Source organism: Clinocottus analis, unplaced genomic scaffold (genome assembly GCF_023055335.1).
Source record: "Clinocottus analis isolate CAN_PGR_092001 unplaced genomic scaffold, fCliAna1.0.p SCAF_7, whole genome shotgun sequence".
Lineage (NCBI taxonomy): Eukaryota > Metazoa > Chordata > Actinopteri > Perciformes > Cottidae > Clinocottus > Clinocottus analis.
In genome coordinates this window covers 10717589-10860583 of record NW_027176229.1, presented here as the reverse complement: position 1 = coordinate 10860583, position 142995 = coordinate 10717589, and the positions used below count along the sequence as shown (strand labels likewise).

Below are 142995 nucleotides of genomic sequence, written 5' to 3'. Positions count from 1 at the left end.
AGTTATAGAAAAATATATTATTTTCACAATAATATAGGTAAATACAAGACTGCAGTCACCCACTTTTGGCATGCCATTTTCAAGGATGAAAACACAAAATATATTTCCATTGAGGTCATCATGAGAAAGGGAAAAAAGATCGTCAAGTCCAGAATCACAAACAAACAATCAAAACTGATTTCATGACTATTTATTAACCATTTCTTTATCAAAAATGAATCAGGCCTCGGCTCAGACTCGGGATAAACAGTAGTAGTGGGAGTAGAATGAATAAAAACTAAAATACATTTTGCCTGGGACTCACTTTATTCATGATTTGTACCTCAATTCAAGCCTCCAATTTGGCAAACGGTAAAATATGAGTGGATACGTCACTGCTTGTTCACCGGCACTTGGGCGTGAATCGGCCAAAGACGACACTTAGAAGTTGAGGTAAGTGTGGCCTCAATAGGAAAACAGCCATGCTGAAACCCGAGCTAAAGACACACACACACACAGACTCAGGGAGAGTTAAGAGTCGGCCTTCAGTGAACTGTTCACACATTTACTCTTCTGCCATTCTGGCACCTCATAGGAAATGAGCCTTGTGACAATATTTTCATTAGATAACCAAAATCCTGAAATGTTCCACCTGAGACACAATTGAAGGTTTGTGATTCATTTTTTTTCTCTTAACTGTTAGCTCCTCCTGGCCTGCCAATGAAAAAAAAAATAATACGTAACTGGATTTGTTATTCGAGGTAATTTAAAGCCAGATTCTCACCAGCTGCCCCATAAAAGCACAGCATGACCTAAAACAGTAGCAGAAGAGTAAGCAACAAGGCGGCATGTCCCACCATCGCTTCATCACACTAAATCAGTCAGGGAGTGACTCTTTCAAACCTTGCAACACTTCTTAAATTTCCTATTGTTTTGAATTAACTGTACATGTAATTAGCATTCCCAACTATCATTTCTCAACATCACATTTATAACAGACATACCACATAGTTTTAAACAAACCAAGCCCAATTTATTGTTGCTGTGCAGTACCAAAGACACTCAGACATTTGTGCGTTCAGTACAGTCTAGATTTCTTCTCATGATTTCACAGAGTTCACAGGAGTTCACGGAGAGTCCCCGATGGGAACAGAGGGGGCTTTTGGGGTGTTTTTGTTCGGCATTTTCCATGGCTAGTGGTTAATTATTAAGGGAGATTTTTTGAACCAACGTCTGACACATATTCTTTGAGCCTTGAGGGCTTTTGCACAATCAAATGACAGACTGTGCTGTGGTTTCGACCATCGAGAGGGGTCACGGCAAAACTTCTAAGCATGTCCTCACACCAGTGTTGCTTTATTGTGTCAATCAGCAGCACTAAACACTGCCACGGTATGAGGCATTGTTTCCATGCTACAGGTCTAACATAGATGTCATAAGAGTAGTTTACTGTTACATTATTGATCCCAGTAGGAAACCATTTAAGTGAAATACCACAAGTGATTCAATACAGATATTTAGATGCTAGTCATAAAGGGTGGAATGGCAATACACAAAAACATGTAATACAATCACAAGAAAGCCACAATTCAAAGCTTCAGGTGTAGTCCATTGCATTTATTCCTCATGTCCAAGAACAAACAACGATTTGAACCTCGAGACATTTCTCGGACTTGTAAACGTTTTTTTGTTCACCTCCTTCTGTTCCTGTGCTGAGAAAAAGATGGTGTGGGATTCACCTCTCAGCGCCCAGGGGTGCAGATAGAGCCCTGGATAGGGCTCAGTAATCCCCACCACTATTGGAGCCCATCTGTTTTGGTTTTCATTTTTCTGCATTATTAGTGCTTATTGGTACATGGACTAGGAATGTAGCCAGGGTGTTTGAAGTCAAGGAGGAAGGTGATGCCAGGGGCATTAGTTGAAGGAATGATGACCTTAAGGTCTAACACAAGCCAGCACTCCTAACCTCCAGGAGCCTCTCCCTTGAAGTTGGAATCCAAGTCCTGCACTCTCGTCTGCCTAAAACACCGTAGAGTTTCAATTTGCCAATTCATCTGGCAATTGAGCAATTTCGTAATCATGTGAGTTTCTGGTACGACAATGTACGAAAAAACTCTCACAATACAAGTCTTGTAATCAAATTTTTTTTTAAAATACACGTATCATTTGTGGTCTTTCCTAGTAAACTATTTTACGTGAACTATAACCACTTTTATGTTTCCCTTTCGATACGTTACAGTGAACTTTATGTGCTACCACACTGATTTGTGTCATTATACAAATTGTATAACAGCAAAAGCAATACAGAAGAGATGCTCGGTGAGGCTGTACTTGGATGTTAAGCATGTATTCACCATGTTGACCATCTTAGTTGCACGTGCTCACATTTGCCACTTAGCACTCAACACAAAGCGCAACTAAGGAATACGGGAATGTGATTAGTTTTGCAGGTTTTGCATGTGACATTTTGTGTAAACTGCAGAGATAACCAAAATTGCTCCAATATAATTCGAGGCAAGAATGCCGTTGGCACATTTTATGACAAGCCATCGCACAGTTGTCGGGACATTACACTCAAAACCACAATTGTGAACTCCATCGTGACACTGGAGGAAAAGCCAGGGGATCGGAAGTCATTTGGATAAATGATCTGGGAACTGTGAGCCAACAGACGAACATTGTCATCGCCGAGCCATGCCGCGAGAGCATAAAACAAATGTAATGACAAATTAAAAAATAAGTCAGTGCCATGTTTATTTGTTCAGTTCTCAGAACTTTTAATAGTAAAGTGATATTTGAAACTATAAGACCCTTAAATAAATTAAACTTCTTGCAAACATTCTAATTGTCCACAAACATATTTTTGCTTTCCTAATCAGTGTTTCAGCTCCAGGCTGTGCAGTGGTGTAATGCTTCAGAGTCTAATCATTATTCTGTCTGAGAATATATGCTCCAAATCACATAATATAATATGCACTCAATACTCAATACCACTTCTAAAAAGTTAATAGTAATTAGTACTGACATGTTTCTCACTTCTTCTTGACATGTGCCAGCAAAAGATACCTGGTTAAGCCTGTCGAGAACGGTTCCTCGTCTTAAATTACATTAGGGCTAATGGAAGACATTGAATAGGCTAACTTTTGTTCATCAGTGTGAAGTCAGTGTGTAGCATGGGCGTACGTGTCAAACCGGACCACAGAATTAAAGCTGTCACTGAGGCAGATAAATTCAGCAATCATATTAACCGCAAGAGTTGGAGGAGAGTGCGCAAGGCAGTTCAGATTACTGAGCAATTTAATCGTGTCAATAAAGATCCCCTTTTACGTGTGTTACTCCTCTTCCCCAAAACATTTTTGCATATAAAAGAGACATTTTATCAGTTTAATCTGAAAGCTTGTTAAAGTTTTAATTCAGAGTAACTTGTTTTATTTCTGTCTGGATGAACTTGTAGAGGGGAGGAGGCAGTCTCTTCTGGCTCACACACGGTTTAAAAACATTACCTCTGGATGTGGGACACGGTGCAGGACAAGGTGAGCCCTGAGCTCTACGTTTAAGCCCTGGATGTTTCGACAGAACTCACCTGTGAGGCTCAATAAATCACTCGCAGTGTACGCTCGGAGTATAGCACGGACAGTAAATCTGAAAGTCAACAGCCAGTCAGGGCTTAACCAAACTGTTTGGAATTCTGTATATGGCACATTTCCTGTCATGTACAGTATGCCCTATTTATTATATACCCTAATGACTCCAATGAGAGGCTTTTTGGAGGCCATCAACAACTTATAAGACATACATTTGCACTGAAAATAAATCTTGACCTCTGTCCTTCAGCTCAAAAGTTATATATGTTGTTTGTTTGTATAAATTAAATCCAATTTAGTGATTCCCAGATAGCTTTATAAAACTGTAAATCAGTGCCTGGTGAGTGCTACACACTATTGCACAGAGATCATCTAATGACCACTGGGCCACATTTGACCTCCTGCATGACCCGTTCTAACTTGATAATCTGTGTTTTCAGAAGACAGAGGTCGGTGCTACTCTGCCCTAGTGTGACCTTTTCCATTGTGCAAGAACCAACATGATCATCAGTTCATCACAACAATTATAATCCATAATGTTACATATGAATATCATTTGTCAGTTGTGTCATTCTGTCCAAACCCCCTCAGAGAAGGAGCTCCACTAATAGAGCTTTGATTTGGAGCGCATTGATTAGCCTCATGCGCTCCTCCAGTTAACAGCAGACAATCATCCTTTGTCCACTGCCCCGGCCTTTTGGTGTGTTTTTGACAGTTTTATTATAAGTACTAAAACAACCCAAATAAACTTGCATATAAACAGCCTCCTCTTGCTAGCTTTTCAAAAGGTTAGTAAATTTCACCATATGGATTTTTTGGTGTCTCTCCCAAATGTCACCGCTTAATTATTAACTCTGGGGCCATTTTGGAAAGAGATTTACACTTTTACAATATTGTTGTGCCTGGCGAGGTTAAGTGTTGTGAGTGCAAAGAAGGCCATTGTCCTTCCTCTGTGTTTAATGAAGATGGATTTAGAGATGAAATGTAGGGTGTAATAAAGACAGTGTGACCTTTAAGGCCTTGCCACAAGTGGAAAAACACACTGATGGTTTGAACAGACAAATAAAATGCTTTAAGTTAAAACAAAAACAGTTTTTTACTGATTGAGTGGAGCTACAACATATTTAATCAGCGATAGATATGTATTATATATTTGCTTTCATTGAACGCCTTACTGAAATTGTTCAGTGAGAATTTTTCCTCCACTTTGATGGATCTATGAGCTCGAACTCAAGATTATAACCAGTCATGAACACCGAGAGGTCGTGACCTCCCAGTGTGGCCGTTATGAGTAAATATTGATTACACTACAGTCAGTCAGCTAAGTGGAGCCACAAGAGCAGAACACAGCCGTGTACTGTGGTGTTTTTTGAAAGGAGTAATATCTGGCCTAATCCCAGCCTCAGCCCTGCCCTCGCCCCAGCCGGTGCACTTTTCTCTGCTGTGCATATCAGCATGTGTGGCTCCGTGGCGGGCTCAAGTTTCTCAGAGCTCCTGCTTGGTGAAGTCGGACCTTCGTGGCAGCGCGTCTGAATAGGCCCCTGAATCTTGAAGTCCTCATGTTTAGGGCTTCCGAGGGGTACCGACTGGCCCGGACTCCCAAGATAGTATGGCAGTTTCTGAGTTCACATGTTCCTCGGCCCCACCTTCATACATGTCATCAGACTGGCTGTGCCCGCCTCAATGAAGGCTCTCTGTTGACTTCCTCTGCTGACAAGCGAGACATGATCAGCTCCATGGCGTTGAGCGCTAACCACTGAGCAGGGCCTTGAAATAGAATAAGTACAACTCTGTTATGGAATATTTTACCTTGCAAAATTCATAATATACCTCATACTATGGCTTTCTCTATTAAATAGGCTCTTACTGAGAGCGGGCAGTGACATACAACACATTCTAAGTCCCTACTTGGGAAAATTGACACATGGTCAGTTGTTCTATGTCTTAACTCTTGGTACACCTCCAGCATCAACTGTGGACGTTTTAGGGACGCCATGTCAGTTTCTGGTCAGTCGATGTAGATGCGTCTTTTCATATTAAACTTCCAATGTTCTTGAACTTGTTTTTAGGTTCACTTACACAATCAGACCAGTCTTTAAGCTAAGCTACGCTAACCAGCTGGTGGTATATTGATATTATATGTAATGGACAATTAGAACTGATAGGAGAGTAATATCAACCTTCTGCACTAACTCTTGGCAAGAAAGTGGAAAAAATATTACCTAAAATGTCAAATTATATTGCTTTAAGATTTTGATCTTAGTCTCCTACCATCATACAAAGTGATCAAATGGTTTCATTATTTCATAACTCCCAACCCAAAGAGGATTTTGAACCATGCAACAGTAGTGGTAACTGTGAGATTGACAGAATAGCCTGATTTTCTTCTTCGGGTGTTTTGGAACCGGAGGCTCGGGGGAGACAGCATGCCCTGACAGAGAGCTGCCATTGTACACAGCAGACACCTTACCGCAAACTCTTGCCTGTGGCTTGCCCTTTGAAGGTGCATGTCTCTTCTTGACGTTTCTTGTCAACTTGCCTTGGGAACATTGTATTCCATCCTCTTGGTCCACAGTTTGTGTTCAAACTGTCTGAGATGATGCAGAATATATAAACCACTTCAATGTCATTCAAGGAAGGTACACGGTCATTCATCTTCAAAGTCAATTTTAACATTTTCCAAAAATTGTATACGCCTGGCTTCTCCAAATTCTTGTCTGGTATCTTGAGGTGAGACTATGATTTAAAATTCAAACAAAACATATTTATTACGCACATTGTTATTTATTCCTGTTTGCAGAATAGCTCACCACTCTTCTACATTGTCTCTTGTATGCTGCATGCCTGAGCAAACAGATACACACAGGAGCTGACGGGGAACATAGCATATTTTTGTCACTCAAGCAATTGGAACAGAACAACATTAATAGACCATGCTGGTTGTAATACAATTAAAACATAAATATGCAAAGTACACGGGGTGCCGTGGCAGTGCTGCATCTGCAGAGACAGGTGCCAGCCATCTTTAGTGTTCACGACAAAGATCCTCCAGCAAATGGCATCACGTTGATCAGACTGGATTAATACATGATGCCTGGGAGCTTGAATATCAGCCTGACTTCAGTCGAGACCAATCTGAAACAGTAAATGATCTCAGCAGGATGAGCCCCGGTCTATAACAATAAAGTAATCTGAGGCGGATATGTGGGAGTACTTACGTGTACGAATGTGGTGAACTGTCAGTACTGAGCAATGTTGTAATGAGAAGAGACACTGGGTGGCAAAATTGGACAAACACACCAAAGACATTGTCCCTCTCTGTCTTTTTACAAATCAAATCATTTAAGGATCATCGCTTGCCCTCTGTTGCATTTCTTTGATATGAAAGGAGGTACGAAAAAAAACATTCTGCATGTCTGAACAGAACACTTGTGTGTGCTCTGAGGCAAATTGAAAGCCAACTCGTTCCAGATAGTGAAAGCTGACAGAGTCCTGTCGGTTGAACTGATTCTGGCCCTCTGACGTGTCTTCTACTCTCTCTTTCATCAGTTTCATTCTGGGCGGCCCTGCATTCAATTTGGTTGATTGAGCGGACGGTTGGAGTTGCTGCCTGGCAATTTCTACAAGAAGTACACAAATTGTCAGTCAAGAAGTGACTGTTCAATAATATAGCCTTTACAGCCCATGCCCAAGGACCTGTAAGCCATTACAGGGCCATTACCAGTGAAATCCTTGTCTGGACAAGCGGAGGGAAACTAATGTGTTACTGTGACGAAAGATTCTCATCGTGAGCGTTGCAGTAAGAGCCGAATACGGGAGATAGGATCAATTGCAAATTAAGATAGTTGCTGGGAGTGTAGCGTGTGTGTGTGTGTGTGTGTGTGTGTGTGTGTGTGTGTGTGTTGCGACTGCATGTAGTTCTCATCATTAAAAAATATAAAGTGTTTTAGGTTTATGCCAATTGGTTTATTTGCACATTAATTCCTTCAAAATGCTGAAGTAGTTTCCCCCTACTGTGGTGATTTGTTCACATTTGTTACAAAAATCTGAATCTGCAGAAACATACACGATGCTAATGAACATCTAGTGATTCATAGATTTGTTTTACACGCTTTAGATTTGATGATGGATGTGTTTGAGGAAAAAGATTAAATCACACATTTACATTTGGTGACAGCTGGTGACAGCCAACAGAATAATTAAGAATTAGATCTTGATAGTTGATTTAACAAAGTTAATATGAATACTGTATGATTCTTAGTGAATATTTGACAAATAGAGGAAGATACTGTTTTGTATTATTGTACAGTGCACAGTTTTTTATAATACAAATCAGCCGTCTAGACAACTTCATTGCAGCTGTTTCTGATTAACTTAACACTTGACTTCCAAAAGTGTCTTCATTTTCATTTTGGGTTCTAACTGTCTATCACAATGTGGACTCCAATCATATATTCACTATATATATATAAACTTTCTTCCAGATATCTTCAGTAATCTCGAAATGCACAAATATGTTTCACTTCTTTTTGAGCTTAAATTTAAAAAAATAAATAAAAAAAATAGAAAACATGAACATTTTCTGACAAGAAACCAATAATGACCTTCAAATACAATTACTTTAAAGCTGTAAAACACAACCCGTTTCCAGTCCGGCACAATCAAAGTTGATAAAAATGAACAGTGTAGCCTAAGAAATATCTAAGCTAAGTGACCATGACATTAAAGTGTGTTACATTCACTCTTCTCTGGAGTGAAGCAAATTTTTTGTTCGGGTGGAGGGGAGGTTGGGTCTTGGATTAATTAAGATGAGGAACTCCCAGTTTGGGGAGCTTAGCATGTGCAGGGTGATGTTTTCTTCAGAGTCTTTTCCACAGGGATAGGTTTGCACTCATCTTTGATAGTTAACCCCATGTGACCCTTCCCTAGAGCAGTCCCACTCCCACCTCACGACTCCTGCTTCTCATTAGAGGCTGTCCACTAGTCTGACTGGGTCTAAGTAGGCCGCCACCCAGTCCACTGACGCACCGGTCCTTAAAAAAAAAGAAGCACTGTGTGTGTACATAATTGCTGTGGCTGTGTGAGTTTCCAAGCAACTTTATCATTGAAGATGTCAGTGTTTAATTCATATAAATCTTAATTTACTATTAGATTAATATGCATGCATTTTTTTAAACTAAAATTAAATTTCCACTGATTAAACACTTACTTTGGCATCAAGCATAAATTCATACTGTATTGCTTTAATATAAAAAGAAATGTAATTTGTCTATTAAATGTACCAAACAGAGCAGCATTGAAATGAATCACGGCTAAAATGTAATTTCCAATGCCAATTACATTGCATTGCATTGAATACCACATGTAACACATATTATCTTTATAATCAATGATTCCTGTTGCATTTAATTGAAGAGATACAAAATGTTGCTTGTGTTTTCCTTGCACTACATTATAAAAATGCAAACAAGTTATTCTAAAATGTCTTTCACCTATAAAAGAAATCTTTTAGCAGATCGCTCCACGGGAGATAAGCTGTTTTGATGAACATTTTTTACAGCAGAGGCGACAGGGTTGAAATTGCAGCTGAGTCATTACCCGGAATCATTGCTATCTCAGTGTATGATGAGACGTGAATTTGTCTGACCTCCCCGGGCCAGTACAAAGGGCTGAATTCAAAGCGGGGCACCCAGGGGCCAAGCTGGCGGCGGTCCCAGCTGAGGAGCAGCAGCCAGCCACCACCTGCATTCTGCTGCTCGCCCAGTCTCCCTGGATATGGCCCCCCCTCCCTTTCCTCGGGTACTTCTACGACCACCCCCTCTCACCCGGCTCTGACAAGCCTCATCTGCATCCCAGTCATATCCTACTCCCACTCCTAATATCTGCCCAGTCAATCTGATCTGTCCATCACACGGTCTAAATTCTATGTGACGGCAACACTATGGCCTCAGCTGTGAACACTCCTTTCATCCTGTCACCGAGCTGTTGCCGAGCTGATTTTCAGATTCAGCATTGACAATTAATTGTGTTTTTTTTTTTTGTATCTCCCCCTTTAGATTGTGATCCAAACTATTTGTTCCTTCCACGTCAAATTTAATGTCCCCTTAATATAAATTACAATTTGGTGGCTAATTTTGTTGTTTTATTTTATTCATATAATATCCTTTGTTTTTGCAGATAAAATCCCCAGCACCACCCCTGCATTTTTTCTTTTAAACCGATACAACCTCAAAGTGTAGAAATGTTGAAGCACTTATCTTACAGATTTCTCATGTTTGTCAAAACAGCAATTATTTTATAAAGCAAATCATGCGTCACTTTTATCTGATAAATCCCTGCAGAAACATACAGTCGCACCCATGTATTTTACAAACTTGTAAAAAGGTTTTTATTCCACAAACATTGTTTCAGTAGAATGGTGGTGGCTATCCTGTGACAAAGTGAACTTTTATACTTATTTTAGCTGCTGAATCAGTCTACTTTTTCTTTCGTTTTTTGCAAAAAGCAAGACGGAAAATGATCAATAATGGTTTGATTATTTGCCTTAAACCTTCCATGTGTTCAGCCTCCACACAGCTCAAGTGTTTCTCTCTGGCTAGACAGTCAAAAGTGTGTCTCTCTCTTAGCTCAATAGTGCCCCCTGGAACAGAGTTTGTTCACTGCAGCCAACAAATCTGGATCAATGTAAAAAGATGGCAGCCCCCTGCTCTGATCATTTGGTCTTCCTATCTGCCTCCATTGAAGATCCAAACAGGTAATGTTTACGCTTTATTTTGGGACATTTTAGGACACATTTCTGTCAAGATGGCTGTTGAACCACACACATATAAAGCCAGACTATTCATGTGCTCACTGTAAGGACTTTCTTTAGTAACTATGGGGGTGATATATTTTTGATGAGCATTCTTGTTAATTACAAAGACTCCCTTCTTTCAATCTGTCTTTCTGTCAGAGTGAACTGCAGTTTTCAAGTTTCCCCTCTATTATGATCAGTGTTTGCAATTCATTTCCCGTCAAACTAAGATGTCACAACCCACATGACCATTGCCCTTGAGTAAAAATAATATCAAACCACTGAGCTGGGAGGACAACAGAGCCAGACAGGGAACACTGGGATGCCAGTACCAAACAATAAGAGGGTGAAAAAGGTAGAAATTCTCCTCCCAGCTGTAGACCTTGTCGGATCACTATCCTGAATTCCTGAGCTGTCTGGAGGAGCCCTTGGGGCTGGCAGAATGGCAGGGTGCGTAGTGGGAGTCTGTCCTGTTTCTGTAAGCCCAGGCAGGGGGTCAAAGGAGGGGGATTGTTTGATAACGTTGCATTTTTGACCCCCTAATGCTCCTGCTGTCTCTGCCGCAGCGTCTGATTCCCGTGGAGGCATCGGCAGCCCTTTAAACCTGTCTCCTTGATTCATGCCAAGACTAATTCGCCGTCTTGTTGTGGGCGACAGTGTTTGACACCGTGCATCGGCTTCCAAGGTAGACTAATGGGAGAGTTCACGGAAGGTTAAAGGGTTAGTACGCTTTACTCCTGCTCAACCTTGATCACCAAAGTAATTATGAGGGAGGGACTGAGAACATGCCTGAGGCTATGGACGTGGCAGAGTACAAGAGCACAATGGTAACGTGTGTAAATGTTTATTCGTGTGCATGCCGTGGGTGTGTCAGTATATTTTCAGTAAGAACACAAGCAACACCCAAACACATCATTTAAATATTTCACACTTCAACCCAGATCAAACTTACCACAATTGTATCTAGGTTATGTAGTGTTGCGCATACTGTATCTAGGCGCACCATTTGTTTAACTAGGGCTTGTTCGGCAACAAACAACATAATGACATACAGTGACACCGAATTTGGTTTTGCAATAATCCGTGTCACTGCTGAGTAACTAAATGAAATGAAGCGGATTTTAAACACTGAGCGGTCACAGATGTGTGGAGGTTTTCTTTGCAAGTGAAAGAAATAGCTCAGATGGAAACCAAATCCTGTGCATTGCTGCTTCAGCAGAAATATCAAAGAATTGGAAGGAGTTCTCCAAAACCTGGCAATTGTCCTATGTCTTTGAAGTTATACATACTCCTGTCTTATAATACATGCATAGTTGTAGCTAAAGAGGGAACAGAATTAATCATGATGGTACACATCCAATTCACAAGTGGAGATATGAAAGCCACATTCTTGAAGAGAGACTGCAAAGAGAAAGAAAAACTTCACATTGCTCCCAGTCTGTTTAAGGCTGTCATACTGCATGAACGTTGACATGCCATATCATGTGTGTTCATCAGCGTGCCGCAGCTCTTCCCGTGTGCAGGACCAGTTCGGCCTCCGAGGGGGCGGTTCTGGAGGCGATCCATTATCAGTAATGGGTCAGGGTCGCACAATGGGGGCACTTTGTCAGATCTGTTGGGGATGCACTGCGGTAGGCAAAAGGGGTCACTTTGATCTCGGTGCGCATGTTCACCGAAGTGTGCCGTGTCTGTAAACTGATCCGCTCTCTGACATTTCCCCCCCATAACCATTTTAAGATCTCTTCACGAAAAATGAAAAAAAAAATCACATAGGGAAAAAAAGATGAATATAGCCTAGAATTGACTACGACTTTCAGGGACAACATTACAAATCCGCTGCTAACAAGCGATGCAGATAATATCTTAGTTTTTGCTAATGTCTCTACATTGTTTCAAAGATAAATGGGCTGTTAACAGTTGTTTGTGTGTGTGTGCGTGTGTGTGTGTGTGTGTGTTTGTGTGTTTGTGTGTGTGTGCGTGCGTGCGTGCATGCATGCGTACTTGCAAGTGAGCATCTGCGTGTCTCAGATAGGAGCCTGGACAGCCTAGTGTTTGTAGTTTTTGTCGTCCTGAAGGCCCCTGGTGGGTGTGCTCACTTTAAAGGGCCCAGTGAACTGTGAGGACTTGAGACATGAGACTGTGCCGCCCAACTGGCCCCAGGACACGGGTTCACCCGGAGAATGTGAGCCTGAGCAGGGGAACTGGGCCGAGACGGGCTCCCACAAACCTCCACTCCATTCCTCAAGACAGCCATCCCATCTGAAAGACTCCGCTCTCGCTTGTCAGAGGGAAACTCTATCTTGCTGTGGTTACTTGTTGGGATCTACCTTACATCTAAATCTACTATCTTTTTCACGATTGCTGTGTTTTTAAGCTGGTTTCTTCACATTTTAGGTGCACATTTAAAATCAGTAGGTCATGACTCGATAGTTATTGTATATTTTATGTAAAGCTTATTCAGTCCCAAAAAAATGTACGTCTGATTTGTATGTCTGAAGATTTGCAGTCGATCAGTGCATTGGATATTTACAGGTCCTAAGTCAAAGCTGGCCTTACTTGTTGTTGGGTATTTGAAGTATACGTACGGTGGCATTCTTTACTTTTTTTGTCAAAGAAATCTCATAAAATAACCAAAACCATCAATGAACTGGTCGTAGTATTTAGAAAGACTGATATATCTCATAAATCTGTGCCACAGAGTTCAATTATTGTCCCAAAACTGTCGTTCCCAGCAGATCCATCACATCCTCCCTGTGTTGTAAAAACACAACACTATATATTTGTGACCCTTTTTTAAAATTTATTTTTGGAATAAGTGCCAAGGTAAGGATTGGGAATATAACGAGGTACAGTGTATGTCATTGTTGTTGTTGGTCTTTTGATGGGATTTGTTCACAATAACACACATATCAAATATTGCCAAACATATCATTTAAGATAGGGACTATGAAATAAGTGAATGCACATGAAGACCAAACAGAAATGCAAGTTGAAGTTGATTGCTTCTAGTTGTATGAACTACATTTGAACATTATTTTTATCATTTTAATTTGAAGACTGAAATAAATAATTTGTCTATTCCACAGCAACATCTAACAGCTATAAAACATGCAGATTTAAATGGCACTCAAGTAAGACATGGGGGGGACATTTATTTTACAGGCAACAATTTAAAACCCGGCCTGACTGAAAAAACAAGTGAGCTCATTGGGCCATGCCTTCATCTGTATTGTATTTCAATGTGTGTGTTCCAATCACTGTTTTTATGTAACATATTCCCCTACACAGTATAAATCATATAACTTGCCAAATGTTCATACTGAGAAAAATACCTTGGGTATAAAACAAGCTAATCATCTGTCCCACCGATATAGTGGTACATATATATATCATTATAATATCTAGATTTTCACCTCATCACTTTTTGAACTTCTGACACTAGCATGTCTGATTTATTTTTAGCCATGGAGATGGTTTGAGGAAGCCCTTACAGATTGCACCCTCCCAGGAGAGATAAACAGAGACTGCAGAAGTAAAGCGAACCCCAGCTGAGTGTCAATATCAGGTTATGATGTTTGCTGTTTTAACATGAGCCTCTTTTCTCTTTCCTCTTGTTGTTTCTTCTCCTCTCCAAGCAGACATAGCCTGGGGGCTGGATCTCCCCAGCTTAGACCTGAGGTTAAGCTCCAACTCGAAAAAATATCACCGTTGTTGTCTTTCTTTGTGCATTTCGGTCATTGCAACTTATGGCCTCTGGACAATTTTTATCCCATTATTTTTTGTTGTAATTTGCACTGAGGTTCAGAGATTATGAGAATACTGTCAATGTAAGCTGTAGTTAGTTTCATTAGCAGTTATCATTTAAGAACAATTTCCTCAAAAAAAAAACAAAAAAAAAGGAGAAGGAAGCAGCGTAACAAAACAGACACCGATCAATTTGCAGTGATGAATTGTGGCTATGGATGATCAATATGTGATATTGTGAAACAAATTTAGTATTTTATAATCTAATCTGGGAGACAATGACTGAGAGAAAAACAGCACCAGCATTGTATTTTATGTTCCCAAAGAAGCATTAAGGTTGGAGCTCTGGGGGAGGTCTGACGGATGTCAATTAAAGGGCTATTTAAATATTTAAGCAACAAAGTTTGCAAGTCGTCCCTTGGGTGCAGTTATTGGGGTGTGTGTAATGCAGCCTCAGCTCTCCAAGGACCAGCTGAATACCAGGCAGGCAGCGTGGATAGTTGGGAGGCATCACGGCTAGGATTACAGTGTGAATTAAAGCTGACACTAAGAAGCGCTCCTCACAATGACCTGCAGAAAACAGCAGACAAAAGAGCCTATTTTAAAGCAGGACAAAGGGGAGGTTAGTGGAGATACCTGAGCTCAGGCTGGCCTAGTCAGCGTGTCTGTGGAAGGACGAATGGCTGGTGCTGCGGGACCACCGCAGCTAGACCCGGCAGGAGAAGAAACACACAGAGAAGCACATTCCTGCACAGCCCTAACACCAGAAAAGTCATGTGAGACACACACGTACACACACACAAGAATATCCCGAACAAAAGCTGTAATTTGTACAATATCAATTTTGGTATTGATATCAGGGTTGTCAGTGGTGGTGACTGGTGGTGTTCCTGGTTTCTGGTCGAACACACACAAACACACACACACACGGATACACACACACACGCACAGACACACACACGTACATTTCATAACATATCAAAACAGGGAGGGATTGTCAACAATCTGTTTTGGTACCTGGAGGACGTTGTCATCTGAAATGTATATTTAACCTTTCAGACCTGTTCAAAAATTTAATTTTCACCGCAGCAAAAACTACCTCAACCATTGCTATTGACATTTTGTGATTAAATTTACATCCCCGACATGCTTCTGCTCTCGTAGCAACCCTCAATCCCCCAACCCTGCCCATGCTCGTGAATTCCATGAGAGTTTGCGCTATCTCCGCTTCATCTGCTGTCACCATGGTCCTCAGCGTGCTTTCACCTCCGTACTAATCCCCCACTTCATCTGAAAGTCAGGATGACAGCTCTGGCTCTTGTCCTCTCTCTCTGTGTTTGTGTTCGCTCTTCGATTTTCAACAGCATCCACCTGTTCTTGGAGTGGGGAGGCTGCAGTTAGAGAGGTAGACATTTTTTTTGGATGAACTGGCAACACTCAATTACTTTAATTTAATATTTTGTTGACACACTACCAATACCTCACCTTATTTCCAAACTACAGTTTGTTTAATAATTGATAGAGCTTACATTCTTTTGATAATATATCATTTATTTTGAGCAGCCGACAGCGTCCTGGTTTAGGTAATGACTTTTTTGCAGACATCTCCTAGGGTGCAAAGCGTCAAGGCGAATTCTTTAAGTGGCGTTCTGAGGTTCACAGATCACACCGTTACCCGACTCTTCAGAGTACCATTTGAAACACTATCTTTGTATTCACCGTGTCACTTTCGCACTCGATGTATTCAGATAATATTCTTGGCACTTTTTGAGATTTTAGGAGGTTCACAATGAATGCTAAATGCTATCAAGCTAACTGCTTAGCCCTGGTAGAAAGGTTTCACACTATGAAAATAACAAGACTGTGACGCAAGTTGCCACAATCAAGGCGGGTAATTAGAGGAAATGTGCAACCAAGCCGACAGAGTCGAAAGAAGTCTTCTCATTTAAATGTGCCGTTAAATTTCATATAAAACAGCTAGGCACATAACATCTTTAGGTGTGAATGAGACATAACAGGAGTGCTGCATAAAAGATTAACACTATGGAATACGAGGGAAATGATTAAATTAAAAGCTGAGATTGTCGCAATAAAGAAAGTAACTTTATTGATTTTTATTTCAGGTATAAAAAAATAGTAACAAATAGGTAATTGATTGTTGAATATAAGAAAATTGGATGGTTAATTTGTTCATTTATCAATATATTACATAACTAATGTCAGCCAACAGAAAAACTATATCTACTATACCACATCAATGCAGTTATGTTAACTACTTTTTAAATTAAATCTTAAAACGTGTAAAAGTAGTATGTGTCACTGTAATTGCTCTTTTCATACGGAAAAGATCTCTTCATAATACAGTGTAAGTGATGAAATCCACAGTTCTCAAATTGTGTATGAAGACACAGTTTGGGGTTTCCCCATCTCTTACATTAATATTTCACAGAAAGAGATTTTTTTTTTATTATCCACTGTCGGCAGGATGGGATATTTTCAGCATGTACAATGAGAATATTGTTTTTAAGATAGACTGGAAAACATCTTGTATTTTGCCCTTTTTTATTGATCATCTACAACTATATATATATATATATATATATATATATATATATATATATATATATATATATATATATATATATATATATATATATATACACACACACACAACAGTAACATTGTAGCAAGATTTGTGGTTTAACAAAAAAAAAAAACAACTGTAAATAATGAGTTTGTATTGACACAAGTTTTAAATGCAAAGCCTGGTCACAGTGCAGTCAGACAGAGCAGCCCCAGCAGGAAACCAGCAGCTTATATGTCTCCGGTCTCTACTGATTAACATGGATAACTTTGACCCACAGAACGGGTGAGGATTCCTGTCTAATTGAATTATAGTCAGTCTCCTAGCCTCCAAATATTGTCTTGAACTTATACCCCTCTCTGTTGCCAGAAAGTATTTACATTCTACATGTTGGAAAGTTTTTTTTTCTCCTTTCGACTGCAATTTTGTTTTAGGCTTTGGTACAGAGAACCGTTGTTTTACTTCATCAACAACGAGACAATTGGGCTCTATTTTCTTGCAGCATACGTCTTTGTGGCAACCATAAAAGAGTTAGTAGGTTGTGAAGAAATAAACCCCACATGATAGACTCCTTCTTATGTTGTGTATGATAAAAGCACATGCTGGCCTAACCAAAGAAAATCAAAGCAGGTCTGAAGACAAAGTCAGTAGACTCTTACTTCATTATACTGAACTAAACACCTGCTGTGTTTTGGCCCCAATATATTTTACTTAAAATGGTTTTTATATGCATTCAATAAAGCTGAACTCATGAAGGGAGAAAACGTTGAGTCTTTGAGTGTACGTCTCATACTTACATTAAAGAGAAAGTTATGTCACTTATTGCATTGCTCTGGAATGAGGTGCAAAAACATGGCTGCCAGCTCTCTTCCCCCTCAGGCCCTTCCAAACCCAAAGGCCGGACTTATGTAGTGTTTCATGTATGTTATTCATTCTGCATCATAGAAACTCACACAAGACAAAGACCCCTGAGCAACACAGGATCCCAACGGAAAAAACAGCCTTGTTCTCACTTGTTAGCGTCTAGCAACAGTTCCCTTATATAAAATGCATTTGATTTGGACATTCAAGTCACATAGACATGAACATTCTATTAAATATGCATATCTCAAGTGTCCACGTCTGATTCCAAAGTGGACAGATTTAAGATTTATGGCACCATTGACCCTCATTGCTTTGCTGCTTCCTCAAGGGAACCTGCCACAGGCTGCGTGCCAAATGCTTTAAAAATTTAAAGAGGTGATGAAGAAACTATCCAGAGGAGACAAAAACACATCAGTTCTGCCACAATAAGACTTTTCTCTTCCTTCCTTCCTTTTTTCCTGCTTCTTCTTTCCAGTTGAGCTGTTTTACCCTGAGTACTCATTGCCAGTCATTTGAACTCAAGACAACTGGTCATTCAAATGTGGTGGTTATGTGTATTTGGAAATCCCGGGAAAATCTGATAGAAATGTTCTATGTAAAATCCCTTTGTACCCCCAGTTTGGCTTCGCTTCCAATAGATATTTCTCTGATACAATGATGTGTAAATGACCAATAAGCTTAACATGCCAAGATTGCAAACCACAGATATTGGAAACTTCATCATAGCGATTGCCATGTGAACAGCTTTGCCTTGCAGACTGAAGGAGGCTTAGAGATAGTGAAGGGAGTTTATTTTTTTTCTGCAGGGTGTTTGCTGCAAGCAGAACACCTGCATTCTTTACATGCTCTCCCGAGGACTCTGAATTTGACCTCGGCGTACGGGTAAAAGAGTATCCAACTCCTTCAAAATGTCAAAATGCCACATAACTCTATTGTTCCTGACGTGTTCTCTCTACAGAGGCTCAGATAAAGAAACACCCGTCTTAAAGCGGCGAGGCTGACATACCTTTCATAGAGCAAAGACAGAAACAACAACTCCCATATTCTCACAGCACCTTTCTGATTTGTCCACACTTACTGATAAACTGATAAAGTACTGTGGCAATACCTCTGGAGTGTCTCATAAATGCTTTGTATTGACCTGAAAGCATTTGCTGACTACAAACAGAACTACAAACAGGGGCATTTCTCCTGTGGGTAGGAGATGATTTTCTCCAGCAGCACACAGGATCACTGTCTTGCTGCTCGGAGCTAACCTTCCACAGACAGCAGCACCTTCCATGGCTCCAGGCCTTCAGCCTGAAAATCTCTCCTCTGCAGGATGGATTGGGTTCCAGGACCCTGTCCTCTCCTGGGACTGACCCAACCTGGGGAACAGAGGGCTTTCATGGCAGATCACAGGTGCTTATATACAAAATGGCAATTTTCTTTTTCCATAATTCCATGTTACTGCATTACCAGATCTTATCGTAAGGCCAGTATCTCATTCCTGAGGTTTTAGACGTTAATGAAAGATGCTTTGCCTCCAGCCACTGGGGGCTAAATCAACAAGCCTAGGATTCCTGTTGGCCTTTGTAGGGGAATACCAAAGGCAGAGAGTGGACTGAGCCGAGGTCAAAGACAAAGCAGGGAGCTGAAGATGGAAATGCTGCGCCCAAAACAAGCTTGTATGCAATCTAGAGCAGTGGTTCCCAATCTTTTTTGTCAGACGTACTCCCACAGCAGTGTCAAATGTAGCCTACCCCATCAGTTCCACCACCTGCCGTGTTCCAAACAGGTTAATAATAAATGGTTTTAAACTGGATGTTAATAGCCTGCTATTAGTCTAATTAAGTGGATATTGCTAAAGTAGGCTATTGTTTTTATTTCACTGAACTGCATGCGTACTATACAATGGACATGCAGATGCTGGATGTTGTCTGTTATCGGTTAAGTTTAGATAACTATTAACTCATTCATTTTAGCAAACAATTTCAACCATTTATCCATTATGGTCAGGTATTCCAACTATTTATCCATTTGCAGTCTATAATAATCATCCAATAGCTTTTACAATATATTAGCTTAATTTTAGCTTGTCCTATTTTAAGTCATTAGAATTAATGCTAAGTGTAAACCTTCTCTTCATTGTTTAATCCATCAATTATTTTTAACTGTTTATTCTTTATGTTTGTTCCTCTCTTTTTAGCTAAAGATGTGAACAGTTAATTATTATCACATTTTCTGCACTCTTACTGTTTAAGCTTCACTGCTCTCGTAATTCTATAGCCTGCTAGTTTTCATGCAATCTCAATTGCAGCACGTAGTAATCAAGTATTACAACTATGGGTATATTTTATAATCAACAGTATTTTTATTAATTTTTTTATTTAGTAATGATTCTCTACAATCTTACCATGTACACCCTTGCACAAGTAGTAGTACAAGTAGTTGAGAATCACTGCTCACTTGGAGGTCTTCTTATCTTTTCCAGGTCACACATGGTAATCGTTCAATGCCATCATACTATATGTTTATATTAGCAGCTAAATATTAAAATGAATGAAGGCTTACTGGATCTATGTACACGATATCCTAATACATCCACTCACGCCATACTTTGAGAATTGAAACATTTTGATGACGACCTTTCATGCCCTTTGTGTGCCCCTGAAACAGACTAATACAACCTCAACAATATGTGTTGAGTATATATAATTTCAGCCACTTAGGATCATTAAAAGGAGATCATATTGAATATCACTTCTCGAGCGGGAAAGAGAAAGCGAAAAAGAAATAAAGAAGAGATTGGTTTGTCAGTCAATTCTGACCCACTCAATCTCCTTAGCCTTGTGAAAGAGGGGGAGAGAATGGGTCGGGGTCAGCTTTCTGTAAATCTTCTGATGAAATGTTGACAAAACAGCCAATTTTCTGTAATTTTGCTGCAGCCGTCTTTCAGCAGCTTACTCACTCAGAACCCCTTCATTTCAAACAGCAGCGCACTGCGACCTCTGACATGTATCTAGTCTCTGACTTCTTTGGCTTGGCAGAAAGACAGTAACAGTTGTGCCTTTTAGGTCAGGTGGATGCCGTTTAAGGAGCCAGCCTCATAAAGGATGCCTTTGTCTCTCAAATAGGCTCTGCTGGGCCCCAGTAAAAGGATAAGAAATGTAGTTAATAGCTCAGGAGTGGCCTAATCATCAGCTGCCATTACTGCTCCAATATCAGCAGAGATGACAGACTTATCAATAACAAAGGCCCAGCTGAAGCCTCCACCGCTCTGTCATTTTGATCTTTGCTCCACTAATCAGAGCTTTCATTTGAGCTAAGCACCGGGCAGCACACCTCTCATTCTCTTCATGCTGTGCCAGATATCACTCATCTTTACAAGCCAGTCTATATTCCCTCAACCCCAGGCCACCATTTTCACAAATTGGCTTAATTTCTCAGGCAAATATATGACACATCTGAGAGCTCATTATCCGTGCAATGCAAGTGATTATTGCACTTACTGGTAAAACTCTCTTAGCTTTTGAGGTTTTGCCTTGAATGGCTTTGGTTGGAGTCCAGCTGATTTTTTAAATGAAATGTCAAACTGACTATCATTGTGTTGTATAAATATTTCATAAGCATACTGTGTTTGGTTAATACTACACTTCTAATAACACATAATGATTTTGAGGCATGTTCTTTCATCTTTTTGTTCAATACGTAGCATGGACTGAAGAGTACTTTCATATACCTGTTGTTAAACAAGAATAAGACTTATATTAATAAAAGGCTGTCTATCATCTATATAAAGTAGATGACTCTTATATAGGAAACTGCATATGCTACAGAGGATGATGTATAATATTTTAATTGTAATATACATACTTTAATGCCAATATTTCTCTTGTTCATTCTTCCACAAAATGCTCCTCCATCAAGGAGAAACCTGAGAGGACCAAAGAGGTGCTCCCGCACCTGGACGAGCTGGCCCTTTCATTTACAGTCATGGTGAGGATCAGGCACTGACTGACTCAGACACCTGCTATTGGGAAATATGTTCTCCATCAGTGAGCTATAGACTATTTCTGGACAGGAGCACTGGGAGACCATTGTTCTCCCCAGCACTGACAGCCAAGGTATTCTGGGACTCTTGGCACACATAGACAACAATGTGTTATTCATGTTAAGCTTAAAAATTGGACGTTAGCAAACAAACTGCGTTTAGAGTGGTATTTGTTGATTGCAGCAGAATTGTTTGATGAACATTGCATATTCCAAAGAAAAGGTTCACATATGATGGTTTTTTTTTTTTACAAGACTGCAACTGATGGAACAAAATTAGAGAAATAGAAAGATCAGAATTTTTGTCTTAATAGAGTATATTTACAGAATCACATAAATGTTCTTTTCAGATAAAAAAATAACCACCTATCTTTCATCTTAAACATAGGTCTCCGGCTTAACATAAAACAGTGGACCTCCTTATTCCCTCAGTTTGATACATGATATGTGCTCTTTAAACAAATCATCTGGCCTCTGCTCCTATACAGTCTTATACTAGGGCAAGGAGTTTGGGGATTTTGCAATGTCATCTGGGATTAAAAAGGAGCAGCACATCAGAGCCCTAGGCCACACCACCTGGAGCCCCTATACGATCCCTGGCGCTGCACCACTCAGTACCAGCCCCATTAGCTTACCGCTGAATAAGTCCTGGTCAACCAAATGACACTGAGCTAACAAAGCTCCATTTCAGAAAAGATTACAACTTTAACAGGAAACCCTTTGATTATGAGTTTGTTTGAAATGTTATCAATACCATGATCATTCCTGCGGATCAACAAAACCATCTCTAATCACCATACCTTGGCTGCACCTTCAGTTGTGCATCAATCCCCAGAAAAGAAGAAAAAAAAGAAAATTACGGTGGAGAATAGAGGAGTGACTTGTTTAACAAGAAGCACGTGCAATGACAAAGCGATTCCTTTCTCATCGTTGATCACCCACCTGCACACAGATTAGGTCAGATATTCACCTGAGCTGCCAACCTGTCACTCACACTCAATAAAAAAAAGAAACACACACAGCACACATTCATTTCATGTTAGTGCTCCTCACAGTAGACAGCAGACAAGACTTTACCTGTCTCCTTTACCAACAGAAACACAGATACTATATACACACTGTTTGCAAGCAGCTATTATTCTAACATTAGGTGAAATATAGCCATGAACTTTAATCTCTGGTTGGTCACAATATACACAATTTAATACAATATGCCATTTACAGGTATAACAGTTGGTAAACAAAATGAATGATTATGAAATAAACAATATTGCACACCCTGCTTTTGTGTAGGTGCAAAGTGCTTAAAAAATATTATATTTGTAGTGCTTCATTTTTATATTCAAATGGCAGTCTGCAGTCAACATGAAAGTGCTGCAACAATAAACACGTCTTTGTCTACATTGGGTAATGGCCAAACAACATGAAGCTCAATTTAAGTTGTGTTTTCTTAGGATCCTGCTTGAGGGTTACACTTGCAATAATTTCACATTGTGTTATTCTTGCAGTTTATTCAATTAATGGAAAAAAATATGCAGATAATCTAAAATACGTGTCCACTGTCTGGAGAGAACCTTGGTCTTTCTCATGAAGTTCCTAATTAAACCCTGCTGTGTGTCAAATACTAATCAATCCTGATGCCCAAAGTTAGTTAGTATACATAATTGAGACCAGAACCTGAAAACCCGTACAATAGGGCAATGATTGTGGCAAAAAACACAATGCAGCAGTTGCTATCCAGTTTACACATACAGTTCACCAGCTTTAACATAAACAAGTTAATATTTATTGTATTGAGTATTCTGATTGGTTGGATAACATAAGTTCCTTATAATACTGGTCCAAGCTCAACCTTAAGAGAGTTGTCTATTAGGATGAAAGAGAGGAATGGGACGCAAAAGTTTCATCATCAATTTAGTCTCTGGCGCCCCTTTGTGGTATCTATGCAGAACATACTTAAATCATTTTCGGTTCAGAAAGAAAGAGATTGTGCAACTAATTCGTAAAACTTTAACAAAATACGACAAATGACTTAAAAACTAGAGTATCATGACGAAAGCTTGTCATGAGTGTAGTCCTGACCAATGCCTCCGAGGCTGTAATAGTAACACAACAATCTTTCGTTCTCTCGTACGTGCGTGTGTGTGTGTGGTGGTAGTGGTGGGGGCAGGGGAGGGAGAACAGCTGCACAGGTGCACAGCTGGAAAGTTATAGACCAATGTCATCTCAGATTTTAATGAACATATTTAACTGATAAAATAAGTACCCTAAAGTAAGAGAACACATGCACCAAATACCTAATTAAATTTATTACAAATAATTGTTATTGGCATAAAAGAAAAATGTTTTTAAAAAATAATTTAAAAAAACATACACACCAACATTTAGTGTCCCTTTCACTGTCTGTGTAAAGTGGAAGCAGATGCGACTGACCCAAGTATGCTACCATTCCATGGGTGTAGTCAGTAGATAAGAGTAAGTGTATACGATAACTGTTATCTGTAGAAAAAACAATTTAGAAACCGACTGCAGGGTGCATCACATGTATTTTTGCGCATGTATATGTTCTCCATCACGTCGTATATTCAGAACATAATGTCTTAGTGCATAGCACTTACATGAGCAAGGGAGGGGCTGCCGCAAAACACACCGATAGAATGAATGCAAAGAGCCAAAAGAACACTTCCTGTTGATGCAAAAATTGCAGCAGCAACTGTCTGACACATCTGGACTGGAGAGGGGGGGAGGCCTGGCTGTAGTGTAAGCGAACTACTGAGGGGAATGGACAACATTTCGTGCTAATCTGCAAGACGGTGAGTTTAATGGACTTTTACTTTTGCTTGGACCCATGACCATAATTCGTTTGCAACGTCGGCGAGTATTTGCTCTGACAGTGAAAGCCTAAATGTGACATAATTGTCGGCGACCGTGTGCTAGCAGCCGTACGCTATCTAGCGTTAGCCGCTCTTCAGAGTGGCCGAGATGGGGCGGCTGCAAGCTAAACTAGCGCTAACTGTTAGCATAAGCTAGTTAGCATAGTAACGTCAGCTATTTCATGACAGGCGACATAGTTTGCGCCCCGCGGTCGACATTACTTAGCTACTCGACCAGACAATGGTGGCAAGCCTTGTCACGATCTATGAAAAGCATGAACAACCCACAGAATAATCCACAGCGCGTTAAAAGTGTAAAGTGTGTCTGAAAGTTTCTTTTCTGAAATAATTGCTCGATCGTGGACGAGCTAGTGGAGCTAACGCTGTAGTTAGCGAGACAGTTCGGGGGTTCGGCCCTGTGAACCGATGCAGGTTTTTAACTAACGTAAGTCTACATACAAGTTACAGTAGACATGAAACATGGTGGAAACCACAAACAAAAGCAGGTCGACTGTCAAGCTAACGTTAACATTTGCTGCTAACGTTAACATATGCTGCTCAGCTCGGTGGGGTAGCTCCCACCCGAGCACCGACAACTAGCTTAACTAACGTTAACTACCAACGAAATGTTTAGCAATAAAGTTTCAGACGCCGCACATTTGCTCCCAAAGGTGTCGGCACTGTATGCATGTACTATAAGCTTATCAGTACGTGCTAATGTGTCCGAGTGGCCGTGCACGGTGAGGCTAACACTGGTAAATGCGAGTCTTCGTGTGTGTGAGGTGGTGATACTTGATACAATTATTTATTTGTTTAAACCCACCGATTTTGCAGAGCATTTGTTAGGCTGAAAGATTCACAGCACCAGTAATTGTAATGCTGTCTGCCAACAATGGATGTGCCGGTAAACTAGTTGTACGCGAGGTTAGATGTTATGGCACGGAAGGACAAAGTGCAGGGACCTGGCATGTTATTCTGTGCAACTGGGTTCACCCAGGCTACCGATACTATTTATTCTTAGTTCAGTTACATAGGCTTGTTCTGATATCCAACAATCTTATACGTTTAAAGCTTAGTTTGAGACCAACATTATGCGTCTGTATTCCATGATAATTGCATCTGAACTAGCCTAAATATTTTTACTTTGCGGCACGTGGTAACACAGTGGAGCTGACGACTGCTTTTGCATGAGCCATCATTGTTAATCATCCTTTTTGCACCTATTCAACCATTGGTTTGAACCGCAAGGTGAAATTACTGGTAGTTATTATACAATACAATGCATGCTCAGTTTATACAGTAATCTCTGGTGAAAACAGGACTGTCAGAGACCCACATATCCTGAAAAACCAGGAGAACAGTTGACCAATTTTAGTTTCAACATGCTCATATTTTCCAATGTACTTAATCAGCTGTCAGAGCTCTGCAAAATGGTTAACATTGCCAGGGCAAAATTATGTTTAGGATCATATCAAGTTATGTCTCATGTCTTAATATGTCTTAACTGCTGTTAAAAAATGAATATATATAGACATATATATATATATATATATATATATATATATATATATATATATATATATATATATATATAGATGATATTGTGATATTTAGATGATATGGTGATATTTAGACATAACTTACTTAAAACAGTAAAACTGACACGTAGACGTTTGTAGGGCTATTCCTGCATGTTAGCAACAAACGGTGGCTGCCTCCGTTGAATGATTTTCTACCATTAGCAAAATCTGACCATTTGACAGTAATAAAACCTGTTTTAAGAACATTGGATTTCATGCATCACTGCCGTCTGTAATTCCAACTGTGTGGCTCTAAGGGAAAAGGCCATGTTGCATTTAAGGTGAAAAGGGGAGAAAAGTCACGTTGTGTTGGTTGATAACAACAAACTGCCTCACATGGTTTTGAATAGAAAGGATCTGTCTTGTGTAAAACTCTTCAGAGTTTGTGTTCCTGTGTTTACTTTCGGCAGGCAGCCTTGCAGTCTGAGTAATCTTCTATCTCTACACTTGCAGAAAGGTTGCATTTGCAGTTCTATGTGACATGTTCACATCCTAATTTAAAGCATTGTGTAATTTGCTTAAGGTTAAGGTTCTTATGATGAAGTCATGAATAAAGTTTAATCTTTCATCCATTATTATAGTAATACAATGAGGATCTTTCATTTTTTTGTTGATTTTGGCATCCCTGTAGAGCAGTAGTGTTTCCAAGTACCAGTTCCCCTTTGGGAAACTTATTTTTTTACTGGAGTATACTCTGTCCAGCACAGAGTCCTGATTCTGGTCCTCTCAAGCCTTTCTTCCCTCCTGTGGGCCCAACAATAAAGCCCGGGCTTCCAGCAGCATCGTGTTGGTGTTGGCTCCTAGCGAGGCCAGAAGAGCAGCAGCTGCTGCCGTGTGCTGAGCTCTCCATCTCGGGCCGGAACTCTGACTGTAGGGAAGTTGAATCTTTAGAGGCGTTAATATTACATAAAGACGGTTCCATCACCAGTTTAGCGTAAGTGAAATCAACATTTAAACAATCGAACAATCCTCTCTCCCATCCACATTGTAATTTCAATCCCTTCCAACTGTTTTTTTTCCAGAGACAACAAGAACATGGCATCACATTTACATTACGTTTTAATTTAGCTGACGTTTTTGATCAAAAGCGACTTACAAAAAGTGCATTTAACCATGAGTACTAACTCAAAACAGGGCGACTGTGGTGGTGAGCAGGGTCATGATTCAATCAGATGATCGGCGGTTCGATCCCCGACTGCACCAGCCCATGTGAATGTGTCCTTGAGCAAGACACTTAACCCTATATTGCTCCGGTAGCTGCGCCTACGATGTATGAATGGTTGCTGATACTGATGTGGCACCTTGCATGGTGGCTCCTCTCATCAGTGTGTGAATAGGTGAATGATGTCATGGAGCGCTTTGAGTGGTCGTAAGACGAGAAAAGCGCTTCACAAGTATGGGTCCATTTACCATTTAGATCATCAAGAATCAAAAAATGGCGGATCCTTCTTTGTGATAACCCTATCACACATAATGCTGTTCAGACTTTTTTTTTTTAATACCATGATAGAAACTATACTAAAATACGTAAACAATAGATGTTATATAATTTTCACAAAATATAACGTCACATTGCCCAGCCCTAGGGTGAACTATGGCAGCAGGGTCAGACTACTAGTTTGGATCAGCATACCCTTTCAACGAGTTCCATTTTGCCAATTCTTAGCTTTGAGCAAAACCTTAAAACCAAGAAAACATGACTGTGTGATTATGGAAAGGTACTTCACTGTACAGTACTATGTAATTCTCTTGAGAATTAACATGTTTTTGGAAAAGTATAAAGAAAACTAGGGGCTTATGACACTTGTGTTTAAAAGCATGTGAGTAGGCTGAAATAAAAGGAAAATGTTCTTGTTTTCCAGTTGTTTCTGTAAAAATACTAAATTAACCAAGAAAACTCACCCAAAGGCGACACATACAATATTTAGCACTGAATACGGAGCTCCCAATGTGGCTTAACAATTTTCACAGTGCATTTTATTCTCACACCAGCAATGTTCCTCATATCATACCTTTTCCCTCTTATATCTGAATTTAGTCTATTTTTAGCTTCTTTTTTTGTACTATCTGTTTGAAATGGCTCTACCAACCTTTGCATGTTGAGCAATTCTGCTCTGGGTCTGTTCCGCCCCACAAACTGTTTTTCAAAGTATGTAAAATGCTGCTGATGTTGAAGAACGTATACAATGCTTGCTTGCTGACTATTTTCATTCCCATGTTTTTTTCTTCTACATTTTTTGAGTGACATGCTCAAATTATAGGCTTTAGGTGATGTCTTACCGCCAGAGTTTTGCTGACCACAACTATCACAATGTACTCAGCTTTCTTTATACCTGCCTACCTCAAGCAGCAGTGTTCAAAAAAGGTGTTTTACCACGCAGGCAACTTGGATGGAATTTTTCTTGCTGAGTTTAAACATTTTCAGTTTTTCCCATGTGAGCCAAGCATGTGACCCTCACCCAGCATGTGCATCTCAACTACTGAGCATACATTTTTTGGCTGCCCTTCAACTTGGCTCTATTCAGTATGCATGCGGTTGGCAGCCATTACTGATGTGTTTAGTGTCTGAACATGCTGTATTCGAAGGCTGATAGTGGGGGAGTGATAATAATACACAGTACACCTTCTTACTGATCTTTGTTTTGCTACATCTTTCCCTCTCTTGTGCCAGGATGAGAACATATGGTTTGTAAGACAGGTGTCTTGGCAAGCTTTGGCAATTGGAGAAAGTGTTTACGTAACTAAAGTGCTGATAGTGACTCTGTGCAGAAGATCATGCTGAATTGCCAGGCAGGGGTTGGGAGGGAGGAAGAGCTGCAGAGGGAGAGATGGAAGAAGGGCAGATGGAGTGGGGGGAGATAAGGGTTAAGCTGGAGAACTGACACATGGTTTTGCAACACAGGAGTATTTGCGCTTACACGCAAAGATTCACACAGTAGGTAGAGTAGAATATGATTCACACTACTTTGCGTCTGCTGAGTAGAAAGGGTATATGTCTATTAGTGTTAATGTATCTGCGCAAGTCAGCATACTGTTGTTTGGCGGTAATATGCTGTTACTTGTGAAGCAATGCCTTTCATGGCCGATCTGGGCTGTCACGTCTGTTTCAGTTAAAGCATGAATGTTATGGCTTGTGTGCCATGAAACATCTTAATGCAGGGAGGGGCATTTGGCAGTTGTAATGAAGAGACCAACAAGCATTAGCTACAATTATGCACTTAAATACTGGTTGCATTAGTCATACAGCAGTCATTAATGATTGCTGACTAGGCTGTCAAAATAGACCAAAAAGAACATTTGACTATTAGTTAAAAAAAAGAGAAAACAAACTATGAAAATAATACATTTTGCACGTTATGTCCATGAAACTTTGTCCCAACTGGCCACGAGCAAAGCAGCACTGTCCAGCAGACTATTCTGTGCTGAGCTTTTATCAGATGCCCTGTTTCTATTTATTCTTGTTGATCACTTTGAATAGCTTGCAATGGCTAAAAAAAAAAGAGGAAACAAGGTGGCAGCTGGCTAGAGTGAGATTGCCTGAAAGTTTCCTTCTTGTTGTTGCCTATATATGTAATTATAGTGTTTGGAAAGAGCTTTGTAGGATAATTTATAAGAACGGCATGCTGAACTGCCAAGCAGAACCAGATTTTCTTCTTTCTCTGCCAAATAAGCCTTTACCTTCCAAGGTTTCACTTGTATAAGACTGTTACATTGTGTTCCACCAGTCTTTAACAGTTACATCAACTTACCTCTCAGTTTCCTGTTTTGCAATCATGGTAATTGATCAGTGGCGACTGGTGATTAAAAAAAAAAAAAGATAGGACAGGAGGGAAACCAACCCACAGCATCCTATTATTTTGGACTAGTTGGCTACGTATCTCTACTTTCCTTTTTTCCTCCCCAAAAGAACACATATCCCAGTTTAATCCAGTATACAGTGGGTAGATTGCAAATGAAACAAGAGAACCAGTGGTACATCACATCAGACAAAAATATAACATAATACACAGATATTAAGTGTCTTAAAATAGTATGAGCCAGTCAAGTTCAAAAGTGGGAAAGAGATAACGACACTATTCATACTTTATTATTGACATCCAGAGTGCAATATCATTCCAAATAAAATGTTTATTTCAGATCTATACAATCCATTTATCTTATTTCATTTCTGATATCCAAACTGAAAAAAACATTCCAGATATCCATAATGTAATTTGTAATACTTAAAATATGAACACAACATTTTTTATCGAGCTAAATAGCTCAATATAGCCAACACCAATCAGTCTAAAAAGGCTTTGATTAGACCTGAACTGACCTTGGAGATAGTAAATATTCATGTGTCCTAATTTTGCTAATATAATTGTTTATTTATTGACTACATAGTAAGCTATCTGATATTATATTTTAAACAGCCTACACTAAGGGCAACACACTGACATACATGTTACTGTCAGTATACCCAGACAGAATAATATGTTCACTATAATGTTGGTTACAGTCAAGTTGGTTAACGTGACAGCACAGCGCTTAGCCTAAACTGTTTAGTTTGATGAGGTCCAAAGTCACTCTACGGTTGAGGCGTTCTCTCGTAGAGCTTGTATACATTTACAGTAAAGTTAGTGCTGCGTGCATGTTAGAAGAGCTACAGGCTGGCTTGTGTTCGCCTCCCATGGAATCGTGACCAGGGATTGGACAACCTTTGCGCCAGCATAGTCTGACATCAGAGTTAGCTTTCTGGGTATTTTTATTAGATAAATGTTAGCAAAGGTTTCATTAATAATCAGCCTTGAAGTGCCTTTGTGCGTGATCAAGCCGTGACAAATGATGTGCACTCATTTAAATTTAACTCCAACAAAATGTATCTGACTTGAGATGAGGATGAACTTTATAGGCGACTCAGATGTACTCTATAAAAGGCTTGACATGTTACATTGTCATATATAGTAGCATATAAAATAACCCTGTCATCTTAAACAGCCTACTTTCTCATTTGTCTTATTCATACAAAATAGTAGTTTTCGATAACTGTGAAATCAAAAAAATGCTGCAGTGCATTGCAAATGTGATGTTTCAAAACCTAATGTTTGTATTCCTTTTCTCATCAGGCAGCCAACAAACTGGAGAAACATATCCAAGAAATGGACGACGGCAGCTACATCGAGTTCGATGTGCCGGAGTTCAGTAACACTGTTCTAACCCAGCTCAATGAGCTGCGGCGGCAAGGGAAGCTGTGTGACATCATCGTTCACATTCAGGGCCAGCCATTTCGAGCCCATAAGGCTGTGCTGGCAGCAAGTTCACCCTACTTTCGTGACCACTCAGCTCTCAGCACCATGAGTGGCCTTTCCATTTCGGTCATCAAAAGCCCTGAAGTTTTTGAGCAGCTCCTTTCGTTTTGCTACACAGGTCACATGTCCCTGCAGCTCAAGGACATTATCAGTTTCCTCACTGCTGCCAGCTTTCTGCAGATGCAGACCATCATTGACAAGTGTACCCAAATCCTGGAGAGCATCCACTCCAAGATCAGCCTCCCAGCTGGTGTTTGTAGCCCAGAGAAGGATGACTCGCAGACCAGCGGCAATGGGGTCAATGACAGCAACCTCTTTGTAAACCCTACCCAGATCTCCCCTCCTTACTACTCCCGGCAGACTCAGGCAGTACACGAAGCACGCTTTGAGCTGGTAGGAAAAGGCCGGGGTCGACAGCAGCAAGAGGAAGGCCAGTCAGACCGAGGCAGTAGTGATAGTGTGTCCGAGCATGATGCTCCCTTGGAGGCAGAAACTGAGCAAGTGGAACTGATCGGCAAAGATGGGCAAGTAACAGATGTGCATGTGAAGATAGAGAAGACCGACAGGCCCACTTACTCAGATAGTTCCTCAGCCGGTGATGATGGCTACCATACAGAGTTGGTAGATGGAGAGCAGGTATTGGCTGTTAGTGTGGGTTCTTATGGTCCTGTTATCCAGTCTGCTGCCTATTCTTACTCAGGGCTGTCCTCCCCGTGCTTCGTCAACCTTAGCAACTCCAGTCCTTCTCGCTCCATACTCAGTGGCTACAGAGGTGGACGAGCCAGGGCAAAGCGCCCCCTGGCCATCCCAGCAGGAGTGCTGAGTCATATTAAACCAGGCTCAGATGACAGCGAATCAGCTGTGGGAGCCACAGTGTTGGAGAATGATGTGCGAGAGCGTAGCCTGCGCAGCCAGTGGTACCCCTACAACGAGAGACTCATTTGCATCTACTGTGGAAAGACCTTCAACCAGAAGGGGAGCTTGGATCGTCACATGCGCCTGCACATGGGAATCACCCCATTTGTTTGTAAGTTCTGTGGCAAGAAGTACACAAGGAAAGACCAACTGGAGTACCACATCCGTGGCCACACAGACAACAAGCCCTTCCACTGTCAGATATGTGGCAAATGCTTCCCATTTCAGGGCACCCTTAACCAGCACCTGAGGAAGAAGCACATGGGAGCGTCAGACGGGAGCAACCATATAGACTCTTCAGATACAACGGAGAAAAGCTCAGGTCAGAAGGACCAAGTGGATACGACTGAGGTGATGGCCTTTGAAGCGCAATATGCAGAAGAGGCACCAGCCCCTGATATGGAGGAGAGTTCAAAATGCAGTCCAGAGGAGGCTCAAGCATCAAGATGTGATTTTTAGCTCCGCTTCAGCTTAAGGAAGCGTTAAGAAATGTTTATCTTAACTCAACTTAAAGGACTTTTTTTTCTTTTTGAATCGGCTCCCTCTCTTATAGACATTTCTTGCATCAAGGGTTCCTGTCAATTATGTGAAAGTTAGATGTTGAATGCCGAGAGTAAATGGGTGCTTTATAGAAATTTGATTATTTCAAGCAAAGGGAGTAACAACTTACTATTTTTTGCGGAGGTCACAATAATCAAGACCCCCTGATTGATTTATCTTTTTATCTTTCCATGTTTTTTAAAACATATTTACAGAGTTATATAGGCATGTTGCAATAATTGATAATGTGAAAGCTCTGGTAAGATGCTTGTCATATCACCTTTTTACCTGACCTGTTTTTGCACATGTGGCCACAGGAGGTCACTTACTCACAAGGAATGATTTTTCTGCCAGTGCAAAGCTTCGTGCGACATATCCGTTCAATACCTCATGATGCAACTACATACTCATAACAGACAGTATTTTAACTTAAATGAAACTCACCAGGTTCTACCTCATAGCCAAGAACCTACTAGGCACAGATACGTTCACCGTTTGAAATCCGTTTTTGGTTGTATGTGCATTATCTTATTGCCAAACCCTGTAAAGAATATTCTTTCAACACAAAGCCTTGATACTTAGGGGAAATATTCCTTGCTGATTGTATGGATCAGGGACATAGTTCTTGAAACATGTTTCATGGTCAGCCAGGATTAAGAAGGTGCTATGTTTAGAGTTCATAACATTTGCTAGCTTTCTTGTGTTTGTTTTTGGCAGATGCAGACAATAGAGTAAGAAAATGTCCCTGCATATATTTTGCTGTCTTATACAATTTGTTCAACACACAACACTCAAGAATTTTGTCTCTTATCACTACTGGAGATTTCTCTCTCTTAGCCAAAGTGTGGTTCTAGATACTGTCATCCATGTAATGGGTGAATTACGTACAGCCGTGAAGTCATTTTATTCCTCTATACTCTGATGGCAGACTTATACTGAAATATTGTATGTGTAAATTGTTTAGTCCTGAGGTAGGCTTTTAGGTTAATACTCAGCGTCTGTTGAAGACAGGAGTCCTCATTGTTAACTCGGCACAATAAGAACAGCTCTGTATCTGTTCACATATATCAATATAGTATACTAGTCTGAATAATATGCAAATAGAAAGAACAAAGGAATCTCAGCCATTTTAACATGGTTTTTCTTCCATTATCTGAAAGAGCTATTGGTTTGTCTCCTTTTTTCCTTCTGTCCTACCTTTCTAGGATGGGACGATTGATCTGTGATCTTTGTTCTCTGCATCGGTTGGGGTTAAATACAGACTTGGAACACGTTATCCTCATTTGTCGATCCTACTTTATGATGGTGACATAGACTGGGGATAGACTAAGGCTAATAGGTAAATGTTGTTAGCGATAGCTGGTGATCCAAAGTATTCATGCACTTTGCAGAGTTGAGTGGGCGAGATGGGTGTTAAATTCTGTCTTAATACCAATGCAGTAGTATCAGGAGAGTACTCGCTTCACAGCAGTGATCTTGCTTCTGAGTAAAAATGTTGTGAACTTTGATGAGACTCAGTAATCACGTGAATACTATTGGCTTCAAGTCATACATGTTGGAAAGCTTTTCAGCGATGCTGTTTGAACCGCGAGGATCAGGGACGAGGGTGTTGTTAGTATATAGAGATGTGGGTTTAATTCCATTGTGATTTCAAGGAATCTGCTTTCACAGTAAATACAAAAAGGCACTTACAAGGCCTGAATGGTTATCTTGTGATATTTAAGAAATGTAAAGCTCTGCTGGGTGGTCCTCTTTGTCCTATCCTGCTTTCTTATCGGCCATCCAGCTGTTTAATACCTTTTTTTGAAGAGCACCTGCTATATGCTTGTATTTTGTCCAACCTGGTCCATGCTGAATTTGTGTCAATGCATTGGGTTATATTATTTTTTCGTTTCCATATAATTTTCTACTTTGTGTGCATTTGGAAGGGGTATATTGTGTTTCGTTGCTTATGTCGATTGTCGAGAGCGCAGTCCCTTTTATTCCACTGAATGTGCGGTCATTGTCTTCACTCATTGACAGCTAAGAAAGCAAACCAAAATGTAGGGAAATTTTGCAAAAATCTGTATATCTTGCTTTTCCTTATCTTTGTATGTAAGGATTATCACACCAATACTTTTGGTCTTCACACCCACAGTCTGTCAACCTGTACAGTAAAATGTTTCCTACGTTTTTTTTCTTTCTTTTTTCTGTGACCGCTGATGTGGTGTGCAGGTTTGGCCGCTGATCTGGCCTCACCAAAATCAGTAGCTGACTAATTTGAATCTGCCTCTGATGATTCTTGCCCTTCACCTAGAAAAAAGGATGGCATGCATACCTGTTCGTTATGTTTTGTGAGTGAAGGGTACAAACTGCTAAAAGGACTTCGTGCCAAGAGTTCACACCAAAGACTAGGTGATTTTTAACCATACATTTTGACTGTATAGCATAATTAAATGCTCATTTGGAAGACTAGGTTCTTAATTTAACGTAGAACTAGTTCATTGCTATTTGTAAGGAATGTACGTTTCCCAGCTTTATAACAATCACTTGTGTAAAATTTGAACAATTTGCTAAGAAGACATTAAGAAGTGAAGTCATAAATAACATAATATATTAAGCCATACAAAAGTTGAAAATATAAAAGGTGTGCAATAGGTATTGTAATTGTTTAAAGCCAATGTAAACAAAAGAGAGAAAATACTTTACAAAAAGTGGCATCTTGAACTTAGTGCCTTGCCACAAGCTTTACATTTTAGATTCTGGCACTTAGATTCCTGTGCCTCTTTCCTTTTGTAATGGATTGAATAGAGAGATTCTGATCGAATATGGCCACATGTTTTATTGTAAAGTGTTACTGAGGATGAATACAAATGAATCCATCTCATTCTTGTCCATTATGTTGTTTTTTCAGCTCAAGTCCTGCTCCCTCGTTTTTGCATTTTATCATTTGATCTGTTTTTTGTTTTTTTGTTTATTGTCACAGAATGATTTTTATGGTTTAACAGATTTTGTAGCAATTGATTACAATCAAATGAGGCCGACTTGTCGCCCCATGTTCAGAGACTACACTGTATCCCTCCTCTCCGACCACGGAGGACAATCGTAACAATGTACGGTAGTTTAAGGCATTACAATGTCGGAAGGGGATGCACGAGGAACACACATCTACTTCCTCTCTGTTCTCTCAAAGCATCTGTCAGTGGAACAGCTGCTTGCGTATTTAGCAGATAATAAACTGAATATTGGGGAGAAAATCAGAAGAAGCGTACCCCCATGTACTGTAGCTGAATTGCACGTTGCTCAATCACAAAATTGTATGAAATTGCCAATGGATAATTCTGTAACTTTATTTTTGTATTTGTCATCAATTGTGCACTTATTTTTTGTTTGTTTTGTTTTAGTAAATGCTAATTCCATCCGGGAAATCTAGTTTATCTATGTAGTTACCCTTAAGATATTCAGCTATAACGGCTTCAATTACTTTGGGAGGGACTTTTTCCCTTTAAATGGTGCTTTTAAACTCGTCTGATTTTTTTTTTAAACAAGTCCATGTAATCATCATAGGTGAATAGAGGGGAAATTGTTTTAATGCTTTTCATGAACTATAGTTTCTTATGTGATACACACCTACACAAACAACTGAACTCAACACACTCAAATCAACTTTGTCACCTCTTAGTTCCACTAGTTTAAGAAGAACAGGAGATGCATTATGGGCCACAAGTAATCAAAAGGAAGTGTTTACAGGGAAGGCTGTCAGACTACTTTTTGAAATTGCAGCTCGTCCTATTCTTTTTATAATAAACTCACTTCAGGTAGTTTACAAACACTGATACAGGCTTAGAAAAAAATCTTAAGTCTTCCATAGCTTTTCTGTCAGTTTCTGTCCACTGTGTATTATAAGAAAAAGCAATAACCTTTTTAAAAGCGGTGTATTGGGATCATCAAGCCTATTGAAATATTGGCCTGTCATAAAACAAACAAACTGAATGTCAGGGAGCCGTTGAATGAAAATAGGACCAGGACAATTTGATATTGATTTATTTTTTATATATTTTCTGAAACTTTGGACAGGTTGACTTTCCTCTTCAGAAAAGAATATCTGTAAATGGAAAAAGTGGCGTTGCCTGCCGGTGTTCTAAATGCTCATCAAAATCCAGTGGTAGTCAGTGAACGGCAACGCAAGGACTGAGCGTGGTTCAGTCATCAAACCCAGTGGCACTGTTCAGAGTTGCACCTCCAGCTGTGTCAAATGATCAAAGGGATGTTGGGCTATACAGCCACTGTTTGGGAGCGGGCTGTCTGTTGTCATGTCGAGGTTCAGTGGTTTCCTTTTGGCTCCGCGGCACTGAGACTGTAGTTGTAGTTGTTCTGGTCAAGGGGCACGCTTTCAGTCAAGCTATTGTTCCTTTTACTTTTACAACTGCCTAAACTCTGCACTATAATGTCTCTGGCTCATATGTATTTGGTGACGAGGCAAAAAAACAAACTTAGAACTCAGGGTATAGAGTGTTAAAAGTGGTCTCATTGGACATACTGCTTATGTCTATAGTATAATTGTGCACTTCTCTTCAGGTGGGAAGACAACTCCTCAGTCAATGGTTCCCAAACCATCTGCCTCAAGGTGTCAATGAGCCCAAACCTTCCACAGAGCTGAACCTTGAGGAGACCATGAACCGAGTATGATAGCAGAAAAGCCCCAACTCCTGTTTTGTCCACTCTACACACAACCTCACAACCCAACTGTGAACCTCAGAACTCTACTGTTTTGTACATCTATGAAGTAAATGAAGCTAGCTAGAGCTGATTAGTTGTATCGATTGCCATTTATGAATTTATTTTATAGCATGAAATAAAATATATTTATTCAAATTATATATTTTACTCATAATCATTCTGTGCTGCTTTGTTTTGGTTTTTAAGCTTGTAAATTGCTTTTTTATTGTATAAAAAATGTCAATAGAATAATGCGTTTGTAAAATAAAGACGCTCATTTGGCTACGATTTGTCTTTTGTGTTTCTCAAAAATGTATTTATTTATTTTTATATATTTATATGTGTAAGCAAACTTAAATGAGCCAAAACAAGCAAACAAAATAGACTGTAACAGTCATTCATTTTGTCAGTGGTATTTTGTATAATGTGTTGGACAACAAGACATCTAAAATATTGTCCAGTGTGTTTCTGGCATACATAAACACCATCTGGGGGAATATCTGATGTATGTGCACCTTTGGCCCTCCAGAGGGAGCTGGAGCTTAATTAATACATCTGGGAGAGGTTGCTCTTTAGTGCCAACAGCTCTGCAATGTAATGTAAATAAGAAGATTCAAAATGTTATACATGATAGGTTACTGGTTTAGAAATTGAGTTATCCACATTTTGTTTTGAAAATTAACAAACAGATAATACCTTTTTCAATTGTACGTTCTGCTCTGGTCCCTACAACAACAAAAAAATTCAAAGGGAGAAGTATATTCATTAACTGTCACAGCTGTGCAACAGCCTCCCCTCGTGGTAACACTGTCTTTAAGTTTATTCAAAAAGTAAAACCATCATTGAGCTAAATGACTAATAAACTACTAAATCTGCCAGTGATGTGCTTCACTGACATTTTCTTGAAATAGTGTGTAACTATTCTTTCCGACTGCATATTGCAGTTTGTCACCAAGTTTATTGAAAAAGAAATCCAATGTTTACACCCAAACATTTTTTAAAATACATTGTCACTTGATCAGTACCAACATAATACTTGGCAAATGGTAAATAAGCATCACTATTTGCTTAAAATGGTAATGACGTGAATTGTTTAAGCATTATAATCCTAAAATAATCAACGCGATTGCCCTGTTCCGTAGAGTTTGAGAATAAAAAGAGCCACAGTATGCAACGCCAGGAAACCTGAGGTTGTCACATTTCCACAAGATTATTTTACTGCATTCTATGGTTATGATGTATTGGGGATTTCTAAAATAAACTTTAACAGAGTACTTTATTTTTGATACTTTTATTATCAGCCATTATTTTGTTAGTGGAGTTTTGCAACTAACTCACAGGCGGTGGATCCTTCAATTGTGTTCAGTCTGTCTTATGCAGCAATACAGAGACAAAGCTCCAACCTGGTGATATGTTTTCCCTATAGCAGCTTCTCCTGGCTGCTGTATGTGGAGTGCTGCTGTACTAAAGTTGAGGTGCCTTGTAATTTGATAATGTGACCCATTAGTTAACTCAATCTAAAATGCGAGCAAAATGTCTATCCATAGCTTACTTTCCCTTTAGGATGTAGGTATCGGAAAAAGATGGAGTCCTTAAATATTGTTCCATACCAGTATATTATTTGACATCATTGTAATAGGGCTGATGTAGAAGCAATTGGCCAAGCAGGCCAGTTATGCTCCATATGATATAGTTATCTTATGGAGCATAATTGGCCTGCTTGACTGTTTTGTATTGCTCTGTTCCCTGAATGAGATAACGCTGCCACGTTACAATGGATTTGGGAGTCAGGAGTGCAGCTTGTGGGGAAGAAGAGGAAAACAGGTGAAAGGTTCACCTACACAAGATGAAAATACCGTCATGTGGTTTTAAGGCTTGTTGGAGGAATTCCTTCAAGGCGAGGAGCCACTGGAAACTGTATCTAAACCAGAAGAGTGCGAACACTGCCGTTTCAGAAAGACCACTGCCACGCCCCTTCAGGATACCTGGGAGGTCCTAAAAGGTCTTGTGTATACGTGAACACAGACTATGGATGATTCTTTCACCCCATGGTCACCAACGTATATTGGACCCATTTTTTGTAAGCCACATTTATTCCATAACCTTTGCCCTTTGTCTCTCCAGGAGATGCTGACGCTTTTTCCCGTGTCCAATTCCGTGGCGGTGCTCTAGAAACTGGTGGAGTTGAACTCAGGCGCAGTGCCTTTCAAACCAAGCTCTAACCATAATGCTCAGCAGAACTATTCTTTTTATGTATTTTGCATGTTGGACCACTTCCAACCAACTCTCAATCACTCAACACTGGAAAAACTATTAATTTGCCACAACCTTTCAGCATGACAGCGTCGTCTGCACATTGTGGATGTATAAATCAATGTGTAAAAGCCACGGATTTCCCCCTTCAGCAGAGCTGCATTTTCACCTCAGGTTTTCACCTTTATGTCTGAGCGTCTTATCTTCGTGAGCTATTCATGAAGTCCATAAATCCTTTGTTTGTTCTAAGTTTTGTTCTTCACGCTACTGAGGAGTAAAGTCTGAGTATCTCAAGACATTTAGACATCAGCCCATCTTGCTGACTGTGGAATGCTTTCCTTATTGAGTTCACTGTTCTTTGCATTTTAGTCTGTTATTTTGGTTTCATCTGCTGTTTTCTTGCAAGTTCCTTATTTCTGTTATTTCTGCAACCTGAGCTTCCCATTGCTACCAGCAACTCAACACATCTTCCATCACAGGCTAAACACTCATGTTAATAATTCAAATATATATATATATATATATATATATATATATATATATATATATATATATATATATATATATATATATATATATATATATATATATATATATAACCCTTCGTCTCTTATTGTTGCTAAATGTAGCACTTGAAGCATGGTGAGGCAGAGCCTTACCTGGCATAATGAAAAGTAAAACACTAATAATGATAAAATACATCAATAGTCTTGCTATAAATATAATTTATGTATGATTCCAATCATTTCAAGCATTTTTATAATCAAAAACGCTGAATTTGTGCCTGTTCAATCAGAGAGGAGACACACAAGGTGAGGCAGCAAGAGTTTGCGATCCCTCAGAAACTGGTTTGTAGACACTTATATTATATGTCCTTTTTTCCATAGAATATGTAATGTATTTCACATATGTGTCTTGCAGATCTGAAATAAAACTGCAGTAAAAAAAGGTTTTTTAAAAGTTAAACAAAAAGACGATAAGGAGGACTTTTCATCAAAGTCAGAGATTTTTGTCTCGAAGGATAGAATGAGTGTAAATTGTGGATTTGATGATAAATTAAAAACACATGAAGAGTGCAGAGGAATTGTGCTCTTTCTCTGACCTATGTGTGTGCAAAGAATGCTGGTATGAAATATGAAAAATAACCAGTAGTTGATGTGCAAGCCGTCAATTGAATGGTGATTTAAGCTTCTCTATTGGGTTCATATAGCGAGCATGACATTTTACCAACCATAGCCAAGAGGAAGAGGAATATCTGTCAGATTCTGAGGAACCCCTAATTTTCTCATGTTGTTCATATTTTCCTTCATTAAAGCTGACTCAATCTTTGAGTTGATCCACGCTGCAGTCATTTTGACTCACAGGCAAGTAGCCTAATGATTTAGAGGCTGTTGGTTTGGCTGTTTCTCTGTTGCGTTGTTAGACCTCAGCTCGTGTCAAACTAAGTTTGTATGTGAGCGTTTGTGTCCTCCGTCTGTGTTCATACACAGAGCAGAGGGACGCAAATGCAGAGAGTTTTTAATGGTCACAGGCTGAGATTTTTGTCTCAGAGTAAGGATACCTCGCTAACAACATTTTGTTGACAAAGTGGAACGCTGTAACACTGGAAGAGCCACAGTAATACTTTACAAAATACAAATTTCCGTAGTGCTAAGGAAAATTCCTGTCATCCATCCTTGAGAGATTTCCTGCAAGTTCCCTGCAGAGTACTCACAGACGTTTTGGAAGAACATTAAAACAATGGTCATGGCATGTGGCCGTAAAGTTATAAGCAAATCTGCACATCTCCACAGTTGGAATTTTGTTCAAAAACTGAGCTTTTGGAAAACAAAAAAAAAATCCCACGTTCAATTGTTCCACTATTTAAGTGGTAAACAATGAAGTGACTATTTTCCCAAAGAGAAGCCCCACCACATTATTATGTGTTTCTATTTTTAAGGATCTCTTAATAACTCCCATATGCATCACAATAATTTGAGCAGTAATTGGGAGTCGTTTGAAAAAATTACTTGGGAAAAGAAGTCGGTTACCTTTTATTGTGGAACATTTTGTTGATTCTCACTATGTAGTACGCCAGAGTTGTGATTTTGCTGACTTGCAGTGGGACAGTGACAATGATAGGTTGTGCTCAAGAAGGAGTTTTGTCACCTTTGTGGAATGTCAAGATGTGACAGAGACAGATTGCAGAGCTGTGGTACATCCGCATGTCTTCAGTCTGTGGTTAGTTATGACATAATGATAAGCGTGATCACATTGGAGAGCAGAGAAGGAGATGACAGAGCCTGACGTGGGTTCTCTTTGAAGACAGTTCATGGTTACTGTCGTTTCTTTACAAGATATTCTGTTTCAAAGTTATATATAGTGTTAGTGTTATAATTTTATTTGATTTAAAAGATGTATTGGCAACATGCATGAAAGAAATGAAGCATTGTGGTTCAAAACCATTGGAAAATTGGAAAAGAATACAATGGAAAAGCCACCTCCCCCACACGGCCCTTACAGTGCTAGATATGTAACAAATCCTAAGCACAAGCGCTGACCTTACTCACTCAAAAGGTGGAGTGAAAATGATTCGTGGGAGCACAGGAAAATACAAGGACATGGACTTTTACAGATGTGAAACAACAATACAGGCCAGTTTGAAGGTTCAGGTTTGGAAGCCCAGGAAATGCGGTTGTTTTTGTGCTGAGTGAGCACCGTGTCAGCTCATGGTTTTCCATGTTGGTTGATGAGTGGGGGCTGCAGAGGCCACCCTTACTGAAGGTTTTCCATCGTGGTGAGTCCTCAGACATACACGGCATCCAAGGAGTCTGTCGTCTCTGTTTATGGAGACGGTGAAATACAGTCCTCTGTTTTACCACGAGAAGGTTAATTGACAAAGCAGACATGAACTGGTTTTAAGATGCAAGTTCTTTAAAAAAGATAAGTTTTGACCTATCTGGAAAGACAGCAGATCAATATGAAGTGCATTTACTGTCCCAAACATCTTTAGTAAAAACACAGCTGATAAGTGTCGCAATGATGAATGTCTTCCTTTGTCCCGTCCAAAGCCTCTTTGTTATGGGGAGGAAAGCTTTTGACTCATGAGCCTATTCTAGCAGCCAGTGTTTGTAGATTTAATGTAGGACAAGTGCTTTAGCAACCATCACATAAGCATCCATCTTTACTTTGGCAGCACATAATGCTAACATGGCAAGTTAGTTTTTATGTGGAGCGAGGGAGTGCAAATACACATACGTCATGTTTGGCTCTGTAATAATTGGTCTCTTCAGACAATCTCAGGTTGTCTCTGAAGTTGTCAGTCACAGGAATTTATATTAAGTTGATTTAAAATGCTCTCTAAAATGTCTTAAACTTGCTCTGCTCAAGGCTGGTCACAAAATACAACATTAATGGTGTTTGCTTCATTGCAGCATAAAGTCACTTTTGCCTCATTTTCCAGCTGTCTTTAGAAATCCCATTGACACATATATTTAAAAAAAAGGTGGTTTCTGCCGTCAAGGAAGGGGACTGCTGGACGCATTAGTTTTACAAGCCTGTCACATTTCATTTGTCATTCCCTGGTCTGCTGACTCTTTACGCCAAAACAGCGTGATGGTGTTTAAAACAACATGTTTTTATGCAACCAGTTCTTTCACCTTCTTTGTGATAGGACACACACGTAATGTAGCTTTTCCTAATGACATGTTAACTGTTACTCTGCTGCACCAAAATAATTAAATTCCCTAAAAAAAAAAGTCATTGTAAATTTAAACAACAAAGGAAGGCGTACATAATTAAAACCAACTTTACTAAAAGCATTGGTTAGTGCATGGTGGAGGCATGCACTGTACGCTGTATGCTTTCCATATGAACATAGCAGTAATGCGTGTGCAATTGACTACTGGTTGTTTTTCATTTTTCATACCAGCATTCTTTGCACACATAAGTCAGAGAAAGAGCAGATTATTATATTATATTATAATTTAGAATACAATACCTTTGTTTTAGATTTTACATTACAACACTACATTTTCCACTTTGTCTGTTAGAATAAAAAATATATCCTTCTTAGCCTTAATTCAGACTCTATGGAATAATATGCAATATAGCATATTTGATACAGTTATCCAGCTTTCCTCTGGCATGCTTTGGTATATTGAGGGACATGTAGGCTTCAAGAGATTACCCAAACCAAGTTAAGCATTAAAATTATGCAATATGGAGATTTACTTATACAATTAAATCACAGAAAAGTAATTGACTCTGCGTGCTAAATGCTACACCTAATAAAGCAGTGTTCCCACATGATAATTAAGTGATGGATTACAATAGTAATGGCTCATAATCTGTCTCTTGTTTTCATAAAAAATATTTGGCGATTCAAAACTTAAACAGGGTGCTAAACCTATAGAGAACATTTTAAATCTTAGTGTCAAACCTTGCTGTTTACTGGTGGGCTTTCATAAGACCAACACTAGTCATGAAAATGTTTTATGAACATGAACAAAATTGTATGAATGTGTATGGCTGTTATCATTAAAGTACTGCTTAAGTCATTTTTTATATCAATAGATGCCAAAAAAGAGAAAAACACACAAGCTGTACATATTTTACTGCACTGTAATAAGATTTTAATACATTATATTACAAATATCTTTTATGTACAAACGCAATGTGATGGATCTATTGACATCAATAAACCACTAAATTTATACAGTAAGTACAGTGCTTGATTCATACAAGCAAGTTGGTGGATACCTGTTCAAGCAATTCAATATTTCAAAATACGTTTTCTTGAGAATAAAAAAGCAGAAAAGTGGGACAACCACCTCAAATCTTGATTTTGTTCTTTGATGTTATATGTTGACTAAGTAGACTGTTTCTAACTTCAGGTATTGCTAGTGTTTTTCTGTTAGAAAAGCAAATGGCCCTGTACATTTTGCTGTAGTTAATCATACTGGCCAGAATATCAACCCTGTATTACAAGTCAATAAATGTTACTGTTAAATTACATTACATTTGGAAAAATGTATTTAGAATGAAATTAAAAGTCACCGGATATGATTCCTGTGTCAATCTCATTTGCTTGGTTTTGCAAAAAAACAACTTTACATACATACTAAATATATATTGTCGGTGTTCTTATTGTTTTTCTCACTCAGGTCAAATGAGAGCACTGTCAACTAAAGAGGTTTTTGTTTCATCAAAGACAGTGCATTTTAAACAACTCCTGAGCAATCAGAACATGTCTCTACTGAGTCATACGTAGAAGGGGACAGACAACTATCTTAATGGTGCACAATGTGCAGGAGGTACCAGTATATCAGCTCGTTTTGATATTGCACTTTAAACATCTCTCTGTCACCCGGCTTTGTGTGGTGCCACTAAAAGAAAAAAAGACTACAGATTGTATGGGTTTTATGAGCAGTCATTGTTTGTGTTTAGTTAGAGACGCAGTGCAGGATGTGTTCCTTGGCTGCTTAGTGGAAGGTGTTTGGGTTTGGACGGATCATCATGACCACTTTCTTGAGTGAATAGGCTCCACCTCTGAACTCGGCCCAGTAGACTCCATCTTGGTAGCGGCTGCGGTAGTGTCCTCCTCTGTACCAAACTCCATTCAAATTTGAATGGGCACAAGAGTTGTACCACCAGCCTCCCTTCTGGTAGTGGGCACAATTGCCTAGAAACATCGAAAAAAAATAAACACATCTGTCAGGCTGCATGCATGAACATATAATTGGAGTTAAGCTGCCAGTTTATCTAGTTTAATACTTTCTAACATTGTGCTTTTCTTTCCTACCTGTATATGCGTCATGGTCTCTGTCCAGTGTTGTGAATTGTTTGCCGTTATGCCAGGTGAGCGAGTCTCCAGCATTGCCGTGATAACGTCCCACCCGTAGCTTGTAGAAGTCGGCCTCAGGCTCCACTCGGAAGCTGGCGTACTCTGCAAACACCTTCCTGCCGGACCAGTCCTCCAGCGTGACCAGTAGTTTGTAGTTTCCCTGGTTAGTCAGCCAGTAGATGTTCTCCAGACCCAGCCAGTACTCACCATCAATATTGCCAAAACCTTGCTGTGAAGGTCAGTGAGAAGAAAATCACAATTAGATTAGGAAATAATTTCTGAATGCACTTAGAAAAGCTTTGAACGGGGGCCATGGTCCTGGGGGGGGAGGGACTTTTCTTGCATCCCTCTCTCTCTCTCTTTTCCCCTTGTCCACACTGTCATCTATCAAATGAAGTTGTTTATTGTCAAGGAGAAATATTATAAATGGTAGTCAAGTGTAAAGCTAGCATCAGGGGCCCAGTTTTCCGCAAATGTTTTTGTTAATTAAATCACAGCAGGAGAAGTGTCTAGAGCAGCGATCAGAAATACTGGATGCTGTCTTGCTGCTTTGTTCTGGCTCCAATCTTACTGTAAGTTGGTTTGTGGTTTCCTCTACCTTGCACATGCTTTGGATCATGGAAACACCCCTTCAGATGAGTGTACAAATGCAATTTCAGCTCTTGTGTGGTTTAAAGGTTTTTATGAAAGTCTTGTCAAGATCCCTATTGTTGCCTTTCGCTGAGATTGAACCCGGACCCATGTGGATGATGGGCCAGAAAACATGAAACGACTTCTCCTTGTGTGAGGGTTTTCCCTTTCAAAAGTTAAAGAAGTTCCCCTAGAAATAAAAATGGAACCATTCCACAGCCCTGATTATCACGTATAGCGAAAGCAATGTTCAGAAAATAAGGGTTATTTTCACAGAACATAAGGAATTCTGACACAACCAATCAATGTCCAATTTTTCCACATTTCTATTTCACTGTGAACTAATTTACAAAGACCAACGGATGTTGCAGGAATGAATGACTCATGGCTTTGGCAGTAACTGAGGTTGTTACTACATCAGACACTTTGAGGGCTGACCAATGACCTATTCAGTACTGGTTCACATCTGGTTAGTGGCAACTAACATAAGCCACCTGCTTTCCTCTCAACTATGAGGTCCTGATTTACTGTGAGGTTGTCTCACCTTGTATGTCTCCCAGTTCCTGAAAAAGTTGACAGAACCGTCCACCCTCCTCTGTATCACGGTCCAGCCACCTGGGTCATGTCTCTGGTCACACCACACCTGCATAAGGCGGTTGGCGTTTTCGGGCTTCACCAGGTACATGCTGCTGGAAGAGTGGCCATCTTCCAGAGCCTGCAGACAATCTTTAAATGGCCCTAAAACGAAAGATGACGACAATACATTTACAGCATGTGAAATCCGGTCTGTTGAAACAATAATTCAAAAGGGGAGTAAGGGAAGCGGGATAAAAGCCATAGTGACACAAAAAGTGTTTCTACTCTGTCACAGGGAATCCCACTTTCCAGCAGAGGCTCTCATTTTAACAGTGGAATTGACTTTGGCTGCTCCTCTCAAAAGGGAAATGGCTGCCGGCTGTGCAGCCAAAAGAAACACTGGCATGAGGGCAAAGGGAATCCTGACTACTGAATGATGAAACAAGAGAAACACATTCTATCATCTGGGGTACTTTACTCTGCAGGAGAACTATTATTTTAGTTTCTTTCACTTTTTTCCAATATGACAAAACGTTATGTGACGTAATAGTGTCGTACCTAAAATGTGTAAAGATTATGCATTTCTCATCTCCAACTGAAAAAAAACTCTCTGAATAAAAGAAAATTGAAGTGCTGAATGATTAAGCAGCATCAGCCACGCACTCTTTTGCAGAAATTTAACTCCTTCTGGAAATATTTTGGAGATTTTCGTGCAAGATCAAAGTTGTTTTTGGGGATTTTATGGTGCAAATCAGTAAAACCGGGCACTCCTGTGTGCCATTATGATTTCAAATCTAGTAAATATGGAAAAACACTAATAGGGCCACTGGCTCCTCACTTCAATTGGCTGTGAAAGTGTTTAAGGTCTCAAGATTTCACACTGGTGTGGTTTGCCAACTGGCCCGGATTACAAAGTGTTTAAATGATGGAAACAATAGAAAAGAGAATAGGGGGTCATGCAAACCAGTAGAGGTGAGTGAGGGGTTCAGTTTGCAAAAGATATAAAGAAAAAGGAGATATACAAAAGAAGAAACAAAGCACCTCATCTATAATATGTCATGAGGATCCCAATCAGTTCAGAAGCCAAACACAAAAGTGTTCACATTGTGTGAATGTCCAGAAGTTTGCCTCTCGGTAACGATTATTATTATTATTATTTTTTAAATTGCTGGCCGAAATCTGTCTCTCGGCTCACTCCCTGCCATCATTTACTCTCAGGAATGTCTGTTGAGCAGATACAAGCCAGAGAGCCGCCCTGCCCTACCCGTCTCTGTTCTGCCTGATAAAGTCTGCTGCATGGTGGAACATATGACTGATTCTTGCCGGGTGCAACTGGAACAAATGACATCACTGATTCTCGGTATCTCTTTTTGTACATGCTTTACCCCCCTCCTCTCCTTTTTTTTCTCTTTGACTCCATCCTTCCATTTCTCACTGTTGCTCTTTCAGTTCTCTCTCTTCCTTCCTCTCTATTCCTGCTTTGTGTGCAGTTCTCTGTTCGTGTTATGGGTTTATGTAACTTTTTGGGGTGTTAGTTGCATGGGTATGGGCAGGAAATTACTTGCCTTCTTTCAAACATTCGATACAAAGGCTACCGTTCACATGCAGTAGCACGCAGTAGCACAAAATGTCAATGGAAAAAGCTCCCACCAGTCATGTTGAGAATGGTTTGTTCCTTTTTTCCATCATTTTAAAACTGTTTCCTAATTACAGTGGGGAAAGGGAACAGCAAAAGATTACTCACTGCAACTGATACCACAAAACAGCCTTCACATCATTTTAAAACTTTATCATTTACTAGCATGTGTTCAAGACTCCCATAGGCTATCCATTTGGGCACATGCTTTTACTTTGCTAATATGCGTTGTGTTTTGGTGTGGCTTGAATTGTGACAATTACATGATATGCATCTCAAAAGGCTGCAGACAACAGCATTTCTGTTCTCACTGGGAGCCCCTTGCCCTGGGAATGTGTGGGATGTATTTAAATCAGCTTTGAATGGAAGAATGGGTGTTTGGTGGTGGCTTGTCATTAATGACTAACAGGTTCACAACATAATTAATTCAGACAGACAATCCTTTGTTAGTTATGGCAACTGTTTTAGTAAGAATGCATTAACTAGATCTTGGAAATGTAGCACCATCATTTCACAGTTCATAATGGATTTTGTTAGACTCACCAGAGGGCTTGTTAGTGGTGGAGGGGCTGTGTGTGCCAGTGGGCATCGTTGGAAGAGGCACTTGAGATTTTTGGTCGCTCTGGATCTCGTTGCTGATTGGGTTGGTAATTCGTGGAAGGACTGGTGGCTGGTAAGGCTTGGCGAGAGGTGGTGATGGTGGAGGTGGTTGAGAACGGGGCTGGGGGACTGGCACGGGACGAGGTTGAGGGCGAATCTGGCACTGCTGCTCCAACAGAACAATAAGACTTGATTGGTTCGTGGCCAAAGAAGCTAAGTGCTGGTACTTGTGGTCAAGATCTTTGTATCGGCTGGTGAGCTGTTGCATCTCAGAGGTTTGGTTCAGGATCTTGTTTTCCATCTGAGCCAATTCGAGGGCATTGTCTCTCTTCCTGATGATCTCATGGAGCAGCTGCATGTACAGCTGAGTGACTCTGGAGTTCATGTTTCGGCTCTCCTTCCTCAGAAGCTTGACCTCATTGACAATACCTCCGTCCACCTCTACCAACTGCTGCAGGGTCTCGATTTGCCTCTTCTGTTTCTGTAGCTCCACATTTAGCAGCTCTAACTCCTGTTTGTTGACCCGATTCTCCAGCATCGCCTCGGGCTCCTTGGAGTTGACACAGATGGCTCCGGTCACTTTTTGTTGAGGCACAATGAAAGTGTAGGAGCACTTGTCCTGCGGCTGCTCAGCTGGAGCACGCTTGGTCCTTCCAGCATAGAGAAACTCTCTCTCCAAATCATCCTCACTGCTCTCAAATTCCTGGGTCCTTTCCCTGCCATGGCTGCTGTCTGACCGACTCCCATGAGCCTGCTGGGCGGCAGAGGCTAGTCCATAAACAAAAAGGAGCCCCAGCAGGACCATTGAAGGGGGCTCCATGTGTCCAACTCACCAACGCCTGAGGAAAATGGGGAAAAAAATAGAGAACATCATTGTATTGTTTTGAGGGGGAAAAAACCTTCCCCAGATAAATAACTTTACTTTAACTTTCAGCAGGAGACTGTAGAGCGTACCTATTCTGAAACTGTTTTTCCGAATAGTTTCCTAACTCATGTTTGGGCTGCATGCTCATTTTGACAAGGCATCAATGTAATTATTCACAGCAAGGCGGATTGAGATCAGAAGAAGGCCGCCCAATCAGGTTCCACGAGTCCTCCTTTACCCACCAGGAGCAGTTGGTGACAGAAGCCCTATGCATGCACATCTATACATAGTCAGGGCTGGAGGTCATTACAGCTTTCATAGTATGGGCTACTGAAAAAGATAAGATCTGAAAGAAAATCGCTGACTTGGCCCGTTGAGCGCCACAGCGGCGGCTGTGACTTTCCATGAGAGGAAACAAATTATATTCATGTGTGATATTTAAATCAAGGATTTCATGGTTGCTACACTACAAGTGTCATTACTACTGGGGTGAGCAAACACTGCTGTATTTTTGTGTTATTCATTAAAAACAGCTGGTCTTGATCCTTTGTTTAAATCCGCGCTCCACTATCAAGAGTACGCAACACATGCATGTTTGAAAGTTACTAATCACCTCACTGACGCTAAGAAAAATATTTCTTTTGTCTAATGATGTGCTGATCTCTTCAGTCAGTTTCTTGCTGTTAGGTGAGTCTGTTTAGCTTAGTCTGCTGTGTTGGCTGCGGTTCTCTTTGGGCGAGTGCCACTGCTTGTCCTTGACACACACAGGAACACTCCTATATCTGCTCCCCTCTGCAGGCCCGGACATCTTTGCTTATGGAAAATATGAGACACTACCAGATGATGCTATTCACGGACCTGGTTTAAATATTGATCTTGTTGCATCAGTCCTGTCGATAGTCTTTACCAAAAGAGGGAAATAGGTTGTATTCAGACACTGAAAGGCAATTTTCTGTAATGTATGTATCCACTTTAACCGTGTGTGTGTTTCTGTTTTAACTGTTTTAACACAATAAAAGCTTACTTTAACCATCTAGCATACATAAGTAGCATTACATAGTATTACCTCTATCTGCCTTAGTATGTATTTCTGATCAATCTGAGATACTTTAACCCGGTCTAGATTAACGTATCTCTTAACTTCTTTGTCCTTTATAACTCGACCTTGTGGCACAACTCATACATTTCCTCAAGAGTTAATGAGGATGAGATACTTAACTATTACCCCTAGAATTAAAAGTGTAGACTTTTTTATGAGAAAAAATAAGTGCAGGCAGTTATTGTAGATGATGGTGGTGTTATTAGGGGATGCCACTGAGTGCTGAGGAGAATGTAACTCCTGTGCAGGGATAACAAGACCTTGAACTCCTGGGTCACCTTAATTGAAAGCTGCTGTATATTGGATTACAGAGGGGTCCTCTGTAACACCTCCCCGGAGTCAGAAAGGGCCCGTTTAATCAGAAAGCGTTATCGAGAGGCCTATATTGGCTTGGTTTTGAAGAGCCGCGTCAGGATTCCTAGGCTTACAACTCCTCACACATTTTGTTACAGCCTATCTTGGTGTGAACGATAATCTACCGTTTAATAGTAAGCACAAACTTGGGAAGAGAGCAGAAATGTTTTTGTCTTGTTAATCCGGGCGTGCAGCCAGCACATTAGGTAGGAGACATGGAGAAGAGAAATGCAGCGCTCTCCAAGAACATGACCCTTGGCACATTCGACCCTTTCAGTTTTATCTGTCTAGAGTAGAATGTGAAAACATGTTTCTTTCCCGGGAAAAAAAAAATTATGCTTCTATAACTGAATGGCTTTTTTATGGTTTACCTGGCCAGAAATATAATCACAGTCAGTGCAGAAGAATGTACAGTCTGCTTCTCCTAGGGTTTTTATTAAAACAGAACCTACAAGTAGCAACTCCACTATTGAAATATGTCTGCTATGAATAAAAAACCTCAACGAAGAATGTAGTTTTTGTTTCAAAATTAGTTTCATTGAGAGTGTTTTGTGTCCGCACAGTTGGAGGTCTTTAATCGTACTGATGCTGCACACAAAGCCTATGACATCACCTCAGCTCATGCTGATTGATACGTTAAATATTTTTACACCATGCAAAAGGATACCTATTACAATTTAAGCCATAAAGAAATCCCTAATAGCTTACACGTAAGCCCATACCACGATAAAAGAGCAGCCCAGAGCCTGTGCCTTGCAATGTGCTGATGACTGTATTTGGCCAGTGGCTCTTGTGGTTTCTCCCCCCAGACCATGAGCTCCGTCTCTGAGAAATGCAGAGTGATTTGCCCCTGCTGCGGAGGAGTCCCATGTTGGACATTGTTAGCCCAACATCTCCCGCTCTAGGCTTCACTACACTTCAAAGCTTAGTGGAAAATGTGTGCAGCTTGTGATGAAATGTGTGTCTGTGTGCGAGTGAATGCGGTATGTGCGTGTCTGCGAGTGCTTCTCCGATAATGTGTGTTTTCAAATAACAGCACTTGCTGGGCTCAGTATCCCAGAGACCCCAAAGAGTCCCATCTGCACCGACCGAGACAACCTGTTATTAACCCATCCCCAGTCTGCCAGAGGGAACAACAGAAAGCCTCCTCCTCCTTCGTCGCTTCTAACAGCCCCCATGGCGCATCATTGTCCTAACATCAGTTCACTTTACAGGATGCTATTGAGTGGCAAATAGCTGCAATGATTAACCGCTGTAGAGAAGTGTCATATATGTCTCCTCTGCCCAGGGCCTGAAGATGAACGAGTGTAGTGTGCAGGGGATAACACCTCTCATTGCAACTTGATTGGCAGCTTCTCTTGGGTGATTTCTTCAAGTCTGCTTCGCACCAAAATGTTTTGGTTTTACTGCCTTCAGGTGGTTAAGTCTGTGTTTACACGACTCCTCCTGGATTTTACTCTGTGTTAAATCAAGTGTGATAGGCGAGTGCAGCGCGTAGGTCAGTGTTTCTCTGACCAGCGCTGTGCTCCAGCCTTTTTGGTCATGATCAGCACATATTAATTAATGGGCAGCCTCGCTCAGACTGGCTGATGTCTCTTACCCCAGCCCCTCTCATTTCAGTGTGAGCATGGCATTCCTCACATTCTTCGTCACCTCATTAGACTGAGCTGCCATACACACATGGAGAGTCAATGGTGGTGGCAGACGGCTTGACCCTCTAGACGCAGGACCACTCCTCTCCTTATCCCCTCCGTGCCTACAAGACGTACTGTATCTACTGACCCAATTCATTCCCAGTGTCCCACTTTCTGTGTGAATGCCTCACAATCACATCATCATCATCATCCACAACGGGAGATCACAACACGATTACACAGTACCTAATTTGTCAGTAGCTAAAAAAGGAGCGGACACTTTGCAGGGCTGCTTCGTGCGGCATGTTCAAATTAGCGCCAACTCCGCTGAGAACTGGCAGTCTCCTGCATAACACCCAATATGTGTTAGATCAGAGTCAAATTCAATTGTGTCATGGTAATCTGCACTATTACATTACCTTGAGGGTGACCTCATTCTTTGCTCAAGCATGTAATGCGTGTTAGTATGAAACATGACATTTTGAACATGATTAACCTCAACTACCTGCTCAGCTTGATGGCATAGGACAATATTTGTTTTGACTCTCCATGGAACAGGAGGGTTTCGAGCTTTTGTTCAAATTTAGGTTGTGTTCCCGGCTTCACGCTGCTTGGTCGGTTCCTCCATACCTCACTTGTGGTCTGATTCAGACGGGGAGGCAGGGGGTCTCGGGATTTGTTTCGATAAGTTCCGGCATTCTACCTCAAAGCCCCCTTATCCAAACACTACCCTGGCAACAGAAACAAAGACGGGATTCAACCGCCTACTTGTCTGTCCTCTTGAGCCTCGGGGAACATCCTGAAGCTGCGACAGCTTAACATACCGGTAGTCAACGTATCTGGGCTTTTTTTCCTTCTCTTTTAGAAAATTTTGATATCAGCAAATACATCTGTCAGCATCTATCGTACAAGGCAAATGTGTGATACAACTTTTACACACCCTCTTCAATGCCCATGCCTTTATTTGACCCCTTTAGAGTCCCGTGTTTTGACAAGCTGAGTGTCAGTTATCAGTAGTGAAGAACCACTTAGCCCAGAGAGCCCGCTCTCCAGCATCACCCTGTGCTGAATCAACCCTTCCCAAACAAGTCTATCAAAGTCATCTGTCCTGGTTAGTCATCAGCAAGTAAAATGGCCCACAGGCACCAAACAGTGAGTCAGATAACAGATGCTGCATGACAACTCCTGAATTAAAGTTTTAACATTATCAGTATGTAAAGCAGTTTGAAACAGTCCAACTCTGACCTCAATCAGTTTAACTTCATGACAAAATAATTGATTCAACATGGTGTTGGAAATGCCACCGGGCTGAATGATTCTGAGCTCACTAACAACTTCTGTCAAGCCAAGAAAGGTCATCATTTGCTTTGAGAGATTACTTGTTACAGACAATTTATCAAGGCAATGAATTGAAGCTACCCTTGATATAATGTAATATAAATGTGTGCTGCCCCTGTGAAATAAATAAACCAATAAATAAGATGAATGTATAAATAAGTAAAAGGTTACTCAATGCTTACGAGATAGATAACTGTAGAGTGTAGAGTATTGATGAGGCTCCCTCAGATGCCTTGCCCTCCTGGCAGAATTGATTGAAGTTTCTCCTGGTAGAAAGTCATCCCACGTGAGAAAGCTGCTTCCCTGCGTCCTCCTCTCCCACTTTCTGCACTCTGTATAGTTACTCTTTGTCACCTCTGCCCATTCCAACCAAGGAGGGGTGGTGGTGTTTTAAAGCCTATTATTAAAAGACCGTCATTAGCTCAACAGCAGCTTCACTTGCCAGAAACTCTTCAGCAACCATGGAGTAGATTGTTTCAAAATCCACTGGAAAAAGTTGGAGCACTTTCAACAAATAGTAACTTAAGTTGGATGGTGGAGATAGTTTCCTGATAAATGGTCAGAGTCCAGGGCGGCATGTGTACTGCCTGTGGCCCGTTAGGAGAAGACTGTCACTTTTCTGTGGGCTGAATCCATCACTTCTGCCTCACAGCTCCAAGAGGCTGTCTCTCTCAACTGCACCTCTCTCCCCCTCTCTCTCTCTCTTTCTCTCAACTGCACCTCTCTCTCTCTTGTCTCTCTTTTTCTCCTTCCTCGCTGATTTTAAATGATGAAAAATCCTCTTGCAGTGTTTCAACAGGCAGACAAATTGAGCTCAGAGCCTCCCCCTCTCCCTTAAAAATGAACACATTCTTGTTTAAAGCAACAGCCTTCTTTCTTCACCCCTCCTCCCCATGGCACAAAGGAGATCCACAAGCATGCACAACACAAGCCACACACACACACACACACACACACACACACACACACACACACACACATCTCAAATTTCCAACCCTCTGCCCCCTGGCCACTGGTTCAACACCAACACTATTTTTAACTCGGACCGCACGGTTCTTTTAGTGGTGGACAGCCGCGTTGTTGAACTGATCAAGTCCTAATTGGCTGTGAATGAAAGCTTGTCCCAAGAGAGATGGGAAGAGGATGACAGATAGGAAGCAGTTCCAGGTGTTTTGACCAGACCAGGTCTGGGTGAGCAACAGCTGCCTGTGGTTTATGGTCTGCAGTTGAGATGTCTGAAACACGCTAGATCTGAGTACAAAGTCCTTGAACACCGTGCAGGGGAATGATTATGTAGCATCATCAAAAGCAGAGCCGTCCTTACTTGTCCATGTGTGTTGGTAGACAAAAGGATATGAAACACGTTGTCATGTCAGAGTGTGGACACTCGTGCCAATACAACATTTCTAAAGCAAAGACCTGGCTTTGGATACAGTTGCCGTGGCTGTTGTGTTGTCTTCTTGTTTTCAAAAACATTTAAAGCTGTTACACAGACAATAATGCTGTCATTCTACTAAGATTATCACTGTATACATGCAGTGCACGTATAAACTTCAGAGTAGCATTTCCCTAAGTACTACATTTTAACTTTACTGGCAGCTATAAATCATTTCTTAATCTGGCACTGACTGCTTTATCAGCTATTGAAATTAAATTGTCTAGAGACAATTTGGAGTAACACCACATGGTGATCAGTTGTTGCTCTGTTGATTTTAGCCTTGAGCTACTTCAGTGTTTTATTGTAGTTTTGCATTAAATAAAATTCAAAATGTGGCTGTTGAGTTTGTTTTACAACAAATAAGATGTGCGATCCCTCCTTTGAAGTATAAACATTCAAGATGTTACAGATGGTGGCTAACTTTATGTGCGTCAACTATAAACTCTGCAAGTGTCAACTATGCATATAAAATAGGAAAGCAAGGGGTAAAAAATGTATTATGAGCGAGATATGGTTGCATGTCTTTCTTATGCGCTGAAGCTTCAGCTACATCACTTTCCTTGAGGTGTAAAATAGCAGGCGTGCACAAGTCAATAGCTGAAGCTTTGCCGTTATAGTATGAATTAATATTTGTTTTCTATGTGCGCAACTAATCAGGTGCTCATATCAACTATACAATCAACGTTTTCCATCGTAGTAATTTATATTTTCATCTTCCATTCCCTTTAAGCCCATAGATTTAAATATCGGCCACAGTGCATCTTTGATGCACAACTTGTGTACAGTTTACATGCAGATGTTTTCTATCAAGGAATGTCATAAAACAGTCATACTTTAGCTTTAGGTAAATGTTCCCATGCACTACAAACCAAATGTAATAAAACTGTAAATGCTATTTGGTAGCATTTAACCTTTCTGGTGTCAGTTGCTGCAGCATCCTCAGGGCATAATGTAGTAGCAAATATTTAAACTACACAATATGCAACCAGTTTACGTGAAAGCAACAGCTTACTGTAGTTTTTAAGAATTAATTATCTATAATGAAGAACCTCAACAGTGCAAAATGTATATTACACAAAGGATTATATCATTTCACATTCATGTAGGATTTCCTTGTTTAGATCATCTGTGCTGAGTATTTAAAAGGCAGTCGGCCGTTAATTTCTTCCACGGTTGTTTCAGTTTCTGGTGAACAGAAGTGTCTAAATGTTTTCAATGCATCTCAATGATACAGTGGAGAATGTACAAACTAGCTTTTGGAGACAAAGTTCCTGGCAGGAGATACTGGACCAGCAAGAAGTGGACAAATTAATTTCATAACATCCAAGATTAGGCCAGACTGAAGGAACGGTCACACGTTTGACAAGATAATCCCTTGAAAGAGATTTCTGATCAAAGAAAACGTGATTCAACTTTAGCTCTCATGCCTCACATGTTGCGCTCAACTGGTATTAATTCATTATTTATACCAATCTTCTTACTTTCCTCTCCTCAATGACATCAGCAGCTGACTTTGCGGCTAACTGGTGAATGGTGCCGTTACTCAACGACTGGGAAGCTAAGCTGCGTTTTAATGTTTAAAGTTTGAGTGACTCATTGGACGTCATCCAAAACCACGGTGTTGGTGCAGTGATTAGTTCCCTTTCCATTTCTAATCCTCAGCAGGTGGAGGAACAACAGATCATAAAAATGTCAGGGGAAATTGTTACTCCTACATTGAAATAGTCACCAATCGATGCATTTTAAAGCTGCGAGCACCACGTGGGAGAGGATCATGGAAAGTGGCCTCCCGTTAGAAATGTTTCACAGATGGGCTTCTATGTTGATAAATGAATGAGCATGTTGAGAGAGTTTTCTGGTTGCTCACCAGTTCAACTGGGATTAGCAGGGAGAACGCTTCTGTTTGAGTACAATTTGTGAAAGTTAAATAAGAACTTAGAGTTTAAGACGGAATATAAACTTAATGATAGTAATGAAAATTATGTTTAATAAACTCTCTTTGCTGTTATTATTAAACAATACTGTTCAAGTCAAGTACATGTCAGATTTAATAACAAAATGCTATTTAAATAAAATAATAGTCACGTAGAGGCAAGTGCTGCTAAACTAGCAATGTGTACCACGTATGTTTCTAGAGCAACTTCAATGTGTGTTTAAAAAAACAAGTTCACAAAGATTTGAAGAAGGCTGCAAATGTTCACGTTATTTATCGTGCAAGTCTGGTTGAAAAAGTAGAAAACAATTATAATAGCTCGCAAAGAAAAGTAACACGTGAGAATAACAAAAAGGTAATAAATATATGTTATTACGTTAGCTGATGTTCAACGCTATCGGGTCAACTGTATGTATTAAATCTTCTTTATAAATTAAAACAATCCATTGAAAAATACTATGCAAAATAGTAAGCCAATTTCTTAAAACCTGCAAATCTGCACTAGGATGCCTTTTTGTACGGCTAGCAACACAAATGAAGCATCAATTAAGAAGCAGTAATTAAGTTGGATCTACTAAAGGTGAAATATCTCCCCCTCTGCAAAACACTAATTCCTTGTTTGTACAAACAGACTTGGCAGTTATCCATTTCTGGCTGTGATTTTGTTTTGCTCAGTATACGCACCCAACGTGAGTGGCTTAGTGTGTGAGACCACCATAGTGCGCTTTGTTTAAACATGAGTATGTACAAGCCAGCATGTGTTCCTCTCTGCCAGCCATGATGGATGGTTCTCTCGTGACCTGTATCGACCTTTTCACCCCCGGTCTACTGTTACTTACTGTTTGCCGTGCAGGTTTGACTGACCAGCCTATAACAACTGTTAATTCACTTTAGTAAATTGTTGTTGTAAAACATATTTTTCGCCAGTTTTAATGCATTTATCAAAATAGAAATTCTGATATTTTCCTCTGACGTGACATGGAAAGATTCTGCTTAATTATTCCATGGCCTTGGTGTGTAGGACTCACTGTGCCTGGTGGCTAGACCTACAAGGGCCGTTCTGTTGGGGGGAACCTTTCTAGTTTTATGATCTGAGTGGAAAGAATGGGACTCACTCAGGATTGTGTCAAGCTCACCCCAACTGTTGCAAAAACCACCAAATGAAACCAGTAAATATGGAACGTGTGAGAATTCAGAGGAACAGGATTTCATTCAGACGTCATTAGTCTGATGTTGTGGCCTTGTATGAAAATCTAATCGACATAACTCATTCCAGGATATCGCTAACAATGCTGAATCCGCAAATAACATTATATATCTGGTCACATGTGCAGTGAACTAATATTGCTTGTTTGTATTAGATTCAATTCAAAAGTTACTAAAAATGTTGCTCATCTCTTTGCAGCCTGTTTCTTAACAAGCATCAAACCTCAAAAGCAGCTCAGCATTCTATTAATGTGACATCATGCATTGTAGGATGGAATTTAAAGCTCAAGGTAACAATATTTGACATGCTGAAGCTTTAGCGTAAGGTTTCCAGGCATGTTTTACAAGAGGGCCGTCTTTACATCATCTGGAAGGAATCCAAAAGAACCCACTCAATAGGCAAAGGCTTTTTAACAGGTGTTAGGATTTGGGATCCTTGGAAGCAGGACAGGACAACAAACAAAGCCCTGTGCCATACATAAGCAACATGAAAATGTAATGATGTGTGACTTAATGTGCTGGTGAAGAGCCCTGGCAGTTGGTCTAAATGGTAGTATGTGAGTTTTGGGAGCAGTCTAATGACCTGTCATAGACTGTTGAGGACCGAGTTGTAATATAGGAGTCCTAAGGTTTTCTTGGTAAACATGGTTCTGTCATCAGGGGAGCCTGTCAGTAATAGAGCTTAAGTTTCAAAAAGCTCAGCCCTCAGTGAAGTTTGCAAATTATGTGAGCAGCACATTTGACCAACTTTCTCAGCCCAATGACCATTGCCATGTGAAAATACAAAGAAAATACAGCCTCCTTTACACATTCCTGATAATATGCATCACACACACTATATGGTGTCTGATGCTCTTGAGACACTGTATGTCCAGAACTGTGACCGCCATGTACATTATAGCAATGAAAGTTAGCATCTTCAAATCACACTTTAAACAAATCATGACTCATGGATCCTACATATTTAAAATGGTCATCCCACATGTTTATGTGACATGCAACATGTTCATGTTTTGTTTAATAGAAGTAGTGTTAGAAAAATTCACTCGACACCTGGTGGTAAAATCATTAAAACAGGAACATTTATTCGTTGCAAGGAAGGAGCAGTCAGAAGTACAAGGTGATAGACAAATTGGATACCTAAGACTGCTTAAAGATCTCTCAAAGAACCACCTTATAAATACTCATCATGACCCACTAACAGAAACCCTCATGACGTCTTCGGCCTAACCGTGAACCTTTCCCCTCGTCCCATAGAGCGGTTTGCAAGAAATGGTCATATGATAACAAAGGAACTGCACGCTCTTTCAAGGAAGGAACATATAGATTCCCCAGTCTCACTGCTATCAGGAGACATGCTGAGTGCAGGTGTGACATGAAGTAAAGTCATGTTAACACAGGAATCCTAGCTTCTTTCTTTCTGGTTCAAGCTGCTGGATAGTTGAGCGCACGATGCATTCTGTAGCTGTGTATTTAGGTTCAGGTCTGCTGGATTTAATGACTGATATCCTGGGGAAAGGACAGCCTGGGGAATGATTGGAACTGCACCCTGGCTCAACGTAGACCTTAGCTCATTTCCCCGACTGTTTATGGAATTACTGACGGCAGCAGTGCCACCTCTATACCCCCAGCTCCGCTTGACATTAAACACTGTTACTATGTTTCATGACACTGACATAAGTAGCATTAGAGAATCATCATGTGGAAGAAATCATGAACAGACAGTACAAATTGAATTATGTTTATAGGGACATCGCCAACTGATGAATCATGGTGCAGAGAATCTCACCATACAATGTATACTTATACATCATACTTTACTCCTCATAAAGAGTCTTGCACCTCCTCTGAATTCTTTTTGATAATTTCCTGTGTGAGGAAACCACTAAAATAATACCTCTTTTATGCCAAGGATTTATGTTAGCTAGTGTTCAGTATCATTTAGAAAACTAGTGCAGTGGTCAATCACGGCGTGCCTTTTGCTTGGCTCCACCGTTTGCAGTTTACAGATTTGTCGGGGGGCTTGCCCGCGGCTGTTCGGAACACGTGTTCCTTGATAGCGGGCCTGCCATTCTCAAGAGCACTGCCAGAGTTTGGTTGTAATGTTGGTATTGCCAACATCCAGCAGTGAACGTGAACAGCAGTCAATTAGCAGTGGCATGCAAAGTCCTGCTGCAGACGACATGCTGAAGTCTGCAGAGGCCTAGAGCTCGGATCCCTGTTACACAGAACGCTGTTTGCTTGTTTATTCAAAGTGTGTTCATATTGAACAAAGTTTTATGTCCAAACTAGTCCAAATTCAACAAAGCCCTCCATCGGGTCCCAAGCAATACATCCAAGTAGATTGGGTGAGCATTTCTCAAGATATGTAAAGTAGACACAGACAGACAGATTATTTGCTTCATACTTATATTGTCGAGGTTGAATTACATTATAAATTCCGACCTTGACCTTGAGGTGGGTTTGTTGGACACAGAGCTGGTCTGTTAATTGGAAGTGCTTTAGAGGTTCAATACTTGGAGAAAAAAGGATAATATTGAAAGCCACTGCAGCCTCTCAAAGTTTACAGACTTCAGTAACTTGTTCCCTCTTTCTGAGAATATGCTTAAATGCATGTATAAGTACAAAACAATATTTGCAGGTACACCTTCAATTACTATCCCATAAATCAAAGGCAGTTGTAAACATCCCTAACAAATAAACAAATCAGTCCTTGTACTAACTAGAATAATATAGTATAGGCATCCCTGTTTTGACTTAAAATGTTAGCACCCAAAATCAATATGATTCATAATGAACAGCATAAAAACTTTAAAACAGGCAAAACAGTCAAATTAAATACTGTGTCCTGTTCTCAATATTATTCATTTTTGCAATTTACTACAACATTCCCAATAAGAAGCAGTTTCCAAGTGAAAGCCATTGACCTGAAACATCCAGTGTGTACTTGCTCTAGTTTATTTGACCATATTCTGTCAAGTGCGGCCTTTCCCGTCAGTGTATTTCAAAAAAACACTTGTGTTTGCTTGTCATAAATGTTGAATTTTGCCAAGAATGTATATGGGTAATCATTCTAAGAGCTCTAAAACACTTGCCAATGAAAGTAGCAACATACATTTTGATCTATTCCTTTTATTTCTAGGCTTATTAGAGTTGACATCAGGTGAAAAATATAAAGAAAAAAAATCAGCATAAAGTGGCTAAGATATACCAAAACCTCACGCCCCTGAAGGACAACCTTATCGAGCAGCAGGGGGAAAGTCTGGAAAAAAGACGATGCAATTCAATCCTTGCACTTCCAACATACCCGAAACTTCAAAGTGACATTGAAGCCAATGACACCATTGTAAAAACGCTTTTGGTGTGAGATTGTAGCATTCGAGCGTGCAAAAATAACTGGGCAACTCTTGGCATGTGATCCCAGTCTCCGCCCCTCAGATGACCAATGTTATTTCCTTTGTATTGGTGGCCGCCATTTTGTCCATCACATGTGGCAACAGTGAAATCCATCATATAGTTTATAATCATCAATCAACACCCAATTTCTGAGACAGTTCCTGAAACCCAACCCAATTGATGACCCACATTATGCCTTTGTTAGGGCTTCTATGCATTGTTGCCAACATCAAATGAATATTATTTATTTGTGTTTAGGTTTTTTTTAATGGAGATGTTTATTATGGTAAATAAGATTAAAAAGGTGCAGTGTTGCCATTTTTCCGATACAACAAATAATTCGTGATTATTAATAATTAGGTAGCTGGGGAATCATTTGTATAGTTGTGCCAATAATATCCATTACCGTGGACATTAGAAGCTTGTAGTCTTTACGAGTACAATATGGTCCCAACTCACGTGGATGGAAATGGACCACACAGGCAGCATAGTCATACTATGAAGCTGTAGACTGTTTGTCTTGGATCATTCTCGGTCAAATAAGCAGCAAATGTTGTTTGAGGACTTTCCTGCAAGCTTTTAGTATAAAGAAACTTCTTAACACCAGCCAGCCAAAACCATGGCGTCATGAGTATGATCACTTTATTCATACATCAATACTCTTTCAAGACTTATCTCATTAACGTGGCTTTTAAATTGGAGTATTGTGATTATAGCCTTAGTTTGAAGGAATTAGGTTTTTTTTAATAAACTTTTTTGACCAGTGTTTATTGGATTTCTTTCAGCATTTCAAAATGTTTTTGGTTTATGGTAATTTTCAGTCTTACAAAATTGTATCTATTTTCTCTTTTTTTTCAGTGCACTTTAGAGCTGCAGGTAGGAGGAATTGTACAGACTAGCTGTTACTCTAGTTATTAGTTGTAGGTTCATCTTTAATGTACAGACATCGGAGTAGTATCTATCTCAACTCTTGGCAAGACAGAGGATAAGCGTATTTGCCAAAACATTCAACTTTAAACATATGTTCTACATTACTTGTTAGACGTTTAGCAGATAACATGCTTTTCATCAGTATTTGCTTGACTGAGGTTTTAATGCATGTCTACGTGGATGTGGTTAGCTTACAATTAGGAGGCTTTTTACGTTGCCTTTTTAAAAATGTTTTTATGAAACACACATGGTTTTAAAAAAGTACCGGTACACGCTTGTTTCAAATACTAAAATTATTTGTAATCTGAAAGCAATAATAATGAACCATCCAGTAAAGTTTTAATTGTTTTTTAATTTGTATTAATGGTAAAGGTACATTCAATTCAGTTTATTTTGTATAGCCTACAATCACAAATTATAAATGCAACATTCCTCTTCCCGGATGGACAGAAGCAATAGATGTCATGTGTACAGAATAAACAATGTAACAGAGTTTTTTATTTTTTATTCATGGTACGGGTAAATGGATTTTTATAGTGCGAGTCTAGTCTTCCGACCACTCAAAGCTCTTTCACACTACTTGTCATCATTCACCTATTCACACCAATTAAAAAATGTTCATACACCGTAGGCACAGCTGCGGGGGGATTTTTATAGCTTAATGCTACTATTCTGGTCCTTACCTGAATGGACCAAACAGGATTTTCTTGAGAAACTTCAGCATTGTCACAGTCGGTGCTGTTATCGTCCTCACTCGACCTCTTTGAAGATCCCCTAGACGTGGGACCTTCTCCTCGTCGGTCTCCTCCGCGAGTCTGTTAGTCTCGGTCCTTTCCCTGATTTTCTTGAGGAACTTCAACATTGTTGCAATCGTTGCTGTCGTCGTCATTGTCAACAAACTCATCTCACCATCTGGACTGTTTGCTGCTTCTCTCATTGAAATCCTCTCTGTCGTCTTCTCTTGTCCTCTTACTTACCCTTCAGGCAAGGGATCTCCTTCTCCCTCGTTGACTCCAACCTCAACCCCAACATTGGTACCAGCCTCTTTGGAGTCCTGATTACTGTGCTCAATATTGCTACTAGTGGCATCTTCATTGCGCCTGAGGTCGGCACTGTAACCACCACTATTTGGTTAAATGTTGAAAACATTCCCATTGTTGCCAATATTATCATTAATCATTAATATTATTCCATTTTAAAGAACTGGTCTGTAATGTATGCTCCCAATAACAACTGCAATTTGTTCCTTACCAAAAATCTAGTTTTTTTTAGTTGATCTGTGTTGATTTCAAAGAGGCTCACAGCTGCTGGGTGCTGGGTTTGGCATTTCGGGTGGTTCCTGACAGTCAAGGATCCTGTTTATTGGATACCGCCACTCTGAGCCACCTTTTCAGCACTCACTCAGTCCTGTTGGTCCCAATATAACTAGTCAACTCAATCGGCCTTGCTGGTCCCACTGCACACTTCAAATTCAAAACGCTTCGCGGTGAATGAGGCTCTACTTTCACATCAGAGATGAACACTCTCAAACTCAGAAGTTCCTCAAACACCTTAGTAAAGGTAAAAGTCCCTCAACACGCTAGTGTGTTAGCATGTTAGCCAGACCCTGAACATAGTGGGTGTCATTAATAAAGACAGATCCCACATTTCGCTGTGTGTAGGATTAATAATACTGATTATAACCAGACCCTCGATGTGAGCCTTAATTTGATTGTGCTTCAAGTGAACTCGAGGCCTGCCGTGAACCCAAACATTTACAAAGCAGAGCGTCTCCTCTCCTCTCCGGAGCTCTGTCCTCCTGTGGCTGCAGACAAATCTGCAGCTTCTTCTCTTCTGCAGCTGTTTAAAAAAAAAAGGATCTCTTCTGTTCATTCTCACACCGTTTATCAGACAGTAGCCTAGTGTAATGGTTACTTCCACCCCTGTAATTAACAACCAATAATACACTTGTGTTTGTAACAGTTGTTTGTTTTTTTTCGCTGCTTTGTGTGACATTTTTCTTCTCTCAGTAGCCCTACACTTTTATGATGCATTTTCTACAACTCATCACACCAGGAAGCAAATGTAGATTATATTTCCCTTTTACTATCCCTGTGGTGATTTCTGTGAGACAACAGTTTACAAATCATTACCTATGGCTTCCTCTGTAAAAACAGTAGTTAATCAGTTGCCGGAAGGCTTTGGCTGCTTCAATGTCAAAAACAGAAGGGAATCATTCTGCTTTGAAGGAAGACCTACTTGCTCTATTTGTCTCTGTGTTTTGATTACTTCTCCATGTGTGAAGAGGAAGTCTTTTACTGAACATGAGAAAAGCTTTCCCGGCAGAGCAACAGGACCTCATAACACATCAGTGTCATCTGTTACGACTCTACTGGCAGGAGGATGGACGAGTCACCTGAAAGCTCAAAGCTGAGTGAACATTCATCTTTGAAACGATCTGGAGTAAAGCCAACTTATTGTAATGCCGGCAAACGTTAACCAAACTGGTACCTGAGGGATTTGTTCTCTTTGTGAGCTGTGGTGTCCTGCCATTCTGCTTCATGCACCACCCGAGACAAAAGCCCACTTTAGAAGGGAGGTGGAAAAGAGTAGTAAAAGAAGGAGGCCAAGTGAGTAGTTGTGGTGAGCTAAAATTGCAGACTAAAGCATATCTCCAAATCCAGAGCCCAAAGGATGGAAGAGAAATCCTTCTATTGTTATTGTTTCCCATGTTCTTCCACCCCCAGTAATATTTTCCAGATTAAAGCACGCTCCTCACTCCCAATTTCACAGGAGGAAACCAAAGGAACCACAGAACAGAATTTACTTTTTCCACTGCTGATGAGATAATGTGCCTGGTTTCAGCTACCAAACCAAAGAGCTTTCTTTGTCTTAAGATCAGTTATCAAGAGAACCAATGTCTGCTGGATAGTTTCAAGTCTTGAAGCTCTCAGAAACAAGCTATTGGGAAAACTGGCGATATCCTCCTGTAGTTTATTGGATTCAACAGCTTGTGGTGACGTAATGTGAAAGTTTTACAGCTGAGAGTGAGAAGGCTGCATCCTTTATAAGAGTCGTATACCACAAGTCTTATAGCGTGGAGAAATTTGGCTACAAAATGTTTGCTACTATAACCTAAACATGCATTAAGTGGAGCAGTGAGCCATTTCCTGAACCACATCAGAGAACGAGACACTTTATAACCCACACTTCTGAACAAACACATGCGTACACTTAGTGTGCTGGCTGCTCTCAGAGGCTGAGCTCATTATTTGGCTGAGTGTCTACAGGCTCTTTGTACTGGACGGTCAGACTTCAACAGACAACCAGTCGTGAACTCTTATTTTGGACACCACCTGCAGCGCTCATCGGTTTAGTTCATCCACTTCTTCGGTTGCCTTTTATGAACGAGTTGACCCTCAGTTCTTGTTTTGATTGGCGCAGTTGAACCAAACAGATGGACAGCACTTTGTGTAATTTTTTTGAACTCACTGCAACAGTAACTGATGATTAATTGGGCCTTACTTGAATTAATGTCTGGGAAACCTATCCTGATTGTTCACTGCTCTCTCAAAGGCAGTCCAAGGCCGATGCACATTCATTGGAGTGAGACATAATGTTAAACAGGGGTCACTGTTGACTATTGAATGCTATCCCCGGGCCACTGGCTCCCTGCTGATGAATGTGTACAGTGCACACTTAAGAGTGTCAAGTGTTTAATTTCCTCCAAGTGGCAGGGCACAAAGTCCTGATTATTGTCCATTTGACGAATCATTGTAAAAATCACATGTCATTGCAGAGGTCTTGCTGTGGGGACATAAAATGCCTGCTGAAACTACCCAAAAGTCACATTCATCTGGCAACAGCAATCAAATTAAACCTCTTTATTAGTTTCCTTTTGCAAAACTGCCAGTTTCGCTTTGGAACAGTAGTGTGCCTGTCAACTGAATTGTATCACAAGTAAAACTATATAACACAAGCTTTTCTTCCAGAGCAATGTGGCAGGTTTCTGTTCTAAGAACTATGTTCTTGTGCCTCTGCCTGGATGATATCAAGGTTGTAATTTGGTAAGTATTCACTCAAAAGCTTTATTGGTCTGCGCAGCTTCAGGTCAGACAGTTAATCAAACCTCTCATTTGCACGGCTATTTATGGTAGATGTCGTTCTTGATTACAGACCTATTTGTAGATAAGAAGAACACAGTAAATTCATTCCAGAAAAATAAGTCAGTGAACTGTTGCCTTAAAGATTATTTTTAAAAGCTTAACATTACTCTTGTATTATGTTCCCTCTCTGTCTAAATACATTAAGTTGAGAAAGAAAACCACAGTTACCTAATGTTTGTCAGTCACAGCTTCCATGTACTTTCAGCCAATATTTAGTCAGCTATTTCCACTGGCCAGGCGAAGCATTTCTGTTAAAGGGCCAGAGCCCCAGACAGACATTACTACACTACTCCATCCAGTCAACGTTCACAGATGATGTAAAGCCTGTGTGTAACAGTGTGATTGTTATGTCAGCATGTAACTTTGAATGTTTATCATCAGTGGATGAGGATCAAGGCTAGTTTCTGACTCTGGATGACTTCCAAAGTCTGCAACCTCTCTGATTATGTCCGTATATTATACAGGTAACATTGGACTTAAGCTTAACTTAACTTACTCTGACTGAATATTGCCATTGTGATATAAATGAATTATTATCCACTGTATGTATTATAGCCCTCAAAACTACCACTAGTGTATTTACAGGCACTAAAATGAATTGTTTTTGCCAGCAGTAACTTGATTTATTAAATGTTGTTAAACCTAGTTTCCTTTTGGTCCATTAAGGTAACCCAGACACACCAAGCTGACAGTTAGGCCGACTCTTGCCAACCATCACTTTTAGTTTTTTCAGTGTGTACAGCGCCCTTTGGCTTTAGACGGCTGCTATCAGTGACTCTCTAACCACTTCAGCATGTAGAGTTGTTGTCCAAGAAAGGAGCTGTTTAAATGGCTGTTTAGCCAAGTTATTCTGTGTTGCATCCTTGTAGTTGAATGTTTCCTTAATTATAGCATGCACACTTTATTTTCTTCTTCCACAAGCAAACTGTACTGTGCTGACACCACCAGAGCAGAGCAAACCTTGGTAAGGAAGCTTTGTGAACACACTCAGGGCAGAAGAACACTGCACGAGGTGGAGTAATACGTACTGCTCCATTTGTTTGGTTGAAAAGAGTTTTAAATCTAGGTTTACGAGTGACAATGTGTAATTCTAATTCATTTATACAAATATTGAATGGATTAAATCTCTAGTTGTTATAGCTGAATATATATATATATATATATATATATATATATATATATATATATATATATATATATATATATATATAGTAGGAATCATTGTTGTTCAGAGTGGTCCATGCATTGCCAGTGTCCCCATTCTTTATAAACATAAGCTCCCTTTTACTATGCACGGAAACAGTTTGCAGTAGCTAGCCTTTTAGCCATGGCTATAAAGTTAGTCCGAAGTGACTGTAACAGAGAGTTTAGGTTTAGGATGTGAGGGTCTCTGCCTGACTTGTTACAACCTAGTCCCCCTATCCGTAAAGATGCCAAAGGGGGTCACAGACTGCAGGTTTGAACCACTGCCCTGAACAATGAGAGCGGATGGAAAAGCCATCTCCAGTGAGACAGATTTTACTGCTTTCCCTGCCTGCTGTCCCCTCTGAGATCATTGTGGAGGAATGTCCCAGAGAGTAGAGTAAAAGTCAGGTCAGAGTACTTGACCAGTTTGTTTTGAGTCTTACGCCTAATACTTTCCATTTCTTTAAACATACAGAAAAGAAGATTGAATTTCTTCACTTACTGGAGTGGGACTCAGCGCTAACCGGCATGGAGCTTGTAAAAGAACAGAGCTTGTGTCAGCACCCGCGGTGGATACGAAATGACTCGAGGATATAGCTTCAGGCAATTAGACGAGTAAGAGCCACAGACGTGAATGGGATAATAGTCATTCTTCATCACGTTTTACAGATTCTTCTTCTTACACGTGTCCTCAAGGTGGGCCGCTTGTACTGAACTGGCTGAGCAAAGGCGAGGTTTGCAGTGAAGTGCACTTGAGTTAGTTAATTAGTTAGTTAGTTAATGAACAGAAGATTTATCGGCTCTTATTTTGATTACGGTAATTGTTTAACTAACCCTTTTTAGCAAACATGTATAGAATGCAATGGCTTCAGCTTCTCAAAGTCTTGATGTGTGTAACAGGGTAAAGGTATTTTGTGTTGCTGAAAAAAGCCTGCTTACACACAGTGTACAAGAGATATTCTGGTGCTTACAACTGGTGAGCTATTCGCTTGATATATGATAGAGCTGATGAAAGATTCTCGGCACGAGCTATTTTAACTTGTTCTTCAAAGTATAAAATTCCAACATCATTACCCAAGTGTCCTGATTTATTATCAACAGCTGACTTTCATCTATCATTCTTTTTTAGTTGTTAATCTCTGTGACCACTACATGTGCCAGTACTTGTTATTTGCAGCATTACAGAAACAGCAAGTCAGTTAGAGTTTGTTGCCATGGACATATTTAACAAACAAACCTGTGTGTCTCAAACTAAAGTCGAGGTCATTTTGTTGGCCATGTTTGTGTTGTAAAATGCGGAGTAGACAAGCTAAATATAAGTGTGTATTGGATTTCAAGAAGCATGAAATGGCCAGAGCCGAGAGGAAAGCCAGAGCGCACACTCGTCGTGCTCCACAGTGTGTCCCAGGGCACTGGCTGTGATGGATGGCTGTCAGCCCCTCCAGTACCACCCCATTTCCTGGGGTCACACACCGCCGGAGGTCACATCTCTCTGGAAGTCAGCCACCAGCGCGCTGAGTTTCAGGAAGAAAAACTCTGATCCAATACATTCTAGACACTCATAAACATTCATAATGGAGCCAGCAGAAAATATGAATGTTGGACAGGCAATAAAATGATGACTCTGCCAAGGCAAATAATGTGCTCATATAGCGTGGGATGGTGTCTATTAGGGAAACCAAAAGTCTTCTGCTAAAAACTATATTGCATTGACTGACTCTTAGAAGTGGTAGAACATGTCTTTATTGGGCTGTTATAGTTTTACTATGAAGGCCAATTCTTTTCTTGTGAGGTCATTCTGTGTTTGCAATTAGCTAGCAATTAAATCCATATTCACTGCACAGATTGTATAGTGATCAATGTAGTGTTTGACTTCTTATCAGAGGCAGGGAAGCACAGCTACAACTGCTCCTTATGTAGAGTTTTTGACAATTTATTGAATTTGCTAAAACTGTATTATCAGTTTTTTATTTGGAAATAAAACTTCCTTCTGTAAATAGTTTAAAGTGTTGTCTAAAAATAGTATATCCTCCCAATGATGGGAGTCAAATCCTAATGCGACAGGTCACTCAGTCATGAACCAGTGACTCCATGGCTGCTGTGTGGGAGGATCGAGACAGTTGCAAGGTTGTTTTTGGCTTTCCCTTTACCTCTGCGTTGCAAAACTATTTATGACCATGATATTTCCATCTCATCCCATTCCAGGCCTGTGAATGAAATGTGTTGCCCTCAAGCCAGTTGTGACTTGTTGGTTTTGATGTACTGAAGGTATTTGTGTATTAAAGCTTATCTTGCAGTTGAGAAACTATAAAGTCTTGCAAGCGTCTGCAGATTGGAGAACAGCTGTTGAAAACCCTCAAAACGAACAACTTGAACTTAAAAGTCCTTTTACAGCCGTGTGATTACAGACGGGGGCTCACGGGCATCTGGTTGCAAACAGGAAACACAAGTGTGGTTTGGTGTTCCTGTTTTCAGGTTTTGAGCATAGATTCGATCTCGTCCTTGTTTCACAGACATGGTCCTTTTCATTCTTTTTTAATTGCATATATATGACATCAGAAATATATTTGTACCTTAGAGATACTTGAGCTTGTAATGTTAGATACTATATGTCTGTTACACAGAATCCAGCACAACATTTATTACAGTTCATTGGAAAAGGAAATACAGAGGCAACAGTTTACCTCCTACAGGACATTATTTCAACTATTTTAACATGCAGTGGAGTCATGTGATTATTTGCCAAAGTAGTATTTTTGTGGATAGCCTAAGGTGCTCTAGCTTTGGCGTGAGAAAGTACTTGTTTGCCACCGGTCCTACACGGTTTGAGTTGTGTCTGAGAGTAATCACTGGAGCAGGATTGTCAATTACCTGTCCAAACAGAGCAATAAATCTCAACAGAGTGATTAGTGAACAACTGCAGGTCTGGAAAATGCAAAACTTGCTCTGTTAAATGTTAAGCATTTAACATTTATTGAGATTTATTGGCCACATGGAGGAAATAAGCTAATAAACACAACACTGCCATATTCCTTCCTGACTCACACGCCTAAAAGCATCTTTAGCATTCAATCCCAGTTTGCATAGTAGTTACTGAATTAGGCATGCTGACTTTATATTGCACTGCTACCAGCTTGCTATGATTGTCTTATGTAATGTTAATTCTAATAGAGCAGTTTTTATTAATTTGATATTAACCACAGAACCGAACCCAAAACAGTAGCTTTGCAACTTTATATGGAATGCAACCAAAGAACGGTGCAGGATTTCTCTTTTTAAGCATTTTGTGGTCTTTTTACCTCTTTCCATCCTTAGCTGCAAAATGTTAGGATTTAATACAAGTACCCTTTTCCCCCCATTGGTATTCGTGGAGAGCAATAATAGGAAGCAGAGCTTGGCTGGCAGATTTGCAAAGCAGGATGGATGAAACTACTGTGGTAAGCAATGTGGCGATGAAGTCAGCGTCTGGCCCACATTAAAAGTGAAGCAAGAGCATGCACTCACACAACAGCTACATCCCAGCCAGTGTGTTCAGAACACATGAAAGTTCCCAGATAGCGACAGGCCGGTGTCTCCCTGCAGTTTCTGCAGGCACCGATGAGAAGGAGGAAGCAATGTGGGTGGTTGGCAGAACGTATTTGACCCTGCAACTGTTGGTGATCATTGGCTGCATATTCTACAGACCTATGCCATATGAAGTCGTATACAGGGCTGTAAAAAGAACAGTGGTCCAAAAACTCACTGATGTTCTTGGCAAGCTGATAGCTTACGTGTGTAGGAAATATCGTCAAGCTGGCTGAAAAGAATGATGTCAAGGAGGATACCACACAGTGTGCTTGTTTATTATATTGCTCCACTGAGAGAGGTTCTTTGAGGGCAGTGCTTCATTTCAGCAGTGTTTCCTATGCATAATGCATATATCCATAAGCTCTTCTGCCCCAGATAACAGCCTTTATAAAAAAAGAGTTCACCATGTCTCCTTCAACAAAAGGCTATAAAACAGATTAAATACATACACAAAGCTGACATGTCAGTGCACATGCATCGTAAATACCATTCCAGCCTTTTAAAACTCAAATTGCTTCAAATTATCATTTGTCTGCCGTGTCTGCATTATTCCACACCTTTTTTTTGGCCTGTTTTTTCAAGATTTGTATGTAATGTATACATAACACTGCTGCTATGGTGACAAGTAAATCTTTCCATTGCATCCTTTTCATCTGTGCACAAGTTATTTCCATTAGGGCATAGGGTAATGCTCTGGGAAAGAAGAACGCACGGCATACGTATGTTGGTTATCACGTTTATATGCAGTTCAGCCATATGAAGAGAGAAACAAAATATGTCATCTGGGAAATTTACTTCAGTGTAATTAATTTATTTCCACATTTCGGTGCAGTCGCCAAAGTGTGTGCTAATAAATTATATTTATTACAATAATTTTGAAACATGTGGCCCAAAGTCTTTTCATACTCACACACAAGTCATTGCCGTGTGCAGCCTGAATACATTAGAATTTTCGGCATTAGGCGACGCCTATCCTGTGCGTGCTAATAAGGAGGCAGGAGACTGAGAGGAGAGGAGATACGAGGAGAGGAGACTGTAGAAAGTGTTGAACCTGTCATTGTACTTAAATCTCATCTGAACTTCAAAGAACCAATCCTTAACAGGATACAGAAATGTTTAACAATCTGGCGATGAAATATAACTGACAAACTAAAAGACGCTAAAACAGGTACGTTCCCTAATTTGCCTGAAGCTATACTTTTGACCTTGCTCATGGAGTCACAGCAAGCTCTCCACATCCTCCCCTCCACCACATCATAATATTACTCAATCTCCCCACACTTAGTCACAGACAGTAGAGTTATGACAGCTTGAAGCTGAGGCAGCATTGCTCATGTTCATTACTGGTTTGGATTCCAGATGAATTTCCAGTGACAGCCATTTGTGCAGCGTCAAAGAAAAGTCTGGGACATGTAATCCAACTTCTTCAGTAAACAGAAATTGACCTCATAAAGTTTAGTTCAATGACGTTTTGTCATGTAGATATTGTAACTTGGCATATCTGTGAATCTGCTCTTAGACAGCAGATACAATTATTTAAAATGTCCCACCACCCACATTAATAACCCTAAACTGCAACATGCCTTTAGAATTGATTGATACATTGATCAATTCAATGAGGAAGACTAGACATCAAATTATAAAGCAGCAAGATTAATATTTACTTTCCTTCGACCTGAAGGAGTAGGTGAAATACTTTACGTTCACCAGGTGACTTTGTGCTGCACAGGTAGAGTATGTTTATCAAAGCTTTTTTGTCAAAAGCACCTGCATAGATAAAAGGCTGATGAAAACAGAACAGAGTAGAAAAAAGTTGCTGCAAAACATTAGCGACACTTTTCACATTAGACGTCATCATTTGGCTGATTTTTCATGTGGAATTATCAGTTAGTGCATCTTTATGTTTTTAATATTCTGTGCTGCTGTGTTTGAGAACTGTGGTCCACCGATGTCTGATCTGGCACGTAAAAAGACATCATATCTCATGCAGAATTTAGGACATAGTGAAATGTTTGACAACTTTAACTTGAAGAATTCTTTTGTTTGAAAGTTTAATTTGGCCATAATGGTTACGCTCTGAGCTCCATTGCTTATACCTACTAATAGGCAGCAGTGTTGAGCTCATTAGTGAGTGGAGCACAGTAAGTCCCTATTTCTCCTGGCATGCTGACTGTGTAAAGCAGTAGGGGAGATAGTACTGTCAGCCATCGCGCAGCCCAAAGCCTTCTTTTCCACTAAGACCTTTGTGTTTTATAGAGAAGAGGAAAATGCCTCTAGTCTGCCTCACAGTGCTTTTTCATGGGTTACAGGGAATCTTGAAGCTTTATGAAACCTTAATGGATCTCTAGCTTCCAGTTTGTTGTGCAGTCCGGCTGTTTTTAATCAGAAGGCAATGCTGGTTTATTTTTCCGTTTTTTCTTTTTAATGCTATTTCTATAATTATTTGCAACCACTGCTGGTCCTAGTCACATGTATCTGTAAAGGTTACATAGGAACTGCTGCTTTAACTATTGGCAATGGTTCATACGTATTAAAGACATAGCACATGTCGTTTTAATTAGCTTCACATGTACCCAAATAAATATTGTGAAATAGCTGTTTGTTTGGACACACTGTTATCAGAAAGTAGCTTAGAAATCCTCTCTGTTTACATGAATGGAAATGATAAAAGTCCCAGCTGAACTGCAACAGCAACAATTATTCACTTTATACTTTATAATTGTTTCAAGATTCTAATAATGTTGTTGTAGTATTCTTGTATGCTGGATATATATTTTTTGAGTAAATTGAGTGAAAACTAGTTTTTGGAACTTTAAGTAGTAACTTACTAACAAATATGTGAATCCGCACACAGTTGTTCCTTCACAATCACTTGTAATTCCTAACATCCAGGCTAAGCTAATGACAACATCACAGAAACAGCAAAAACCATAACAACTGGAGGCATCTTCCCCCCCAAACACACGGACTGAAGCATCAACAAACACACCCACTCAGCTCGGCTCAGGTCAGCTTTCCATGACCTTCTCTGTTCATCATTTCCGGGAAGTGTATGAAAACAAAAATGAGTTCCGTATCACAGATGCCAAAATGTACAATCTTTTTAACCTTGTCAGTTGATTGTGTATTAATAACCTAAACCCATACAATGGTGTCTACTGAGGTGAAGAGTTTTGTCAGATAACAAGGAATGTATCCATGAGTTGGGTTCTGTTGAAATTCCCTCCTGCAGAGATTGATTTACTCAGGGTTGTTGGTTATTACAACCAGCAGCTCAACATACGACAGTGATGACAGCTCAGAGAGCAACAATACACACGGAGCACTGAGGGCTCAACAGTTGATCAATATTACATCATATGAAAGGAATCTGTCAAATTCCATATACTTTGCACATATTTGTTGTTACCTCTCACCTGCACAATTTAACGATGCTTCAGAAGACAAGTCAGAGAGAGAGATCACAAATCCGAACGGAGTAAGAACAATATTTTAAGTTTACTGAAGGCGCGGGTCAGAGCAGGCCACAGTAGAAATGATCTTGACTTTCTTGAACTTTTCTGTTTGTGCAACTGGAAAGTTGAGTGAGGAGGATGCTGTGTCCAACCAGCAACACAGGGTTGATCCAGAGTGCACCACTGCAACAATAACTGCGACATACGACAGAGACGTGTGGCGGAATTATTTGTAACTCAACGACAACCTTTAAGCTTCTTCGTATTTATTCCTGAGCAGGAAGGAACAAGTCTGCAGGACGATGATCATTCAGCAGAGAAGTACAAATGCACATTGGTTTTGGGCTCAGTTATATACTATCACCTAGTGCATGAGCATGCACAGATAGAGAGTGTGTAAGGGCCAATCTTATCCAACTCAAACTCAATTTAACTAAAATTGGGAATATTCAGGGGGGGAGAAAAGCTTGGATGACTTCAGTCTGTCATCTCTCTCCTTCCCTGCCTCTACTCCCATGTGTTTGTCCTTCTCTTTATCTTATACACAAAGTCTCAAGCTTCTTCTGAGAAAAGACAAGAAAAAAAGAGTCCACTTGATTTCATGTTGTTTCAGATGCATAGGTCCATTTCAGATAAATAAAATAAACACCAAAATGAGGACAACAGCCTCTGATATATGATCATTGCAGTTCACAAGTCCACAGTGATTAATACATATCCAGACATCTGCTCATGTTTCCAGAAAATAAGTCAGTCTGATGATTCAACCCAAATATCTTACTTTGTTCACCGCATTTAGCCCTCGGTCTGCCATAAAACGTGAATGAAAAATGTTGCTTCTGATCCGCTTTGACTTTAGCAGCCACATTTTAATTTAATGTAATTCCACACCACCATGCAGACTGAGCAGTTGCTGTAAGCCAGAACTGATCAAATTGTTCTTCACAGATTCACAGATTTTCAAACGTTGTTACATTTGTGGTCAGAACTGTATTTATCTCTAAAACTACTGTTTTAAACTTCTACTAAACTACACCGGTGCTCGGGTCCTGAAAAAATGGGACGCCTGGAAACAGAAAGTGTATCCAAATGCGGTAAAGCCTGACCTGAGTGGCTTGGAAAATGGTAGGAGGTAGACACACAATACTTAGTCCAGAAACCCGAAGGTGTTTATTTCCATTATTAGCTATGCTACACGGGTAACCAAATATAGATACACAATTAAGAAACAAAACCAACAAACAGCTAACTGAACTGAATAAATCGCTACTCGGTGTTAAGGTAACTTACAGGGCTCTCAAGTTTTTTTGAAGGCAGGCAAGCGTGACATACATCCCCTGGAGCCGTCGTCGTCGTCGACGGGGGGAGGGGAGGCAGAGAGAGAAGCGACGGTGACGACGACAAACACGCGCCGCCAGACGGCTCCAGTCCCGCCTGTCATTACATCTTACCCGGATACATCATGTTTTTCTGATTGGCTGTAGCCCATTTCTTTTTTTTTTGATTGGCTGATGAGTGTGGCTCCTCACGGGGAGGGCGGGCAGCGCGCGACCAGCTCATGTCTGCGCGCTGCGGCACATTAAATAGCCTGGAGGTTTTTTTCAGCGTGAGAAATACGATGTGTGGCGGGAGGGCGTGATTTAAGACCGAAATGCGTGACAGTCACGCTCAATGCGTGACACTTGAGAGCCCTGAACTTAGATTCACATAACCTCACGTGCACACACGTGAAGTTATGTTAAGTTAGTTTTAAGTGTGTCGCTTGAGGCTGCATCACGTGAGCTGGAGAGACGAGCTGTGACCGGATTCACATAATCTCAGCCAACCACAATCCACGTGCCAGCGCCCTCTGGCGGCCACCCGCAGCTGGTGTCCTGTGTGCGATTCAGGTATAGTCAGATCGCTCGTAAATTATAAACATACAAACATAAACATTGAACACATAAGAAGAATAAGTAAATGAATATACCTCCCACGTCTTGACAGAGGAATATCAGCCAAGGGCTCTATATACAGCACTACTATCTAAAGTATGGAAATAGCTTTAAAAACACGATTGTAACTCCTGTTCGTCCAACGTTTTCGCTCATCGCGTAAAGTATTCACCCGTCTCTGTAATCACCCAGTAGTACGTGAACGCAGCACTTTCTGCAGTTTATGTTGCGTTTCTTCAAGCAGCGTCTACAACCGGACTTTAAATCGAAAAGCCGGCAGATTTGAACCAGGAGATCAGGCCTTTCGCCCTGCAGGAGGTCCGGACAGCCTCTGACTATTAAATACGACTCAGTGGAAGTAGACGAGCTCGGCACTAGATCATCAGCTGCAATTGATAGTTTGGTATCAGCCTCTTTGCAAATAATTGATTAGGTTTACATAATGTCTCCAGCGTGTATGAATCTTTAATAGGTGGGTAATAGCGCCCCCTAACGGTGGGGGTTGAGAGCGCAGTCGTCAACTGTCTAAAAACGATTACTTCAACACCTGTTCACCTGCAGGTGCAGAGGCGACAGACTAGTGTCCAGTGGGAAAGATGTGACTCCAGCAAGTTGTACACTTTGGCCCTGACCGACCCGGACGCTTCAGCAGGAAGGACCCCAAATTCAGGTGAGAAGAGAAACCGGGCTGGAGGTGCAGGATGGTTGGGGAAGAACGTCTTTTTATTTTTTATGGAAAATGTATATTCTTGTTGGTTTGGACATAATAGTTCTGTTGTGATGTATGTGGTAATCCACTTAGTTTTGAGGTGTAAATAGTTTGACATGCTAAACCAATGCCACGACATGGATATGTCACTTTTAATTTCTCTCGTATCACCAATTATAAAGGAGAGCAGTTCATGGGTGACTGGCGTGTGAGGTTGAAGATAACACTATATCTACGATCATGTGGAAGAACGATGGCTTCCCCTTAACTCAAAATAGATTAAAGATTAACATGTTCCTGTTTGAATGTAGTCTGTGACTGTTTTCTGTGGGAACATTCTTAATACATACTCAATAATACATATTGCCAGGTCTCACTGTAATTTAAGGCACATGATCTGATGTTCGTACTCATATAACATGACTTTATTGCTTGATTACAGGCCCCAGGCTTGCTATGCTCTCAAATGGAGCTCTGAAGTTTTCTCGTGTCACACTTGGTGATGCGGGGACGTACCAGTGCCTGGCAAAGAGTGAAGCCGGCATCGCTGTTGGCAGGACCACACTAGTCCTTCAAGGTAGTTGTGGACTTTTAATCTCACAGATTGGAACAAAATGGTGATATCTCTCTGTTTATCTCTAGCAGTTAAACTGGTTGTTCATAATTAAAGCATCTTGAACATTTATAATTGAATTAATTTCAATATATAATCGATCTCATGTGTTCCCAGTGCCACCCGTGCTGAGTGTGCCTCGTGTCGAGTACACTGCAGTCCTCGGCCAGCCAGTCAGTCTGGAGTGTGTGGCTGACGGGCAGCCCCAACCTGAAGTCGCTTGGCACAAGGAGAGGAGGCCTGTGGTTGACGGTACTCATATTCATATCTTTGCCAATGGAACTTTGGCAAACTTCGACCCAGCGCAGTGACGCAGGCCTGTACACATGTACTGCCAAGAACCTCGCCGGCAGAGCCAGCCACGACATGAGGCTGGTTATTCAAGGTAAGTTAACGGTGCCATTTCATATCATATAAAGATTGAGTATAGTAGGTTCATCTTGTATTCATTAAAAATTCTGTTGTTGCATTTCAATCCCGCCCATGATCAGTGTATAATCATTTTTTAAACTCTGCTTTTGTTAGGAATATTTTGGTTTTCTAAAGATACTGTACCAATATGACCTTGATGATCTTGTAAATATGCGCTGCGTGTTTCCAGAGCCTCCAGTGTTAAAGGGTGAAGCTCACATGTCTCAGACGGTGATCCAGGGTGGTTCTGCTATGCTGAACTGTCCAGTCCACGGAGACCCCAGCCCAGTGCTCCGCTGGCTTCGGGATGGAAAACCATTGCTCTGCTCCATCCGAATGCAAGTGCTTCACAACGGATCCTTGGTCATTTACAGCATCACTGTAAGTACACAAGTCCCTTTATGTTTTGTGGTGAATTTCCTACATTTTAATGCAGTTCTCTCTTGACAAGTTTTGTGAAACCAAGTTTAGGCAGCAGACTTGCAATTGCTGCATATGCGGGCCGTATCTATGCAGTAAGTACAATGAAACAGTGACACACCAACGTGTGTAAAGTATGAAGAGATTTGATCAACAGATAAATCAGAAAGGCTTGAGTGCTCTTTAACTCTTTATTTCACTTGTCCTCCCAAACATTGGTGGCTACGATGGCATCAACTGTCTGTGCGTGGCAAAGGTCTACGACCCTGTGAACGACAGTTGGCACGTATTGGTGCTCATGTTAACTCCCCGCGGCAACTTTGGTATCGAAATACTCAAAGATCGGGTCTTTATTAGAGACGCCGTGCCAAATTTACATATGGATGAAGACTCAGACAGACGCGTCTGAACTGTCCCCATGCCATCATCATCCACTGGGTTTTAACAATGTGGACAAATGGACTTTCTGAGCAGGTTGTCCGTAAACTCTCTCCCCGCTTTATGATACATTTTTGCAGTAATATTGTTTGTCGGCTGCAAAATGCTGTTTACAAGATGTTAGTCCAGGTTTTACAAAGCGTTATACAGTAAGTAAGACTGACTGACTGGTATGGTAATAACAGACAATAACAAATTGTTGTCCAGTTTATTTCTACACATATTTGAGACTCCTTTACAATAACAGGGACATATTTATTCAATCTGCAGGATTAGGGCAAACAATTATACAGCAATTGCGGGCATTTTAAGGTTTTCAGATCATTTAGAGTTGTATATTGATGGCAGTGTTTAATTACTGAACACCAACTATTTCAAATGTTGAAATGAGTATTTAAATGTGTATTGTGAGATTGCAACTAATGGATATTTTTCATTTAATTTGCAGATTATTGTCAAAATTTATTGTCTGTTTGCTCTATAAAATGTCAGAAAATAGTGAAAAATGTCCCTCTGAGTTTTTCAAAGTCAAAGGGGATGTATTTAAATGTCTTTTTTATGACTCAAAACAGAAAAAGCAGGACACTCCATATTTTAGAGGCTGAAAACGGCATATTCCACCAGTTTGCATTAAAAATTACTTTAATGATTAATTGTCAAAATAGTTGGTGATTGCTTTTCTTTTCATAACTACTCGACTGGTCAGCTAATCGTTCAAGCTCTAGTGTCATAAATGCAGAAAAGACGTGCAATGTTGTAGCTAGAGCCACACTTCAGAAACTGAAAGTGTAGTCCAACTCTGGAGAGTTTTTAAAACACTCAAGTACATTCAGATTAGCACCTTTAAACTTTCACACATGATAAAATGTTATAAAAGGAGTAGAAAAATACAAACGATAGATGAAACAATGTCGCTAGCGAGAAAGCTACGAGCCACGATTTATAATGAAAGATGAAGATTTGTCACCATGATGCTCGTAGATCCTAATTAACGCAAACTTTCTGGCGGTTGTTTGAACAACTGATGTGTACAAATGACTTAAATAAATTTAAATAGTGGGGGGAAATTGTACAATTTCATAACTGTTAAAAGACTTGTATTGCCGACTGCAAACTTTTTTTCATAGGAGAATAAATTTGTCCCAGAATAAGATAACATTGGAAAGTAAACACATAATAATAGAAAGCAGAACATAACATTGGTAGTTCCTGATACTAAATAACTTCAGTGCTTGCTTGGTTTTTACATTCTGCATGTTTCAGATAATTATTAAAAATATTTTTCCTGAAAAAGGACGGACGAATATTTTGTTCATCCAGCAGGTTTGTCTGTTCTAATTTCTTTAACAGAGTATGTTCTGCTCTCTGAATAATTCAACAGAACCTCATAAACATTTAACAGGATGTTCTCCACCATGACTTTGCAGTCCCAGACGAGGGTATCCATCTTCATGAGATTAACTTACTAAACATGTCCACCTTCTCTCGTATGCAAGAGCTTCTTTGCGTGGCCTAATGTGTCCGAGGCACAAGGGAAATGCCTTGTCGGTAAGCAGCATCCAAAGGCCACTGGGAGGCGGTCATCTGTAAAGCTGCGCAATGGCTCAGTACGGGTACGTCGAGATGGAGATGTAGATAATGAAGATGCTCTGATAGGTAATGCGTCCCTGCAGGGAGATGGTGGTGGCCTGCACCTTGAGGCGCACTAGTCCCGCACTGTTCAGAGCCTGCAGAGTGAAGATGATCCCCCTGCCTTCCTCGTCTCTGATGCCGAACACCTGGCCCATTACACCAGTCACCGATTCTTGCTCAAGTACGGTGAAAGACGTACGCTCTTGCAGTACGCCTGTCTCTGAGAAGGCCGAAAGACGTACCACATTGTGATTGGCTGGAATGCCAGAAGGGAGAGTGAGCAGCTTGTACTGCAGGAGCAGAGGAGAGCCTCCTGAGGCGCAGTCCCGAGAGCAGGGCCTGTAGCATGTCCTTTAAAGGTCAACAGGAAAGTGCCACCGGCACATTAATGTTCCAATTTTTTCAAAGCTACAAATTATTGCACTCAAAAATGCAGCATTTAGAACTAAATGTATTTATTTCTACTAAGTCATGCAATTTACCCAGGGCTTCGTCCACTCTGATAGGATGGAGGGCAGGGAGTATCCAGGCACTGGTATCCCCCTCGGGTATTGAAACACATCTGACTGCGTCCACATTGGATGCCTTGATCTACACATTCATCAATGTCTAGAAGTAGAGAAAGGGGATAGGACCTTAGCTGAGGACATTTAAAAAGGAGGAAGAGGGCTCCAGTTCCAGTGTAGTGAAACTTACCTCTACAGCTCCTGCCATTGGGTAAGAGCTGGTAACCAGCGGGACACAGACACTGGAAACTGCCAATGGTGTTTCGGCATTCGTGTTGACACGGCTTTCTGAGCAGACACTCATCTACATCTGTACAGAGAACAATGTGTGAGAATCCAGAGGTTGACAAGACGCTATGATGTGGTGTATCTGATAGTTTTGATCCACGCTCACCAACACATGTGCCATCTCTGTTGGTGTAGCCCACCGGGCAGCTCTGTCTGGTGATGCGAGACACTCCGTGAGAACGGGAGAGGATCGGCCTGCCGACGGACGACACCAGCTGTGGGCGGAGTCTTGCTCTGACTCTGGTGCCGTTTGTGAAGGTCTGCCCTCTCTCCAGCCCGGCACAGGAGCGCCTGTCTCCAAGCAGCACAGTGCCAGGAGGGCACAGGCACCTAAAGCTGCCAGGCACATTGCGGCACTGGTAGGCACAAGGGTTTGGTGTCTGCTGGCACTCGTCAACGTCTAAGAAGTAGAACAGGGATGAAGTCAATTTTCATGTGTGAGTGTTATTGGAGAGTTAATAAAACCGACATGGCTGTCTTACCCAGACATGGCAGGCCTACTCCCTGGGATCGGTAACCTCTGGGACACACACAGCCGTAACCTCCGATTGTGTTCTGACAGATCTGAGTGTAGCGACACATGTGACTTCCATCCTGGCACTCGTCAACATCTAAAAACAATAAGCGGTTAACAATATATCATCGCCAAACCTATACATTTTTGATCAACTTTATCAACATTTTAAAATGCCGAGTGACCTTGTAACTGTGATACCTTCAGTAAAATTACAAAAAACATGGGATGGTGGCAGCCTCTATCTCATACTATAGTTTACTTAAATGAAAACCACACAATCAATAACTGTGTTGCTTCCTGTCATAAAGAGGATCTTTGTGTCTCGGGTCAAAGTTCTTCTCTGAGTACCAATTATTGGACTTTTTTATAAAAGCTTTAGCTTTCCTTATGAAGAACAACCAGTGACTTCTTGCTGTTTTGTGCCCTTAAGTAATCCTGTTAAATCTGACCTGGTGTTATGCAAAGTAAATGCAGTGTAGAGGTCTTTAGAAGCTGACAATATCACCAACAGTCCTGCTGGCTTCCACTGATTATACTAATGCAGATAAGAACAGCTTGTGTAATATCCAACTATAAATTAATCCATTAACTCACATGAGTCTTCTACAAGCCCTTCAAGACATAAATGAGTTGATGCAGTTTTTCTCAAAGAATGAAATCATAACTGAATCCTACATTTAGCAAACCAGAAAGTGGATATATGCCACTAACCCACGCAGGCTCCACTCTCTGATTTGGTCATGCCAGCTGGGCAGCTGTCAAAACACTGGTATCCTCCCTCTGTGTTGCGGCACTCCTTGTGAGCCGGGCAGACGTTTCTCATGCACTCGTTGATGTCTGTAAAAGAGAAATTACAGAGATGTTTGTTATCCCAACAAATTGTTCTATTTTAACATGCTTTAATTTGAAAGTTACAAATATTTACTTTGATAACTTAAGCTTTTAAAGGGGCAGTTCACTAATATAAATATATATATATATATATATATATATATATATATATATATATATATATATATATATATATATATATATATTCCCTCTTACCTGAAGTGCTATTTATCAATCTAGATTGTTTTATTGCTAGTTGGTTTATTTTGGAGACATGAGCCATGTCTCCTTTCTCTTGAATATAATGGAACTAGACGGCTGGAGGTGCTTAAAGCACCCAAAATATTATTTGGATAACACAACCATAGCACACTACAGGTAAGAGAAGACATGTTTATTTGAGATTTTAGGATGAAATGTCCCTTCATTAACATGTAGGAGTCCCACCAAGTTCAGGTGACTGACCGATGCAGCGATGTCCTGACAGCTGGTACCCAGGGTGACAGATGCAGCGGAAGGAGCCCAGAGTGTTGAGACACTGATGCTGGCAGGGGGAGAGCGCAGACTCCTGGCATTCATCCACATCTGAAACACACAATGGACACATCTGGCTTCATCAATCCAGTATACGTTACAACATACTGTATGCGTGGAAATGAGATTTGCCTTTATGGATTATTGCAAAAAGAAATAGCAAAATAAGTTGTTATTCCTCCGTATAAAAAGTGACACAGACCGCTGTGACACTGATTTAGAGTGACTCGCCTTCACAGCTGGTCCCTGTAATGCTGGGCTTAAATCCTGGTCCACACTTGGCCTGGCAGCGATATGTGCCCACTGTGTTGACGCACTGCTGGTTGTAGTGGCACATGTGTGAGCCCTGGGAACACTCATCAATATCTGGTTTTCGGTGACACACAAGTATGAGGGCAAATGGATTAGATGAAGATGACAAAGATCATTTTGACCTTTATTTTTGTATACATCTGTTAATTTATTTCAAACAAAACGTTTTTTTGTCTTACCTTGGCATGTGTTGGTCTCTGGAGAGATGGTGAAGCCAGAGGGGCAGGCACAGGAAAAGCCTCCCATGATGTTGTTACATGCGTGAGAGCAGGGAGACTGAAGCGCACACTCGTCTTCATCTAGTAAGGACACATTGAACCATGATAATGAAACCGTTACAGGAACAACAGTTCAAAGATAAATGAAACATCAAAAAAAGTTTTAAAAAAGGAATGCACATACCAGCACAGTAAGAGGCTGTGTCAAGAATGAAACCTTTCGGGCAAGTGTCTCCATAACCATCTGCAAACAGAAAAGTTCAGTTCAGAGCTGCTTCACTATCCAGATCCTGCATTTTTCAGGAATGAAGTGATAAATCATTGCAATTCTCCCCAGACCTGGTATAAGGAGGCTGGCAGTGATATGGAAGTCCAAAGTGAGAGAGAACATGTTGTAGACGCTCTTCATCCCGGAGACCTTAAGCAGTTGCAGCAGAGGGCCCTGGCGCTCCTCCTGGCCCTCATAAATAATGCTGTGATTGCAGCGCAGCACCATGGGGCTTCCTCCTTTCTGGTGGGTCTGCGTTGACCATGAGTACAGCTGCCCTTGGCCCGTCTGCACATATGACTCATCAAACTCCTGACAGACACAAAAGAAATCCGGCCAGAGAAATGAGAGAAGATCTTATCTACGTCATCAAACTCACTGGTAAGCTATGTTTGAGGTCTGTAAATTCACATTGTAATGATAGCAGTGATCGTACTTGTAGACTCAGATGAGATGATGATAATGAAGGAGGCACAAATCCATTAATTACGATGTCAATTAATAAAACTCCTTCAGAATCCAGACCTCTGGCGACATGGGTCAAACGAAGGATCTCCCCTGTTTACAGAGATTAAAAAAATTATTTAAAAAACAGTAAAATGGCCACTCATTTACAATTAGATCACACAAGAGTGTGATGATGAAACTCATTACAATGAAGAGCCTTCATGCGTAAACTCAGTAATGTCAGTGATGCCATCTGCTGGTTGTTTAGCAAACTACAACTAAACCTCTTTAGTTTGTAGTTTTTACTAAACACTGAATGTATACGTGATATATATATCCATCCAAGTAAAACTAGTTTAGGGCAGAACTGACCAGTCTCAAACTCCAACTGGGACTCCTGTCTGAACTGGCCCTCAGTGAAAGAGAAGCCGTTTCTGGCTGCTCCGCTGTGCATCACAGTGGTCCAGTAGATGGGAGCAAACGCAGACACCAGCACCCGCAGCAAGGGACCTGCAACCAAACAGCTTCAGCTCTTCGTCTATCACAGAATCAAAGACATGCAGTGCACACAGCCTACACAAGATCATCCCCAAAATGATCTCCTGTTTTCACTTTTTTTTTAAAAAATCATAAAGTGACAGAACCAGTTTTCCTGAAACTGAAAGTCGAAGTAATACAGTTGTTTTCCTAAAACATTATGGATCTATACTTTTTTTCTATTTAAAAGAAACCTATTTTAGATCAGTTGAGTTATTTTACATTCTATTAATGTCTACAAACCAATACTGTGAAAATTAAAAAGGTGAGTAACTCTATTCCAACACACGTTGGATTGTTCCACAATTTTGTTGACACACTGGACTCTTACAACCCCCACTAAAATGACTCAGAGACATTTCTCTCCAGACATGTGACACCAGGGGCTATAAAGTGCTATCACTCACCCACACTGGGAGGGACGTTGTCCAGATGTGCCTGCAGAGTACTGCTCCCCTCTTCAACATTGTCTGTAATGTTGGCCTCCAGGAAGGACACACCAAACTCTCTCTCGTTCACCATGCCGATCAGGCTGCCTCTGGTCCTGCGAGGAGTCTCACCTTTCATCACAAAACAGACATTTTTAGATCATTCATAACATTAACTTTGAGTTGATACATTGACTGCTTTTGTTACCTGCTGCAGGATCACGGATGCAACTTTGCATTTTTGTTAAATTACATCAAGTTATCATCTTGCATTTTTGAATGATATTCATTAATGTGTTCTTCTCTATTTAATAAGTAAATACATGAATGTGCCATGTATCTCATAAAGATATTGTAATAATACCATAGTTCACATCCATGAATGTTCTTTTGATTTGTGTACACTGTCTGTAAGGGAACTTTCATAATTTTCTGTTCATGCGTACACACATCTGCTTGACCAGGATCATAATACGTTTAAAAAAATCTAAATATCAGTTTCTGTCAAAAGTGGAGGAGGACAAACTAGAATTACAACCTCTCATTTTTATGCCTCCAACAACTTGTCAAGTTGAAGTTTAAATACATCTCTGTTTAAAATGACAGTGATAACAGTGACCACCAAAATTCATTCAGTTAATCCAAAAAAGAGTGGACGTTTGTGGCTTCTCACACAATATTAAGTTTACAAGAATGGACCGGATGAACGGACGAACAATTCAGGGACATAATGCCTCTGGCCCTGGCGGTCCCCATGCAGAGGCATAACTAAAAGGATTCACACCTGGACAGAGACCAGCTTGACATTTCCCAGAGTCGATACTGGGACCGCTGCATGATCGGCCGCCATTGGCCGGTTCTGGCTTGTTGCATAATCTGATTCGTTCTTGAAAGCCTTGTCCACAGGTGCTACTGCATGGACCCCATTCCTCCCAGTTCGAGAAGCCTCCATTGACTATGTTAGAGAGCAGAGAAGCAGAGAAACAAGCAGAGTTGTGAGTCCAGATGATTTGCAAAAAAAAAACAAATAATGAGCTTATAAAATGTTTTTTAAAGTAGGTAAAAATATGACAAAAAAAAACACCAACATGAGAAGAAGACAAAATGCAGGAATATGTGAAGTTGTGGCAAACGTAGTGAGTTGTGGTTATTAGAAAGGGAAGCCAGCCTCCCTCAGAGATGCTACTGGCATGTGTAGTTGTGTGAATGTTTCTAATTCATTTCAAACCCCATGACAATGTGTGTTATTATAACCACAGAACTCACTCTGAACCTTGAGAGTAATGGTCCTCTCAGCTATTCCAGCTTCACTCTCAGCCACACACTGGTACTCGCCTTCATCTGCAGCCTGTAGATCAAACAGGAGGAGCGTTTAGCTTAATTGGCACCTTGAGGAACGAGTGTCCCCTGATGGGCCCACAAAGCTCTAGAACAAAACTGTCTTAGATTGCATGTAGTTTCAGGGGGACAGAAAGCTGACATTAAATCAAAAAAAAAAAAAGGCTGTCTTTTTCTACCGGGCAGTTGAGACTTTATTCCATTCCATTATTTGTCATAATAGATATTCCTGGGCCAGAGAGGGAATATTTCACATTAAAGTGCTCCGTAGGAAGGACATCTGTCTGTGAGAAAGTCTCAACTGCAGGCTCGGCAAGTACAGCAACATTTAGAGACCTAAGAGGGTTACAGGCTAATAAAAGGAGGGGAGAGTCTGGGAACATCCAGCTCTCTGTTCATCCCTGCTCTGTTGCTAATGCCGTTAGCCTTTCTGACTGAAGTGAATCTGATTTAGGTGGGAACAGGATGCTGCAGGACAGTTATACACTGTCCCTCCACCCAAGGGGACTGCATATGAAGCATGGACAGAAAGAAAACTCTCCATTGTTCTACAAGACATGACATATTTGATGCAAGTAGGTTGCTAAAGGGGACTAAATTATTCAAACTTGGTTTCACAAAACTTGTCAAGAGAGAACTGCATTAAAATGTAGGAAATTCACCACAAAACATAAAGGGACTTGTGTACTTACAGTGATGCTGTAAATGACCAAGGATCCGTTGTGAAGCACTTGCATTCGGATGGAGCGGAGCAATGGTTTTCCATCCCGAAGCCAGCGGAGCACTGGGCTGGGGTCTCCGTGGACTGGACAGTTCAGCATAGCAGAACCACCCTGGATGACCGTCTGAGACATGTGAGCTTCACCCTTTAACACCGGAGGCTCTGGAAACACGCAGCGCATATTTACAAGATCATCAAGGTCATATTGGTACAGTATCTTTAGAAAACCAAAATTTTCCTAACAAAAGCAGAGTGTAAAATGATTATACACTGAATAAAACATACTTATAAATCTGATATTCCATTGCAACCAAGTAATTCCCCCTAAATATTACACACTGTTCCTTTAAACGGATAACCCAGAATAATCCTTGAAAAGGAGCTCACCTCTGATACGGACAAATGAGAGCGCTCGTATGGAGCCCACACTGTTTTCTGCTATGCACACGTAGGTCCCGGCGTCAGTCGTGGTCACATTGTCAACAATCACGGAGCTCCTGCCAGCCTCATCCACAGTGGCACCTGGAATATTAATATGTTTATTCAATCAGTGCATAACGCGGTTCAGTTCGAACTTTTAACTGCATTAGATCAAACAAGATGCCACCTCGATGGGATTTCCCCCCACATTGGCCCTGTAATACTTTGGTAATATCTAAGTGCAGCTCACACTCTAAGGAAAGAAAATACCTGTGTGAGGACTGTTGTTGACAGTCCACGAGATGACAGGAGACGGTGTTCCCTGAGCGTGGCAAAACAAGGTCAGACTCTGCCCTTTGTTCAGGGTTGCATCACCTGGCAGCTCTTTGAAAGCCGGCCTCATGTTTATGGACAGGCGAATGTCTTGTCTCGCAGAGCCTGCTGCGTTGGTGGCTACACATGTGAACAGGCCAGCGTCCCCTGACTGAGAGAAGAAAGAAATCAGAACTGATTTGTATGGCCAGAACTAGAAAGAGACGGTGGTTTGTATACAGTGGGAAGTACTCAGGCTAACCTCAGCCCTCTCAATGATTAGCTCTCCGGATCGCAAGACAGTGAATTTTCCTGGACGGTTGGGCACAATCGCACCATCCTTCTCCCATTTCACTCGGGGCTCTGGTGAACCCTGAGCAGCACAAGGTAGCAGCGCCTGAAATCCTTGAATGACTGACAGGTCTTTCTGCACAGGAGGGATCATAGGCGGGACTGAAATGCAACAACAGAATTTTTAATTAATACAAGATAAACCTACTATACTCAATCGTTATATGATATGAAATGGCACCGTTAACTTACCTTGAATAACCAGCCTCATGTCGTGGCTGGCTCTGCCGGCGAGGTTCTTGGCAGTACATGTGTACAGGCCTGCGTCACTGCGCTGGGTCGAAGTAATTGCCAAAGTTCCATTGGCAAAGATATGAATATGAGTACCGTCAACCACAGGCCTCCTCTCCTTGTGCCAAGCGACTTCAGGTTGGGGCTGCCCGTCAGCCACACACTCCAGACTGACTGGCTGGCTGAGGACTGCAGTGTACTCGACACGAGGCACACTCAGCACGGGTGGCACTGGGAACACATGAGATCGATTATATATTGAAATGAATTCAATTATAAATGTTCAAGATGCTTTAATTATGAACAACCAGTTCAACTGCTAGAGATAAACAGAGAGATATCACCATGTTGTTCCAATCTACCTTGAAGGACTAGTGTGGTCCTGCCAACAGCGATGCCGGCTTCACTCTTTGCCAGGCACTGGTACGTCCCCGCATCACCAAGTGTGACACGAGAAAACTTCAGAGCTCCATTTGAGAGCATAGCAAGCCTGTGGCCTGTAATCAAGCAATAAAGTCATGTTATATGAGCACGAACATCAGATCATGTCCCTTAAGTTACAGTGAGACCTGGCAATATGAGTATGTATTAAGAATGTTCCCACAGAAAACAGTCACAGACTACATTCAAACAGGGAAATGTTAATATTTCAACAACAAAAATAACTTATGTATTTTTCCATGAATGGAACAGATATCAAATGACAGTATATAGCGTAACGTAACAATATGTTTCTAAAATAAGGGTTGTTTTGGGGTTATATATGTCATTACCTGTTGATATGGGCACTCCCTCTCTTTGCCAGGTTATGGAAGGTCTGGGGAAGCCTTGAACCTCACAAGGCAGAACGGTCCCATGATGCAACACTGCTTGTACTTCCTCTTTCATTGGCCTGATCTCTGGGGGTTCTGAATACATGGAAGAACAAATCCCTTGTTGTATACATATATTTACATGTCTACACAGTAACATGCAGCTATCCATGGGAGCCTACCTTGCACGGAGAGAGAGATGTGTTTGTGAGCCACTCCAGCTGGGTTACGGGCTGAGCATGTGTACCTGCCAGCATGGCTTGGCACGGCAGCAGTTATCTCCAATACTCCTGCATTGCAATGAGCAAGATACATAGTTTAATGAGCAAAATATATTCCGTGCCCTGTGATAGTTTGTTCCAGTTTGCATAATAATGTTAAAAGCTTCTCGATATGTTCTCTTACCGGTGGGAAGGACACGATAACTTCCTCCTCTGGCACCCAGCTTGGCACCACCTTTGGTCCAGGTGACCGTGGGCTGAGGGCGTCCTTGTACGTGACAAGGCAACACAACAGGGGACATTTTCACAGCCGTGAGTGTTGTGACATCGTCTTCAATTGATGGTGGGACTAAAAGAGAAAATCGCAAATTCATCAATTCGATCGTCTGAAATGATACTCTACTATCTGCTTATTGGACACAGACCAAAATCAATACCTTGCAGAATGACCTCAATGACTCTGCGCTCCTCCCCAACATCATTGACAGCTGTGCACTCAAAGTAACCTTCATCCTCCTCGGACGGTGTCAAAAGCACCAGGGAGCCAGAGGACAGTAGCCTGGACAAAACAGCACAATGTGGTCAGCTTTTAAGTTTCAACGGCTGTGGGATTCATAATGTGTGCATATTTCGTATTACAAGGTGGTCCGGCAAGAGCTTTGTATTTACCTGTATGCAGCAGGCTGCTGGCTGATTTCTAGTGGAGTGCCGTTCCTCTTCCACGTTACTTCAGGGGGCGGTATACCTGTCGTCTCACAGCTTAGCACAGCTCTCATCCCGGTGGTTACTGTCACATTGAATGGACCTGGACTGATTGAAGGACCAACTGATAGGACACAGAACAGAATCACAGATGTTGAGCATAGTCCTGTATTTCAGTGTGTTTTCAACACAGTAAGATATCCTCAAAAGTATTTAAGCAAGACAGCTGCACAATAATCCCAACCAGAACAAACACAGGGAACCATGCGGTATGATAAAAGTAGGGAAAAGGCACCTCAAGAGTTGTAACTTTTTGTTTTTCTTTGCTGTATTTACCAAACACCCGTAGATCCACTCCGCGGTGATCTGAGCCAGCCTGGTTGGACACAGTGCAGTAGTAGCGACCAGCATCACTCAACTGAACCGCATGCACACGCAGGGAGCCCTCTGACAATATTGTGTACCTGAAACAAGTACACAATATAAAAAATAAATGTAATTATATATATATATATATATATATATATATATATATATATATATATATATATATATATATATATATATATATATATATATATATATATTGTTTTACATGTAGAAAATAATATAGCAGAGGCAGATTGCACAACAGTTCTGTTCAAAGAAAAGAAAAAGCTAGGACCTACTTGTTGTTATCTTGAGTTACAGGAAAGCCATCTTTCCTCCACATTAATGTAGTTGAAGTGTCATCTTCCACTTCACACGGTAAAACCGCATCCTGACCAATATTTGCAGTCACCGATGAGCTGCTCTCCTTTATAATTGGTGGTACTAGAGAAATTAAAAGTAGCATATTCATGCAGTGGCTTTGGTTTAGCATGTCGAACTGTTTTAAAAATGTATTCGAGAGCAGATCATTATTGACAAGCCGACTCACAGAGAATCTCCACTGTGAAAAACACACTGGTGCTTCCAGCTATGTTAGTGACCACACAGCTGTACTGGCCGCTGTCCTCAGGCCGGACTTCCTGTATCTCCAGATACTGTCCCCCTGCCAGTCGCTGGATACGACTACCAAGCTGATGCAACAAGAGGAGGGTACGGAAATATGTGAGTTAAAAGAAATAACTTATAGTTCAATATCTGTTTTTGATTTTGACTTAGTACCTGTAGCTTGGACTCATCTTTGTACCACTCGATATCGGGAGGGGGGTCACTGTCAGCCAGGCACTCCAAGGTCAGATGTCCATTAACTGGCACTGTGAATGTTCTCACATCGCCAGAGCCAAGGAGGGTCGGTGGGACTGAAACACAACCACTAGTTAAAAAGCAGTTGACCTCATCGAGACAACTTACAAAATGTTTTCCACACGCTGAAGCACTCAGATTGAATAACGTGATAAACAATTCCTCCTATAAGTGCTGCTTTTTAAAGACATGTGGAACAGATGAAGTCAGATGATAGAACAAAAGCCAATCCTTGTGTTTGCAAAAGAAATACATGCTCAGCTTTCCACACGAGATTTATGAAATACGGAATGTGTTTTCACCAAATATGATATACAGCTGAGCCACCTGAGCTGGGTCGGTCATGATAATCTAAAGAAAGAGGTTTACATCTTGAATTTACTTGGAGCATTAATCTCAGCAGCTTAATGTGTCTCAATGGAAGTGAAGTTATTATATTTCTCAAGGCACCATTTTATTCTAGCAAGAACAAATGGTGAAATGGGATAAGGATGCTGCACAATGCATGATAATTCCAAGCTGTCTGTGTCATCAATCAACCCACATGAAAATGCCTTTTTGCCGTGTATATACCTCATATTTTGTGCATAAATGTGCATGACCGTAGCCGTAAAATGTCAATGCCAGACCACGTCTGTTTTTACTTTTGTGCAAACACCGATTATTACTTCAGAATGTACACGGGGCTTTATCCATCAAGTTCCAGGTGCAAGTAAGACAGGAAGTTATGAGAGAGAGAGGACATGATCTATTTCTTCCAAGTTGAACAACACGAAAGAACAGCTTGTGTCACCTTGGACTCGGACCCACTGGTTTTTTCCATCCTCTCCAGCTAGGCTGCTGGCCAAGCAAGTGTACAGACCTGCATCCTCAACCTTTAACGAGACAACCTTAATCAGCTTGAGTGGTTTTTGCATAACAATGTTGTATTTGCGTAGATTGTTCTTTTTAAAACTTTAGTAAACTTTAGTAACCTCAGCAAATTGCATTTACCTAAAAAATATAGTTGCAGAAAGTTACACCATTGTTCTTATTCTTATTCTTATTGTAGTGCATGTGCTAACAGCTACTCAGTGTATAAATTGAGGACTAACTTTGCAATATCCTCAGATATTGTCCGTACCTGAACTTTGCTTATCCTGACAAATTGTCCATCCTGCTGAACAATGTCAGTTCCTTCCAAGGGGCGACCATCTTTGAGCCAGCTGAGGGTGGGAGGTGGGGCTCCCACAGCCGAGCACTCCAGCTCCAGTGGACTATTTACTGCGATGGTCAGCTCTTCTGGTGAACTGGAGCTGGATATCTTTGGAGGCTCTGGATTCGAAAGCAAGCAGAGTGTGTTGGCTCAGTTGTTGAAGAAAAACACTTTACACTCTTGCACTCTTTAACACTTTACATTTAATGTACATTTTGTGCGAGGATTACCAAGAACAGTGAGGTTAAAGCTTTTTGTGCTGCTTCCAGCCTGGTTACTGGCCACGCAGCTATAGAGGCCCGCGTCTGAAGGCGCTACATCAGGCAGCTGCAGCCGTGTCTCCTGTCCATCCAGCAGCAAGTTGCGGTGAAGAGAAAGAGGCTGTCCGTCCTTCATCCAGTTCAGTGTGGGAGGGGGAATGCCGCGCGCTTCGCAGGTTAACGTCACCAAGGACCCCTGGACTACTGAAACTGGCTCCACTGGTTCAACATGATCCACACCAGGGGGCACTGCAGACCACACACACACACACACACACACACACACACACACACACACACACACACACACACACACACACACACACACACACACACACACATCACATCTTTATAAAATCCTTGGATCCCAAATCTGTTCAAGGTGAAATCAGTATGGTATTACTGTACCTTGGACCTGGAGATCATAACTGAGCTCAGCAAGACCAGCTCGACTGCGTGCCACGCATGTGTACAGTCCAGAGTCAGACAGCTGCACAGGGGAAATCCTTTTTCATGAAGTAAAGGGAACATTTAGCATTACCTCATCTATACACATGTAATCTTTTGGACCACTAATCTTGTTTGCATTTGGCTTTCTTTCTCTAAACTGACCTCAGCACGGAGTCAGCAGATAGGAGGCGTGTGCGAGGCGAGAGGAGCAGAGGGCGCCCGTTCTTAAGCCAGCTGATCTGAGGGGGCGGGGTTCCTGCAGTCTGACACTCCAGAGTCACAACACTGTCCTGTGTGACCTGCAGCTCTCTGGGGGCAGTGGTCTCACCAGAGATCGATGGTGGGACTGTGACGAGTCAAATCAAGTGAAAACAAATCTTCAGAAACCTATCCCCTCACACATATACACATCTGCAAAATGTTTAAACTGACCTAGTACGAAGAGGGAGTAGATTTTGCTCTCCTGTCCAGCCTCGCTGACAGCCAAACAGGTGTATGTCCCAGAATCCTTGGGAGTCAGCCTCAGTAATGTTAGAGTGCTACCATCAGGGGTCACACTGCCAGGTTACAAATACATATGTTTTCACATTAACACCATGTTACTTGATCCATTACCCTTGTCTAAAGTATTTGTCCGCCCCACGGCTGAATGTTGTCATTTTCTCATCATCATCATTAACATCATGGTCCCATGATTTTCACCAGCACATGCACACGCACGCACGCACACACACACACACACACACACACACACACACACACACACACACGCACGCACACACACACACACCTACACACACACACACACACACACACACTTTACTTTCTCTGGCTGATTCAGTTGCAATAACCACAGAAGCTGCTGAACAGCTGTAAAACAGCTGCTTTTACCGTTTCTCATGATGAAATTAGCCAAGAGACGCTAAACGACTCCATTTCTCCGTCCACACATCCCTTAGTCAAGGACATTGTCTTTGATCATGATTCATATTTCATTTTCCTAATCTGTTTGGAATGCTGTTGATCTATTATTGTGCTGCTTGTAAAACTAATTCAGCAGCTTTGAACAAGCACAATGTGCTCCATAAAATGTATTATAATATTTTTTCTTCATAACATGCTGCGTGCATTGAAAGCCCTGGCAGTCAGGGGGGAATGTGAATGACGTACGTGATGTGATGGGCGTCTGATCCCTCTAAAGTCACTCCGTCTTTAAGCCAGCTAAGGCGTGGTGTGGGGATTCCAGTTGCTCTACACTCCAGGGTCAGCTCCTCGCCCATGGGTGCACTCACATCAGATGGGTGTTCAGAGTCCAAGATGGTCGGCGATACTAAGTAGGACAAAGATTAAAACTAATTGACACCAAAAATCACTCATTTTATGAGTAGAATGTGTCATTTTGCATTTTTACCCTGCACTGTGAGTGTGTAGTCTTTCTGGGTGTGTCCCTCTCTGTTCTTGGCCACACAGGTGTATGTTCCAGCATGAGACAGAGTGAGGGGCCCCAGCTCCAGCCTGTTCCCTCGAACGGACCACTGCCACTGCAAACTGCTCTCTGGACAGCAAACACATTCACTTACACTAGCTATCGCACATGACACATAATATTCCAATCCCCTTTTCATTGCCTCCCTCCTACCAATAGGAGCTCCTTCCTTAAGCCAGGTGATGCTGGGCACAGGGACCCCTGAGGCCTCACACAGCAAGGCCACATGGGAGCCAATGGTGTAGTTCAGAGACTCCTGCAGAGGCCCGTCCAGGATAGGTCGAACTGTGGACATATATATGAAGAATATATACACTCCCTTTTAAACAAAGTTCTTTAGTGTGACATAGAAGAGGTATTCTCACCATGAACATTCAGTCTGAATGTCCTGTCCACCTGTCCAGCCACATTGGATACTTTGCATGTGTAAGTGCCACCATCTGCCATCTAGGAAACAAAGAAGGTCAGTGTGGCGACGGAGGGTGCATTTTGAGTGCAAGCTCTGGGCAAAGAAGGAGCTCCTTCCTGCTATGTGCTAGGTGCATGCATTCCTAATCAGGTAAACCAACTTAGAATAGACATTGTCGGAGAAAGGGCGAGTGCTGTATCTCGTCTCAAATGCTGTCAAGTCTCCAGTTTTACTTGTCTTTTCAAATCGTAATGAATCCTAATAAAGTGTAAAGGTCAAATGTGTAAGTCTTATACATGTAATATGTCGTATGTAAAGTCTGAAAATCAGTATGAGTTCTTTCAAAAGCCACTTTAAGTCCTTAAAAGACTTTGCTTGCAGCCTCAAAGGAATGACGTAAAAGCATTTTTCCCCGACCTGAACTTCTAGGATCTCCAGCTGGTGAGGATTCATCTTCAGCCCGTTCCCTGCAGCCAGTTGCAGCCCATTCTTGTACCATGTGACCTCAGGCTCAGGAACACCATCTGCTTCACATCGCAGGATGACCGAGGAGCCAACTTGCGGGGTGACCAAGTCTGACTCGGCATCCTGGCGGGGCTTCAGGGTGGGCAGAACTGATGGTTTGCACATAAAGACGGGGTCATGATATCAGTTTGATTCATTCAGAATCACTATGATTCACTCCTGAATTGTCCTTGGCCACAGCTGGCTTGCAGTAAACAGATTTATTTTAGCCAAGACAATGTTTTAAGATTTGATCATCTGTATATGTAGCTGAATTGTGCAGATGGATCACCATGTGTATGCTCACCGTAAACACTGAGGAGAATGCTCCTCTGGTCCTGGCCTGCTGAATTCGTGGCTGTGCATACATATTGCCCGGCATCTTCCAGTCTTGCCCGGGGCAATTGAAGCATCTGGCCACCTATAATATATATTTATATATATGTCATGTTATGAAATAGTTTATCTGGGCTATTATTAGATTCAAACAAAGGAAATGCTTCTGACATAAGAATTATTTGGATATTGCAGGTGGCCGTGATCTGACCTGGCAGAATGTGGATGCCGGTGTTGAAATGGAGGACCTGTCCATCTCTGGTCCAGGTAATCTCTGGAGGAGGGTACGCTTGGACATCACACAGCATTGACACCGTGTGACCCTCAATCACACTAATGTCCTCTTCCTTATGGCCAATTATTCTAGGAGGCACTGAAAGAGATACAACAGTGTTTTGTACACCTAAAGAAAATCCGATAACATACATTATAAATTAATTTATAAACCCAAAACATGGTGGCAATATACAGAGCTAGTGGTAAAGCCCTAATAGACTTTTCTTACCTTGCACTGTCAGACTGAAGAGCTTCTCAACTGTTCCAACTTTGTTCTCAGCTACACACAAATAGCCCGCCATGTCTGAAACCTTGACACTTAGAAGCTGAAAGATGGGATTAAAGTGTTATTCCTAAAGAGAACAATAGTCACGGTTGGATGCTGGCATTTGTCTAAAAGTCAATTGATCAACCTGGAGTCGAGTCCCACCCTCACTGATTTGGTGCTGTGAGTCTGTGTGCACCGGCTGCCTGTCTCTCAGCCAGGAGATGACTGGAGTCGGGTGTCCAGTCACATTGCAGTGAAGCACCACGGAGCTGTTGACCACTGCTCCCACTTCCTCCATAAACTCCTCTGATGCCCCCGTGATCACAGGAGGGACTGAGAAGGTAAACACATTAGACATTTGCATCAGAAATGATTTTAAATCATTTCCAAATAAACACATTGTATTGCATTTGTTTTATTTAGAACTACATTATGTGCTTTCTCACTTAAGATTTCCAGTTCAAAGTGCATGCGATCCTCTCCGGCCTCATTAACAGCCTGACACGTAAACCTTCCAGCATCTTCTTTCTGCACTCGGGCGATTTGTAGCACCTGCCCCCCTGAAAGGACAAAGAAACAACAGCCGATGTAACTAATAACATGAAGATAACAACCACACTACTGCTTTCAACTAAGATCACACAGGAAGGAGTTCCCTCTGACCTGGAAGCAGTACCACTCCATCGGCAGAGGTGAGTTTTTGTCCCTCCTTGTACCAGCTGAGCTTGGGAGGGGGGATGGCATTACTTTCACAGGACAGACTGATGGGATGGCCCAGGACCACCTCCCGCTGCTCCACCATGTCCTCACTGTCGTCATCCTCGTGTCCGAGACCCCAGGCTGCTTTTGTGTTTGTCACCCGGTGAAAGATTGGAGGAACTAGCAGGACAAGAGCATCTTTGGGTCAGTTCCCTTTCTATTGAAGGAAGATTTGATTTATTCCAAAACATTTGAATTATACGATTAAAAAAAAACCTACGTTAATAACATTATTACGTTAAATAATTTAACTTTAACTAGTACTTGGAAAGAAAATGGCATTCCAATTTAAACTGAACACCCAACCATGATACTGATTTGGTAATATCATATGCAGATGTTACCCAACACACCCTGAATGGTGACATGAAAGTCTCTCTTGTCCTCTCCTGCAGAGTTGGTGACGACACAGGTGTATTGCCCTTCATGAGACAGCATGGCGTTCTCTACATGGAGGATGAAGCCACTCTCCCGAATGCCGGCATGTACGTTTCCAGTCAACATCTAAAGACAATGAAAATACATCAAAGGATATAGTTTTGTAGTCTGTCTATACCGGATGTGGGTTTGAAAGGCGAGGAATCTGTCTTTTTAAAACACAATTTCCCATCTATATTTTGTTTTACAAAAAAGAGCTATAATAAAACAATACGAAAACACAAGAGATACAAAATCCATCTTATAATTCTGCTTTTTGTGTGGCTTAGTGACCAGCAGAAGATGCAGACATATGAATACTGGCTACTTAATGCTACAGCAAAATTAAGCTGCACACATAAAAATACATGTAGGTCAAGGAAAAACCCACAGGGCAAAGCAGTTTCACTACAGTATTTTACATCACAATATTCAAATCACTGGCTTCTTCTACACCTTTGTTATAATGAACTGGCTGACTCACGGCATAATACATGGTGGGTGGAGGTGGCTTGTGCAAGAGGATATACATTTTGTTGAGGCTGTTGCAATTCTTACTGGTTGCCAGTAGAGGCTGATAGAGATTACAACTTTACTCTCCCCTCGAATTAGATTTGTAGTTTTTAAGAGCCGCAGAGCTCATAAAGATGAAACACAAACCTGTCCGTCTTTGAACCAATTAACCTTGGGCTCTGGAAAACCTTTGGTCAGGCAGGACAGAGTTAAACTCCCATTGATCCGTACTTTTTCTCCCTGACCACCAAACTTTAAAGATGTAGAGTCGCCTTCTATCTGTGGTGGGACTGATGAGAGAGGGAAAAACAGGTGTTTCATAAAAGCTCTCAGCCACTTTAATGTGTAAGTGGCGTAGCTGTCTCTCACCCAGAACACTCAGAGAATAATGTTTCATGGCGGTGCCGGCTGGATTCGTGGCCCTGCAGGTATAGAGGCCAGTGCTATCTCCCCGCGCTGAGCCCAGTCGCAGCGCCTGTCCGCCACGTGTGTATGTCGACTGGGGACTGGACACGATGGCCTGGTTGTCCTTCAACCAGGTGATGCCGGGCGTGGGGGAGCCCTCAACATCACAGGGGAGGACTGTGGGGAAACCCAGGACCACCGACACCTCCGAGGTCTCACTGGGGCCCTTGATGGTCGGAGGAGCTGGGGAGAAAGACAGACAATATGTTAATGTTTAACAGGCAGTAAGACTTTTACTGGCCCATAGTACAGGATGGATAGATCCTTGGGGAATTGGCATGATTCCTTTTGCATGAGAGCCTGTGAAACAGAAACGTAGTGTGCAACAGTTTAGGCAATTACAGCACATGCTCTTGAGGTGCCATGAAGATAATTGAATGTGTGCTCATAGGCCAGGCAGTGTTGAGTATGTCAAATCACAGAACAGTAGGGGCGAGGTCTACTCATGAATTAAAAATCACGTTCAGCATTTTCTTTTCTTAAAACAACACGGCTACCACAGCAACTACGGAAACGAAATCAACTCAATATCGTGATGACTTTTAAAGGACTTTTTTGTTTTCCTCGTTAGATTTCTTTCTGTGGAGAAAGAAAACACATGAGAGTACAAGCTGAATTCAGGCCAGTGTGGTTGTAAGTGTATGTGTCTTAGATAATGTAGAGACCTTGCACTGTGAGTCTGAACTGGCGCATCTGAGTTCCTGCGTTGTTACTGGCCAGACATTGGTAAAGCCCCTGGTCCCGCAGTCTTACTGATATCACCTTCAACACCTGACCATCTTCCAGAAACTCCACATGGGGGTCTCCGTCGCGAGACAGAACCCTGAGGAGAGGAAGGAGTGGTGGATGAAATCAATACTATGGGTGTGTGGTTGTTATTGTAACATCAATAAACTGTTCAAAGTGATGCTTACTCTCCGTCGCGGCTCCATTCCACTCTGGGTGCTGGTCGACCGCTTACTCGACACTGAAACTCAACCTCCTGGCCCAGTACCACAGTTACGTCCTGCAGTCTGGATGCTCCGGAGATCACTGGTGGAGCTGTAAGAGAGTACACATATACCAGAAATACACTAGTTATTTATGAAATCTGAATGAGTTGTCACTGTTAATGAGGCCATTTGCATGAACTATAATGGTTAGTCTTTGAAGATGTGGGTGGAAGAACAGCTTTCAGGATGTATGCTACATTAAGTGTAATATCAAAATAATTAAACAGATGTTAAGAGAAAAACATCCCTTTTAACTCTGTCTTTCCCTCCAACTAAATACCAGTGTCAGCCAGTGACAGCTGGTTTATGAGCCTACCTTGCACCACAATGTGATATTCTCTCCGGGCCTCTCCAGCTGAGTTTTTAGCTATGCAGGCAAATCTGCCTGCATGTTCTGGCTGAACTCTGTAGATTCTCAGCAGCCTGTTCCCATTCTGTAGATACACCCCAGGACTGTCCACCTGGCCGAACAGAAATCTGTTTTTTGTGTCTATTTGTAATTAGAGCAATGGCCACTTGATGGCATTGTACAGTTAGATATTGACAAGTTATATTAACATGCAGCCCAAGTTTAACATTTACTGAAAATGGCAATTTAGGGTAAAAAAAAAAACTCACTGGATGCCCATCTTTCGTCCAGGTGATTGTAGGGGAGGGGATCCCAAAGGCATCGCAGCCCAGAGTGAGAGGCTGCTTCAAGGTGACAGTGAGGTTCAGTGGCTGTCCATCATCTTGGATCTCTGGAGGAACTACAGATGAAAAAAAAGGAGGATTTGTGTTTGCACTATGTTTGAGTTCAGTTAAACGGTATTTTGTTAGGTGGAAGACAAATAAGGGTAACTAAATTCTCACCATTTACTTTCAGCCTCGTCTTTCTCTCCACAGAGCCTGCCTCATTGGTCGCCACACACTTGAAGTCCCCACTGTGGCTCGCAGACGCTGTTCTAATTACGAGAGCTCCATCCCTCGCCACAGAAAGCTCTGATTGTTCAGGCTGTATCTCCAGGCCATTTTTGAACCAGCGCAGCTTGGGACGAGGTGAACCTGCAGGTGCGGAGACACAAAAAGGATTGCGAGTGAGTATAAACTGAGCTTTATTGATCACGTCTGACAGAAAGAAAAGTTACTTCCATCTCTCTGCTTCTCTTCAGGGAACTTAATGGGCAAGCAGCCCAGACTAGAAAAAAAAGACAGCTCTACATGTATTTGCTGGACAGCATGGGAGTCATTGCCAAAATAGGTCCTTGTAGCCTGCGAGCTTAAGATTTCAAGGTCACATCAAAAAGTAAGGCACAGTATGCCGGAGAGATGCAAAATTCACGGTTTTAAAACACTAGCATCAAGATTTATTGCCAGACACAGAGTCTTGAGCAGTCAGAATAGGAGTGGTCGAACAAGCAGTTCAAAGGCACCAGCGCATACATTCAGGAGCCTGAAACAGATGTGTCCTGTGGATTACTGGGTGGGAAAGAGGTGGACATGGTCAAGAGGAGACGAGTGGAATGGGGAAAAGGTGGAGACTTTATATATCCAAAGCCACATGACAAACCAGCAAGTCACAAAGAATGATCAGTGCAGTGGAGTGATCCAAATGTCATGGCTCTGTCTATTTACAGAGGTGTTACATATACAAACACCACATACAAGGAAGCGAAATCAAACACTGCATCCTTCCTCAATCCAAACAAAATACTAACCAAAGGAGACGTAGCACCAGCATCGTCCGTTGCCTCTCTGAGCACATGTTTACAGTTAAGGACCTCTAAGCAAATTCATTATCTCATTTCTGGGAGGAAATGCCTACAGATGTTCTGTTTTAGATGTTAACGGATGTCATTAGTAGACTTTGAATTTACTTGCTGGGACTGACAAAGTCGTAGATTATCTCTTCCATGTGTTTCTCAAATAATTACCTCTAGCAAATGCAATGCGCTTGTTGGTGAATTAATAATATCCTTCTGGCAGAGGCCGGGCTTTATCTCCCTTATACAGATAGATCTCAAGAGAACAATGAGGGAATCCTAGATTTCTGCTTGTAGCTGCCTCTCGAGGATATCAAGAGCCTCAAGCGTTTCCGTGTGAGCCGTCTGTGGGCAGATACAGCCTTATGCCTGCCTGCCTGAATGCTAGTAGGACTTGGCTGGAAGAAGGGCTATGGTGTAGCTTCATCTTCCTGTTCCTGTGCTTCAAGGTGCACCTCAGACATCTCTGTCCTTCATCCGCAAGCAGCAGCCTGTAATTAGTATTCCTCTCAGCACAGAAGAAAGCAGATGTTGCTCACTGAGGCAACATACAGACTGATGTCCCAGCTGTTGCTCTACATTGGACACGGCCCTCACCTCCTCTCACCGTGCAGGTAACCATGACACAGCTATACACAAAACAATACCTGTTTGCACAGGCTGTCAGATCATTAAGTATCCATCAGTGCATCCGCAGACATTCACAGACACTCAGCGTTTTGATAAAACAGGGAGCTTTCTACATCCCTCAAGGACGATACCTTGCTTCAGACAGACAGACAGAGATTTTAAAATGTAGAGACAACAGCGTGTCTCTCGGTGCTGCGACAAAAAGAGGATGTGCCTTTGAAGGTGGCAAGGATCTTCATTCTGGTTTGACAAATAAAAGTCTACTGTCACAGTGAAACAATCCTTTGACGGTGCACAAATACAAATTTCTGTCCTACATTTAAAGTGGAAATGTATCCTGTGTCATTAAAACTAACAAGAAAACACAGATTTTAGTCTCTAAAAACGTATTTCACAGACAGTAAATTGTGTCGCGTCTAAACTCCAGACCTTTGATTGCCCTTTTCTTTTCAGTCTGTTTGAGGCTAACTCAACGGTGAATCATGTCGTACCTTTAGCAGGGCAAGGGATGATGATCTTGCTGTTCGCTACTTTCTCCATTACGGCATCTCCGGGTTCTGGAAAGGACGGGGCCTCTGTGGGGACAGACAAATATGTTATGTGCCATTCTCAAAATTAACAAAAACAGGTGAACTGCAGATATTTACCAAGAACTTCCAGCTTGATCTCCAAGGTCTCCTGTCCAGCGCTGTTCCTGGCCACGCACTGGTAGGTGCCCTGGTCAGCCAGGCCGACCTGCTGGATCCTGAGGGGCGTAGTGTTCTTGACCCCAACAGGAAGTCCATTGTGAAACCAACTGACCTCAGGGCTCGGCTGCCCTTGGACCACACACGGCAGAGTAACTCTTTGGCCAATCAGGGCTTTCAGTAGAGAAGGTGCTGGTTGAATTCTGGGCTTAGCTGAGGACAAAAGCATAAATCTTAAATCAATGTCTCATCACATTTCTGAAACACATGTTTTTTGTTAAAGGTGATGGAATCCATCAACTCAGCATTTTGAAAACGTATGTTTTAAAGTTTCTAAGAACTTTCTAATTAAACCGTAGAGTTACCTTGAATGTGTAAATTGTAGCTTAGGGACATGTTGCCTGCTGGGTTTTCCGCAGTGCAGGTGTACAGTTTACTATCAATCAGGCGCACATCAGTGATCCTCAGAGAGCCTGAAGGCAGGACAGTGAACCTGGGCAGGGCGAGAGGTCAAGGGCAAATGGATTGAGAAAACGTAACACTTTATGAGTCACTGAAGATCGATAGCCACTGTGTGTTGGGAAAAAGGGTTCCTGTTTAGAAGTGATATGTTCCTCTTGTGTCCCATTTATATTGTGAAGTATGAACACATACAGTATACGTGAGCAGATATGTTTGTATAAAGGCTGCCCAGTGTTTTTAGTATTGGTAAACGTTGATCGTCTGTGAGGATTTCAAGTTTCATATTGTCACATTTTTACCTTCTGTTTCTCGTAGGTGAGTTGTGAAAACAGTTCCTGTAAGAAGACTTCGACAGGGAATTCCCAGTACAGCGACAGCCAGATGCACATTGATGAAGTGCTTCATTAGTATGTTAATTAATGACATAATATCTGTTCACATTTTGAGCAAGTTGTGAAACGAATGCTGCATAGTGCTACATTGTTTTTTGTATTGTGTTTTCTTTAGTTTAAATGGTATTTTTTATGTTCAAAATTTTAAACAAAGCATGACAAAAGTGACAGCAATACAAAGTTGAAATACATGTTGAGGCTGTTGATGACGTCTTTTCATTATTTGTGTTGTTTCTCTGAAAGAAAAATGGATCTAGTGATGGATTAAAGTTCTGAAGAAGAAAGCACTTTGTGGAGTGTGGACCTCAGCCAGAGCCTCGTAATCTCCCTTGTGAGTTGTTTCAATTACCATTGTCCTGGGTAATTACAGTGTGAAAGGGTAACCAAAGTTTGAACTGGTGATGTCACCATAAAAAAGGTCATAGGCTCAAAAAAACAAAATGTCTTCCTGTTAGGAACATAAACGGCAGCTATCTGAAGGTCAGAAAATACAGAGGGTTTGAAAATCAAAAGTTCGTCATGATGGTGGAGCCACATGGAAGATTCTGCAGATCTCTGTTATCAAGTTTTGTCCTCCTGAGAACAACCATGTGGAAAGCAAAATTGTATGAAAAACCATCCATTCCAGTTAAAGATGTTTGTCACAGGTAGATGGAGGTGATCACATGCACTGCCATCTCCTCATAAAACATGATTTGTATCAAAAACCAAAGCAGCATATAGGTTAAAAGTACATAGATTAGCAACTTTAAAAGGGTGTGGCAACCTGAATTGCACCAGAAGCTATCCAGCTGTGTAAATGCTGAATATGCCCAAATGTAAACACACTTCTGCGATTTATCCTTGATAAGTGTGTCTGCTAAGCAACTGAATTATAACAATAACATGTTTGTTTCAGTGGAGATACGCTTGAAGCACAAAGAGCTCTCTATTTCTACTGCACATATGGTGTAATGTCGCTCCCCCACCTTCTCAAACTGCCTTAGGAGAGACAGCAACATCTTACATTGGTAACTCTGCGATAGTCAGACTGCAACGCGGCAATGCAAGAGTGAAGGCTGACACAAGCTCAAGCACACAAGACATGAACCACCCCTCTCGCCCATCCATCACACCCCACATTGGTGTCAAGTCTGACACAAAGAGTAACTGGGACAAATTGGCCTCATCAGGATTAGGTGTAGAGTGAATAAACCCAAAGTGTTGAGGAGCTTTGTGTCTTGACCTGTGGTGTCTTTTTTGCTGCTACATAGCTATGGCAGAAATCATACCGCCCACTGATTTGAGTTATTTCAACAATCAGCACCTCCTGGTCATTTCTCCTGACCCCACAGAGTGTAACTGGAAGGAATGAATCTCCCTCCTTCACAGAGTGTTTGTTTCCGCAGGTCCTGCATATGCAAAGCCAGGGCTTATGTGGGGGCTGTTCACAGAGATGTGTTATTCTCATCAGACAGGACTAGTAAAGAGTCAGCATGTTGTTTTACTGTTGAAGCACCCCAGGGAATCCGAACATCAGGCAGACGGGGCTTGTATCTCTTCCTCTGTCAGTTCGTTTTCCTCCCCTCTTCCTGGCATCCCCCCACTCCACCCCCACCCCTTTCCTTCTTCCTGGCCCCACACAAGTCACACTGCCTCGGAGTCACCACAGCTTTCAACCCACTCCGTCATTCTTCTATCTCCCCCAAAACATTCGGTCTGGTGTCTGGCCCAGAGAGTCTGTCTGTCATCTGTCCCCAGCCTGTCTGCAACCAGAGTGACCACACATGAAAGCCGGGAATCAGCGAACCATGTCAGACCAGATGTTCCTCCTCAGTTTATTCCACCAGTGAAGCCCGCACACATCTCTCTGGCAGACTATTGCTGTCTCTGCCTTGCTGCCCTTCAAAAAGTCATCACTAAATTACCTCCAAACATTACCAGCAGCTTTGAATGACAGCCAGCTCCAGGCAGTGACCCTTGTAAAAGCTGAGTCAGATGTTAGCTACTATAAGTCAGAGGAAAGGCATGGTGAGAAATATTGTTACAGTTACATGATGTTCAACAAATGTTACTAAATCCTTTCCAGAATGAGAAAATAATTCCTCTTACCCAGCTGTGACAGGGGGGATTGGATGTCCATTTCTGCTCCATGTGACGAGTGGAGAGGGACTCCCCTGGGCCTCACACGGGAGAACAACCTCGGTCCCCACCTCCGCGGCCATCTTCACCGTGTTGTCATGGCCACTCACGCCCACTATCTTAGGCATGGCTAGAAAAGAGAAAAAAAAGTTGTAGGAATACCATGTACACTATGTTTAAGCGGCTTTGTATCCCAAAACCGGAAGATTTCTCATACAGTCTGTACACAAACGTCAGCCTCTGTGAAACCAAACACTGCTGTGTTTGGATGACTGTGCTGAAACATTTATTCGCCTCACTGTTGACACTGAGCTGAATCTCTCGGCTGGCGTAGCCCTCAGGACTGGTGGCAGTGCAGATGTAAATGCCTGCATCATCATCGGTAGGGTGGGGGATGTGGAGGTCTCCATCAGGGTCCGACAAAAGAGAGGAGCGGTCCCTGGGCAGAGTTTGCCTCCCCTGGAGGAACAGCAGGCATAAGACCAGACAGAATATCCTGGAGATAAAAGCTGTCCACACAACCGCACAGGGACACTAAGCTTGGTTAAAGGTTTACAGCCCAACCTTTGATGTCTAATGTAATTACAGAGCACGCCTTTTACTCACTCTCTATCCCCAATGCACACATACAAGGAAGCAGCATGCCGCACACACGCTTGCTTTGAACATAAAATTGCTTTTACATATTCACTTTTATCTGACAAGAAAATAAAATGTACTCAACTCCTGAATACTCCTTTGATATTATTCCCGAGGAAGAAAGCAAGAAAAATCTGGCTCAGTTCAACAATATGTATATTGACCTCACTCAGTGAAGCTGACTTTGTAATGGTGTGGGGTGTTTATTCTGGAGTGATTTTTGCCTTTATGGGGAGTCACTGCTTTTAAAGATTGCAGTGGCAACGTCCATCTATTTGTCTATTATTGGTAAATTGGTGTAAATGTCATTAATGTGCTTTTATTGATCATATTGTTATAACCAACCTGAGGACAGGCTTTTATTCATTTCTGCATGGGTCAAGTATGTTGACTTTGCACCGATTCCGCCTGGTGGGGCGTATAATCTTTGACGATTTCTCCTTTTGATATGATTCTTTTTTACTCAACTGTTGAACTGGAAGGTGCTGCAAAAAAGGTTTTAAATAGACTCTTCATGTGCAATACAATCTTGAGTGATTTCTCACAGGCGTGCAGCAATATGGTGTAAAGTTGCCATGGTTACTTCCTGGTCATGTTAAATATAATCTCGATTAAAATGCATAATGTTATTGCAGGTGGTATTTTAAGGAAGATAGGGCCTGAGGATGTTGTGGGCTGAATATGCCAAGAAGATTGTGTGTGTGTGTGTGTGTGTGTGTGTGTGTGTGTGTGTGTGTGTGTGTGTGTGTGTGTGTGTGTGTGTGTGTGTGTGTGTATATGTGTGTGTGTGTGTGTGTGTATATGTGTGTGTGTGTGTGTGTGTGTATATATGTGTGTGTGTGTGTGTGTGTGTATATATATATATATATATATATATATATATATATATATATATATATATACATATATACACATATACATATATAAATACATATATATATATATATATATATATATATATACATATATACACGTATACATATATACACATATACATATATAAATACATATCTATATCTATCTATATATATATCTATATCTATCTATATATATATATATATATATATATATATATATATATATATATATATATATATATATTTATATATACACATAAAAAAAATAAAAAGTGACAACCTTGTAGACCTCTGTTTTGATCTTTTTCGAAGCACATATAAGTGGTAATTGCAGATCACTGCTTGTCATTTTTTCCCGACACCCAGCGTTCATCAGTGGGCCGTCGGCTCAATCTCCTTTGTGTTGCCTCATTCACAGTTGCAGGACTGTATGCTGTTCTTTTGTCTGATTGTAACATGCTTGATATAGCTATCACTTCCACAAGCAGCAAATGAATGCCGAGTGTGATCATCACTAGATAATGTAGAAGAAATAAGAACTGCCCAATTAGTCATGCGTGCACACGTTAATGGCATGCAGCCAAAGCAATCATCAAGAAAAGTAGATTTTGACAACGAGTGTGATGCTCCTACCTTGGCCCAGACAACCTTTGGCTTGGGAACTCCGCTGGCTTGGCATGACAATGTGACGGCTACACCCTCATTGGCTATGTAGTGGTATGGACCAGTGTTGATCTCAGGGGGCACTGTGAAAGAAGTAGGTCACAAAGCACAGCTGTTTGACTGGCCGTGAAGAAGCATGCCCACAGAATTATCACTGGTCTTAGCCATCCAGCAGTGTCAGCCCTCAAGGCATTTCTTCATTACATACTGATGATGAACCATAATCTGGCTTGTCATTACGCGCCCACGAACAAAATGACCCTTTCATCATAGCATGCAATAAATGAACCATCTCACTATGATGACAGCAGGTGGTCAAGTTATAGACATACTTTTGTTTTCCATGCTGAGTCAGCACATAGTTCACCTGACTGTCCAAACCATAATCTTTCGTCCAAACCTGCTAATGTCTCTAGCATTAAGAAACTGAATTCAGGAATGGAAATAAAAATTAATAGTTTGACATTTTGGGAAACAGACATATTCGCTTTCCTGCGGACAGTTAGATGAGAAGATTGATACCACTCTCCAGGGGGGAGGCTTGATCTCAGACACACTAACCGTTCCAAAGATAGATTTTAAGTTGCTTGATTGGTAAATCATGTCAATGAGAGACATTTTCTTGGGAAGAAAACCCGGATGTTTCAGCTTCGCTTTAGTTCTTTATTGAACTCTATGCAAGAAAGCTAATAAAATATCAACATGTGTGACAGGTCCTTTAACACTTACTGTGGACCTCCAGACTGACTGTGATGTTTATGGAGCCTGCTACATTCACCGCAGTGCAGACATATGTCCCGGCATCCCCTGCGACTGCTCTTTCAATGTACAAACTGCCATCACTCCTCAGGAACATCCTTCCATTCAGCTGAACCTGTGCAGGAGAAAAAGCAACTGCTGTTATACAAAAACATAGAGATTATCTGTGAGACTGTAAATATTGTGTGTATTCTGTATGCATTTAGAGTTAAATGCTCATCAGTCTTACAGGTTTTCCATTTTGGGACCAGTGTCTTTCTGGAAGAGGTATGCCGTCCAACAGCATACAAGGAATACTAAGGGACTGACCGATGCCAGTGATGATTATTGGGGCACCTTGGGCCAAGAGAGGGGGCTCTGCAGGAAAAGGAAGTGTCAGGACATAAATACTAAACAGAAACAGGAAAGTGTATGTTTGCTGCCATTGTTTCTAAAATGAATGGTAGTGCAGAAAGATAAGAAAGCTTACCCAGTCCAGTGACACCAACTCTGGCCTCCGTTTTGATGGTTCCAAACTGGTTTTTGGCCTCGCAAATGTACAGCCCTTCATCATCTAGCCAGACACCTGCAGTCAAACACACAGTAAACCAATACTGAGCAAACGAAAATCAACTTCTTCAGGAACACAGCGCAACCTCTACATTTGAGATAATAGCCCTTGTACTCTTACTGAGAAAGAAAACAATAAGTCAGTTTTAATAGCAATTACAGCCCAGACCTACTGTTATTAACTAAGAGTTAAAAATAGAAAAAAGCAGGATTAATGGGTTTGCCTCAGCTGCCAGCCTGCCGACACACATGTCCCACTCCTTAAATTTCCTCGAGATCACATGTTAAAACATCAGCATATGATTCACCTGGTGTTTGGATAGTCAGGCTGGTGTTTGAATAGCTTATGAAAAGACATAAGCATTTACACAAAAAGCGAAGAGCAGAGGGGCGAAGGATTTTGTGCAGAGTTTGTGCTTGACACAATATAGAGACATTTTCTCAAAACAATGGCGGGTAAAAAAAAAAAATCTGTAACAGATTGAGGTAATTAGGTCAGAAGGCAAGCAAAAATGGAGCAGCCCATGCAAGTATGTCTGATGTCTGTTCCACTCCAATATACTAGTATTCACACTATAAACATTTAGTCTCAGGAGCACAAAGGATCACCTTCAGTGGCCAAGATTAGTCATATTGCAGTCAGAAAGGCCTCCAAAGTTCACAACTTTTAATGTTTTCTTGCCCTGACGAGAATACAATCCCACAATGAAGGAAAAATATTTGAACAAAGGGACATCTCCTCTTGCATAATTATTAACAGAATCAAGGAAGTGTGGCACTTTATCTTTAAGGTAAGGCTTTCACAAACCTAAATAAGTGCTTTTAGCAGGATACACAGGTAATTTCTTTAGATATATGCTGACTATGTACTGTACCTTCACCGATAGCAATGACATCCTGTTGCCCCGCTCTCTTAAGAAAAGCTGAATTTAATATAAAAGACTGCACCTCTTCTATATGTAATCACTCAGTGCAAGGCAACCATGAAGCTGTTTTAGCCTCCACGCAAGACCGAAGCTCTGTTCTGCAATAGTGTTTCATGGATAACTCACTCTTGATTAGAAGATGTCCGCTCTCCAACTGCATTGTTCTACTGTGGCTGTCTGTCTTTGTGAGAATCTGTTTGCCGTCCTGTCTGCGCCAGGTCACCACCGGCTGCGGGACACCACGGGCAGCGCAGTGGAGGGTGATATTCTCCCCTACATTAGCTGTAATGTCAGCCGGTGCCTCCGAGAACAATGGGCCCGCTGTGGAGGGAAGAGTGAGTTTTCCTTTTTTGCACATTTTTGGAGAAAAATAAGCTTTATGTGGAACACCAAGGTGTGGTCTCACCTCCAACCTCCAGACTGACAGTGCCAGCGGAGGTTCCAGCAGAGCTGCTTGCCACACAGCTGTACTGACCAGCGTCGACCTCTTGCACCCCTTTAATGTGCAGGGTCCCGCTGTGTTCATCCTGCACAACGAAGGAAGCAGAGCCCACCTCAAGCTCACCTGGAATTGCACACATAAAACAAGCCCACTGGTCACTTAATGGATATTTCCTCATTTGCCTGTATGTACAGATTGTTTTTAACTTACCTTTAAACCAGTGGACGAGAGGAGGGGGGATGCCTGTGGCTTGGCACTCCAGGGTCACATCACCACCAACAGACACAAGTACGACCTGCTGTGCCACTGTTATTTTAGGCATTTCTGGGGGATAAAAAAAGAAGGCTTACAAAGCTAAAGTATTGTTGGCTTAAATCAATAAAGGCTGCAGAATAGACCTGGGGTAAATATAAAAACTAAGCTTACATTTCACACACATTCTGTCTCAAAAGGAGAAAGAATAGATGTTCTATATAGCAAGCAGGCAGACAGCCGAGCTGAAAGGATGAGATAACTATCTCACAAGGTTCTCACTGCCTTGACAGATCAATGTTGTTAAAAATGACATTCAGAGACAAAAGTGTGTGTGAAAAACCAGCACACCCCAGGAAGAGGCTGCCACAATCCATCAGTATTGAGGTTTCTGTCAACCACGAGCTGACATGCCATGACTGAAACTTCAGGCCTAACAAAACATGAAGAGAAATATCCTAATGCGTGAGTCAGAGCAGCAGTTGTCCAAACCCACACTGGATATCATTCACACATTGATTCAAAACAAAATGTGTCTGAAGAATAGACAAAACACAGACAAAAAGTCTTAAAAGGAATGGGACCACAAATGTTTCTTCAGGACGGATACAAAAAAAGACTCCAAATAGTAAAAAGGATCCTTCCAACAACAGCATGTATTCTCAATGGCAATCTCAACATGCAATATCTTGACTTACCTGCAAATGTAAGTGACAGAGACTGAGAGGCAGTGCCAGCCTCATTGGTTGCCAAACATGTGTAGTCACCAGCATCCTCTGGGAGCGCCTCTTGAATGACCAGAACTCCATATTGTTCTTGACTCAACCTGTATCCACAAATCCACAAAATTCTTGTTTGTTGACTCTTCGTGATTACATGTGCAGATGGAAAACGGCAATTCATCTCAAACCCTTTCTGCTAGTCTTGGGTATCATGAGAGAAATATTTCTTTGAATATGTATTTTACACAGGCATATTAAGTACTTGTGGTTTGGAAAACATATTTTACATCAGTGGATATAAATCTTCGAAGTGATGCAAACAAGATGTGGCAATTACACATGGAGTTAAAGTGGAATGTAATGACTCTCTGAGTCTCTGTGCTGGAGGTGTTGAGTGGCCTGAGAGTTCCCTTACCTCGGCCGATTAGTAAGGAACATGTTTCTGTGGCTCCAGAAGAGCTGTGGAGGCGGGGAACCGGACGCCGAGCAGACGAGGCGGATCTCGTCCCCTCGGGAGAAAACCTGGCCCAGGGGGTGAACTACTACAGAAGGAGCCTCTACAATTGGAGTCAAATAGAGGGAAAATACTGTCAATGACTCAGGGTCTTGTCAGTGCTGCATGATGTAATTTATAACTCCCCTATCACATGTTTTACAAGAGTAGACTGTGAATGATGTGCGCTACAATACAATAACCAGCCCTTAGTATGTCTGACTTCATTGGTACATATTCTTTTACATTAAATTGGTTATTTTTGAAGTCCATGACAAAGATCTGAGCGTGTGTCCACAGTAGAAACCACACTTTTAAACAAGCATTCATTCTGGCTGATAACGGACATTTTTTGACTTGGAAGTGGCTCAATCCGACAGCAAGGAGGTTAAGGCAGTAATGGAAAACAGATGACGAGGGCCTCAGAGTGTTAAGTGTTTAAGCAGATGACCAGCAGGGTATTGCTCCTGCCGTACCTGGCACAAGAAGCCATACGGTGATACGACTGTCTCCGTGGGCATTGGTGGCCACGCAGTGGTACTCCCCAGCATCCTGAGTCTGCACCCCGCTGATCTGCAGGGACGCGTCGGACAGCAACTTCACCCTCCCCGTGCGGGCCCGGATGGTACGACCTGCTCTGTACCAGGTCAAGTTGTGGCGCATGGAGCCTTCCACCTGGCAGGACAGTGCAGCCATGCCTCCCACAGAGGAAGTCACATTTATTGCGGGTTTCAAGACCGGAGGAGGCTCTGTTTCAGTTTGGAAACACAATCGAAACATCAAACTGGTAACAGCTCAGAAAAGGTTTAAATACAAATGTTTGCGCTGGCATGCTTTGTATAGTGTCGTTATTTTAGCTATGGATCGGAGATAAAGAATGTTAGGCACTTATTTCAAAGCCTTGCTGTGAGTGTGATGCATGCAGGCAAGACGACTCAGAGTGTGTGTGTGTGTGCTTGCATTGTTGTACGTGTGTGTGGGACATACCTCTGACAGTCAACTGTGTTAAGGCACGTCCCTGTCCTGCGTTGCTCTGCACTATGCACTCATAGAGACCTTCATCCTCAGACGACGCATGGGCAATCTCCCATGATGCCAAGGCAGAACCCCTGAAACAAAGAAACGCTTGGTTTGTTGACTGGAGTATGACAACAGCAACAGGATCCCATTTTAGGTCACATTCAATTAACACTGGCGCACAAACAAAAAGCTCCACTTCATGAACGTAATTCAAAGCACACACAGAACACAAAGAATAGACGCTGTGTTAATTTTATAAGATGACACAATCGAATATGTAATGTTCACATAATTGACTGTCTACATGTTTGGTGACTGATGAGCCAATAAAAATCAACAAGCAGCACTAATGCTTTACAGACCTGCTCACTGGTAGGAGTAGTGAGTGACCTAAGTAGCGGATTACAGCAGGTAATGGGTAAATTAAGCTCAGGCATCTGAAGGAATCTGAATATGGGAGATGTACCAAATGTTAGAGAGTACTGAGCCAACAAAGGGGAGACTCACTGAAAGAACTTCTCCTCTCCCAGTGTATTCCCACTTCTGGTGAATCTTAGCCTGTAGGGAATGTCACTCTCCACGGAGCAGCCAATCACTGCGGGCTGCATGTAGAAGCCCTTCACCACTTCAGGCATGTTCACAGCTGGGGGATCTACACAAGGGAGGAAACAAAGAATAAAGGTCACCAGGAAGATTAATGAGGTGTGAGAGACACTGCACTACTGAGTGGCTTTGGCAAAATGTGTCTTGCCTGGAACGATGTTGGTGTAGGAGACACTGGACAGCCTCTGGAAGCGGTAGCCCTCCTCGTCTTTGCCCGTGACCTTGATGAAGAAGTTCTGTGAGGGGGTGCGAAACTCCGGGAGACTCCACAGTCCTTGTTGGCCGAGATCCGAGGGAACAGGCACGGGGATAGTGCGGAGGGAGCGGCTCGAGCCTGACATGAGCTCCACATGGCTTAGCTGACCCGGAGGCTTCAGGCCTGTACATTTCAGCATAACATGGGCTGGAAGTCCTGAGAGAAAAAGACAGATCATGTTGTGAAGTCATTGTCTGGACGTGTTCTCGGTGAAGTAAGAATCCAGAAGCTAACGGAAACATATCCGGCACCTTTTATTGGCCTCTCTCGGGTTTGGTTGAACTCTGAAACAGGTGTACTGGAAAAGCCGGCCCGGAAGTCTAGATTGCTGACTCCCGTGACCCTCAGAGTATGACGCCCACTGCAGCTCACCTATAGAAAGAAAGTAAAGCATTAAAATTAGGCTATTGTCATGAAATGTCAAAGAATCATATCGATTATTTCTTTAGCAGAGCAGTACCTTCAGTTTCCACGCCCCGGGTCTGGGAAACTTCAGGTTGACGACGCGAGCAGAGTTGGGAATGTTCAACAGCTCTTTCAGGCCCTGCTCCTCACCAACTACACGACCTGGTGCACAACAACAACAGCAGCGTTTCAAAGTTAGATTGTCTTACCTTGTTTGGGTGCACTGAAAATATTGTTAATCAATATGGCAAAAATGAAAACAGCAATAATGCGTTGTCTACCGAAGGGATCGCTAAGTTCAATTTGTGGCGCTGGTCCACTGAGTGACACGGTGACCTCTCGGAGGCTGGGGTCAATGGGCACTTCCCATTTGTTCTCCTGTGCGCTGTCATGGTTGGAGGACAGCAGGTGGACTTTCATGGCCTGAACCGTTTCCTCGACCCACTTTAAAACCTGACGGGAGGAGAAAAACAGAGCAATTTGTCCTATTGAAGAAGACGCATTCATCGCTGGGCAAAGGCTGGATTCAATCAAATGCAAACTGCATGGGGTCGCCTCTCAACTTGAAGACAGGACGAGGAGAGGAAGAACAACGCACTTGTGCCCCTACCCCCACCAACTCCCTCCCTGCTCGTGCTGCAGACTGGCTCTTTGTCTTTGGACTATTTTTTCATCGCAAAAGGATTTCTCTGAGGGATTTTGCCTAAACAAAGGAAAAGTAAAAAACTCAACTGTCAAACTGATAACATACAGTTTTCTGCACTCTCAAGCATGTATTCCCAGAGGAGTGTCTTTTACTGTGGAAGTCTGTCAGGCAGCAATCCCCCTCCTGCAACACAGCTTTCATGAATCATGAATCTTGTCCCTCAGAATAGAAAGCAGTGGTGCTTTTGTTTTAGAAATACACTTAAACCGTATATGCCACAGTATAAACCTGACTCATGTGCAGGATAATTTATGGACTGTTTCAGAGCTCTTCTGTTGAATCGGTCGAAGAAGCCAGATGAAGCCAGATAGCGACAGGTTAGGATTGCGGGAGATTTATTAGTTCATAAATGAGTCATTCCAAAAATATATTACCCAAGATCTAAAATAACAGTAAATAGTTTGATTATATTTAATGGTAAAATTATAACTTCTAAGTCATATATTGTCCCTCAGAGGCTCTCCTGAGAAATATATCAGATAACATAGAATTGTGCATAGAAAGTGCTTGACCTTCGAGGAATAATCGTTACCATGGTTTTGAGTATGAATACATTTTTACTTAAAATATTTTCTCTGAAATGAAAACAGGAGCAGAAAAGCCCACTGATATTACTCGTTTCAGAGGCCACACGAGACAAAAAGTCTGCCATCTTCAAATGCTTAACAAGCCACTGCTGTCTAGTATTTATTTTGACCTAAACTGGAGAGGCGTTATGGCTGAGCTCCGTATGCAATGAAACAAACTGGGAAAAACATTTTAGCAAACCCTTGGAGACGGAGCCAACGGCATCACATTTACAAAAATTAACAAAAAATAAAAACAAGGAAAGCCCTCCACTTTTTGTCTATCAGGTCGAGTGGGTGCTGACAGCAGCTGGTTCCTCTCGCCGTTTTACAACTGGAAACAGCTGTAATGTCTGCCACATGTGCAGCCATCACCAGCAGAGCAGGAAACTGAGAAGAAGTGACCTACATCTGCTTCGGGATAGAGACCATTTCTTATGCAAGAGAGCAGAGAAGAGTTGGCATTGCTCAGACCACAGATGAAAGGAAGAGGAGTGGAGAGATGGGACAACTTTCTGTCCGGACCATGGAGGAGCAGACTGAGTTCTGCAGCCGCTCCCTGTCTCAACCACTGGGAATGCAGAGGATCTTAAGTCCTGTGAAACCTCATCCGGCGTGTCTCAGTTGAACAGACTTACAGAGCTGTTACAGGAAGGACCCCCCTCTGCTATTCATAGAAGCACGACAGATGGGCCGGAGAAGAAGGGTTAGCACAGGCTGGGGTGAGACTGTGTTCCACAAGTTCAGGTGCTTTACCTGCTCAAGAAAAACGTGACTGTGCAGTAGTTAAGCACATCAGCTTGACTCCAGACCTCCCAATTGCGAGGGGTCAGTTTAGTCTTTAATCAGGCTTAAACACCACAACTGCTGACATTTTCAGGGAGACGTCTTGCTACAAATCAAGGTTATTAGTGTGAATCAGCTCCAGATGGACCCCTGCTCTCTTCTCAGTGGGAGTTTCGACACACCTGCCGAGGCTTTGCCCATCCCAGTTGCCTGTTTAGAGGAGGATACTACTCCATAAACGGTGCCTTTGTTCAGCGCACTCAGGTTTAACTGAGGATAAATGTTACGTGGCCTTCTGGATTTTATGTCTGACAACCATTAACAGTCCCTAAACTTACACACTGCATCTACGTAATGACAAAACCAGAAGGGCAATGTTGTACATGACTCGTCAAGGCAGAAAAGTTGAGTGTCTGTGCTGCATGTCAGGTAGAAACACACAACAACTGGGCATATCCTATGTTATAAGCCGCATCTACATTACTCGGATATTTAAAACCCTGTTTATCCGTAATCAGACATCACAGGCTACATTATCTGGAAGCTTAAACAACACAGGATTGAAACATCATCTCAGGATGACATCATGAAGAGCATAGATCATGCATGGTCCAATTTTGACAGCACATTAGTGAAGCTTTGTCTACGCTCGTTAGCGGTTCCTCTGGGTGATCATAATCGGTCAAATTTAAAAGAGCATAACGAGGACGATGCGTAGAACTGACAATGAGTTGTTGTTTCAGGACTTGGAATCAACTACACTGGGCAGCTGTGTTGGAAGAAGGGAAGCCGTGACAGATTGTATCCTGGGATTAGAGAGTCAAATAAGCAGTCTGTTTTCTCTCCACTCCACCCAGAGACTACAAAAAGATTGTGTGTATTTTTATTTGGCCTCACGTTATTAAACTGCTATTAAGAGGGAATATTTTGGTTAGATTTGGGGTACTTCTGAGGTTTTTAAGGATTAAAGGATTTGCATTAATTTGGTAAAAGCATGCCACCCAAGAGCAATAATCACACGGGTCGAGAAAACCCCCTGGCATACAGTAATTCAACATGGATCCAAGATGAACGTCATCATGTTTACATGTAACAGTACATGAAGAACATGTCAAAGGCCTCTTTCGCACAAAGTCATCTGGGGTGGAGGTGTGAGGGCGAAAGGGAGTTTGGTCTCCTATTCCCTTAATACAGCAACACAAATATCACATTCAAACACTCCTTTAACAGCTGGCAGGGTTATAGAGTGATAATGAACCGAGCTGCACCACACACCGGCATTGTATCATTATATGCATACATGACTTAACAGGAAACAGACCCCCACACTCTCTCTCTCTCACACACACACACACACACACACACACACACACACACACACACACACACACACTTAAACACATCTGAGTTCAGAGGTTCAGTGGGCCACCAGTGTGCAGAGCTGTTGGCTGCAGCTCAACGCTGCTGCCCAGCCATCTCCTGTGTTGACATGCAGGATACCAGTGTCTCTTCCAGAGGAAGCTCTGGCTTCTTTTACATCTGCCGGGGAAGTGAGCCCTGCTGTCTTTGGCTTCTTAGACAGGGCTTCTGTTACATGCAGCTTCCAACATAAAATAGTCACTCAACCGTATCATATGAACAGGCAGTTTAATATCAGCGTTGTAATCATTTGATTTCAAGAAATGAAATTGATATTATTACATTAGTGGGGTCAAATAGTGTTTTTTTTTCTGCTGTTCTCCATTTATAGGCGATATATGCTTTACTCATATAAACAACTGTATTCTACTTTATATTCGTAAAATCAGTAGGATGTATTTGATAAAAACTAATTAAGTCTGTAGATACACAATACATGTGTGAGGGTTTGGTGGAGGTAACAGTCAAAGCACTGCCTTGCTCTTACCTCGTTGACCTGCTGCTTGTCCAGGTGAAAGATTTGTCCGGACGAAGTGGCGGCGATCTCCTCATATGCCCTGTAGCCAGGCTGAGAGCGGTCTCCACAGTCCCCAGTCAACACAAATACCACCTGGGAATGGAGGGGTGGGGTGGGGGACAGGAAGAGTTAAGAGGATTACTACTGTTCAGTGTTTGTTTTCAATCTCACTTTGCAGTTGACTCCAAAGTGACGCTAATGCTGATTGTCATGCTTCATGTCGAGGCTGAGACTAACGTAGCTTTGAAGAGACTTTCTCCTCCTCAGCTGAGCGTCGGGGAGCTTCATTGGAATGTAAATCTATCCCAGCATGCCATTGTGTTCCTTTTGTTGCAGCGTGTAAATGCAAAGATACTCAAAACGCTGTGGGCCAAGACTTGTTTTTAGAACCTTAGATTTAACCTTTTTCCTGTTAACATCACCTAAACAGCATTTAGATCATTATGGGAGAGTTAAAGAAGACTAATGAAATGTTTGCATGCATGTTTTTTTTGTACTGTAGCTGCTTAGAATCTGTATCATATGTTTGATGAATGACAGTAAACTGCCAACATTACGAATGACTCCACAGCTCTGATGTGTGAGACGCTCACAGCCCGATCCACTTTCTCGGACTTCACCTGTGATTGCCGGAGCTGCACCAGCTGCAGAACGTCTCTCTTTAGGCGGTAGTCTTTGGCTCGGGCGTCAGTGAACACGTAGATAAAGGATCCAGGCAGGGAAACCTCCAAGGCTTTCTTTATGGCTCCTATGCTCATCTCAGGGCAGTCACCCCCACCCTGTGTGACAGAATCACACATGATCAAATACTCCTGGAAGAATAAACTCTCTCAATAGATAATTTTAGCAGGTAGGCGGGACGCAGGGCATGGCTGACATTGACACACTTAAAACTAATTTGAGCAACACTAAGCTACTTCTGAAAGAAGAAACATGAATATGGGCCTTTTATAAATTAAAACTTGAATTCATATATGCAATAAAATAAACCACACCCTTGCTCAATTCAATTCACTTGAGGAGTTTACCACTCCTGCATTACTTGGTCTGGTGTGGCCAGTGGCTTGTGATGGCTAATATTACCAAACTTAAGATACGTATAGCTGTGTAACTGATACTCCTGAGCAGGTTTGCTGACTTTATGACTCTCCTCTTCACTACATTATACCATTATTACATTATTGTCCATTGTGGCCACAGTTGCTGCTGTTCGGTAGAAGCTACATCGGCTTACTTGAAGCAATGGCAGTTTACACAGCTGCAGCTTGGATCAGTGTGGAACAATACAATGGTCCCAGGTCCAATATAATAATCATGCGTTCTGGTTCCCACCTGGACAAACAGCTCCTGCAGATCCTGTTGGAACTTCTTTGGGTTGGTGGTAATGGACACAGGGCCGATTTCTGCGAGATGAGAAATGCATATCAGAACAGAGACTTAAACAACATTGAATCTGGTCAGCTTAAAGGAGATGTCCTGCTTGCTATTTAATACCATGTGCTGGAAAAAATTCATCCCAACAGAGTAGTCTAACTCATCTGGATTTTTCTTCAAACAAATCAACTACATGAGAACAAAGGATGTAGTTGTTCGGCCTCTGGGAACAGAGACAAAACATCTCCAGCATCAAAAGCCTAACTATGCCACAGACTACTTTATTAGAACCAGAGTAATGCCATGTAGCTTGCGTGCAAAACATAAATATCAATCACACACTGCACAAAAGTGGCTCGATTGATGCACTGACACAATAACAATGTTCAGGTTTTGTTTCACACAAATCGCTACAAGCTGGAAAACTAGAAGTTTGGATAACAAGTTTGTGCAGCTGTAGTCAGCATCTTTTAGTGTTCTTCAAGCAGCAGCAGACTGCAGCATGATGGATAAGAACCTGCCAGGGCCTGACACTTACTTGGATGCCTTCTGGGGCCAAACACTGGAACAGTAAACATTAACCAATACACAGAGGACGCTTTGATTTAGCTATAGAACACTGCTGTCTATAAACACAAGCCTTTCATTTAAGTTATTACAGACAAGACCCTTATCAGGTAGACGTGGAGCCTTATGATTTCTGTGTATGTCTGCGCTTGTTATTCTGCCTGTCAAATATCATTTGGAAGTATCTTTGTGAGACAAATGATACTGAGCTTGCAGGCAATGTGTCACTTTGAGGACATTTCTAACTCATTCATCTATTTTCCAACAGTAAAGGTTTTTAAGTCTTTGTCTCCTCCTCGTGAGTGACTGTAAAACACTGACAGCACTGTCACGCCTCTTCGACAGCCACCCTGGCTTCTTTGCAATCTTGGAGGTTTACAATGTCCCCAAGGGCAGGGCACGTTAAACACAGACAAAATGTGTGGCTTTAGTGCAAAGCACCATCCCCCTGACTGGCTAAACTGGGGGGCTACAAGGGTTTTCCGGAGACTTGGATGGAATTGAGGGAGGGGTGGGGTGAGTGGGGGGTAATTACACACAAGCAGACAGCATATGCTTCTCATCAGTGCTCAAACACCCTCCCCCATTAGAGCACTCTTATTTTCAAGCTGCAGCTTTCTCATATGAGGGTAGATGCCGGGGGTGAAGAGGCTTACCTGTCCCATAGACTCCTCATTCTAAAAGCTCATATACATATATAATATATATATATATATATATATATATATATATATATATATATATATATATATATATATATATATATATATATGCTTGATGTTCAGCTTTGAGTTCAATGTGCTGCCCTATGTCCAAAGTTACTTCTTCTGAAACAGCAAACAGCTATAATGTGTGACAGGTCTTGAGATGTGTTGCAGTTTGTTGTGATCTCTTCAAGTAAAACTATGACAGCTACACAAACAATTTGGAGCAATGCACCCTACATTCTGAGTTTGTCATAATTCACAAAGAAGGCTTCAGGCGGCTGTGCTGCCTGTCCCTGGCAAAATAATCTGACCATTTGTGGCTGATTTGCTAAAAACAACGTCTTAATTACGTGCATTAATTCAGCAACATATTAAGATTCAAGATTAAACACTTAACGATGTGTTCATATTGTGTGTCTGATCATTTAAGTGAGTTTGGTCAAAAAAGTACCTGGGTCATGGAAAGGGACCAGGACAAAGTTTTTGATGGGTCTGGTCCTCCGGTTGAGGGTCTTCTCCAGGATCCGCGAGGCGCCGTCTATCACCTGTTTCAGATCGTCGTACATGGAGCCGGTAACATCGAACACAAAGGCCAGGGTCGAGGCGCTGTCACCGGATCCATCATCCTCCTCAGCCCGGGGGACTGCCAAGAGCCTGTGCGCGCCGATACACAGCGCCAAGACTAGGCACTTTAATAAGACACCGGTCATTTTGTAGTATAGATTTACTGCATCTGTCTGCTGGAACAAGGCGAATCACATTAAAAAAAATTTAAAAAAAAGTTTTCAAAGTTTTGACTTCAAAGTCTGGGACTGCTTCCAATCGGTAGAAAAGATATGTGGAACAATACGGCTCAGCTGAAACACGTAAAAATCCAGAGTAGAATATTTCCACAGGAGTACATCCGTGCGTAAACTTTGGAGGAGCGTGTGGACTGGCTCTGTGTTGGAGAGCCCCTGGAGACCTGGTGCTCTGACGCTTCAAACGGGGCGGAGATGGGTATTAAAAGGTTCCCGAGGCTCAACCTGATTTTTTTTTTTTGTTTTTGAGACCGCGTGCTTGTGTGAGTCTACCTCGACCCCACTGTGACTTCAATGGTTTAACCCTATCCAGCGCGCCTCCTTTAATTACATTTTCTCCGTAATCGATGTGGGCCCCTCGAGACTTTTGAACAGCATTTCGCACATTCGCAGCAGGCTGGAGCCTGCGTTTTGGACTCGTTGAGAACATTGTCTCAGTACCAGCCTCGTTTTTATAAATAGCCAACGTTTATATTCAGCTGACACCAATCTAATTTTATACATAGCCCACCCTGAGAAATCTCCCCATGGCATATGAATGGGTGGAATAGCTTGATGTGTCACAGTTTTTACTGTGTTGCTGATTTGGATTGAAAATGGGTTATTGATTATTCATTATTATGCACTTGGTGTCTGTGGCTTATGAGATAAGACCTCACAGAGGAAACCAGCTCAGATTGTATTAATGTAAATTATTCAGTGTCTTCTTCCAAAGTTTAAGTGGTAGGGACCCAGAACATTTGAGACTAGAAGATGGCTGTTCACTTCAAAACATCTCATTTTTCAGCAAAAAGTTAACAGCGACATTTACAACTTCCATCAAATACAAAATTAATCAAAGATGTACCCAAAGGACAGAGCAGTCTTGGATCAAAGTTCTGGACCTTCCTGCCCTCCTGACATCAGTTGAATCCGTCCTTCAGAAGAAACCCCACAAGCCTCATTATAAATGCCAAGACACCACCGAGTTACGCACTTCATTATACGACCTAAAAGTGCAGATATACACCAAAGAGCGACTTTTAGATTCTGTGTTTCAAAGTTTGACACATACACACTCAACTTGACATTGTTCTACATTAGTGAAGCTACTCTGCAGTATGGGAGGGAGGATCTTTAATGCCAGGTGTGTGAAATATTGATTATAGTCTTGAGAAGTGATGTATAATGAGTCTTTTTAATCAGTTTCAAATTACAAAGACAAATAATGCCGTAATAGAAAAGTTTTCCACTTAAATGCATTTTATTCTGTGCTCTTATACTGTTAATCAACAGGTAGATGACATTTATCATTCAGTAAATTATCATTTGCATAAGGCATACAAATCAGCTGATAAAACATCTTAATGCTGGAACTAAAACAATTCAAGACTGAAAGAAATGGCTTCATCACATGCTGTGGCCTCACACAGGAAAAATACAAAGTAGACATTTGCAACCACAGAGCTTGCATACAAGTTTTACAACCAGAATTGATGTCTGTTTGTGCCTCTCAATGACCAGGGCTCTGTGTGTACCGACTGAGGTTGGAGTGCAATGCTTTCAAAAGAAATAATGAGCCTTGGTTCAGATGCAGGCTGTGAGAATGTGCTGTGTTGCTTGGTCATGTCGTTCAGGATGCGGCGGTGCAACACTGCCGACACTAGACACAAGTGGAACGGGGAAGTAAAAACACAATAGGATGCAGAGACTGCAAACATAGTAAAACGATCCATAGAAAACTCCTGGCTCCTTTAAACACTCTTCAAATAAAAACCTGTTCTCTCAGGAAAAAAGTAAACCTCAGTATGGGAGAAAAAAAACAATCCCACAATAAGAAAAAATACAGTGCAATACATTTCAACACTTCTGATTAAAAAATAAAACTTCATTCATTTCCTTTGAGGAAATCCCATAAACGCAGCAAAGCAGAAAATAAATTACCATTCTATTTACATTATACAATGTACACTATACTGCATTGTAACTTTAAGTTAGAGTTCACATTATCACCAAGTCACACATTTTTCCAGATTCTCCCAGCTTTTGAGTCTCTGCATCTGGTGGTGAAGCAGCAGCAGAGCTCCACTGAGCGGGTCATCCCCTAGTTTACAGCATGTGCACAAGACGCACACACCAACACCTCAGGGGGCGTTCTGTTCCTTAGACCACAACACTCAAGAGTGTACGTGTTACCTAGTGAAGCACGGATAAATGAGGGTTTTGCTGACATGTTGGACTTCACCGTCACATCAGAGGATACATTTGTTTATAATCTGAACGGCAAATGCAGATTGACAGCTACTTGACACGAATGCCGTATGGCCGTGCAACAAAAAGTTTGCAGTACACATCCGGGTGAAGCAGGTGAAATGTGGCTTCCTCCCCTGGCAGGTGTGATGGTGTTGGCGTGCGACTGTAGAGATGGATCCAACTGAGAAATTGTAAGAATGTTCACCACTGAATAGATGACAGTAAGTGGGTGTGTTCATGCAAGACACATCAGAGCTACTGCATTACTAAAATATGTCTTATCGAGCAGTTGACAAAACGCTGAGCAGAATATCAGCAACAATTGGCAGTGGCCAGTGCATTACATTAAGCAGTGAAAGCTGTTTCAGCACTCCGAGACGATTTGATTGCCAGCAAACAAGTGGGCCATTTGAATAATTCATAGAAACAAACTGTGAGCAGAAAGTGGTTTCTTCACTTGGGTTTCAGCACGCGGACTGAATTTCCTTTATTTTATTCTTACCTCTGATGAACTAAGAATTCAACCGTATTATCACCCAAGCAGAAAAGCATGCATGTACCAGCTCATTAATAGCCACTCACCTACCATTCCTACACAAGTCCATCATAGAGAGACAATGCCTGAACAATAGAAGGGTCTGCCTTTGAACCCTCCTGAAACTCCTGCAGAGTCAGCTTCCCATCTGCATTCTGGAAGAGGAACATGAGACAAGATGAAACTGAAGCCCCTTAATGTTGTAACGTGGAGTTACCAGCAGGGGGCAAAACAGGCTCTACACATCTAAATCATGTTGCTTCTGTTCTACACTGATCTCTGGTTCAGTGCACTTGGATGGTAGCCACTCTGTGCCAATACAAATCACTCAAGTGCTGCTGTGCTGCACTGCTAGACCAATGGGTTGATCTTTGCAGTGGTGGGCTGACAAACACACCCATGCATGCTGCATCTCATCTTTCACTAAAGCTGAGTAGATTCTTGGAGCTGAGGGAATGGGCATTAGCACCGGGGGCTAGCGGTGGAGGAGACTATATATGATGTTTATAGACTGCAGGCGGTGTTAGTGACGCTGTGATGGCCGCAGCTAACAGCTCTAAACTTAACTGTGTTCATTTCAAAGGCCTGAGGGTGGCAACAAAGGCAGATTCAGTCCTCCTAAAAGTAAACTAATAGTCATTGCTGCACTTTGTTTCAGAGTCAGTAAAAGTTTAATGTAATACTATAGTAAGATCAAATGGTATAGAAGCTAGGGCATTATCACTTTCTATCACATAGGTTTTTTTAAAAAAATATATTAAAATACTAATGTTAGGGTGACCTCAAGCTCACCCGGTAGAGAGAGATCCACTTAGGCCAAGGTTCAATTCTGAGAGTGTCATCCCATCTTTCTCCACCCACCGCCTGTCGTTCAAGTTGCTCTTATAAAAGGCCTTAAAAATACCAACCTTGTCCATCATTGCAAAGATGCGGTCCACTCGCTTTTCTGGTGTGTTTTCTTCTTCTGGCAGCTCCACTGTGTTCCCCTACAATATTAAATCATTACACTTTCCACCATTCAAACATTCTGATTTATATGTCTAATGTCTGGTAAAACTTACCACCATCTGATATATGGCATCTACGATGTTCAACATCTCATCTCGGGTGATGTAGCCATCATTATCAAGGTCATAGAGTTTAAAAGCCCCTGAAAGATGTTTAAACTGTGATCAGGAACTGTGATCAGGAAGCTACTGTGAGTTTAAATTGTCAAACAATAAAATATTATATTAAACAATATGTTTTTCATGGATTACAAGCACACATGTTCAACATGAATTTGGAAGTTGTGAAAGGCAGGCAGCAGCCTTGTAAGACTGTAACCTGTTATAAAGCGACCGCAGTATTATATACACTTAGTTTCAGGTTTAAAAGGGTTACAGCTAAAGTTGCAAGTTTTCTGTGATGTTGTTTTTTTAAAAAAAAAAAAAGGTTAGCAACAACCAACAGTGTTTCTTCATATGCAATGCATGCAGTCAGTCCTGAATCCTGTCATTTAAATGTCAAAAACAGGGTGCATCTTCTTACATCTCAACTTTTCATCAAGAGTCCCCCGGGAAGTCACTGACAAGGCCTGGATGAACTCAGAGAACTCAATGCGTCCATCCTACAGTGAGAGGAGGGAGGCAGGGAGAGAGGATGGCCCAGAGACAATATGAGGATCATGACGATCTTTCTTCACACTTGCTGTCGTCGTTCTTCCTTGCTGCTCTTTCATGATGTCCTTGCTATACTCTTCCGAAAACGGGGCCAGGCGTTTGCTCCAAGTCAGTTGCTATTTTAGCCCTATACCTGGCTCTCCCGAGGCGGAAACATGTCCCTTCTAGACATTAGTAAGATGGATGCAACTGGCTCATCGTCTAAATGTTACAGCGCACAAACAGCCACTGTATACTAGTACAACTGTATCACATGTTTCACATTTTCTAAACGGATCTGCATCATTAATAGGCATGGCAGATCCTTCTGCCTGACAAGGGAGAAAATACTCTGACACTTATTTCCTCTGAGCTTTGTTCGACTCCCATGCTCTGCATGGAACCACAGGAGCTTAACGTTTCAAATAACACTCCCAACATTGTGGCCTTCAGCGTTCCTCTTTGAGGCCACACTCTGTGCAGTTGAGAGAAGTGTCTGCTAACATAGATAAACAAAGGCTCAAAGTGACTCAAACTCTGCCGATTCAGACCGACTCACCAAGTTATGACTCCCAGCCTCCATCAACTGCATGAGACTTACTCAAATTAAATGCTTAAATGGCTCTGTATAGAAGACGTGCTATTCACACGGTGAAAACAGCTTGTGGACAACAAGCAATGTTTATATATCAACGTCCTGGTAGCGGAGCCTTCAGGCTTTGGTTATTTAATATAATCTTCAGAGACTAAAGGATTGTGTTACATTAAAAAAAGATTTTTCAACATTCTGCTACAGCAGCTGCCGACCTGTAACCAAGTGCAGCCACTAGCTTCAGAAGACAGAGGAGCGCTCTTCTTGGCCTGGGGTCAGCCAAATTTATCTCGATAAGACATCTGACCAGCCAGACAATGCTGAAGTCATGCATTTCTGATTATATAAGTCATAAATACTTGTAAGATCAATGCATTCTCTAACTATGGGGGGCCTAGCGCTAATGAAGGTCACCGGTAAACATGAGACTGAGGGGTTGTCTGAGCTTTCTGACAAGAAGCCTCTTAACGGAGTCAATAAACCTTCAGGGGCTCCTCACCATCCCAGGAGCTGTCCATCCAGTGTGTCTTCCTCAACACAATTTTAATATCTCATACTGCTGCAATGGGGTGGATTACTCCATACACATGGTGCTTTTCACAGGCCTCATTCAAATGTGCTTTCTCATCATATCTTCAAATCTTTAAAAAAAAAAAAGTGCCTACTTAAGACAGGAGCTTCATTGAAAAAAAACATGCATATACACCTTTTGAAAAATGAATTGGCAAACACTCTTAAAAACTGATTTCTGGCACAAAACTAAGAGTTACAATTATGTGTTACTATTAATGTAATGACTCATCTTTCCGACTGAATCCTTTGAGCTGAAATCATGCTCGCAAATTGTCAAAGGATCTGTGAAGTGTTTTAAAATAAAAAACCTTAATACTTCTCAATACTTAAGAAATATAATACAATTCTGTCTACTAGCTTTAAAGTTACTAAACATTTCAAACCACGAAAATATAGCTCTCTTTTGGCTCCAGACCGAAACATATACATATATACATACATACATGTATGTATGTATGTATGTATGTATGTATGTATGTATGTATGTATGTATGTATGTATGTATGTATGTATGTATGTATGTATATATATATATATATATATATATATATATATATATATATATATATATATATATATATATATATATATATATATATATATATATATATATATATGTTTTATTATATACATACAATAAAACAATATGCAATACAATTAAATGTATAATAAAACAATAAAACGTATAAAATTGATTACAAACCTTATTTTCATCAAAGACATTGAAGACAAAGGAGGCAAACTTTGTGGGATCTCCAAAAGGAAAGAACTGCTTGTATATCTTCTGAAAGCCCACAGCATCCAGCTGCCCACTGGGACAATCTTTAATAAAGCCTTTGTACCTGAAACATAAAAGCACTGATAAAGTATTTAAAATCAGTAAAACAGCATCAATAACATGATGAGAATACATAATGAAGACAAGACTGGAAACAATGATGCCAGTCTGAAGTCATCTCCTCTGCTCCACAGCGTCGGTTCAGTTTGAAAAAGCGTGCAAGATCAAAACGCTGAAAGGGCAAAGCCATTTGCCTCATTCACAGATAAGACGATCGCCCTATTTCAATAGCAAGTCAAGAGTGGTTAACTCTAATCAAATTACTCTCTATTCCTCTTTTGATAATATGCTACGCTGATGGATATATCTGAGAGGTTCCTCTTGCCCCTAGAAACGACACATCTAGAGAGTGACTTAATATCTCTATTAGCCTATATATAGAAGCATCTCAGAAGCAATTTCAAGCGCAGTCACTCAGAGGAAGGCAGTTTTCTTGTACGTCTTCATAAAAAGCCACAAAGTCTAACTAGACTGTAACAGGTCAGGGAGAAAGGAAGTGAGTGTTGGTCTTTACAAAAATAAATGCTAGATGAGAGGTAGGAGGGAATAATAACCCTCTAGTTATAAAAAGCATCGCAGAAAGCTTTTGCTCTTGATCAACAGCAAAAATGACGCACAAGGGAGCACTGCATGTTCGTCTCTGATTCAGAATAAGGCTGTAATTACGGCCAGAGAGAAAGAGAGAGAGAGTGCTCTGATGAGGAATGGAGGCCAGGGCAGCTCTTTTGCACTCACTCTCTGGCTCCTCACTCCTGTTAAATTCCTTAGTTTTAATCTGCTTTCGAGAAAATGAAGCCAGGTTTATAGAGTCAAAGAGATGGAGAGACGCTTTGAGGAGAATCTGAGAAAAAGTTCAGCAAGAAGAAAGCAAAACCACGTGATGCTCATATTGAATTATTTTAAGACATGCAGTCAAATTAAAGCCGTACCCACTATAATGCAGAATGCAATCTAATTGCAATTCAAAGTGCAGAGCACACAATACATATCAGAATCTAATGCAGACCCATTTCACCTGAACGTGTGACTATGGAATATTATATCCAGCAACAAATATAAAAGGCTACTACTGAAACATACTGTACAGCATAGCTAGAGAGAAATAGGGTTTGTTTGTCTTCATAGTATTTAAAGACACAGAATTTGTGTCACATGTGCAGTCACAATGACCAAAAAGCTGTCATCAAATGGAGGAATATTGCTATCAGATCAATCACTTATATCTGCTATGTTTATAAGGACAGGCTATATTTGTAATTTCAGGTTCAAATATCAGTCAACTTTAGGTTATTATTTGTCATGTTGAGTGACACTGGGAGAGGGCCTTTATATCAGACACTCTTGAGTTGCATAATGGTACATGTTCACGTTCAAAATTTAAAAGACAAAAGGAAATCTTAGACTCTTTGATTACGACCGCATTTTTGATCTGCTTCTTGTGAGTCACAGAACATTATGGTCTCATCACTCAAGTTCCTCTTATATGACATATTTCCTTGCCAGAGAGTGCCTGAAGCTCAGTTTTTACTAATTTAGGACCACCCTAAGGACCTAAAAATGATGAAAGAGTGCTTGTCATTTTTGCATTGCACTTCTATGCCTGTCAGACTCACGATGGAGACTTTTCTTTTTTAAGTACCAAAACTGATGCAGAAGAAGCAGTGTATTTTTATTTCACACAATCTTCTTACTTCTCAAAACCTGGCACATACATTACCCAAAACACAACTAGACCCCCGACAGGCCAGTCAGAGATTAATAAACATGTCAGGTCGACGCCCACATTTAACATACTGTCAGAGTTACATAAGCAGAAGACACATCCACAGTGCCAAGCGTCTGCACTAGTGTAAACATGTTTGCCCAGTGTCAGCTATTTGTCAAAGTCATAATCAGAATCACCTTCATTTGCCAAGAGCACATCATGTTCAAGAAATCTGACTTGATGACACTGGTGCTACGACACATAGACACACTGTACTCTAAGTACACTGTACTTGCAGGAACATAGCAGACGTGACATTGGGCTTCAGACCACAGTGGGAGACAAGCATGAAGATTAAGTATGCATTACTGGCACTGGCACTGGCTCCTACTCGTTGGCTTCTGCCATAGTGGTTTGCTGAAGAGTTGCGTCCGATGTCCCTCCTGCTACTGCTTTGCTGGCAGGGACATCACTGAGCTAGGGCATTTTGTTATTGATTCCAGGTGAGCCTCGAGCATACTAATGATGTTCTCTTAGAGGAGAATTAGGAAGAGGGGGACAAATTTAATGCACAACACAGGCATTTATCTAACCCCGCTAATTCTTCTATGTCTGTGATCTAATTACACGCCATCTGGCATTTCCCCTGGTGAAATTCCCTTTCATCCTTCACACTCAGCCGTGTTGATTGCTGCTGATCTTCAAGTGAGGGCTCATGCAAACTCTGCTGTGAAAGACAGTGAGAAATTGATGGCGAGTTAGCTGGCTGCACAGCCGGAGGGGTGGAAGTTTATGTGTGTGTGGGGGGGGTGGTTGCAGTCAGCCTCAGAGACAGGCCACCTAAGAGGCTCTTGACCTGCCAATGCACAGTTGTATTAAAGGCTGCTGCTACTGCTGAATGCCTGCAAATGTGCCTTCTTCCCCCTGTAAACCCCCCAACAGGGGACAAAGACAGAGACAGAGTTCTTTCCATGCATGCAGAATTAGACCATGAAATGCAAAACCAAAGCAGGAGAACTGAAGTGTGAACATGGACGAGTAATTGCTTTATTGCAGCGCTCCCTCCTCTGATGTACCCTATTCTTTGCTTTTGATTTCAAAACAAACAGTAGCATGCAGCAAACAAAGGTGATGACCACGCTCACGCTTGAAACGTCTCTGTAAATGAAGATGCCTTGTTGCTTGTCGGTGAGTCAGTGACTGTAAAATTGTGCCTTTAGAAAAACACATGTGAAATTCACAGCCTCGCAGTAATGATCACTCTCACCTCAGTTGTGCAATTTATCGTGATCTGAGGCATCTCGGTTTCATGAATATGTCTCATTTTGATGCATGAAAGTACATATTAGAGAGCTGGGACTTCAGGCTGGAAGCACAACAAGATGAGACTTCTGCAAGATGATGCCCGTGCAGGTCACACTGAATAATAATAATAATAATAATAATAATAATAATAATAATAATAATAATAATAATAATAATAATAATAATAATAATAATAATAAGTACGGAATCTGACAGGAAGGATTACTAATCGGCAACCTTATGAAGGTGATGTGGCCACGTAGCGAGTGATTAAGTGCCTGAAAGTAAAACAACTGTATGAGTCTGTCCATTCTTTTGTTATCAGACATCCCTTTCACATTTAGATGAGGAATGCATCATGGATGCGTTTGCATCAGCGTTATCAGCCTTCAAAGTCATTCAGTCTCAATAACGCTTCCAAGTCACTCTATTTTCAGAACGCTTCTATCTTCAGGGTAAAGTGACAGAAATTGCTTCAAATCAACCATCAAACCAAATGTTAATAGAATATCCATGGACTCAAGGAACCAAAGCCTGGACCAAATACATCAACGTGGATTTTGCAATTTTTCGAGACAAGAAAAGACCCTCACCTCTGATCCATGTGAAGTTTGCCAGTGAACACACAATCGCTTATATGACGAGCTTCAAATCACGCATGGAAAACACATCTCATTAATAATAAATCGACACACTTACCACTGTTGCACCTCTTTCTCAGTAACTGTAAGAGAAATAAAGATTGACATTAGCTTAAAGGAAAACTTTGGCTGTCCTAGAAAAAAAGAAGCAGCATGCTGTTAGAGGAGCCAAGGAGTTGCATCATTAATCGTTTTTGGCCCAATCCTCTCACATATTCACACTCAAAAGTCTCAACATGCAATCATCATTGATTCTCATGTACAATCAGGGGAGATGAAAAAATAGGATCTACTGATCAGGATGTAGTGGCCAAGTAGGAGTAAACCTCTGTGGAGTCACACAAAGATAAAACAAGGCTGAGGGAACAAAGGTCAGCCAAAAATTTAGAGAACAGTTTAGGAGACAGGATGTGCCATCATTGCCACACAAACACCAATATCTGCCAGTATTTGATCAACCAATCCCTCATGGCTTTCCATGCCCTTTTTTACTTTCTCTCAAGTAACCACAACAATGTACAGCCTCTCACCCCTGGGGTTGCTAACGAAAACAAGGGCTGAAAATCAATCGCATTAGTTTAACTCGGTTGATTTTCTAAACTGCTGCCACGGTAAGTCTGAGGAAAGATGCCGTCCAGTACTGTACCACTTCTGTTCAGCCTGGAGTAAAGTAATAGCCATATTCAGACAACAAACACATAGTTAGTTAATCAATAATATATTCTACTGTAATGTTTAACCTTCAGCAGCTCATAGTCATGGTTACTGCAAATGTAACCATGACTAAATATATCCAACACTTTATCAAGAAATCCACATGTGCATTCCATAATGCAACTACTGCAGCGCTGGAGCAGAATCATAGAGGGTATCGATAAGAAGGCCAAGTCAGGTGGCCCTCGTCTGCATATGTGTCAGATTCTATTTGTTCTGCTCATCATTTTACTAAGAAACCCATCATGTCACCTTTTCCTGGACAATGAATGTCAGGATCAATCTCTTGGCTGTCAACTAAGCTGAACTGCCATTAAAATGGCCAAAAAAGTCAATGTAGTCAAATATTAGTAGCAATTTTTCATGCCTACGATTTAAAATAACATGTTATTGCATAAGTTGGACGGAAGCGATGGGCAATAACACAATCGCACCATTGCAGGAGAGCACACTCAGCTGGTTGACCCTGCAGGGTTTGCAAGAACACATTCAGCTTGCACTCTGCAAGACTGCTCACTGTGAGCCTCTTCATGGCTTTGACAACTTACAAAATCATTATGCCATTAGATGGACCGAGCCTACATCCTGCCGACATTTAAATAGGACTGCTGGCATTTCCATGTGATGCCAGAACAGAACGCTTTTCTGGTTTGAATTAAGTATAAGTGAGGCTGCAACCATTTTTCACAGTTTAAACTATGAACAGGAAAACCAGCAGCTGGCCAGAACCTTGGTACAGCTCAATGTTGAACTGAACAGGTCATATTTCAGGACCTGGCCTTGTTAGTTGCCTGTCAACACAGATGGGATAATTTGCTGAGGAAAAAAAACAACTTACTCTTATACCACTGAAAGAAAGAAAAAGACACATAGGCTCAGTTAAATGTATGTAGTCCCAAATCTGTCAAGAAGAGGAGGTAAGCGAAGACTTAAATGACAGAAATAGCTTCTCATGGGAGAGCAAGAGAAAGAGGCACCAGGATGAAGGAAAGCAGAAATGATAGTCTCAAAGCAGGCAACCACAGAGAAATGGAAATGATCATGCTGGGAGAGAAGCTTGGTGCCCCTCTTAGCAATGCTAACCAGATAAGATACTAATTATACTATTCCATTCCCAGCTCAAAGAGGGCAATTAGGGGATAGAGCGAAGGAGATGGGGTGACAGGGTAAGAGAGGGAGAGAGAGAGGGTGAGAGAGGGAAAGAGTCTAGAAGACAGCAGCAAGCAGCCCAGCCCAGCACGAAGCCCAATCTTCCTCCACAGCAATTTCCTGCCACAGCAGTCTTCCATGGTTCTGCTGGGGAGACCCACCACACAAATAACACTGTCATTTGGCAGCCAATGGATGTCAACTCCCACCCACACCTGCACACTGTACTACTAAAATAATAATAATAATAATAATAATAATAATAATAATGCTGTATGTCAGAAATAACACACACATTATGATTATAGTTTCTTACAAGCAGAGATCATTTTGGTAATTATACATGTGATCTCTGTTCAAATTTGATTGAAAACTGCGGGGAGGAGGGTAGAGAATATTTATCTGTTAAGCAGAAGATTGTCAACTAAATTAGTGCTGGCAAGGTGAGGAAAGCAAACACTGTCAATTTGCAATGTCCTGACAAGTCGACGAGAACAACACAAAGCTGTGTACTTGCAATGTTGCAGATCCGATCACACCATTTCCTTTTATCTATCCATCCCCGTCTCTGAACTCACATAATAAAGAGGATCCACAATCTGCATATGAAGTCACATCCTCATCTCAAAACCCCCCAGCCCCGATAGCTGCTAACAAACTAAGCAACTCCATGGCCTTCAGTATGATTTGAAGATGCCAATTGCAACTTCTGCCAAACCTTAACCAATCACAATTTGTGATGGATTTAAAATAAAACAGGGAGCTCATTCCCAGCTTATATGTTAGTTGTAGCTCTGTTTTGTTGAAAATAACTTGGTGTAGAATCCAGAAACCAGCGGGCAGGACATATACTGTAATGCTTGTTTGTAACAAGGTGGGTGGAAAATATGATGATTAATCTTAGGGATTCCTCAGACAGTATACAGTATTTTACCTTTGGCCAAAATGTTCTTTAGTTCTTATATAGGCCAGCTGAAAAGAGTTTGTGTTTCTAAAGACGAGTAAAAATAAAAAGACGTGAAGGTACTCACAGTAGGTTTTCCTTGTCAACTCCTCCACCACATCTGGCTTAAGCTTGCTGTTTGATTTACCCATGATCTTCAGCTCTCCTCCACACCTCCAAGTCCACCTTGGCACGCAGCACCCAGTACTACCTCCTCTCCAGTCTGCTCCTCGGCCAAAAACACACACAAAAGTGGGCCAGTTTTAGGTGCATAGATGCTGGTAAAATTTTAAAAAAGCTTTTTGGTTTTTGTTTTTAAAAAAAAACAAAACAAAGGAAACTCCCTTCCCAGCTAAACGCGTCTAACATTCTGAGTAGTTCACTCTAGCTGCTGTCATGATTCGCTCAGTCATCAGCGCCGGCACTCCAGACAGGCAAGTCAGAGCCCGAGGGCCCTGTGAAGAAGGGCCGGCTCGTCGTTAGGTCTATATGAGCGCTGCTGAGTGCCTATGTGTTCACCTCATTTCTTCACAGCAGTCCGTGGGCGCAAAGTGGCGTTTGGATACGTTGCTACCTTCGTCCTTGGATACAAGAGTCACTCAGTGGCTGGGTTAAGCACGCTCACTCCCTCACAGTCATTCTCTGTTCTTCGCACTCCTCCCACCCCTCCTTTTCCCACCACCATCTTCATTGCTCAGAGTAAGTTACAGGAGAAAAGAATCCTCCCTCTTGACAGCTGAGATAAGGAGATGTGTTAACTAAAACACAATAAACAGAGCTTGCCTTGGTTGCACCCCGCTGCACTTTGCATTCAAATGTTAATTCCAATCCCTGGAATTTATAAAGACGCAGCCGTTTAAGAAAAAGGTAAAACGGTTTCAGCAATTATTGATGGAAGGTCTTCACATAGTTCTACAGTCCTAGATGCCAGCTGAAAATGGATCTGGTCGTGGTCTTAAAATAAGTGTGTGAGCTGTCTACCAAGCTTAGAGGCGGATTTGAAGAGTGACAGTTTTCTTTTCTTCTCCATTCTGACTCATAATTCCCCCTCCTTCTTCCTGTTCTCACAACAGCATGGTATGGTGATTTCCTCCTCTCTGTCACAGTAGACAGTAAGGGAGGGATAATGGAATTTCGTCGTATCACCAGCCTACCGATGGCATGCACTGATGCCTAACCGCAGCAGCTGCCTAAGCCACAAAATAGGAAAGTATGCACGAGGCACCTTCACTGCAAACATCTGTTCCCTGTGTCCATGGCCAGTGATGTCCTTCTGAGGGATGCCACACTGGTAATCACCATCTTGTGTTTGCTCAAGCCTTGTGGTCCTGGGTGTTACTTAGACACTATGAAAACAAACAGACGGACAGCAGTCACAGAGGGAATGACAAGCATTTACTGTGTTTGAGTGGAAATGGACTGTGTTGTCACCGAGAGCCACACAGACACATGAGCACTTCAATGGAAAAACACTCAAAACAGACAACGACCGTTCTACTGCCAAAGCAGCCGAATATAGCCCAGAGGAAAGGCCCAGTGTGGAGTGCTGGTACTGGAGGTGCAGGAGCTATCATCAAAGTAAGCGGCTCTGAACAAGCACAGTTTAAGAGGGCTCGAGCCCAAGTCTCAGGAATGATCGATTCCACTCAAGTCTTGTGAAAACAGTTGGCGAGGAGAAAGCAACAAAAACACATACGCACATAAATTCATTAAAAAAAATGAATGGCTGAGTTCAAACATAATGACAGCGCACTGTTTCCATATCTTCGTATTTGTTTTGGTCGACAGGCGTAAAATAAAACAGAGAGGCGTCAGCAGCAGGTGGGACGTTGCCTGGCAAGCGCCACAGCAACACACAGCGTCTGGCTCCAGTGCACACGGCGACGGCGCCGGGAGTCATTGTACTCGCTATGTGTGGTCCCCACGCTGTGCCTTGTCACGAACCAAATACAAATAAAACAAACTCCAAATTCTCCTCGACGTGAATCAAACCCCGTCCACGTAAACGCGACTTCGGTTTACCTGAACTCCGCAGGCGGAAAGTCGCAGTCCGTCCAGGCGGTCCCAACGCGGAGAGCCGAGTTCCGGAGCGACTCGCTGCTGCGCGGACGGCCGTGTGACGTCGCTGCTGGCCCCGACCGACTCAGCGCGGTGCCGGAGAGACGCTGACGTCGCCGTACCATTGGTCATACAAGGACTCTTTGTGTGCTGTAGGCGCCTTCACGTGTGTCATCTCGTAAAACAGTGAGGGATTCATGGATTCATGTACTCAAACTCACTTTCTTTCTAACGCGCAGTCTAATTTTAGGGACAGTTGAAATGCAGATATGGCACTTTCAGTAGTTGGTCGGTATGCCGTCTGTGACATGTATGTATCAGGAAGTGAATTCGGGGATAGTCTTGAAATAGATGGCTTATTTTTGTTTATCATTATGTCAAGGCTTGAAGCATTTTTTTTTGTACATAGCAAAACACAGCAGGAGTGTGTGTGTGTGTGTGTGTGTGTGTGTGTGTGTGTGTGTGTGTGTGTGTGTGTGTGTGTGTGTGTGTGTGTGTGTGTGTGTGTGTGTGTGTTTTTGTCGTTGATCAACCTATCATCCTATTTTACAAATGTTGATATTTCAATTTGCCTTTATATGGGTCTGTGGCAAGGACTGCATGGATATAATTGACCTAATGTTGAAAATTAGTAAATTTCCAAGAAGTTTAGGAGCACATCTCTGGTAAACACAAGATTAAAAATAGTCCTGTGGAATTATTGGGGGAGAAAGTGAGTTTTACAGATCTTTCAATTAAATCAACTTATCGATTAGTTCACAAAATTGCATGAGTGTTAGTCGACTAAGGTTGAGGACAGCCATAGTAATGTCAAAACTATAATCAATTTATCATTATTATCGGCCCTAAGGTATACTGATTGTTGACTTCATGTTTTCTTTTGTTCTTTCTTTGTTTATTAGAAGCAGCTAAAGAGCTTCCTTGTCAATGACACATTCGATGACTCACAAGATAGAATGTATGCAGCTATAGTCAAGTAGTTGAGTTGTAGACTTTAGTCAAGGTCAAGCTCCAAAAACATTACCATAAAGCAACACAATAATCTTCAGTTCGACCCTGACTGTGTTAAAAAATTCCACACTAACTGCATACTGCATACCACCTAATAAATTAACAATGAGGAATGCCATTACCAGCAGGCAGTTCACACTAAAGTATACTCAAGCAATATGTGTTGTCTGCATCACATGGCGGTATCATCATGACGATACCAGTCCAAATTTCTGTTAATTGAGAGTTGTTTATCACGATTGTAAATTGAGGTGACCGCTTTCACTAAATTCAAAATGTTCCAGTATTTTTTTAAGGGAAATTCTAAATGTTTTAATGCTTTTGTGCTGAATGCATGTATCCAAAGGTTAATTGTTTCAAAGGTCATTGGACAGTCTGATAAGTTGCAATGCAATTTGGAGCGGTTGATTTCATTAGTAAGCCTACGTCTCACACTCAGATATTAATGCTAATATAGAACATCTGGTCATTTCTCATGTACACAATCGTGCTAGTATGCAACGTAAAACAGACCTTCAGTTTGTAAAATTCTCAGGTCTTTCAAACTCAACCCACAAGGTCTTAATACAGACTGTAGGTCTCATTTAGATAACTCTAATGACATCATTATTTCCATATGATGGCATCATAAGGGTCATTTTCTCAGACATTTTCCCATCAGAGCTATAGACATCCTCTACAGTACAATTCAACTGATGCGAGATTTAAGACTTACGTAATTTAAGTTATTTCAGAGGTTTGCTGTAAGTTATTTTATTCGCCATTCAAAAAAATCTATTAAAGGTGTCTTGCAAGTCTGCAGATTTAAAGAGAAGTCTGAAAAGCTTGAAGTGGGATATCAAATTAAGAGAGCATAGCAGAAAAAATTAGGTTGAGTTTATCTAAACATAGGCTGCTATAATTATTAATATGGAGAGCACAAGGCTAGCTAAGAAACATTGCAGTACGGAAATGAAGAAAAAATATTTCATACTACTGCACCTGCAGGAGAAGAAAAGTCATTCAGATTGATTCAAAGCAAAAGATGAATGTTCTGCAGTCTTCACAGGTATTGATTGCTCACAAGGCTAGATGAAGAACGCAAGAACAAGTCATTTTCCCTCGAGTCTCATTGGTTACTCGAGCTTGTTACTCATGTTACTTGTGCTTGAGTGCAAACTTTGCAATCAGACCTTTTCATGAGCACCTTGTTAAAATTCTGTGCTCATCCGCTGCATGCCGACAGATGTTCAGTAATAGCATTTGTCCACTAATAAATGCTCCACTATCTTTCTACAGCCCGATAGGAGCTGTCTGCCCGGCCATGGGAGGGTTGGATCGAAATGTACTGTGGGCTGTGTGACTCGGCCATCTTAGTATTTAATGCTCTTCCCTGCTGTCATTTATTACAGTCAAGTGTCGTTACAGTAGTCTCACAGGAATAGAGAGAACAAGGCTGAGCACAGGAGAAAGAGGCCAAAACAAAATAGAGTAAATTATTTGCAGGTTTCTAATCGTTTTATGCTGTAGACGTGAAAGCAGACGGGAATCTATTTCGGAACATAGTTTAACTTCAACGTCAGCTCTGGGGTTGTTATTATAGACTTTGGGTAAACTGAACTAAACTAAGTTTACCAACTTGCACATTTTACCACCAAACATTATGTCCAATATCAATCTTAATTCCAGTCATCAAAGAAATGAACTATATGTTTCTACAGAGGGACAGAGAATGCTACATATTTCATAGTTTCCAAAGACCAAAAGTTCCTCATTTGCAACAGGTCAAAGTTGCCATAAAACCCCATTTTTAGACACAGAAATGTGGAATTTTCACTTCAGGATGTCAAAAAATATTTCTCTTTTTTCTCTGCTATCATGCAAATTGCATTACAAAAGTGCTTTTCCTTTAAACAATTCAGTATATACCTTGGAGATATTTGCCCATCTATTTGTCAGACAATTAATCAGACAAGGTGATCATTAAATCATAATCAGCACAGGGGCATCATAAATACCCCTGCAGTGTTTTTGCATCACCCTGATATGCTGACTTGTGCTAAAACAGCCAGGGACTACTGGGAGAAAACCACTTCCTAAAAAATCTCTGTATATTTTTGTTGTGCCACTGAGTTTTAGCACCTTAGGTATTGCATTACAGGCTGGTAAGTCACCACCTCAGGGCTGACAATATACTAACACAATATGTGTCTTCATTAGCAGCAAAAACACAAGAAGCTCGTAAAAACTCCATCAGCAGGAGGAAGTATTCTAGAGTTTACTGGTTTTCTTATATTAAAGCATGAAGACAGAGCCACTCATGCATAAACCAAGCAAAATGACAAGAGTAACATCCATATATTTGAAAAACGGATGTTATGACCATTTGGTGGTATGGCTGTAACTTTGATTCAACACCTGATCCATCACTCTGGCAGTTTTATAAATAGTCACATACCTAACAAAAATGCAGCTTCAATGAGTCAGGCATGAAAGGTGTGCTAGATTTAACGAAGACAATGGATACTTTGAAAGATATAAAAAAAGCAAGAGATTTGATTATTTTAATCACGCAGAGCTTGGAAAGCCATACTACCTTATGCCAGCTACTGTAATCAACATGTGTAATCATTTTCTTTCAAACCAGTAACATTTTAGCACAATGCTTTTCCTCCATTATCCAAACAAAAAGAGTTGAGGTGATGGGCTGACATAAAGAGGCAGGTGAACATTTATAGCTTTTTCACACATGTATTATTTACAACAGTGTGACAGATGGAGGGACGGCAAAGAGCAGCAGATGAGCAAGAATCATGTTATGTTCCATCCAGAGCCACTCTACTTGAATGCATCTCCAAATGAAACACTGAGACAATGTGCTCCACAATAATAAAAAATGTTTGCCTGATGTCTGTCTAAAAGACTATAAAAAAAAGTAGCATACAACTTGGAAGGTTTAAAAACATATTAATTATAGATTTCGACAATAAAGTAGTAAAAGTAAAAAGGATGACAGAAATGTGGCCGTACAACATAATTAACTGTATTCCATGGGAACTTCCTCCTTGTTCAATAACCACAATCAAACAGCACTTTCCCGAGGCGTCATCTGTTGTACCCACTTGAGTATCCCATATGGCTGGAGATATATAATTTAGGACCATTAATATACAATCCCTACCCTCCTCTGAACAGGCATGGGCAATGAGGATCCAACAACACTTATCGCAGTCTGTTGTGCTCGATAAATCCAGCAGGACATAGAGGTTTTAGTGGAGCAGCGATGCTGTGTAATGCCTGTGACACCCAGCTGTTAGTTCAGACTGACAACAGGCAGATATCTGGCAGACTAATGGCAGATGGGGCTGGAATCCTAGCTTTATGGAGATAAACTACCTCTGCTCTGGAAGGAAGAGGATGAAACCCTTTTTGTATTATGGTCAAACAACATCGGAATTTTCTTTCCTGAGAAAGTGAAACTCAATCTGGTTACATCTGAGCATTTATAATCATAGCAGGGGAAACATTTTTTTCAAGTTGTGTTAGAAGTAGAAAAAAATCTGTAGAGCCCATTGTATACAGCATGTGTATCATTAAGAGCAAATTAATAAATAAACTATGATGATATATTTAAAATGTATATCTTGTTAAAATAAAATATCTACTAATTGTTTAATCTAGAGGGAATCGTCCATCATCTGGCCCAGATTAAAGAATACAAGAAAACGATTTTAGCCGTGACCCAGAGGATAAAGCTTGTCAGTTTA

At 41.4% G+C, this 142995-nt stretch overlaps 4 protein-coding genes across 6 annotated transcripts; 1 reads left to right on the top strand and 3 right to left on the bottom strand.

The window, feature by feature from the left end:
• Positions 1-24262: 24262 nt before the first annotated feature.
• Positions 24263-37675, top strand: zbtb34 (zinc finger and BTB domain containing 34). Its single transcript, XM_068566500.1, has 2 exons — positions 24263-24393; positions 31142-37675. The coding sequence occupies exon 2, from the start codon at positions 31175-31177 to the stop codon at positions 32696-32698; it is 1524 nt and encodes a 507-aa protein (XP_068422601.1). The 5' UTR covers positions 24263-24393; positions 31142-31174; the 3' UTR covers positions 32699-37675.
• Positions 37676-44403: 6728 nt separating this feature from the next.
• On the bottom strand, positions 44404-55033 carry angptl2b (angiopoietin-like 2b). Its single transcript, XM_068605038.1, has 5 exons — positions 54469-55033; positions 48940-49835; positions 46729-46922; positions 45513-45783; positions 44404-45392 (listed from the first exon to the last, which is right to left on the bottom strand). Exons 2-5 carry the CDS (start codon positions 49814-49816, stop codon positions 45193-45195), a joined length of 1542 nt encoding a protein of 513 aa, XP_068461139.1. The 5' UTR covers positions 49817-49835; positions 54469-55033; the 3' UTR covers positions 44404-45192.
• A 24783-nt stretch (positions 55034-79816) lies between these two features.
• Positions 79817-123223, bottom strand: hmcn2 (hemicentin 2). The gene is made up of 81 exons (XM_068566247.1): positions 122965-123223; positions 121198-121268; positions 120486-120644; positions 119836-119958; positions 116153-116324; positions 115927-116033; positions 115718-115838; positions 115359-115622; positions 115115-115259; positions 114575-114696; positions 114064-114336; positions 113510-113651; positions 113071-113198; positions 112331-112444; positions 112085-112243; positions 111805-111999; positions 110673-110768; positions 110433-110560; positions 110174-110318; positions 109415-109527; positions 107585-107744; positions 107256-107415; positions 104676-104803; positions 104272-104523; positions 104116-104199; positions 102105-102296; positions 101871-102001; positions 101569-101713; positions 101175-101301; positions 100926-101083; positions 100165-100443; positions 99943-100085; positions 99219-99369; positions 98770-98985; positions 98553-98666; positions 98252-98439; positions 98068-98164; positions 97774-97935; positions 97534-97647; positions 97140-97336; positions 96679-96760; positions 96467-96598; positions 96239-96382; positions 95998-96157; positions 95260-95384; positions 94990-95173; positions 94786-94883; positions 94348-94626; positions 94046-94236; positions 93716-93797; positions 92842-92978; positions 92612-92753; positions 92361-92505; positions 92029-92156; positions 91660-91816; positions 91428-91549; positions 91175-91339; positions 90952-91059; positions 90731-90865; positions 90320-90454; positions 89919-90188; positions 89638-89828; positions 89334-89547; positions 89031-89165; positions 88615-88805; positions 87851-87932; positions 87369-87539; positions 86564-86716; positions 85992-86129; positions 85609-85730; positions 85244-85484; positions 85089-85148; positions 84866-84985; positions 84606-84740; positions 84306-84425; positions 83721-83846; positions 82975-83103; positions 82599-82892; positions 82395-82514; positions 82181-82307; positions 79817-82049 (listed from the first exon to the last, which is right to left on the bottom strand). Exons 1-81 carry the CDS (start codon positions 123221-123223, stop codon positions 81671-81673), a joined length of 12603 nt encoding a protein of 4200 aa, XP_068422348.1. The 3' UTR covers positions 79817-81670.
• A 1248-nt stretch (positions 123224-124471) lies between these two features.
• Positions 124472-138296, bottom strand: LOC137805116 (neuronal calcium sensor 1). 3 transcript variants are annotated; one of them, XM_068604888.1, is made up of 10 exons: positions 138203-138285; positions 137406-137526; positions 136269-136403; positions 133433-133457; positions 129589-129727; positions 127611-127689; positions 127142-127230; positions 126989-127066; positions 126128-126235; positions 124472-125726 (listed from the first exon to the last, which is right to left on the bottom strand). In XM_068604888.1, exons 3-9 carry the CDS (start codon positions 136330-136332, stop codon positions 126137-126139), a joined length of 573 nt encoding a protein of 190 aa, XP_068460989.1. In that variant the 5' UTR covers positions 136333-136403; positions 137406-137526; positions 138203-138285; the 3' UTR covers positions 124472-125726; positions 126128-126136. The 3 variants fall into 3 exon arrangements, with proteins under 3 accessions (XP_068460989.1, XP_068460990.1, XP_068460991.1); XM_068604889.1 differs by having other exon boundaries at positions 126132-126235; XM_068604890.1 differs by lacking the exon at positions 137406-137526 and having other exon boundaries at positions 124472-126235; positions 138203-138296.
• Positions 138297-142995: the final 4699 nt, after the last annotated feature.

What these genes read in the sequence shown, in the direction of transcription:
- zbtb34 (XM_068566500.1), top strand. Translation starts at nt 31,175, where the DNA reads ATGGACGACGGCAGCTACATCGAGTTCGATGTGCCGGAGTTCAGTAAC.
- angptl2b (XM_068605038.1), bottom strand. Translation starts at nt 49,816, where the DNA reads ATGGAGCCCCCTTCAATGGTCCTGCTGGGGCTCCTTTTTGTTTATGGA. An exon ending in CACCACTAACAAGCCCTCTG is followed by an intron (nt 46,923 to 48,939) that starts GTGAGTCTAACA and finishes CTTTCGTTTTAG; the next exon opens with GGCCATTTAAAGATTGTCTG. An exon ending in AGACCATGACGCATATACAG is followed by an intron (nt 45,393 to 45,512) that starts GTAGGAAAGAAA and finishes CGATGTTTCTAG; the next exon opens with GCAATTGTGCCCACTACCAG.
- hmcn2 (XM_068566247.1), bottom strand. Translation starts at nt 123,223, where the DNA reads ATGACCGGTGTCTTATTAAAGTGCCTAGTCTTGGCGCTGTGTATCGGC. An exon ending in CATTCTCCTCAGTGTTTACG is followed by an intron (nt 97,337 to 97,533) that starts GTGAGCATACAC and finishes GCAAACCATCAG; the next exon opens with TTCTGCCCACCCTGAAGCCC. An exon ending in CAGAGTGGACGAAGCCCTGG is followed by an intron (nt 82,050 to 82,180) that starts GTAAATTGCATG and finishes TGACCTTTAAAG; the next exon opens with GACATGCTACAGGCCCTGCT.
- LOC137805116 (XM_068604890.1), bottom strand. Translation starts at nt 136,332, where the DNA reads ATGGGTAAATCAAACAGCAAGCTTAAGCCAGATGTGGTGGAGGAGTTG. An exon ending in GAGAAAGAGGTGCAACAGTG is followed by an intron (nt 129,728 to 133,432) that starts GTAAGTGTGTCG and finishes TTTATGTTTCAG; the next exon opens with GTACAAAGGCTTTATTAAAG. An exon ending in ATGCCATATATCAGATGGTG is followed by an intron (nt 127,067 to 127,141) that starts GTAAGTTTTACC and finishes TTAATATTGTAG; the next exon opens with GGGAACACAGTGGAGCTGCC.